General features: G+C 52.9%; 2 protein-coding genes across 3 annotated transcripts; both read left to right on the forward strand.

The window, feature by feature from the left end:
• Positions 1-2,289: 2,289 nt before the first annotated feature.
• On the forward strand, positions 2,290-70,859 carry LOC144736718 (sodium channel protein type 1 subunit alpha-like). Its single transcript, XM_078619343.1, has 29 exons — positions 2,290-2,692; positions 15,435-15,639; positions 15,883-16,029; positions 16,779-16,897; positions 17,325-17,414; positions 17,548-17,676; positions 18,821-18,912; positions 19,288-19,542; positions 20,993-21,056; positions 23,447-23,588; positions 24,092-24,304; positions 25,060-25,353; positions 26,277-26,690; positions 29,516-29,651; positions 31,879-32,120; positions 33,003-33,176; positions 33,607-33,963; positions 34,868-35,089; positions 35,593-35,775; positions 36,053-36,176; positions 36,745-36,899; positions 38,960-39,133; positions 46,858-46,980; positions 59,328-59,606; positions 61,334-61,387; positions 62,154-62,291; positions 63,243-63,347; positions 64,083-64,353; positions 66,582-70,859. Exons 2-29 carry the CDS (start codon positions 15,541-15,543, stop codon positions 67,784-67,786), a joined length of 6,000 nt encoding a protein of 1,999 aa, XP_078475469.1. The 5' UTR covers positions 2,290-2,692; positions 15,435-15,540; the 3' UTR covers positions 67,787-70,859.
• A 6,855-nt stretch (positions 70,860-77,714) lies between these two features.
• LOC144736667 (uncharacterized) lies at positions 77,715-112,290 on the forward strand. Of its 2 annotated transcripts, none has more exons than XM_078619238.1 (17): positions 77,715-77,909; positions 93,591-93,738; positions 93,999-94,097; positions 99,177-99,264; positions 99,733-99,869; positions 100,705-100,811; positions 101,628-101,738; positions 102,170-102,223; positions 103,366-103,632; positions 104,448-104,557; positions 105,682-106,077; positions 107,169-107,211; positions 107,854-108,042; positions 108,628-108,767; positions 109,365-109,713; positions 110,335-110,580; positions 110,949-112,290. In XM_078619238.1, the coding sequence occupies exons 1-17, from the start codon at positions 77,892-77,894 to the stop codon at positions 111,243-111,245; spliced, it is 2,799 nt and encodes a 932-aa protein (XP_078475364.1). In that variant the 5' UTR covers positions 77,715-77,891; the 3' UTR covers positions 111,246-112,290. The 2 variants fall into 2 exon arrangements, with proteins under 2 accessions (XP_078475364.1, XP_078475365.1); XM_078619239.1 differs by lacking the exon at positions 77,715-77,909 and adding an exon at positions 78,248-78,445.
• The last annotated feature ends 13,870 nt before the right edge of the window (positions 112,291-126,160 follow it).

Below are 126,160 nucleotides of genomic sequence, written 5' to 3' on the forward strand. Positions count from 1 at the left end.
CCCTCGCCATGATCGTGGCACAGTGCGCGGGAGGCCTTGATCGAGCACAGCCAAGCCCTGCGTACTGCCTCGTCCCGGTACGATTGTCGACTGCTCGTGCCATTGCCCAGACGGGTGCTGTGCGCAGGGCTCGCCCACGGTGCGTGTGTGCATATGTCGCTGTGTGTCGGTGTGTGTGTGGCCTGTACGGGGAGCGGTGGCGCAGTGGTTAGCGCACTGCGCTGCGTTTCGCCGGCGAACCGAGTTCGATTCCCGCTCACGGCCAGTGACAGTGACGATTCTCTGCACCGGTCCTTTGGTCTCTCCCTACGTTGACTCGGCCTCAAATGAGTACCTGGTGCGGTGTGTAAACATCGCCACTTAGGAAGACAAAGGCGGCCGGGCGTGGTGTTGGCCACACACGCCCCTCGTGTTTCGAGCCGGTCTTCAGAGGTGCTCGCTAACAGCACTTCCTTCTACAAGCCTCTAAAGGCTATACGGGGGATCTTTGTCTTTGTGTGGGGAGCGGTGGTTAGCGTGTTGCGCTACGAACCCGGCGACCCGAGTTCGATTTCCGCTCAATGCCAACACAAATGACGATTATTTGAACCGGTTCTAGCCCTCCCCTAGGTCGACTCAGCCTGAAGAAATGTGTACCTGCTGCGGTGTGTAAATGTCGAGATAAAGGCGGCCAGGCTTGGTCCTGGCCACATCACTTCAAGGCCGTACGGATCTTAATAGGAGCTCGCTTACAAGTTACAACACTTGCCCTGACATTATGTTAAGGCTATACGGGGGATCTTTGTATTTTTACGTGTGGTTCACGCATTGAGCTTATACTATTGACTCGATGGGTTCGATTCCCAACCACGGCTAACACCAGTGGCAAGTGGTATCAGCATCCTTCACGGGCGTCTCCTAGGTATACTCGGCCTCAAATGAGAGCATGCTACAGTGTGTAAGCATCGGCAAAGGTTTGTGCTGGTGAATGTGATTGTCTGTGGATTGATGGGTGAGTGGAGCTCTTTCCTGGGCTAGATGATCGCATCCTGTCTGTGCATTGGTGGCTGTGTGATTCTTGCTCACGGCCAACACCAGTGACGATAATTTGAACTGGCCACTGGTCTCCCCTAGGTCGACTCGGCCTCAAACGAGTACCCGGTGTGGTGTGTAAACCACTAGGAAGACAAAGGCGGCCGCCCGTGGGGTTGGCCACCTCGTGTGCCTTGCCGACATTCATAGGTGCCAGTCGCTAACAGCACTTTCCCGAACAGTCTGTTCAGGCTATACGGAGGGACTTTGTCTTTGTGCTGGTGTATGTGATTGTGTCTGTGGATTGGTGTGTGTGTGTAAGTTTGTGCTGGTGTGTGTGTGATTGTGTCTGTGGATTGGTGGTTGAGTATATGTGCCCACCCTGGGCCTCTGCTAGGTCCACTCAGCCTCAAATAAATTCCTGGTGTCGCGTGTCAATATCAGCATTGGAGAGACAAAGGTGGTCAGACGTGGTGCTGGCCACCCACCCCCTCGTGTGCCGTGGCCGGCTTTCATCGGTGATCGTTCACAGAAACTTGCCCCTACAGTCGATCAATTCCATCCGGGAAATCTTTGTCTTTGGAGTGGTATAAATGTTCTGTCGTATTCACTTTAATAGGAACTCGCGAACAGCAATTGCCCCGATGGCACTTGCGCGTGTCTGTGTGTAGATGCGTTTGTGTCTGTGTCTGTAGGATGTAAGTGCACATTTTGTGAATGTGTCGGTGTTTGTGTGTGTGACTGCCTTGGTTTACAGTACTGTGTGTATCATCAGTACGTGTCTATGTACAGCACTTGCCTCTTAAGGCTACACGGGCGGGGGGCTATTTGTCTTTGCGTGATTGTGCGCATGCATCTGTATACGCGTCTGTCCGCCAGTCCGTGTGAGTGTATCAGTGTGCAGGTGTGTGTACATGTATCTGTGTGTGTATCTTGAGGCGTGTCTGTCTGCTGACTCTACGTCTACGTGTGTGTGTGCCGGTGTGTTTCTCGCCGTGTGCGTGTAACGGTGTCTGTGCCGGTGTGTTTGTACATGTGTGTGTCATGAGGATGTGTGTGTGTTCGTGTGTCTGCGATGTGTATATGTTGTATGTAAGTCTGTGTCTGTATAGGGGGTGGGGAGCGCGGTATGTATCCGCGTGTATGTGCACGAGTGTGTGCCCACGCCTGTCCTCCCGCGCCTCTCCGTGGATGCGTGTGTGTGTGCGCGTGCGTGTGTGTGTGCGCGTGTGCGTGTAAGAGCGTGAGTCCGTTCGTCCGTCCGCTCCTGCCCGTGTGTTCATCGGTTGCGCGCCTGCGTGTGTGTGTGCCAGTGTGTGTGTGTGTGCTAGTGTGTGTGTGCCAGTGTGTGTGTTAGTGTGTGTGTGCCCACGCCTGTGTCCTCCCCCCCGCCTGCTTGTGTGTGTGTCAAGAGCGTGAGTGGCCGAGTTCGTCCGTGTGTGCATCCGTCCGTACGTATCCCCCTCCTGTCCTGCCCGTCCGCTCGAGTGCGCGTGTGTGTGTGTGCCGGTGTGCGTGTGTATCCGTGTGTGTGTGTGTGTGTACCAGTGTGTGCGTGTGTGTGTGTGCCAGTGTGTGTTCGCGTGTAGAGGCTCGGAAAGCCCGTCTCGTATCCGCATAGCAACATGGCGCTGTGATAGCTGCTGCATTTGAACTACGCCTCACACTCTGCGGCAACGGAGTGAGTACAATGATGAGTCTCTCCCTCTCTCTCTCTTCTCCGGGTGATGCGAACCGGGCCGATCTGAATTACTCAGATAATAAATAACGCGATGCTTATTCTGTTCTTGCTGTTGTTGCTGCTGTTTTTGCTTTAAAAAAAGATGTATAATTGTGTGTGCGCGCGCGTGCCTGATGCGGGATGATGAGCATGGGGGGCAATATGTAGGAAACGTGTGTGGTTATGGGGGTGCGTGTTGGTGTGCTATCTCGAGCTGGGTGTGTGTGGTGTGTGTTCGTGCAATGTGTGTGTGCGTGTGTGCACCAACACACGCACGCACACCTTTTGCCGGTACACGTGAACGCACACCTTCATTGAATCCTTACCAAAGACAAACATCCCCCGTGTAGCCTTAACCGACTTTTTGGGGCAAGTGCTGTTAGCGAGCATCTATGAAGGCCGGGTCAGCCCACGAGGGGGTGGGTGGCCAGCACCACGCCCGGCCGCCTTTGTCTCCCCAGTGGCGATGTTTACGCACCGCACCAGGTGCTCATTTGATACTGAGTCGACCTAGGGCGAGGCCCAGGAGCGTTTCAGATCGTCACTGGCGAGCGGGATTCGAACTCGGGTCGCCGGGTTCGTAGCATAGCGCAGTGCGCTAACTGCTGCGCCACCGCTCCCCACATCCACACTCGCGTGCACAATCACCCACGGATAGACATGCGCTTGCACGGTGCCTTCTAGCGAACACACACACACACGCACACCTTAATTGAACCCATACGATACTCACCTTTATTCACCGATGATCGCACACAGTCAATGAACCCATGACGCACACACACACATCCTTGGTGCAAACACCCATTCATAGAGCGAAACATACACGGCACAACACACAGCCCCGCATAGAACCATCACACCTTCGATGACCCACCCCCCACATGCACATTTCTATAATTGTAACAAAGCAAAGACAAAGCTCCCCCGTCTAGCCTGAACAGCCGGTTGGGGCAAGTGCTGTTGGCGAGCATCTATGAAGGTCGGATCGGAACACATATACACACACATACACACACACACATACACACACATGCATACACATACACCTTCCACACACCACTTCATAGAACCCCTAACAGACGCACCGTCAATTACTTCTCAGCACACACACACGTTCATCACACACACACACGTTCATCACACACACACACACATTAATCACCCACACACACACATATTCATCACACACACATATACGTTCATCACACACACACATGTTCATCACACACACAGACACGTTTATCACACACACACATTCATCACACACACACACGTTCATCACACACACACACGTTCATCACACACACACGTTCATCACACACATACACGTTCATCACACACACACACGTTCATCACACACACACACGTTCATCCCACACCTTCATCTCACACACATACACACACACACGTTCATCACACGCACACACATTCATCACGCACACACACACACACGTTCATCACACACACACACACGTTCATCACACACACACACACACATTCATCACACACACGTTCATCACACACACGTTCATCACACACACACACGTTTATCACACCCACACACGTTTATCACACCCACACACGTTCATCACACACACACATTCATCACACACACACACGTTCATCACACACACACGTTCATCACACACACACATTCATCACACACACACATTCATCACACACACGTTCATCACACACACACATTCATCACACACACACACGTTCATCACACACACACGTTCATCACACACACACACGTTCATCACACACACACACGTTCATCACACACACACGTTCATCACACACACGTTCATCACACACACACATTCATCACACACACACACGTTCATCACACACACACGTTCATCACACACACACACGTTCATCACACACACACACGTTCATCACACACATTCATCACACACACACACATTCATCACACACACACACGTTCATCACACACACACGTTCATCACACACACACGTTCATCACACACACACACGTTCATCACACACACACACACGTTCATCACACACACACATTCATCACACACACACACATTCATCACACACACGTTCATCACACACACACACATTCATCACGCACACACACACACACGTTCATCACACACACGTTCATCACACACACACACACATTCATCACACACACACACATTCATCACGCACACACACACACGTTCATCACACACACATATTGAACCGTTTACCTGCGAGCTGCTGCGGTCCCTTGCAGTGTCACGTGTCACAGGTGATCGCTCGTGACCGATTTACGTTTCATTTCACGGCATTCATGTGTGCGTGCGTGTGTCCGGGACCTCCCCATGGTCGACTCAGCCTTACAATGAGTACCTGGTCGCGGTGTGTAAGCATTTCCACTGGGGATACAAAGGCGGCCGGGCGTGGTGTTAACACCACCTACCCCTTCGTAGGCCGTGCTCGCCAGCAGCACTTGGCCCATTCGTTTGTGCAGGCTGTATGGGGGATCTTTGTCTTTGTGATTGCGCATATGGTTTTGGGTGTGAATGGGGAGTGGTGGCGCAGTGATTAGCGCACTGCGCTACGAAACCCGGCAAACATCACTTGATCGTGATATGAGAACTGGGCCTCTTCTCGATCGACTCGGCCTTAAATAAATACCGATTGCGGTGTGTGAAAGCTGAAAAAGGCGTTGGGGCATGTGCCGTGTCAGTACAGTACTCAGTACAGTACTCAGTACAGTACTCAGTATAGTACTCAGTACAGTACTCATAGGTGCTCGCTAACAGCTATTGCCCAGTTTTTTGCAGTCGATACGCGGATCTTTGTCTTGTGATTAGGAGTTTTAGGAAGGTGTTAACGGTCCTATAAAGGTGTGTGCGAAGGGCTATGTAACGGTGTGTGTTAATGGTTCTATAAAGGTCTGTGCAAGGGTTCTTTGACGGTGAGGGTTTTATGCCGGTGCGTGCAAGGTTCTATAAAGGTGTGCACGTGTGTAAGGGTTCGATATCGGTGTGCCTTCAGGGTTATATGAAGGTGTGTGTTCATGGTTCTATCGAGGTGTGTTTGTAAGTGTTCTATAGAGGTGTGCGTGCGCTCAAAGTTAATTGAAGGTGTGTGTGTTCAGGGCTCTGGATGTCTGTGAATGGTTCTATGAATGAGCGTGGGCTTCAGTATGCTCAGTCCACGTATTGGCCTTGTGATACCTCTTCGTGCTATGCTTAGGTATTGTCTTACATAGCGTATTTTGACAGAGTTTGCACTGCACGGTCAGTATATTGTTAAATATAGAAGGCAATGTAACCCATTAGTACATGATACATCACACACTGACCATCCAGAGTGACTGGGAAACATTACAATAATGTTCTAGAAGGGCTAGAGAGCTCAAATTCTGTACACATTTAGACTAGTCCGTGCTGATGTTCAGAGCGTAATTTCTCACTGAATATACGTTTTCGCTGGGTATACCAGAGTAGTAAGTATAGGCACCAGCTGTATAGCGAGAGGCATGGTGGACGCGTTAGGTGATTAGCTGCAGTCACAGGGAACATAAGTAAGCCAATATTTGAGATGGTGGGCCCCATTAATTACAACACAAGAGGCTGATTGGTTTCACGCACAGCCTCGAGTTCCAACATCACTGCTGCTACTGCTCTCCGAGTCCCGCGCCAGACACTTCACACGCAGAGTGCACGGAGCCGGCGACCTGAGTTCGATTCTCGGCCACGGCTAACACCAGTTGGCGAGCGATATCTGAACTACTAAGCCGCACTGTGGCGGATCGTGGCGAGGTACGGTCAAACAATACCCCGCGATCGGCACTGGCGTGGGGGTGTACATGAGTTTGTCACGTCCTTCAAGAAATAAAATATAACGACGTTTTAGGTATTAGCCTATGTATTGGCCTTCCAGCTCCATGTGTTCCAGCAGCATCTATTAAAGGAGGCAAACTCCAAATCGGGTTCGACTTGCCTTGAGTCTCACCAGCAAGGTGGGTGGTCTGTCAAGCACACGGCAGCTGGATTGCCCACTCTTACTGAACACGCACGGATCGGACATCACAATGACAATTAGGAGACTAAACAATACAGTAAAATGTGCTTGGGCAGTACGAACGCGTCGTGGCAAGACGAGAAGGGGATGTAGTTGATGGCCGAGACTGGTGGCGGAGTGGCAGTCAAAGGAGCGAACGCGTTCGCCAGAGGGCCCTCGCCGCTGAGATGCAGCGGACGAGTTGAGGTGGACGGATGGATGGGGGTCGCGTGGGCGGCAGCACCGACCTACGAGATTGCAATGGCGTAGGGAGTTCTCTTCATACAGCAGTGGATAGACAATGGCTGAAGAAGATGATGGGCAATAATTTTCCGTTAAATGCATGGGGGAGGGGGACAGTTTATTTACTCATGCGAATTCTGCTGAGGTAGCGTACGACCGTTATTCTACACGATGTTGTTGAACGTTACTCCATTTTACAGGCCTGAGAGTGAGTCTGTGGGTTTGGCGTGATGAGTTAAAATGTGTTGCTTTTCAGCGTTATAAAATATGCATGTCAGTGTGTGTGTGTGCTATGGCAATTGCCTGTGTGCGTTAAATATGGTATCCCAGCGTGTGTTAAATATGGTATCCGCGTCTTACAGTGTCTACCTGTGTGTGTGTATTATAGGGTATACCTATTGTGTTAGAGGATGTGTGTGTATGTGATAGGCTGCCATGCGTGGTGCTGACCACCCATCCCCTCGTGTGCCGTCCTGGCATTTGTAGGTGCTCGCTAACAGCACTTGCCCCAACAGTCTATTCAGGCTAAATGGGTGATCTTTGTCTTTGTGTGTGATAGCATACACACGTGTGTTAGCATGTACACGTGTGTTAGCATGTACACGTGTGTTAGCATGTACACGCGTGAGAGAGGTTTCATGGGAACGAGCCAGACGAGTTGGAGGAGGTGGATTGTGCTCCCTCTCAGAGGTGAGAGCTTCATGGTGGAAGATCTGGAATTAAGGGTGATGGTGATGACGCTGTGTGTGACGCTGTGTGTTGTGACGCTGTATATCACACGTATGCATGTGTGTCACATGTATGTGTATCACGTATGCATGATACACATGTATACATATATAACAGGCAACGGTTCGGGCAATGGCCCTTCTGCATAGCACATGTGTACAGACTCATTACAAAATCAAGCTCCACCTTGGACTCACCCCTGCCTGACTCTCCCGTCTCATCCCCAATCCCCTCCCCCACATTCCCCGTGGATTCTATTTCCGCCATCCAGGGCCTCCTGTTCCCACCTCCAGTTGACAGTGTTGACGCTCAGTAGGAGGTCGTTCCTTCTCCTCTGATGTTCCTATCGTCTGGGACCCGTCCCCCCCTTTGTCTACCTCTCATGTACTGTGTAGTTATTTACACTCCTGTCGTGGTTTGTACTGTTTGTTGTTGTAACGTTTTGATCCGTCCCGACTGGACATCTGTGAAAACTAGTTTTATAGCTCATCGGATTCCTCCAGTATAAATAAATATACTGATGTTGTCCAACATCCCCCGTGTTCTAGTTCTCCGCCAATGACCCACTACCTCTCTTCGTCGTCGTCATCATCATACCGTGCCCACTGTCCCATCCCTCTCACGGGATATTATTTCTTTCCCCCCTCTGCTCTGCTCATCCACAATCCGTGCCCTCATTGTCTACACTGCCTTTGCCCGTGGCTCTCTCCATAAAGCCTTCTCCACTCACCCTCTCTGTTCCAATGGGAGGTCGCTCCTTCTCCTTTGCTGTTCCAGGGGTCTGGACATCCCTCTTCCCAGTACAACATGGGACGTTGTAGGGCCAACGTTGTGCCAACGGTTCCAAATATATGCCAACGTGGGCCCAACGTTGCAGCATGTTTACGGGGTTTGTTTCAAAGACAATGGATATATTCATCAGAGCATGTTTGTACGTGTGGTTAATGCAGACTTGATTCCTTGCAAAAGGTGTCTATTTGGTGTTTGAATATCTTAACACCACTTGTTTTATGGCCAGAAAGGGTAAAACCTATTGTTATTTGTCATACTTTTATACTGGCTAAAAGGTCCCAGAGATGTTACTGGGTTTACTGTTGTCTGACACCGGTACCTCCATCTCCCTGTTCGATGGCGCAGTGGGAGAGCGCCGACTTCTCCTCTGCTGTGCTCACTGTCTGGAAATCCCTCTCGTTGTCTGACATTGCTGCCTCTAGCCCCCTCCCGGTTCCCCTCCGTCGTGTGTTCACTCCCTCACTCCATCCCCCTGTCACAACTCTCTCAATTGGAGGCCATTACTTCCTCCGCTGCTGCTCTTAGGGTCTAGGATATACTTCCCCTTCGTGTCCTCACGACTGAATCTGGTGCAAGGCGGTCCCTCTCCTTCACCAATAACTCTCTCTCGCTCCACGTGTCTCATCCACTATCGTCTCTCTCAAACAGCTCGTAAAATACCCGACGCAGATCTCCTGGCCCTCAAGTATTCCACGAAGCTCATGGGCACAACCCTAAACAGCTTACTCTGCACAAACCATAGCAGCAGCAGATGTGGATGCTTGGTGACGATGCACAAACGGGAAATTAAGAACTCCCGGGTCAGTATGCAGAGACGGTGGTCAACACCCAGAAGAGAACCACGGGACGCGTAACGCAGACTCAGTGCCCGAGTCACAAACACGGAGGACCACACTGCCACTGCTGACTGTGCAATCATCTGGCTCGTCAAGCACCTCGATGCTAAATTACAGCTGCTGCTCGACATCAACATCACCAGCCATACGGAGAAGACCCTCTTTTCTCGGTGTCTTAGTGAGTCGTCGTTAATCCTCCTGAGTTTCTCCCAGGGTCTGAACCTCCCTTCTCCTGGTCGTCCACACCACCCCTGACTCGACTCAAGGTGGTCCTCTTCTTTCGCGTCGATAGCTTCTTACCTCTGCGTCCATTCGGGATGAAACGATTCAACCCCAGCAGTCCATGCTGCCGACTCCCTGCTCCCCTGTTCAAGTCCAGACTCAAGACCTTACTTTTCTCCCCTCTGCCAATGACTCTCTATAAAATAAATGCCCCCTGTCTCTCTGCACAGCGTCGATTTACATTCAAACTGTATTGCAGTGTGCACTGCCTGCCCCATGTGATTTATAGCGATGTCGTTAATGCTGATTCAGCTATCGTGCGTTAAGAGTAACTGGGAGGTCGCTCATTGTCCTCTGCTGCCCCCACGCTCTGGAATTTCCACCCCCCCACCCCGCGTCATCCTTGCTGTCAACTCCCTGCCCATATTCCGCACCGCCGATTCGCACGGTTGGCCACGTACGGCGCAAAAGAAGTTCAACATACAGTCCATACAAATACAGGATCAAGACGTTTCCTCCTCCTATACGTGCCTCTTCTCTGTAGGGATATGCCACTGCTGTGGACGTGCAGCGTCGAGCATCTTGGCGGCGGGGTGGCGCAGTGGCGTAACGCCGTCTGTGCCTCGCAGCGAGAAGGGGGTCTGGGTTCGAATCCCGACCCGGGTGCCCCCCCGTGTCGGAGTTTGTCGCTTCTCCTCCTGTTCGCCACGGGCTCCCTCCGGGTTCTCTGCCTACTGGCATGCATGCCTCCCACTAAATCACTCGCAAAAGGGGGGGGGCTTGTGGGGGGGCGTTGAAGCCTTGCGGGGCTGTGAGGTGCAGCCAGGGGCTGGCGACCTACTCCAGCTTGGGGGGGGCTAGGCAACGTCCTTTCTCCCCACTCGCGTTCACTGACATAGCTAGGGTTGGTTTTAACCCCGTAAACAACCTGTGTGTCAGCTATAACTATCTTTATTTGAGTGGCACCGTGCATTGGGGGTTAGAGGAGGAGAGCCTTACAGTGACAGTGTGAAGTAGAAACAACAACGTGAAGGGTACAGTCGTCACAAGTTGCCAATGCGTCTTGCTTTCATGCCGGGCCCGTCGCTCTACGATGTCCAGACGCGTTAATAATCATCGGGCTTGGTCCATTGTGGGAGACCGCAGGTAATTTTTAACGGACACATTAAAACACACGCAATTTCTGAGCACCTTGTTATTTGTTTATCTGTTGATTCGTGGGTCCTCCTTGTGGGCGACTCGTGCCCGGCCACGGGCAGGCAGCCTCCTCCTGCTCCTCCTCGAGAGAGATCGTGACCCGGGGACTCGGTGAGGGTTGCCTGCGTAAATGGGGCAATTAATTATACAACAAAACGTAGCCCAGATAAGCGATGACCATAGCTGCCAACCCGTACTGGTGGCTCCGTATTCTTGTACAGGGAATATGGATTTTGTTTTCACGTCCATGCGGCGGACAGCCGTTTCAATACGGGAAAAATGTGTGTCTATTTGTGTGTTTGTTTGTGTTTCTCCCTTGTGGTGGGGCTTTGTAGGATGAACGTTGAAATGTGTAAGGGCACGAGGTGACAAATAAGATTTGAATTGGTCTGATAAGGGGTTGTCAGTATAAAAACTCAACATGTTTGTCAAAAAACTCTGCCAACGAAATACACTGAATGCAGTATATATAGCGAGATTACAGGAAATTCTCCATATCACATAGGGGCATTACCAGAAACGTCGCCTATCATGTATTTAATTTAAAAGGCCAGTGTTGTCATTGACGAGTGTGTGTGCTTGTCGCATCACCAAACAATGTCTGTGAGTCTACTGGGACAGAGACATCATGGGGAGCGGTAGTGTAGTCGTGGTTAGCGCTCGATTCCAGCTCACGGCCAACACCGCCAGTGACGATTCTCTGAAGCGGTCCTGGACCTCCCCTAGGTCGACTCAGCCTCAAGTGACTACCTGGTGCGGTGTGTAAACATCGCCACTGCGGAGACAAAGGCGGCCGGGCGTGGTGCTGGCCACCCCCACCCCCTCGTGTGCCACAGTGCCGGCCGTCATAGGTGCTGCTACTCGCTCGCAGCACTTGCCCCCACAGTCTGTCACAGACTACACGGGGGACCTTTGTACACGATGTAGAGACATGGGCACATGACCATTGTACTGTGGCGGTACAGACGCTTTCAAAGTGGAGAATGTGGAGGAAGTTACTGAGGTACAATTAATTATTTCAAAATAAGTAACAGCTCTTTGTTGATCCACTGCTGGATGAAGGCCCCCTACGCCGTGTCGGACTGGGGGGTTGGGTTGTTTGACCATACTTCACCACGCTGGTAATTCCGGTCCCACGACCAAGTGGAACCCATTTGAAAGGCTTCGGACTTTGTTAAAGTTCCTCACGCTACACAGAGACAAGGCAGAGGCCGGGATTTGCAAGTGCTGTTAGCATGAGCACCCGTGAGGGCCCGCAGGCCGCCTTTGTCTCCCCAGTGCTGATGCTTACACACCAGGTACTCATTGTAAGGCTGAGTCGACCCAGGGGAGGCCCGGCACCACCGGATCAGGTAATCGTCACCGATGTTGGTGAGCAGGAATCTGCACTACCGCTCCCCATTTTGTCAACAACAAGAACCACTGCGGTGACGTCGCCGCTACGCTTGTGCCAGGCTAGGTGCACTTTGAGGGCCTTGTCAAGTGTCGCTGGCAGGAAGGTCTTGAGCAGCATTCGGTACACAGGCCACACGGGATGCTGTCCTCTCTCTCTCGGTCTCCCCAGATCTGTGTAGAAAGTTTCTCATCTCATCGGCCTCCTCTGCTTAGATGAATATTTCCCTCACTGCCACATTCGTCTTCTCTTCCCAGCCGCGTTTCCGCCTCATTTATTACATTTTAAAGAAATGTCGTAAACGATAAATTATTTTAATTATTCATTTGGGACAAGTCTCCTCTCCTCACTCCGTGTCCCCACACGACCCTCACTGAGCACGGCCACTCTGGATGAGGCATAGCCAAGGCTACTGGCCACAATAAGTGAATGTTCCAGATCGGCAGCTGCTGTTGTTGCTGACAAGAAGATTAGATATAATTTTGTGTACACGAGGCACAAGCGCCACGAACCCAGCGACCCTAGATTGACTTCCCGGTCTTAAATGAGTACCTGGAGCGTATGTGTGTTGAACTTCTTTCGCACCGTACTTAGCCAACCGTGCTCATCGGAGGAGCGGGGGAAGGACAACAAACTAAACACAAAACGCCGTTCTAAAGAAATTTGTTTTCAATCTGGATTTCGAAGTGAATAGCTCCAGTGGGTTCCTAATATCTGAAGGAAGAGCGTTCCAGACGGCCACAGAAGCGCGTCTGGAACAGCACAATGCAGTGCATTGTGTAAGCATCATCACTAGGGATACAAAGGCGGCCAGGCGTGATGCTTGCCACTCGCCTTCATGTGCCGTCGCCTCTATAGGTGGTGCTTGCTAACAGCACTTGCCTCGACTGTCTGTTATGGATATACAGGGGGTCTTTGTTCCACTCGGTCTTTCATCCCTGTGGGGGTCAAACAAAGGATAACACTTCGGGGCATGTCCACAGTGGTTGTCTATGAATAGACTTGCCCCTGCCATAGGAAAGTGGAACTTCCACCGATGACTCACGGATGGATGAGTTGGTTAGCCCGTTGGCAAGCGAGTTGGCTGGCTGGGGCTCACTCTCTTGCCGCCTAGGTGGCTGGCTGGTTCGTTTGTTGGCCAGTTTAACTATCTAGTTGCATGGCTGGCTTACTAGCTAGTTAACTGGGTGGCTGGCTGGCAGGCGAGATAGTTAACTGGCTGACTAGTTAGTTGGGTGGATGGTTGGCGAGCTAGTTGCTGGGTGGCTGGCTAGTTAGCTGGGTGGCTGGCTAGTTATCTGGCTAGTTAGCTGTGTAGTTAGCTGGGCGACTGGCTGGGTGGGTCGGTGGCTGGCTCGACGGCTCTCCCCCCGGAGCCCGCGGAGCAGGAGCTGCGGCGTGGGCCTGCGTTGCAGTAAAACCGCCGCGGCACCGCCCAGCGGGCGTGTGGCTTAATGGCCGCGTGCGCTGTCCGCGGTGCTGAGGTCAGCAGACGGCGTCGCCGCCATTCAGACACTGGCAGTTCTCTCCGCGAGGCCGGGGGTCGTCCGTTGTCACCGCGGGGCCCTCGCCGTACGGCGAAGCGCCAACAAATACACGGGACCCTTGTTTGACGATGTCAAGATGGTGAATAAAAAGAGGAGGCTTTGCCCTTTCCGGTGAGAAAACGGGAGGCGTTAAGATGCTCAAACACAAAATAGACCTGATTAGCATGATTGGCTACGTACGGTGCAAAAGATATTTAACGTACATTCATACGCGTTTTGTCACAAGGCATCAACATGTTAATGCCCATATTCTTGACGGAGAAGGGTAAAGCCGATCATTTTTTTCACTACAACAAGTGACCGTTGCACGTTGTTCGAAAAGCGTTGTTTTTCTCTGGCACTCACTTAAGGATATCGCGTGACCGTTCATCTGCCTATTAATCCGAACGTATCACGAACGCCCCCAGTCTTTAACGGAATTTAATTACTTGGACAGCGCACACGCAAATCACATTACAGTTTGCGCAGTAGGAATGCGAGCGCTGCGCTCGCAACGCGTTTCAAGTAAAACAGCTGTGAGTGCACGCGCGTGTTGCATCACTTGTGTACTTCCCATTGCAATTGTCAAATCCACTGCTGCATGGATGGAGGCCTCGAAATTTGCCTCATCAGTCAGGGGGGTGCCCGTGTTGCTGGGTCGGGGGAACATCATCGACCTTTAAGAAACGTCAAGCGGGGTTCTGTACCCGGCCGCGTGGTCACGTCGAGTAATCTGGGCCTCGCCCGAGTTGGAGACGAAGGGACACCTTACGCGGCTGCGTTATCATCGGCGTTGGAGAAACGACGACAAAGGCGGCGGGCAATGATTTAGGGCGCTGGTACGCCGGGCGCTCTCTCGCCTTGCGGCCACGCAGGGACAGCTGTCATCGGGGGCTCCCCTGAAACACTCCGCTGGCTCCTGACGTGGTTATCTGGTTGAACCACCGACACTTTAAATTGTAGTTGTTGCCCTGCATCTACATCAACCGCCATACGATAGGAGAAGGGGGTCCACTGGGCTAACATAGAGAAGCCACAGCTGGGCATTGGAATGATGGCGATGAAATGCGATTGAAGGTACTGGGGCAGCATTTAAGCAGCACGCCCAATAAACGCGACTGCTTTTTCCTCCTTCCTTTGAGTGACAGCGCAAGTGGTAACACTCACGCCTCTCAGAAGTTCAACGCATCAATTGTCGCCAGGTTGCTTAGGGAAAAGAAGCTAATATGTCGGTGGGCTTTACCTGGTAAAATTAAAATAGTATTTGTTTTTTGTTTTGCTTACCTTTCCTATACTTTGCAATCCTCTCGTGTTTTTTGTATTGTTGTTGTAACTTTCTGACCTGCCTCTGCTGGACATCTGTGAAAAATAGCTGTATAGCTTATCAGATTCTGCTTGCAGTATAAATAAATATTCTGATTCTGATGTTTGGACCTTGAGTGCAAAGCAGGAGAAAAAACCCATATTTCACTTAATCAGCGGTAGCAACAGTGGTATTATGATAACGATGACACATCCTTTATGATGATAATGCTGATGATGAAAACATATTCATCCAGCAGTGGATTGATAAGGCAGGGGGGGGGCAGTAAACAGGCGGCAGTGTGTTACACAGGTCTTGAGATTCAGTGAGGCTTTCCTGGCTCAACAAGCGGAATAAAAAATATTGTTCTTATAAATGTGCCACCGTGTCTCTCTGTCTCTCTCTCTCGGCGTTGCGTCTGGTGCAGAGTGGGTTAATGCAGAGCCCGGAGCTGCCGAGCGGTGGTGCCTACAGCAGCAGCGGCAGAGGAAACAGCAGCGCCGTCAACGGAGGCCGCGACCAACTGAGCTACAATGACGGCACCGGGGCCAGACTCGTTGCGCCTCCTCACCAAGGAGACCTTGGTGGAGATGGAGGCGCGCATCACCGAGGAGAAAGCGAAGGCTCCTAAGGCAAGTGTGCTCACCCTCTCACATCTCCACCACCACCACGACCTACCCCCTAACAGACCATCACCACCACCCTCCCTCTGCTACACAAATACCACCACCTCCAGTCTACCGCACCATCACCACAACCTTCCCTTGAACGCACCACAACCACCACCTTTCCCCACACCTTCGATTAGCGTGGTTGGCTATGTACGGTATATACATACCACCTCCCGTCTAACACACCACCACCTCTACCCGCAGGAAGACACGCGTCGTGACGATGATGGGCCCAAGCCCAACAGCGATCTGGAGGTGGGCAAGTCCCTGCCCCTCATCTACGGCGATGTCCCCTCCAAATTTATCGCCACGCCCTTGGAGGACCTGGATCCATTCTACCTGAACAAGAAGGTGAGGCCCGGTCCGCTCATAGGGACAGCCGTCAGGTTTGACTCCACCAGCTGCTGCTGCTGCTGCTGTTGCCATGGGGCCTATGTCTGGCTGGATGGCTGGCTGATGAGTTGGTTGGCTGGATAGCTGAATGGTTAGCAGGCTGGCTGACTGGTGAGCCGAATGGCTGACCAGTTAGCAGAGCGGCTGGCTGGTTCATTGGTTGAGCTCTTTGACTGGTTAACTAGATGTCCGGCTAGCTGGCTAGCTGGCTTCCCGTGCGCTCCCCGTTCACACTTCCCGCTCGCACCCCATTCACGCGGCGACGGTGGTAGCAGCGACTCCTCCGCCCCCGTAGCGGCTCTGCCGCTGAGAAAGGGGCGAATGGTCGCCCGCGCTGCTGCCGTCTGTTGCTGCTGCTGCTGCCGCAGAGCCGATAAGTTCGCGACGCCAACCGCCAACCAATTCTGGAGGTGGCGGCGGTCGCGAGTGAGGGGGAGGGGGGTAGGGGCGGGGCTGTTGATATTCTATTTATTTCTTACCGCGGATTTGAAGCAAGTATTCCCCTCCGCTAGACTCGACGGCGATCACGAGCGGCGTCGCGCGCGTGGCGGAACGGTCGTTTCGCATCCAGGATGCAGGGGAACGACTCTTTGCTTAACGATGCTGCTTCTCCTTTAGCTTGCAGGAATCCCTCCCCCCCCCCCCACCTTGGCTCTCTCCCTGCTCTCACCCTGTCCCACCCCCACCCGCCTTCTCTCCCCGTGCAGACGTTCATCGTGCTCAACTCCGGGAAGGCGATTTTCCGGTTTAGCGCCACGCCTGCGCTCTACATGCTCAGCCCCTTCAGCACCTTGCGGAGGATCGCCATCAAGATCCTAATCCACTCATATCCTTTGTGAGCCAGCGGACCGGGACGAGTGGAGTGAGTGGCCGGGAAAACAGGAGGGAAAGCGGAGTGAGTGGGCGAGCGAGCGAGTGGGTTGGTGAGCAGGCATCCGTGAGTGTAGTTAATGGGGGAGCAGTACAAATTAGATAGTTTTATTTTTTTAAATGTGGCTGATTTATTGAATGAGTCGATGGTGGTTTGACCATCGCCGTCCATGTGCGGGTGGAAAGGTCAGAGTTTGTCGAGTTGGTGTATGGGTGAGTGAGTGAGTGAGTGGGTCACTAGATTAGCCTCACTTCCTCCGCATGTTGACTCCTTGGCTGCCAACTCACGTCTGTAATGAATAACCGGCGGGTTCAGCCGCGATCGGCGCCGTGTGTTTGCACCAGGACTGGTGTTTGGTGGTCCTTAATGGCGGTCATTGCACCTTGTTCAGCATGATCATCATGTGCACCATCCTGACGAACTGCGTGTTTATGACGATGAGCGATCCGCCGGCCTGGTCCAAGCAGGTGGAGTACGTACCACACCGCCGCTCATGGCACCGCCGCTCGGCCCACACGGCACCGCACTCGCCGCTCGGCCCACACGGCACCGCACCCACCGCCAGCGCGAGACGGTGAGCGCCACTGCCGCTGGTTTCTTCACAGGTACACGTTTACGGGGATCTACACCTTCGAGTCGATGGTCAAGATCCTCGCGCGAGGATTCGCAATCGATGGGTTCACGTTCCTGCGCGACCCCTGGAACTGGCTTGACTTCATGGTCATCTCCATGGCGTGAGTCCTCTGGCCGTGCGGGCGGTCTGTACTCAGCCGGGCCCACGCCTACACCGTGGGCGTTTGCCACGCCCGGGCCAGCGTGTGACCACAGGGGCCTTCCCCGCGAACTGGCTGCACGAGCGGTGGCTCGCGAGCAGTGGCTCGGATACCGATTCGGAGTATCGATCCTCTCCGGAGCGTCGATCCGCTGTGGCAATTTGTGACTGGGCCTGGAGCTCCCTCATTGTTCGCGAGGATTAATGTTCCGGAGATCCTCGTTAATAGGGAATTTCACGGATGATGATGTTGGCCGATAAAAACATTTATTTGTTATGAATAATTGCCTTAAATAAATATGTAAATATTATATTAAATACGTGGAAATTATCATAATACATCACTTTATCTCTCATCAATTCATCTCTCATCACTTTATTTCTCATCACTTTATCTCATCATTTTCTTTCTCTCTTTCGATGTAATTCGCGCATAGCAAGTTCGTGAATAACGAGGGAATACTGTACTTCCATCCCGTGACACATTTATTCAAGATACACTTTTTTTTAGTAACCTATACTCCTAATTAGTAATCTCACGATTAATTGGCAATGTCGGGTGGAGGTGGGTTGACGAAAATTTACATTAACGCTATCTAACCCAAAAAATGTTGTTATGAATGATATTGGTCACGATATTCTTCGTGTTAAATTGACATTTGTTCAACTGTATTATTCTGTTCTTGCACACGATGACGTCAGCAATGCATTCAGGAGCTAGACGCCAGTGTCGAGGTGTGCTGGCCATGCCGAGAGGCTTCAGGGGACTTTGTTCATGTCGTTTTGCTTTTACTCCGTTAAAGGAGCACAGACTCCAGTGGTTCACTCTGTTGACCATAGTTTGGGCTGCACGGCCACAGTCACGCTGTCTTCAATTCTCCACTTGATTGCCTATAACAATGATTGGTCGTTACAATCCTGATGTGGGCGGGGGGGGGGGTGTGAATGGTCGCTGGAGCTAACGTGTAAAGGGGGCGGCGGGGCCAGACGCTGGTCATGTCCGGACGCCAACTACTCGCTCAGGTGCGGGCAAAGTAGTCACAAGCGATTGAAATACGTTCTCGGGCGCGGACCGATCGTTTGTACGTTTGCGTGCGACCGTGCAGGTACGTCACGGAGTTTGTGGACCTGGGGAACGTGTCTGCACTCAGGACATTCCGTGTGCTGAGAGCGCTGAAGACCATCTCCGTCATCCCGGGTAAGATGAGAATAACGATTCAAGCATCCAAGTTTTATGTTGTTTAACTAGGTGAGAACACAAGAGACCAGGATAGAGTCTCATCTGCAAGAGTGACCTGGGGCATTACTCTGTCAGTAGGGGAGGCATGATGGCTGCTGTGTGTGTGTGTATAATCACAATTGAAAAATGACACACTGCGCATTCCTTTGCAGTGTCATTGATGAAGCTTGGAGAACTTGAATGGAGTTCAAAATAACTCGTAAACACCACCTTGTGAAAGACCCAACGCATAACATTACCGGGTTTGATCTTCCATGAAGCTCATGGTCCACCCTAAATCTCATCGGCACAAACGATGAAACCACAACTCCCCACCCCCCCCTCCCCTCGCAGGCCTCAAGACCATCGTGGGGGCGCTGATCCAGTCGGTGAAGAAGCTGTCGGACGTAATGATCCTCACCGTCTTCTGCCTGAGCGTGTTCGCCCTGATCGGCCTGCAGCTCTTCATGGGCAACCTGCGACACAAGTGCATCCGCTGGCCCGTGCCCTATGGGATCGTCATCAACGGGACAGAGTCCGGCAACGGCTCCATCAACGCCGAGAACTTATCCGTGTGGTCGAACTTCGACGAGTACATCAGCAATGACAGTGAGGACGTGTGCCGCCCCTGCCGGCTGTGGGGGGGGGGGGGGCTGCCACCTACTATAGACAGGCCTTCTTCACTAAATTTCAGAGGGGGGGCACTTTCGCTAATAAGAGACCATCAGTATGGGGGATGGCCACACATTTTAAACCGTTGGGGGTTTGACAGCAGCACAATGATGATGGGGGGGGGGGGGGGGGTGTTCTCGTGGAGCCGTACTAAAGGCCACCAGAGGCCACCGGTGGCTCGTGGGGCCTTGTAACAAAGAACGCTGCTCTATATGCAAGGTGCTTTATGAAATAGAGGTTATTAGAATTATAATATTTATTCATAATTTGCTGATTTATCTATCTGTCCAGGAGAGCCACACTGAGTCATAGGGCTCTTCTTTAGGGTTTTTATAAAACCCACGCCTTGCTCGAGGGGGAAACGCTCGATCCCTGTACAGATGGAAACAGATGGTGATTACTCCACTTTGCTGTACCACCTTCTACTGGCGTGCCAGAGGTAGGGCACCTCCTCCTCGATGCGCACGAGAAGGGAGTTGCACAATGGTTGTGCGGTCATCCACCAACCCTCGCTGCTGCCTCCACAGTGCTGGCATGCGCCACTGGGCTCTCGAGTGTGGAAAATTGATGGTCTCAGCCCGGTTGCCTGGCCAAAGAAAACAACAAACCCTGAACATATTGTATGTATAAATGTTACACTTCTTTTGCACCGTATGTAACCAACCGTGCTAATCGGAGGTGTGGAGGAAGGACAACAAACTTAACACAAAACGAATTTCTAAGGAAATTCGTTTTCACTCTAGATGTGCACTGCTCCGGTGGCTTCCTAATATCGGAAGCGTTCCACACAGCTGCAGAAGCGCGTCCGAAACCGTGCGATGCGGTGACTGTCTTTGTTCGATGGCTAGCCAAAAGCTGCTGCTATGAGGATTGTGTGTAATGAGTGCGACCTGAGACTGTGACATTTGGTTCTGTGCTTAATTTCACAAAATTCCAGATCTGAGAATTAAAATATCGGTTTGACTGTCATGCGACGAGCCTCTATCTCCGTCTCGAGTGGGACAGTGCTACCCTCGACTGTGTGGACCAGAGTTAATTTAAAGAAGGGATCTCTGCGGTAGCTCTGTGATATCCGGTTCCGTAGGCCGCTCTCTAACACCGCGTCGTGCTGTTCTGCGTGAGATCTGAATGGATCCTCCATCTCGTGACGACGCAGGGTTTAGGATAAAACCTGGTGGGGTGGTGGGGGGAGGAGAGGGTGGCAGGGGGAGAGGTCGTGGGGAGATCAGTAGTTGTAGTATGACGATGACGGCGACGATTATGGAAACATCTTCATCCAGCTGTGGATCTGACGAGGGGCGTCACCGGGATCAACGGCGGTTTTGTTTTCGTGGCGGCCGCCGCCGCCTCACCACGCCTGTCGCTGTTTGTCGTTCGCCGTCCACAGTGAACCAGTACTTCGTGGAGGGAGCCCTCGACGCCCTGCTGTGCGGCAACGGCAGCGACGCGGGGTACGATACCACCGTGCCCCCTTCGCCAAAAAGCTCTCGCCACGAACCGCACACCCTCGACCCCGCGGCCGGCCCTCATCGCGATTCGATGGTTTATTGTTGGTGGTGGACAGGGGGGGCAGGGGGGGCGGTTTTGGGGGGAGCGGGGCTCAAATAAGGGCACCGCGGTGGCGGCGTTAGCAGGGGCCACGGGGGGTTTCTGCGGGGTCGAGGTGATCAACGTGGACTTGTGACGCGTTGCGAGTCCACGGAGAGCGACGGAGAGGGGACAACTCGGGGGTGCCAGGAGGAGGAAACACAGACGCTCGAGAGCCTATCACGACCCCTACCACTACTACTACTACTACCCCTACCACTACCCCTACCACTACCACTACCCCTACCACTACCACTACCCCTACCACTATCACTACCCCTACCACTACCCCTACCACTATCACTAACCCTACCCTTATCACTACCCTACCACTACCGCTATCACTATGTATACCACTACCCCTATCACTACTGCTATCACTACCCCTACCACTACCCCTACCCTTATCACTACCCCTACCCCGATCACTACCCTACCCCTAACCATATCACTACCCCTACCCCTATCACTACCCCTACCACTATTTATATCACTACCCCTACCACTACCACTACCCCTATCACGACCCCTATCGCTACCCCTATCACTACCACTACCCCTACCACTATCACTACCACTATCACTACCCCTATCACTACCCCTACCACTACCGCTATCACTACCCCTATCACTACCCCTACCCCTACCACTACCTCTATCACTACCCCTACCACTATCACGACCCCTACCCCTATCACTACCCCTATCACTACCCCTATCTCTGCCCCTACCACTACCCCTACCACTACCACTACCCCTACCACTACCCCTATCACTACCCCTATCACTACCCCTATCACTAACACTACCCCTATCGCTACCCCTATCGCTAACACTACCCCTATCACTACCCCTATCACTACCCCTATCACTAACACTACCCCTATCGCTACCCCTATCGCTAACACTACCCCTATCACTACCCCTATCACTACCCCTATCACTAACACTACCCCTATCGCTACCCCTATTTATATCACTACCCCTAACACTAACCTACCCCTACCACAATCATTACCCCTACCACTACCCCTACCACTATGTATACCACTACCCCTACCACTACCCCTACCACTACCCCTACCACTACCCCTACCACTACCACTACCCCTACCACTACCCCTATCATGACCCCTACCACTACCGCTACCCCTATCACTACCCCTATCACTACCCTACCCCTATCACTACCCCTACCACTATCACTACCCCTAACACTACCCCTATCACTACCCCTACCACTACCCCTACCACTATCACTACCCCTACCCTTATCACTACCCCTACCACTATCACTACCCTTATCACTACCCCTACCCTTATCACTACCCTTACCACTACCTCGATTTATACCACTACCCCTATCACTACCCCTATCACTACCACTACCCCTACCCCTATCACTACTCTACCCCTATCACTACCCCTATCACTACCCCTACCACTATGTATACCACTACCCCTATCACTACCCCTATCACTACCCCTATCATTACCCCTACCCTTATCACTACCCCTACCCCTATCACTACCCCTACCACTACCCTTATCACTACCCCTATCACTACCCCTATCACTACCCCTACCACTACCCCTATCTGTACCCCTACTGCTATCACTACCCCTATCACTACCACCACCCCTATCACTACCCCTACCCTTATCACTACCCCTATCACTACCCCTACCCCTATCGCTACCCCTATCACTATTCCTACCCTTATCATTACCCCTACCACCACCCCTATCACTACCCCTATCCTTATCATTACCCCTATCACTACCCCTATCACTACCTTATCACTACCCCTATCGCTACCCCTATCACTACCCCTATCACTACCCCTACCCTTATCACTACCCTTATCACTACCCCTATCACTACCTTATCACTACCCCTACCCCTCCTTAACCAGTCCCACCTATGCTCCTTACTGTCACCACAGCTACACCAACACTCTTAATAACAACCTTACTCTTTATCTCAACCACTATCATCTCATGTACAATGTTACGATTGTTGTAAAGCGCCACAGCATAGGGGGCCGTAGAAATCTATATAAAGATAAATAGATGCCCTCCAAGACTAAACTTTGCTTTTTACGAAACCAAACAAGCCACCGATATTCAAAACTTCCGTTCACAGCTGTGGGGCTGGATAGGGGATACCGCGCCGACAAAAAAAAGCGAACGTACCGGGGGAAAGGTCGCACCGGTTGAATAACGGGGCGCTGGGGGCGTGCGGTGCGCACAGGACGTGCCCAGAAACCTTCACGTGCATGAAGGCCGGGAGGAACCCCAACTACGGCTACACGAGCTTCGACACCTTCAGCTGGGCCTTCCTGTCGCTCTTCCGCCTCATGACGCAGGACTTCTGGGAGAACCTCTACATGCTGGTGAGCTACGGCGCAGCACGTGCAACATCTCGGGATCGGGGGCGGCACAATGCGGTCGATGTTCAACTCGAACAAATGTTCACCGCTTAAGGCAAACTTCGGAGGCGATTCGCGGGGTTCGGCCGCCATGCCCAACGATCCGGCCAGATTTGTCGTGGGGCCCTCCACCATCCGATCGATACATTACAACGAGACGTAATCGCCACCTGGCGTGCGAGCATTTCAACCGGAGGCGCCAGTTGTTATCGTTTAAACTAACATTGCCCATAGACTAACATTGCCCAGAGACTAACATTGCCCATAGACTAACACAGCCCATAGACTAACACATCCCGTAGACTAACACAGCCCATAGACTAACACAGCCCATAGACTAACACTGCCCATAGTCTGCGAGAAAGGACGTGGCTCTGACACTCACAGAGGGAGATGTTGTTGCTGTGGTTACGATGACGAGCGCGAGCGGTGTGTCCCCCCCCCCCCCCCCGCTGGCCACGCGGCAGACGCTGCGCGCCGCGGGCAAGACCTACATGATCTTCTTCGTGCTCGTGATCTTCCTGGGCTCGTTCTACCTCATCAACCTCATCCTCGCCGTCGTCGCCATGGCCTACGAGGAGCAGAACCAGGCGACGCTGGAGGAGGCCGAGCAGAAGGAGCGTGATTTCCAGCAGATGCTGGAGAACCTCCACCGGCAGCAGGAGGAGCAGCAGCAGCAGGTGATGGGGGGGGGGGAAGGCGGGTGGGGAAGGGGGGGGGTTGGGGGCACTCCGCCGCTTTGTCCAGCGCTGAGCCAGCGCTTGTGCAACGGGGAAGTTAAACGGCCCGGTCAGGATTGCGATGACCAGTCATACATACTCACTTCTTCCTCTGCTGCTGCTTCTTCCTCCTCTTTTTCTTCCTCTCCCCCCGTATGACCAGTGCTGTTGATGGTGTCGAGAAAAAGCTGTAATTTAACATCGAGGTGGTTGATGAGCCAGGTGATTGCGCAGTCAAGAATAGCGGAGTGGTGAATCATCGCTGCTGTGATGATGATGATGACTCCGTGTTTGTGAATGGGGCGCTGAGTCTGCGTTACGCGTTCCATGGTTCTGTTCTGGGTGGTCACCACCGTCTCCGCATCCTGCCCGGAGAGTTTTTAATTTCTCGATTGTGCATCATCAACATCATCAGCGAGTATCCGCATCAGCAGCTGCCGCTGCGATCCGAGTTCCATTCCTGCTCACAGCCACCAACACCTGTGACGATTATCCAAATCGGTCCCGGGCCTCCCCTACGTCGACTCAGACTCAAATGAGTGCCTTGAACGGCGTGCAGTAAACATCGCCACTCGGGAGACGAAGGGCGGCCGGGCGTGGTGGTACCGGCCACCCACCCCCCACTGCCGGCCTTCGCAAGTGCTACTCGTGAGCGGCACTTGCCCCGACGGTCTGTTAAGGCTACACGGGGGACCTTTGTCTTCGTGCCGGCGCAGGCCCACGATCTGGCGGCGGCCGCGGCCGGCAGCGTGCCGTGCATCGCCGGCGAGGGGACGGTGTCGCGCAGCTCCTCCGAGATGTCTCGGCTCAGCTCCAAGAGCGCCAAGGAGCGGCGCAACCGGCGGCGCAAGCGGCGGCAGACGGAGGGCGGCCTCCTCGACGGCTCCGAGAAGGGCGACCTGGAGAAGCTGCACAAGTCCGAGTCGGAGGACAGCATCAAGCGCAACCAGGAGAACCTGCTGCACGAGAACCGCCTCCTGTTCAAGAAGAAGGGGTCCGCGTCACACGGGGTGGGTGGCGTGTGTGAAGTGTGCGCGTGTGTGTGTGGGTGTGCGTGTGTGTGTGTTGTCTGTGTGTGTGTGTAGTGTGTGTCAGCGTAGGGAGCGGTAGCGTAATGGTTTGCACGCACTGTGTGTGTGTGTTGTGTGGGGTGTGTGTGTCACTGTTAGCGAGCACTTTCATAGGTGCTGCTCGCTAACAGCACTTGCCCCCAACGGTCTGTTAGGCCTATACGGGGATCTTTGACTTGGGAAAGGGGAGTGGTATTGTAACGATTAGCTTGCTACGCTACGAAACCGGCGATGCGAGTTCGATTCCCACTCATGGCCGAAACCAGTGATGAACCGGTTCTAGGCCTTTCCAAGGTTGACCCAGCCTCAAATGTGTACCTGGTACGGTGTGTAAATATCACCACTGGAGAGACAAAGGCGGCCGTGCGTGGTTCTGGCCACCCACATCCTCGTGCATCGTGCCGGCCTCTAGGAGCATGTGCTTGCTATTGGCACATGCCACGAGAGACTATCACGTCTTTGTGTGGGCACATATCCTGGCACAAGTGCCATGGTGACGTTACCGCCACTTAGTGGCGAATGGCAGCTGTTGTTGCGTGGGCAATGGACTTGCCGATGACCGCTACTGGCGGTGTCAAGATCGACCTCTGTAGAGGAGGAGGCTCGTGAAGGACGCGCTAGCGGGCTGTTGGAGGCAGTTGCCCTGTAATAACAATGTCGACATACTAAGCGCTCGCGCGCCGTCTATAAGTCGTCGTCTCTTCAATCGCTTGACACATCTTTGATCGGGGAATTTTTCCCTCGCCTTCTGGCCGGCCGACGGTTGACGAAAGACCACGGGGGGTGGGGGGGTGGGGGCTTAAACGCTCGAGGCGTCGAGCGGCGCCGATTGCCGCCCCGTGCGCTTTTTGCGCTCCGCGCAGTCGCTGCTGAGCATCGGGCGCGGTTCGCCCTTCACGCCGTCGCACCGGCGCAGCAGCCGCGGCAGCGTCTTCAGCTTCCGCTTCCGGGCGCGCGACCGCGGCTCGGAGAACGACTTCGCCGACGACGAGCAGTCGGAGCTGCACAGCCAGGCGGGCAGCCGCCGCGGCTCCCTCTTCTTCCCGCACCTCGCCGAGCGGCGCAGCAGCGCGCACAGCGCCGCGGCGCGCCCCAACGCGCTGCTGGCCGCGCCGCTCGCCACCAACGGCGGGCGCGCCATCGAGCACCACAGCTCGGTCGACTGCAACGGCGTGGTGTCGCTCATGGAGGGAGGCGGCAAGCCGGACGGGAGGTCGCCCACGTTGGGATACCTGCTGCCCGAGGTGATCGTGGACAAGGCGTCCAAGGAGGATTATGTACGTAGCAGAGTTTGGGATGTGCACCGCGGGCTGCGGAGTTCTCTCTTGGAGGAAGATGCGGCCGGCCCAGCGGCGGGGGACCTCCGCTGAGGGTTTGTCTCGTGGCAATGCGAAGGCCGCGGGCGGTGCGGTGTGTGCGGTTCCTAGCGCCGTCCGACACGTTTTCGCGAGTAGGGGGGGGGGGGAAACGCTTCGTTTCCAAGGTCGGGGCACATCGCCGCGTCGACACGACGTCGCCACGATTCTGTGCAACAACGGTGACAACCATGGGCACATTTCTTTCGTGGAGAGAAAAAGAGAGAGAGACGGTCAGTCACGTGCAGAGGAGTGGAGCCTGCAATCGAACAGTGGCAGGGAGTTGCAGACCACGGGGGGCACCAGAAGAGAACGAGCGGCCTTCCACTGAGCGGTGGTCGACTGGGAGCTTCGTGAGCGTGCGTGGAGGGGAGCAGAGTGGGACGAGAGGGGAGAGAGGTAGGAGAGTGTGAGAGGGGAGCAGAGTGAGACGAGAGGGGAGAGAGGTAGGAGAGAGGGGAGATTGTGGAAGCGCAGTAGCGTGAGCGGAGAGGAGTAGGCCACTGTGTGTTGGTGTCACGATCCCAAAAAAATGATTACCACGGCATATAATTTAATTGGGTAAAATCGAGCACAGCGTGGACACCAATGGCGCTCGTTCGTCAGTTGATCGCCATTATTAACGGGGTTTCAGACTCGTGTCGGACAGCTGAGCGTGGGGGGAACGCACACACCGCCGGCCTGGGCGACGCGCACGAGACAAGGCCTCTCCTATTTTTGTCGGCGGGCCACATCTTCCTGTAAAAGATGAAGCCGACGTTAAAGGTTTGAGAAACAACCCCCCACCCCACCTTTTTTGGAAATTGACAAATTTCTTCCAAAAAAAAAGAATCAAATACAAGACAAGAGCATGGTTTTGTTCTCCAACCAAAGCAGCATGTTCGGTTTATTTGGCATGGATCAGTCCTCCTGCGCCCTTCCTGGCCATTATGACCCCCACCACACAGATCCCAAACTTTGTTTCCCTGCGTGCATCCCTCCCTCCCTCACTCCCTGTGTTTGTCGCCGCGTTGTCACGCAAGTCATAAGGCCGCGGTTTTGTCAGGGCGGTCGTAGAAATGCGTTGGATGGGGTTTGCTTCTTGCGATTTCTTTCAAATGTGCCGACCGTCATGGGCAGGCTTTCCCGGCCTTTTGATTGGTTTCAACGGACTCAGATAGAATTCCGATTCCAGCTGAATTGATTCAAATGACCGACGTAGGTTTTCTCAGCCAAGTATTACGATTGATTACGCTAATCTGAGAAACAACTACGAATAAAAATGACTTGTATAAAAGATTGTTACATTTTTGTAGGAAATTTCGCACTTCCAGCCCAACCCACCCAACGTTATTCCGTGATATTTCAGTCACGTAAAAGTCTTTACCCACGACACAACCGTGCGACCTTACGCGTTAACGGTATTAACACTCTGCTCCTACTAAAATGTGTTCCCTGTGCTTCATGCGCGGCGTCGGTGGAGCGGGAAGTATTCAAACGCACAGGGACAGCTTCCAGTAGATTGAGATGTGATGAAAACATCACTTTTGCCGGGGCCTTCAAGTTCCCTATAAATGCAAAACATTTTTCCTAAATCTTTTGCTGTTAGGCTTGTTTGCTCAGGAACTATTGCTACGTGTATATATTCCACGCAAATAATTGGCGGGTGAGCTCATTTTGTCGTCCTTCCCCCGCACCTCCGATGAGCACAGTTCGCTACTTACGGTGCGAAAGACGTTCAGTTTACGTACGTTAGTACGTACGTTCCTGGACGTTAATCGTCTGAATAAATTATATGGCACGGCTGCACCAACTGGGGCAGAGCGGCAGCCAGCTCTCTCTCTCTCGCCGGCTCCGAGACATTTTGCCGCGTGTGGCTCCTCCCGCTCGCGGTTGGTGCTCGGGCCGGAGAATCTGTTCGAAGGGGTGCGGGGGGCAGAGCCGACCCTGTACGGCTCTAGCCACCCACCGCCGCCTCCACCGCCAGTTGACCCTGCGATGTTTGTTGTGATTGCTTTCTTGCAGCACGCGGACGGCTCATGACGACGAGAGGGTGGGGGGGGGCGTGTTTTGTCTTGACGTGCTGCTGTGACAACGCCACTTGCGTTTGACACGGCGCAGGGTTTTTGCCGCTGCGCCGGCCCGCGGGCCGTTGTCCAAGCGCTGAGGGTTGGTGGTCACCCCCCCCCCCCGTGAGGTACAAGAAAACCAGGACAACACTTTGCTTGGAAGACGAGGAGGAGGACAAGGAATGTGTCACGATACCGAAAGAGGGTCGAGCGACGTGTGAATGTGATGTACTGCCATGCAGCTGACGGGAAAACCCGGACCGCTTATGTCCAAGGAAAATTTTTCACGATAGCGGCAGCCTCATGAAGAGGAGATGGTAGGAATTGAAGAGATGTACATTCGGTGACCGGTTGGGTCACAGGCACTGAACTCTCTGCTGTGTCAGAGGCAATGCAATCTTAGAAGCGGAAAATACTCCTTACTTTCCCCGTATCTGTCCCTTCACCTAATTTAATGTTGTTATATTATACCTCCCATCAGCCCCATGGTGCGTAAACGTTTCGGCAAGCGTTGGTGTGGCACGAGCAAACTGGGGCCGCTTTGTGAGTTTGCTCTCCAGCGTTTCCTCACGGCAAACGAACGCCGTGAAAACGTAGCGCGGCGCTGGCGCCGTAGCTGCCGTAGCCGCCGTCGTCGGCGTTGTTGCAGTTGTTGGTTTTGAGCGCGAGCGCCCGCGTGGGCTGTGTGCGGTGGCGCAGACCACGACGCCGGACAGCGAGATGGTGAAGAAGCGGCGCTCGGTGTCGCGGCTGCCGTCTATGGACCTGCTGGAGGAGCCGCCGATGAGGCAGCGCACGGCGAGCGCCATCAGCGTCCTCACCAACACCATGGAGGGTGCGGGGCGCCGGCACGCGGGACACCGCCGGCGCCGCCACCGCTGCTGCCGCCACTGCCACCACGACCGCCTCCGCCATCACTACCACTGCCATCACCACCGCCTCCACCATCACTACCACTGCCATCACAACCCCTACTACTGCCACGACCACTACCACTGCCATCACCACCGCCTCCACCATCACTACCACTGCCATCACAACCCCTACTACTGCCACCACCACTACCACTGCCATCACCACCGCCTCCACCATCACTACCACTGTCATCACAACCCCTACTACTGCCACCACCACTACCACTGCCACCACCACTACCACTGCCACCACCACCACCTCCACCATCACTACCACTGCCATCACAACCCCCACTACCGCCACTACCACTGCCACCACCACCGCCTCCACCATCACTACCACTGCCATCACAACCCCCACTACTGCCACGACCACTACCACTGCCATTACCATCGCCTCAACCATCACTACCACTGCCATCACCACCCCCACTACCGCCACGACCACTACCACTGCCATCACCATCGCCTCCACCATCACTACCACTGCCATCACCACCCCCACTACTGCCACGACCACTACCACTGCCGCCATCATCCCCATTACCACCGCCGCCACTACCACCACTGCCACCACCACTACCACCACTGCCGCCGCCACTGCCACCACCACCACCTCCGCCATTACTACCACTGCTATCACAACCTCCACTCCCACCACCACTGCTACTACCACCACCGCCACTGACCACCACTGCCACCACCTCTACCACGGCCGCCGCCACCACCGCCACCGCCACTACCACCACTGCCACCACCGTCACCACCACCGCGCACCATCACTGTGAATGGGCTAAACATTACCTTCATTCGCCCTCAGGGGTGGCCCCTCCCCCTGGGGCCCCCACCCCTCAATAACTCCCCAGTCTTTTGAGGACAAGCTGTAATTTTGGGTATTTTATCTGTTTTAACTCGATTGGGATAACCATCACACAGCTGCAACCGCAGCATCAATCGCGCCCCTTGATGCGGTAACTTGGCAGGGATATTTCTCGCTTGTGCCATCGGTACCACCCGGGGTGACGTAACTTGATCGATTTAAATATCACTGTGGCGCCAGTGAGAGTGAATTAAGCGATAACCACTTCCAAAGTGTGTGGTTATTAAGCGCAGTGCCGCCGCACTCTTCCGGGACGTGTAAATTAAATGAGCGCTGTACTTGTTGTCGTATTGTGGCTAATCTCGATGCAGAGCGACAGCTACGATTTCACATTCAGGCAGTCAAGCCAGACAACCGCGTCGGGAGCTGCAGAGTGTAGCATCATCGCCGGGATGTCTCCTTCGTATTTGTGGATCGGGCATTGCGTCGTCAGATGTTATTTCGGTCTGTTCTGGATGACCACAGCCGCACAATACTGGAGAGTTTTTAACTTTCCATTTGTGCATCAGATATCTGCATCTGCAGCCACGGTTTGTTCGTTGGATGCGGTTAAGGGTGGCCCATGAGCACCATGGGCCACCCTTAACTGCATGCGCCGCTCGCCGCGCTCCGGCCCACTGACCACTTTCTCCTTGAACGATCATTTTCCTGTAAAAGAGCTCACATGGTGACCTTGCCATTGTGCAAATATTATCACCGAGAGATGAAACGTTTCAAAGTGATCATTGTTTTTATTTTTTTTAAGCGTTTTTATTCCAACTCAACACGAGCCCCGGTATACAATATACTGATCGCAAAACGGTGGTGGGGGAGGCCGCGGGAAAAACCGAAACTCCGCCAACAGCGACCTGATGCGGGCGCGACATGACGCCTTTTAAGGGGGAAATATTGGGCTCATTGCCAAGTGGGGACCTCGTGCAGGGGTGTGAAGTCTTATACAGGGTGGGTGGGGGGAGATACGAGGAGAGGGACGCGGGTAGGGGGAGACCACGTGCGCCAAGTGAACTTATCATCAGCTAAAATCCCGTGGGACAGCGATTGACTCCTGATACCCCCAGCGCCCGACTCCTTCCCCAATCTTCCAGTATGCCGCATCTCCACGATAGGCTCCGTGTCGGCGGGAACCTCCTGGCTTTAAACTCCCACTCTCTGCCTTTAAGCTCGTGGCATTAAAGAGGCGGCCATTGTTGGCGTCGGTCACCCTGCGCAGTACCGACAATAAAATAACCCGTCTCCCTCTCCATGCCCCATTTGCATTTGTCTCTCAGCGGAGCTCGAGGAGTCGCGCAAGAAGTGCCCCCCGTGCTGGTACAAGTTCTCCAACATCTTCCTCATCTGGGACTGCTGCCCAATGTGGCTGAAGATCAAGAAGATCGTGCTCATCATCGTCATGGACCCCTTCGTAGACCTCGCCATCACCATCTGCATCATGCTCAACACCCTCTTCATGGCCATGGAGCACTACCCCATGACGCCACACTTCAAGGACGTCTTGACCGTCGGCAATCTGGTGAGGCCCCCCGCCCTCTCAGGGCTGTCATCGTCGTCGTCCACCCACTGCTGGATGAAGGCCTTCTCAATGCCGTTGTCGGTCATAGGGGGGCTGTCCGATCCATAGTTCACCCGCAGTTCATGTGTAGTTCACTGCGTTGGTCAGTGCGGGGATTTTGAAATTGTCGGGGGGGGGGGGGGGGGGGTGTGGGGACTGGTTGACAGACGCCACTCGCCACTCACGTTAGCCGTGGCCGGGAATCGAACTCGGGCAGTCGGGTGCATTCATCACCGCAGTCCGCTCACCACTGCGCCGCCGCTCCACCCGTTGCCATGGCGCCGCTGCGATGGTCCCCCGCACCGGCTCCTGTGCACGTGCCGACCTCATCGCGCTCCATCTCCGTGGCGGACGCTCCGTCGGCTGCTGCTCCCATCCTTAGTTTTGCCTGCCCGCCACCGTCCCTGACCATCGCTAATAAGGCGTCGATCGGTACCACCTAGGGTGGCAAATAAAACTATAAACTAAAATGATTTCTTTTTTTCCAGGGTAAGGCCCACTGAGCTGTGTAGCTTTGTTTCAGAAGCGACCCGAATATCGCAAACGAAGTGGCGGCTTATCGTGCGGAAATGTACAGTGGCCAAATACTCTAAACGCACGTCGATTCTGAATGTGGAGAGGAAAACCGGAGGACCCCGAGAAAAATCCGCATGACCATTGGAAGAGAGAGAGAGGCATACACTCCAAAAATATGAACCAGGGCGGGCCGCTGGATTCGAACCATGAACGCCGATGCCCAAGCGGCCACCCCAACTTTTCTCCTGGAGCGCTGTCGTCGCCGAGAGGTGGTTGGTCTCGAACCGACATCACCCTCCCACCTCCACCCGTCTGTCTCCCCCGCAGGTCTTCACAGGCATCTTTACGGCCGAGATGTTCCTCAAGCTCGTCGCCATGGACCCCTACTTCTACTTCCAGGAGGGCTGGAACATCTTCGACGGCTTCATTGTCTCGCTCAGCCTCATGGAGCTCGGCCTGCAGGACGTGGAGGGCCTGTCCGTGCTTCGCTCCTTCCGACTGGTGCGGCGCGATGGCGCAGCCTCGGGTCGTTTTTTTCCGTTTTTATTTCGTCAATTAAAAATGTATTGGTCTGTACGTATGTATGTATGTGGAGCAGTCGTGTAGTGGTTAGTGCGCTGCGCTACGAACCCGGTTATCCGGGATTCCCGCTCATGGCCACCAACAACAGTGACAATTTTCTGAACCGGTCCTGGGCCTCTCCTAGTTTGACTCAGCCTGAAATGTAGACCTGGTGCAATGTCTAAACATTGCTACTGGGGAGCCGGGCGTGGTGCTGGCCACCCATTCCCTCATATGCCATGCCGGCTCGCTTAATAGCACTTTCTCCAACAGTCTGTTAAGGCTATATGGGGGATCTTTGTTTGTTGTATGTATGTTGAACTGCGGCCTCCACTAACGCCGCCGCTGGCGCCCGCCCTCTGTCGCGCAGCTGAGGGTGTTCAAGCTGGCCAAGTCGTGGCCGACGCTCAACATGCTCATCAAGATCATTGGTAACTCGGTGGGCGCCCTGGGCAACCTGACGCTGGTGCTCGCCATCATCGTCTTCATCTTCGCCGTCGTCGGCATGCAGCTCTTCGGCAAGATGTACAAGGAGTGCGTGTGCCGCATCGCGCTCAACTGCGAGCTGCCGCGCTGGCACATGCACGACTTCTTCCACTCGTTCCTCATCGTGTTCCGCGTGCTCTGCGGCGAGTGGATCGAGACCATGTGGGACTGCATGCAGGTGGCCGGCCAGGCCATGTGCCTCATCGTCTTCATGATGGTCATGGTCATCGGCAACCTCGTGGTGCGTCCTCCCTTCTCCTGCGAAGACACCCCCCTCCCTTCTCTCTCACTCTTAGCCCTAACCAACTAACCTCGAGTACTAATCGGAATCAACTAGTTCACCACCCGCTAGTACTAGCCCTGACTAAATAGCTAACCAGCCATGAGTACTAGCAATGACCCTAACCATCTATCCAACTAGCTCGCCAGACACTAGTACTAGCCCTGCCCTCACCTAGTCCCTGTAACTCGTTTAGATGAACGGTGGCGCTTGAGTTGTATTGAAGAGTTTCGCAAGGCCATTTCCTGTTGCTCGGTCTTTTTGATTGCTACAGCTCGGTCGTGTTACGTTTGGCCTCCGTCCGGCACACCACAGCGCGTCCTGCTGTCGCTGCCCATGTTGACTTGGCCATGACGATCATGGCTTTAACTTCGCAATGGATTGTCTTTACAAGTCCTCCCCTGCCGTGGCTGGACGGACAGCGCTATCGCGTTTGTGTATTGTTTGTCGTTATAATGTTCTGACCCGCCCCGACTCGACATCTGTGTAAAAGAGCTTTATAGCTCATCAGATTCCTCCAGTATATTAATATAAATATTCTGATTCTGCTAATGTATACACGTGTTCTGCCTTAATTGGAAGGCTTCGTATGTACGTATGTTGAACTTGTTTCGCACCGTACATAGCCAACTGTGCTAATTGGAGGTACGACTAGCGAGGTGTCGCAAGAATTCCATAACTCGTTTGTGTTTCAGACCCAAGTCACCATATTCTACATTCCCCCGCCCTGTACCCTGAAGACTCCGTGCCCCCCTGCTCATGGCCTAGTGGCCCCTTGACTTCAAGTAGCTCGGCTCATGACCCTGTGCCTCCCACCCCGTGTCCTTAACCCCGTGACCCCATGTCCCTGACCTCGTGACCCCAGGTGCTGAACCTGTTCCTGGCTCTGCTGCTGAGCTCGTTCAGCGCGGACAACCTGGCGGCGACGGACGATGACGGGGAGATGAACAACCTGCAGATCTCCATGCAACGCATCCACATCGGCATCGCGTGGCTCAAGGTCTTCATGCGCGCCTTCTTCGCGAAGCACTTCAAGAAGAACAAGATGGATGACGAGGACGTCAAGGTCCTCGACGAAGACACGAAGGTCGGGAGACGACGCCCTGTCACCCCGCTACCTTGGCACCCCACTACCCTGTCACCCCACTACCCTGTCACCCTACTACCCTGTCACCCTACTACCCCGTCACCCCACTACCCTGTCACCCTGTCACCCCCCTACCCTGTCACCCCACTACCCATCTAACCCCGCTACCTTATTTTGGGATTTTACTCCGGGTCACAGCACGGTGTTGATCGCACGTCGCTTGTGATGTGGGTTAAATGACGGTAACGAGTTGACCGATCGGCCACGTCTCGGTGTCCCCGTTAATCTCCATCGTCGTCCCTGCGTCCCTCCCAAGCGTGTCCCTCTGCACTGGCGCTGTTTGGATCGCGGTTCTTGTTCCCCGTGCGCGCGTATTTTTTAAAGCGACGGGTCTCTCCGCCACGACGTGCCCGCGTGCGGTGCTGTCTTCGCGCGCGTCCCTCCACTCCTCCCCTCCCCTGCCTCCCTCCTCCCCTCGCTCCCTCCCTCGCTCCATCTCCCAGGAGCAGTGCAACCTGAACCACACCTCGGTGGACATTGGCCGCGGCGACGAGGAAGTGGCGGCGCACGTGGACACCACCGGCCTCTACCCCCGCATGGTGCCCATCGCCGTGGGCGAGTCCGACTTCGAGACGCGCGACACCGAGGACCAGACGAGCGAATCCGACCTCGACGGCAGCAAAGAGGTGACTTGGCTCGCTGGTGAAGTGTCGTCCTGCAGGAGGTGGCGAGTTAGTCTGTTAATATTGTGGTGGCAGTGGTGAGTTCGTCTGTGAGTCTGGTGGTGGTGGTGGTGAGTTAGTTTGTGAGTCTGGTGGTGGTGGTGGTGATTCTTGTGGTGGTGGTGGTGAGTTAGCCTGTGAGCCTTGTGGTGGCGGTGGTGAGTTCGTCTGTAAACCTGCACCCCTGCCCTTCTGCCCCCTTGCCACCCCCCCCTGCCTCGCTGCCCCGTTGCCCCGGCAGATCCTGAACGACATGAGCTCGTCGGAGGGCAGCACGGTGGACATCAAGAAGGATGGCGAGGAGGTGGAGGTGCTGCCCGAGCAGATGGACGAGATCGTGGAGCCCGACGCCTGCTTCACCGACGGTGAGTGCAGGCCCACGGCGGTGAGAGTCGCTCTCGAGAGCGATGTTGGTCCAGGCGAGTTGACGCGCGGTGAGCGGTGAGGTTATGGGAGGAGAGGGCGTGCGGCGAGCATCACGTCTCCCCGTTGGGAGGGTGGCCGCCCCGCCGGTTGTAATCTTCTCCGTACGGCCGCTGCTGTTGTTGTTGTTGATGCTGTCGAGCAGCAGGTGTACATTTAACATCGGCGAGGTGGACGAGCTGGATCATTGCGCAGAGTGGTGAATCGTCGCTGCTGTGATAATGCTTCCTTCATAGAGATCTCTGCGAGTCGATGGGTCTCTGTGTGAGTCTTTGGGTCTCTTCTCCGTATGGCTGCTGATGTTGAACAGCAGCTGCAATTTAACATTGAGGTGGTTGATGAGCCAGGTGATTGTGCAGTCAAGAGTGGGGGAGTGGTGAATCATTGCTGCTGTGATGTTGATGATGACGATGACGCCTCCTCCTCCGTGTTTGTGAATCGGGCACTGAGTTTGCGTTCCGCGTCCCGTGGTTCTCTCTCCGCCCGCGACTCGGTGTGTACCGTGCGCAGGCTGCGTCGCTCGCTTCAAGTGCTGCCAGGTGTCCACCGAGGAGGGCAAGTGGCGCACCTGGTGGAACGTTCGCAAGACCTGCTACCGCATTGTGGAGCACAACTGGTTCGAGTCGTTTATCATAATCATGATCCTGCTCAGCAGTGGTGCCCTGGTACGTGCTAACGTGTCGTGTTGTTGTTGTCGTCGTTATGATGACGATCAATCCGCTTGTTTACCCACGAAAGCCTCGCCAATCCTCAAGACACTGCCTTCAGGAGGGTCCTGCCAAGTTTTCGCAGAGGTTGGCAGGCAGAAGGTGATGCAGCTGCTGCCGTTGCTGCTACTCCTGTGTGCGATCCCAATTCAGTAGCTTGCAGATGATCGTTTAGCACTAGGATGTTTTTTGGCCCAGGACCGGTTATATTGTGTTTTTTTTTGCTATGGGAGGAAACCGTAGAACCAGGAGCAAGACCCCCTGAAGAACAGGGGGGGGATCATACAAACTGCACTCACTCACTCTCACTGCAGAACAGGGGGGGATCATACAAACTGTACTCACTCACTCTCACTGCAGAACAGGGGGAGATCATACAAACTCCACTCACTCACTCTGTGTAGAACAAGGGGAGATCATACAAACTCCACTCACTCTCACTGCAGAACAGGGGGAGATCATACAAACTCCACTCACTCACTCTCACTGCAGAACAGGGGGAGATCATACAAACTCCACTCACTCACTCTGTGTAGAACAGGGGGAGATCATACAAACTGCACTCACTCACTCTCACTGCAGAACAGGGGGGGATCATACAAACTCCACTCACTCACTCTCACTGCAGAACAGGGGGAGATCATACAAACTCCACTCACTCACTCTCACTGCAGAACAGGGGGAGATCATACAAACTCCACTCACTCACTCTCACTGCAGAACAGGGGGAGATCATACAAACTCCACTCACTCACTCTGTGTAGAACAGGGGGAGATCATACAAACTCCACTCACTCACTCTGTGTAGAACAGGGGGAGATCATACAAACTGCACTCACTCACTCTCACTGCAGAACAGGGGGGGATCATACAAACTGTACTCACTCACTCTGTGTAGAACAGGGGGAGATCATACAAACTCCACTCACTCACTCTGTGTAGAACAGGGGGAGATCATACAAACTCCACTCACTCTCACTGCAGAACAGGGGGAGATCATACAAACTCCACTCACTCACTCTCACTGCAGAACAGGGGGAGATCATACAAACTCCACTCAATCTGTGTAGAACAGGGGGAGATCATACAAACTCCACTCACTCTCACTGCAGAACAGGGGGAGATCATACAAACTCCACTCACTCACTCTCACTGCAGAACAGGGGGAGATCATACAAACTCCACTCACTCACTCTGTGTAGAACAGGGGGAGATCATACAAACTGCACTCACTCACTCTCACTGCAGAACAGGGGGGGATCATACAAACTCCACTCACTCACTCTCACTGCAGAACAGGGGGAGATCATACAAACTCCACTCACTCACTCTCACTGCAGAACAGGGGGAGATCATACAAACTCCACTCACTCACTCTGTGTAGAACAGGGGGAGATCATACAAACTCCACTCACTCACTCTCACTGTAGAACAGGGGGAGATCATACAAACTCCACTCACTCTGTGTAGAACAGGGGGAGATCATACAAACTCCACTCACTCTGTGTAGAACAGGGGGAGATCATACAAACCCCACTCACTCACTCTTACTGCAGAACAGGGGGAGATCACACAAACTCCACTCACTCACTTTCACTGCAGAACAGGGGGAGATCATACAAACTCCACTCACTCACTTTCACTGCAGAACAGGGGGAGAACATGGGCACCCGAGTCGGGTATCGAGCCCAGGCGCTTCTCGTTGCTGCGAGGGTGCGGGCGGTGCGACTGCACTGCCGCCCTGTGCCACGTGCTCGCCTGGCACAGTACTCCTCATCCTCGCGGCGTTAACGCGTCTCCGTCTGATATTAGGAAGCCACTGGAGCGATGCACTTTTAAATCGTCATCTAGATTGAAAACTCATTTCTTTAGAACTGCCTTTTGTGTTTAGTTTGTTGTCCTCTCCCGCACCTCCGATTAGCATGGTTGGCTACGTACGGTGCGAAAGAAGTTCAACATACGTACGTACTTACACGTCTCGTCCGTCTGCGCCGACCCTGCCCACGGCCTGTGCACAGGCCTTTGAGGACATCTACATAGAGCGGAGGAAGACGATCCAGACGGTGCTGGAGTACGCGGACAAGGTCTTCTCGTACATCTTCGTGGTGGAGATGCTGCTCAAGTGGGTGGCGTACGGCTTCCAAAAGTACTTCACCAACGCCTGGTGCTGGCTCGACTTCCTCATCGTTGACGTAAGTTCCGCGGGCTCACTTCCGATGGTGTTCCCTAAAATTAATAATTCTAGGGCATCTTGACGAAAGCGGCCGGGCGGTCACGATGTAACCTGGGAGGTATCACGGGGGGGGGGGGGGGGGGGGGCGCCGTGGTGTCGAGCGTGGCTCCTGAGGCTTCTCCTCCAGCTTGCGCCGCCACGCACTGCTTGCGGGCATCCTTCACGCGTCGGAGCGGAAGCCGCAGTGAGCCCAAGATGCCAGCAAAGTAGTGTGTGGGGAAAAGCTCGAGAGGAAAAGAAGCAGCAGAAACAATGGGTATTTGTATTTTTTTTAAACCAGGTAAAGCCCACTGAGCTATGTAGCTCTTTTTCACAAGCGACTTGGCCACAATTAATAGCTTAATGAAGTCGCTTTACCATCGATTGGGAAAGTTAAAGTAGCCCAACCACTCTGAACGCAACGCTCGTCACACGGCCGCCCCCGGGGAACGAGCGGCTACACAACGCCGCCGCGCCAGCAGCAACGCACGGTGTTGCTGCTATTGAGTTTTTTTTATCGTTATGCGCTAAAACAAGCCATCGTGGCGTTTTGTCATCATTGGTTAGGTGGGGGGTGGGGGGGGAGAATGAGATAGAACGATGTTTCTCGTTCCTTCAGCGTAGAGGTGTGAGCGATTCCTCAGTTGGCATCGGTTCTGGAGCTCAACCACTCTGAACGCAACGCTCGTCACACGGCCGCCCCCGGGGAACGAGCGGCTACACAACGCCGCCGCGCCAGCAGCAACGCACGGTGTTGCTGCTATTGAGTTTTTTTATCGTTATGCGCTAAAACAAGCCATCGTGGCGTTTTGTCATCATTGGTTAGGTGGGGGGTGGGGGGGGAGAATGAGATAGAACGATGTTTCTCGTTCCTTCAGCGTAGAGGTGTGAGCGATTCCTCAGTTGGCATCGGTTCTGGAGCTCGCGGCCAAATAATAATCGATCGTCCGCACGTGCGTGCGAATCCATTCGGCTCGCGTGCATTGCACGCACGATGGACTCACTTAATTCGACCCCTGCACCCATTAGGGGCTGCTACGCTCGCCACAATGTGAAACCGGACAATACGATTTGTTGTTCGAATTGCGTTGCAGCCCTGGATCGCGATAGTTAAATCGAATCGCCGTGGGAGTGAATCCCTTGTACCTCTACGTGGATGGTGACGTGACTCTGCGACGACTGCGCAGCTGTGGATGTACAGGTTCCCCTCGCTCTGTGCGGTAGCAGCGGTAGTAGTACTAGTAGATGCTTTCAAAACAAAGGCCACGCAAAGTGAAACCGCACGAGGAGACGGCTGCCTGCTGATTAGTGCGCACGGCACACACACACAGTACACAGAATCTGAAGTTATTTTTCCTGGAGGAATGCAATGAGCTATAAAGCTTTTTTTCACAGATGTCCAGTCTTTCACAGATGCCCACACAGTACACACATTACGCACAGTACAGACGGTACACACACGGTACACACAATGTTGTCCCACGTTCGACCGCATAGCCGCATGTAGAGTGAATTATTCACACTGCATAAGACCAAATTTTGGGCAGAAATAAGTTAGCCGCATACGCATTAGGTACGCGGAATCGCACAAACCAAACCTGCATAGAGCGAGGGAAATCTGCAGTCGTCGGGGGCGCGGTGGCACTGAACTGCCATGAAATTAACCCACACCGTATCGCTCACTGTGCCGAGTCGCCAGATTGCCGGAGAGCTTCCTGGAGCTGAGTGCATCGTGGTGTGAGGTGCGGAAGATTCTGCCGAACTTCGCGATTGGACCGTGACAATGACGATGCTGATAATGATGATTGTGATGATGATTGTGATGCTATCTACAGGACCCTTTTGTCGGTATTAAGATGCTTAAAAAGATAAAAAGGCTTTACCCTTGTTTGGAAACAATACGGGAGGTGTACAGATGCTAAAACACAAGGCATCAAGTCTGCATTAACCACACATACTTGTGGTAAAATGTGCAAACACATATGCTTTAATAAAGCCATCAAAGCAGCTGTTTCTGGTGTAGGCCAATCAGTTTTTAAGGACAATGCGTACATTATCAAATCATCGTTTGTTTTCATGATTCACTTCAAGTACGCGTGGTTAAGCAGAATCAGATTCTGAATCGTTATTGATCCTGGAGGAGGAAAGCTATGAAGCTCTTTTTCACTGATGTCCAGCAGGGGTACGGGGTTCAGCGAGTTACAACAACAAACGATACAAGCAACACAATAGGAGTGCTAAGTAGAAAAAAGGTAAGCCAGTCACTCAAAACATTTTAACCTTTTATTTTATCAGGTAAGGCCCCACTGAACGATTAGCTTCTTTTTCAGAACCGACCTGGCCACAAATGAAAGCTCAACGAAATTGAAAGCAGCCAAATAATAAAAACTATTTCTAAACGCACGTTGATTCTAAATGTGGTCTGAAAAACTGGAGGACCAGGAGAAAAAAATCCACGCGACCACGGGAAGAGAGACACAGACTCCAAATATACAGCAGGCATCGGGGTCGGGATCGAACCCCGACCTCCAGCATACCAGATGAGGAGGATAACATCACACCGCCGTTGCGCCCCTTAAAACAAGTACAGAGGTTCAAATTGCTTAAGTACATCAGTTCCTGAGCTTGGGAAAGGCAACAAAAACAGACTACACCAAGACAACAACACACAGCACCTCCAAACAATTCCACAGTAAAATTTTACTAACGGAACAAGGCTCATACTTAATTCAGACTTGATGCCTTGTAATGGGTGTCGATTTGGTGTTGGAACTTCTTACCACTGGACATCCGTGAAAAATAGCTTAATGCGCTCATCGAATTCCTCCTCCAGTCTGATTCTGAACACCTGTATTGTTGCCAGATTGTGACGCCGACGACGCTGATGCCGCTGTAGTGGTTACGCGCGGAAAGATTCACGTGTCGCGAGAACGCGACGACGACGGTGGCTCATGGTCCAAGATTAATGACGGCGTGGCTGGTGGTCCAGAGAACGAAATGCATTCAAGAGGGCGCCCGCCGTGGGAGATGGAGCGCGCCCGTTTAGCCCCCTCTATTCGGGCGAACAAAAGCTGTTTAGGCATGTGGTGGCTGGGCATGGGGGCTACATGACCCAGCCAATGCAGCCTTGCCTGCCGGAGGAGCTCACCGATGGGACTTGGTCCAAATCTTTAGAAGATTTATGAGCTCCTCACAATCCAACCTGGTTAAACCCAGGATGGATCGTAGGCAGGCCAACCTAAATGTTTATAACCGGCGAAGATGTTCCATTAGGGGGGGTCCACGTTTCGCAAGCGTAGAGGAGGGAGGGCATGACTGTGGCCAAGAAGACCTGAAGCTTTGTGTGGAGTGACAGACTAGGTAGCTTCCACACAGCATTATGCAACCGATGAAAAAATAATGCTGCTCGACTGATTCGGAATGAGACCTCTGCTGTCAAACCGGAGCCAGTCATGAACACACTTCCCAGGTATGGGAAACTCTCCACTCTCTCCACAACTGCCCCATCACCAATTGGGAGTCGTGGGGGTGGAGTGTCCAATGGTACAACATACCCAGGTAAATGCTTAGTTTTGGTGGGGCTGATGGTAGGCCCCACCTTTTAGTGGCACGCTTCAGGTTCATCAGTAGCACCTCCAACGCCTCCTCTGAGTGAGCAGAAATTACCAGAGGTGGGACAAAGTCATTGTTATGCAAGTCCAAGTCGAGTCGCAAGTCATCAAATTCATGACTCGAGTCTGACTCGAGTCCAAGTCACATGACTCGAGTCCACATCTCATAGGTGGGACAAAGTCATTGTTATGCAAGTCCAAGTCGAGTCGCAAGTCATCAAATTCATGACTCGAGTCTGACTCGAGTCCAAGTCACATGACTCGAGTCCACACCTCTGGAAATTACCAGATCATCGGCATACATAACATGGTTGACCAATAGGGAGCAATCCCTTGACCTCACCCAGGCATCGATCAGCCTCCCATTGTATCTGTACCAGATGGAAATTCCTCCGGTACAGCCATCAAGGACTCACGAACTACGTGGTTGAAAAAGATGTTAAATAATGTGGGAGACAGAGGACATTCCTGTCGCATCCCAAGGTGAACAGTGAATGGCTCCGACTCCCGGCCACATACTTTTACCCTGAACCGCTCACCATCATGGTGGTCTTGAATGATCGTGAGCAGAGGGTCAGGGGCTCCGAAAACACGAAGAATGCCCCAGAGACCAGGCCTACTGATGGAATCATAGGCCTTGACCAGGTCAATAAAGCAGAGATGCAGGTCTTGTTGGAATTCCCGACACCTCTGCTGGAGCAGATGGACAGAAAATATGGCATCTGTGCAGGACCGCCCTTTCCTGAAACCACATTGGGGCTCTGCAAGCCTCTCCTCAGAATATCTGGCAAGGCGATGTTGAATAATCCTTGCCAGGACCTTTCCCAGCAAACTGAGGCGTGAGATGCCCCTGTAGTTGTTACAGTCTGTGCGGTCCCCCTTCTTAAAGAGGGGGACCAGCAGGGCATCTTTCCAATCCTGCGGAACCCGTCCAGTGGTCCAAACTGTTGTTATGATGTCATGTAGGGCAGTCTGTGCACAAATGCCACCCACCCTCAGCATTTTGCTTGGGAGATCACCTCTGCCAGGTGCCTTTCCTGGTCTCAGTCTCTGGACTGTCTTCAGTACTTCCTCAACAGATGGCACCTCAGCCAGCCACTCACAAGGGGTGACTTCTTCCTCTAATATTTGAGGCAACGCAGCCTCAGCAGGGTCATCCCCACTTTGCCCCATGATGTTTTCCAGGCTGAGGGATTTCCCCTCCCCCAGGACCTCACAGAAATCCTCAGCAAATCTGCAAACCAGTTCCTGGGGGTCGGAGTTTGGATCACCGTTCTTTCCCTAATGATGATAATAGGTGTGGTGCTGTCAGTTACTTTTTAATGGAATGAAAGAGCGATTTGTGATCACGGGCCACTGAGGCAGATTCCATCTCCTCAGCATCCCGCGACCACCACCCATCCTTGCAGTGCCTCACGGCTCTCCGAACATCTGAGCGAAGGCTGTGGTAAGCCTCCTCATTTGCTGACGTGGGATGCTGTAGACGATGAGAGTGGGCCATGTGACTTTTTCTCAGCCAGCCTGAACACCTCCTCTGTCAGCCAGGGTCTCTGGGGAGGCCTGGACTATGTACCCAACGCAGCCATTGCAGCTGCATGAGCCACAGTCCTAAACCTCGCCCATTTTCCCTCAACATCAGGAGGAGTGGAGGACGATGCCAACCCCAGCCGCAAGCGATGATGAAATTCTCGCTTGCAACTTTCATCAGCTAGCTGAGACCAGGCCACTCTGGGTTTGAATGGGGACCTGGGTGTACACCCACCACCGGAGTGGAAGAATGGCAGGTGCATCTTACAGATGACAAGTCGATGGTTCAGTGGGTAGATCAGCTCCACGTAGGTCCTGGTGTCAAGGACATAGGCCCGCATCCACTGTTCCGTCACTATGTAGTCCAGCAGATGTGCTTGATTAGACCCGGCATGCATCTATGATGTTGTGGGGATGCGCCGATGCCAGAACAGCGTGTTGGTAATTACAAGCCCATGGGCTGCACAAAAATCTAGCAGCCTCCTACCGTTGTGATTGAGCTGATCTGGCCCATGCCTTCCAATCACTCCAGACCAGGTGTCAGCATCATGACCAACTCGGGAATTAAAGTCACCAAACAGGATGACTCTATCCCGAGGAGCCACTTTAGCTAGCACCTAGGAAAGGAGATCATAGAAGGCATCTGACTCATCAGCTTTGCCTGTATCCCTCCACGGATGTTCATCGTCGGTGGGGGCATAAGTAACCACGACCACCACTCCTCGCCTCTGGTTGATGGGAAGGTGAGCCCAAAGTAGCCTGGGGCTTACAACTTCCCACACCTCACCGCCACGCTCCAACGCCCCCTTCATTCTTTTGTTCAGAAGAAGAGCCACACCCTGTTGTTTGGCAGTCTCCTGACCCGAGTAGAGAACTGTCCACCCCTCATGGTGGCAGGAGCCAGAGCCGGTCCACCGGATCTCCTGAATACCAGAGATCCAGAAGGTATCGGTCCAGCTCCCGACAAAGCAGTGGCAGCCTCCTCTGCAGTGAGCGTTCGAACATTCCACGTGGTCACCCGCAGTGGTTTTTTTGCTGTTTCTGGAGGAACCCCGAGGGTAAGGATTCAATCTCCTGGCTCCGCCAAATGGGGTTTGGCCAGGAGACGTCATGGACGCCTGTCCCCCCGAGGCCTCCGGCACAAGCTTAATTAGATTTTTATTCCGTGGTATCGTGGTAAGTTACTTGAAGGTGGAGGGGTTACCAGCCCCCATTTGGCCACTGTGGTGGCTACAAACGCCATGAGGGAAATGGCCAATTTAAATTGTCCCTCGCCCCACGGCACTGCTCACCACAGCGTTGCCGTCCGGCACCAACGAGGAGGTAGGGGGTTGTTTTGCCGGACATGAATCTAAAAGCATTATTACACATACACGGTTCAAAATTAATAATCAATTTGAATAGGCAAATCGATGCATCATCGATCACCTGATGATGCAGAGAATTCTGGTTTGGTTGAAACCCACTTAATTTACTGCCATCTGCTGGCCACCTCGCAGCCCAGTGGGGAACCAGTTTGGTTTGCTTCTTGTAGATTCTGAAGGAAATTGAAAAGGCACCGTCGTTTGCCTCAATATTAATTTTAATTAGGTCGTGACGAATGCGATCGATTAATTTTGGTCACATGACCAAACGCGATTGATGAATTTTGGTGACATGACCCATATGATCGATTAATTTGGGTCACGTGACCGAACGCAATCGATCGATTTTAGTCACGTGACCGAACGCAATCGTTTCATTTTATAAAAGATCACATGGCCGATGTGTAAGTGCGCGTGTGGACGGCATCAGCGCCATCGAGTTCGCGGAGCGCGCAGCCCTGCAGCGGCTGACGCTGCCATCGCCGCCGCTTGATCCCCCTCGTTCACGAGCCGTGCGTGGATGAGAATGCTGTGCGATGTCATTGATTAACACCGCCGCTTTCTTTGCAGGGACGCGCCGAGAGCGAGAGAGAGCGGGAGCGGGAGAGGAGGCCCTGGTGCGCTGCGCGGGCGGCGTTGCGATGTCAATGTAACGCTGCGTGCCGTTCACAATCGATAACGGCGTAACAACAGGTGTTCGACCTATCGTTTGTTATTCTGTTTCGTAGGTACGTTTAATTTGTGTGGGTTAATTTTCTGGGCCTTATGGCCCCTGGCTGACCTCCGCTCCCCTCTCAGGCAAAACTCGACAGGGTAAGGACTTTTCACCTCCTTAAAAAGCACAGTCGTAGCTAGATGTTTGTCGTGGTGCTTCCTCTCTTATCCCTGCCCACCGACTCCGACTCAAGCTGTGTCCGTTTGTGTGCGTCGTGTGCCGCCATCCTCTCTGTCTCTTGGCCTCTTTTTGTTTAAAAACGACGACGACGACCGGTTACCCTGTGTACTTCCTTTCTTCCTACCTTCCTTGCTTTCCAGGTTGCCCCGGAATGGTGCGGCCTCCTATTCACAGGGCCTTAAGCGAAATAGCACAAGGCCTTAATTCTGGCGCGCCATTTTGTGCTCAAGGCTGTGGGTGTTGGGCAGAAGGAATTCTTCCGATAATGCTAACGCGCTGGACTGTTGCTGTTTTGTTCTCTGTGTAGGTGTCTTTAGTCAGTCTTACAGCTAATGCACTGGGCTACTCGGAGCTAGGGGCTATTAAGTCCCTTAGGACTCTGAGAGCACTGAGACCTCTAAGGGCCTTGTCGCGGTTTGAAGGGATGAGGGTAAGAGCGAACCGTGACACGTCATCCTGCATGATACGACAACAACAAAAACCTGATTTGAATTTAACGACAAAAGCGAGCGAACAAAAAAACATTTAAAGTAAAAAAGAATCGCAAAAAAATACAAAAACATCCCCCCCTCCCCCGCTCGCCACTTTTCAGCGTCGCATGCGGGAATGGTGATCCATCCATGAGCAGGGCTGTCGGCTCGACCGAATGCGGTCTCTGTAAGCACACGATTTCTCCTGGCCCCCCGCCCCTTCTCCCCCCCGCTCCCCCTGCTCCCACGCGAGCTCGCGTACCGCACCCCCCCCTGTCCAGCACCGCTTGACTCCCGTCGTTCGTCGAACGAGGGGGGGAGAAATGGGAAGATGGGGGGGGGGAAGGGGGTTGGGCGGGCGGTTTCACAGACTCGCAGCTTCCACGGGACTCCTCTCCGAAACGCGAGCGTCAAGTCCTCCAGCAGCAGGCAACCGCCACCTGCCTCCCTGCTGGCAGTGGCTGTTCCTGGGATAGTCCCATCAATTGAATAAGTACCCCCCCCTCCCCCGTTTTTGTCAATTGTGTAATAAGCATAACCACACGCCCTCGCTGGAGACAACCTCGCTTGCAAGTAGTTCTCCCCCCTCTCCTGGCGTCGTAAGATATTCCTCCTCCCGTGAGATGGCTCCACGGTCCTCCTACCTCGGAGGTGGTGACCAACCCCTCGTCCCCCTGGATGTTGGCCCAAACGCCGTGCGATAACCCGCACGGTGTTTGGCGTTCTGAGTCGTCTCGCTCGGCGGCGATAGGCGCTGATCGACCGCATCCACCGGCACCGCGGTGGCTAGATGTTAACTACCTCGCGAAGTATACAGGAGGTCGATCTCGACCTTGACGCCTGCTGTATATTTGGAGTCTGCATGGCTCTCTCTGGTTTTTCCCTCCACATTTAGAATCAACATGCGTTTAGAGTATTTGGCTGCTATAAATTTCCACGTGGTAAGCCACTTCATTGAGCTATCATTTGTGGCCAGGTTACTTCTGAAAAAGAGCTACATAGCTCAACGGGCCTAACCTGGTAAAATAAATAGCTTAGTTAGTTTAATTTAAATGATCGGTAACCCCCCCTGACGAGGCAAGGAAGGCGAGGACTGGACCAACTGGTGGCTGGCTCCTGGCACCAACCACCCCGGTGTGGGCGCGTGATTCTGTGAAACAACCCGGACCTGCCAAACCCCTTCTAAATCACGAACCCCCCCCCACCTTACCTGCTTTTGGGAGATGCTTTTCTCGATGGCGAGAATCTCTGAATGTTTCCCAAGGCTTGTTGCGACTCTGCCCTGCCCTCCCCCACCCCCGGAGTCCCAAACCTTCTTCCTCCATTCCAAGGCTGCTTGCGATCATTTCACGCGCCCTGCTCAGACAGGAGACAGGTCGTGGGTGAAAATGATTTTACATTTTATTTTTCCCCACTCCCAACCCCCACCCCCTTGTCCTCCCACCCTGCCCCCCCACCCCAAGCACCCCATAGATTTGAGAGGCGCACTGTTATTGTACAACAGTGAGAGGGGCCATTGTGGTTGGGGGTTAACGTTGTTTTGTAGAATTCCAGTACAGTGGTTGGGCTTCGTATGTTGTCTTGCAAATGACCTTGGGTGCTTCCCTCCATGAGCGAACACTCGTTAGCGGTTAGGTTTTCATAATTTGTATTTTGTTGTTTTTGTCTTTTTGTGTTTTGCTGATTTGCAATACGGTGTTTGATTGTGGGGGGCTGAGCAGTGTAGAATGCCCAACGTTCTGGTAGAGGAAGTGTTTGCAGCTTTTTTTCTTTCCGCTTTTTAAACAAATACCATATTGGTACACGACGGACAATAGGGAACAATTCTCTCCTTAGATTAGTAAAACAAAACCCTCGAGCAGAATGTGATTGAAAGGAAGCTTGCAGAAGGACCGCTATAACAGCCATAAGTAGCAGTACTTAGCACTCATTTTGATATTGTAATATCGGATTAATTTATTAAACGGCCAGAGAAATAGAGGAAGGGGATTTGCGAAAGGGGAATTTCAGGGAAAAGTTGAGGGAAGGAAAATGGCTCCGATTAAGTCATGACATTTGAAAGTAAGGCACGGAGTTCATTCGTTGGGCACAGCAGCGTGGTTGTGTCCAGGTTAAAGGCATGTACGGCATGGTCTACACCACAACTGCTACGTTGGGGCTCCGCGAATGTCCGTTGGACGTGGCTGTGACGACGGGCGTTGCTTGCCTCTCGTGTCTTCTCTGATTCGCGGGTTGATTTTGGGTCGGCAATGCAAACAATGCAACCGCTCGGTTTCACTTGCAGCCCACGGAGCCACCGTCGCCATCTCTACTGCCGCCGCCACCACTGTCACTGCCACCACCACCAACGCCACCACCACCAACGCCGCTGCCACCACCACCGCCGTGCCATTACCACCGCTATCACCATTACCATCACCGCCACCACCGCCGTACCACCACCAACCACCACTACCAGAACCACCACAACCACTGTCACCGCCACCACCACCATCCCCACCACCGTCACCGCTGCCACCTGGCATTGCTCATAACAAATCTCCGAATCAATGCAATTTTACTGCACATACAGTCCAAAATTAACACCTTTCGAGACCCAAACATCGTAGACCTTTTAAGGCCACACACTGTGTTATTAACATGGAATGTGTTGAGTTTTTTGTTGGTATTTGCACTTCCTTTGTGACCAATGCTCCAACTCATCGAGGAATCCATCAAGTTCTGAGACTAGCTTTGTTCACTTGTGACGGCGTGTATGTACGTGTGAGCGTACGTGCGAGCGTGTGAGTGTGTGTGCGTGTGGGCAAGCGTGCTAGGCAGGTAGTCCATGGGCCAGGGAAGAATCCGGTTCCACTAAAAGAGAAGAGGGCCACAACGTAGTTCTGCAGGAACTTTTTTTTTCAAAACGCGCAAATGCGGAGTGCTTGTTTGTACGCTTGTCTGTGGCCGTCGTTTGACACTCACCGTTTTCCGGCCTGCGCTAGATTCTTTCGTCACGATGGGGAATTTCTTGTCATATAAAACTTTGACCGCTAGAAGTGGCGAATATTTAGCGATGCCAGTTTCCGTGTGCGTCGAATAAAAGTAGATGGTGATGTCACGCTTGTTAAATAACACTATGTGACACAATTTTTGTTCCTGGGTAGTAAGTGTTATTTCCAAATTGCTTATGCCTAAAAAGTATAGAAAATGGTTATTATTCCCCACAAACTTTGCTCTTGTGATCAGGACAGTGATATTTTTGATATTTTGAAATGTACCTATTTTCCATGAGAAAACGAGCGAATTTGTGTCTTTTCGTTCACATAGTCAGAAAACAACAACATATGAATGAAAATTAACATGTATTTATACTAAAGTAATACAAAAATTACTACAAAAGATTTAGAAGTGAGTCTTTTTTCGAGATTTATACTATACATCACTTTCACGAATTAGCCCCCAAATGTAGTTTCCCATCATGTTCTCGTTATACAGTCCTTGGTAGCGGCGTTCAAAGTCCAGTATATCCTGGTGGAAGTGCTTGCCTTGCTCCTCTGAGTACGCTCCCATGTTCTCCTTTAATTGATCAAAATGAGCATCAAAGATATGGACTTTGAGGGACATCCTTCAGCCCATTGTGCCCTAGTTCTTCACCAGAGTCTCAACCAGCTCCACATAGTTTTCGACCTTGTGATTTCCCAGCAAGCCACGAACCACTGCGACAAAGCTGTCCCAAGCAGCTTTCTCCTTGCTAGTGAGCTTCTTGGGGAATTCATCGCACTCCAGGATCTTCTTTATCTGTGGTCCGACGAAGACACCGGCTTTGACCTTTGCCTCAGACAGCTTAGGGAAGAAGTCTTGAAGGTACTTGAAGGCTTGATTTGAAGCTTTTGTGACTGCAGGAATCCATAGTCTTTGGTTCTTTAGGTAAAGTCACGTGGTTAGAAATAAACTAACTACGTGACTTTACCGAAAAAACCAGAGAGTACTTGAAGGTTGCAGACTCCTTATCTACAGCTCTGACAAATTGTTTCATGAGGCCCAATTTGATGTGCAGTGGTGGCATCAGCACCTTCCGGGGGTCCACCAGTGGCTCCCATTTGACGTTGTTCCTCCCTACAGAGAACTCGGTCTACTGTGGCCAGTCCCGCCCTGTGGTAGTGCGCCTTGGTGTCCCTGCTGTCCCAAAGGCAAAGATATCAGGGAAACTTGGTAAAACCGCCTTGGAGACCCATCAGGAATGCCACCATTTTGAAGTCTCCGATGACCTCCCAGCCGTACTCATACTTTAAGGCGTCCGGCAAGGTCTTGATGCTGTTGTAATCCTCTTTGAGGTGCACCGAGTAAGCCAGGGGAAAAGACGGGTACTTGTTACCATTATGGAGCAGCACGGCTTTGAGGCTCCACTCATTCTGGTTACAGGCGATTCCGATTGCCTCGAACAGACTGGTCACATTGTGGCAGAAGCAGAGCCCATCTTGACGGGTGAAGAAGCTGCAAAAAGTTTGGTGATGCTTCCTCGAATCTGCGACTTGCACACTTTCATCTAGCAAGTTCCACTGCTTGAGCCTAGACGTCAAAAGCTCGGCATTGGACTTGGTGAGACCAAGATCTCTGATCAAGTCGTTGAGGTCTTTTTGGTTTTAGTATGGGTTTCTCTCAGCTCCACGTCTGAAATTGTCATCTGGATCTACAACGTCTTCCTCGCTCTCTGACTTGCTGCTCTCTTCTAAAGACGGCTGCTCTCTCTCCGGAGGAGTGGGTACGGGGAGCTCATGGCAGTGTGGCACCGGGGTCATGGATGAAGGAAGGTCCGGATACGTGATAGCAGGTGCATTCTTGCCAGTCCGACGTTTGGAAGAGTCCACCATGCAGAAGTAGCAGTTGCTTGAGTGGTCAGTGGGTTCCCGCCAAATTCTTGGGATAGCGAACTTCATGGCTCTCTTTTCTCCTCTGTACCATCCTACAAAAATACATTTATTTCACCCATGACTAATGTTGTAAGAGATTATCGCAACATTTTTCATGTATGATATATTTTTTCAATAACATTGAAAATTGTAAATCATTTTAAAATTATAAACGTTTACTTTTAACTAATTTTATAACGTAAAATTCTGAGCAACAATTGTCCATCTTACCTTCCGGAGTTTTTGTTTGCATTGCTCGCAGGTGAAATGAGGTGCCCAGGGTTTGTCTTGATCCCCTACAGACATGCCGAAATATGCCTTGTAGGCCTCACACATCTTAGCAGATGCTTCTTGTCTTGATAAATTGGCCGCAGATATAGCAAAATGCGTCTGCCGGATGCTTGCAGCCTCTTGATACCATCTCAGAAAAATACAGATATGTATCCACTTAGGCAACTGGAACTAAACTGAACTGGTGGGCTTAAGGCCACTGTATTTATACTCCTATTTATATTACTGGAAACTTCTAGAATGTTCTAGAAGTTACTCCAAGTTTACTCAGCACTGAATCTATCTGGAATGTTCTGGAAAATAGGTACATTTCAAAATATCACTGTCCTGGTCACAAAAGAAAAGGTTGTGAGAGAGCGAGCGAATGAGCGCGTGAGTGAAAGCGAGCGAATGAGAGGACGAGCGAATGAGCACATGAGTGAGAGCGAGATAGCGAGCGCATGAATGAGCGAATGAGCGCACGAGAGCGAACGAATGAGCGCATGAGTGAGAGCGAGCGCATGAGTGAGAGCGAGCGCATGAGTGAGAGCGAGCGCATGAGTGAGAGCGAGCGCATGAGTGAGAGCGAGCGCATGAGTGAGAGCGAGCGCATGAGTGAGAGCGAGCGCATGAGTGAGAGCGAGCGCATGAGTGAGAGCGAGCGCATGAGTGAGAGCGAGCACATGAGTGAGAGTGAGCGAATGAGCGCATGAGAGTGAACGTCTGTGCGAGTGAGAGGACGAGCATATGACTGCATAAGTGAGAGCGAGTGAATGTGTGAGAGGGCGAGCGAATGAGAGAGTGACTGAGCGAGTAAGTGTGCGTGCACAGGGTGGGGGATCATTGGTGGGGGGGGGGGGAGTCTGCAATGTTTTTTAAAGAGCGAGTTTTTGTTTTGTCTTCAGAGCTGAAGCTCGCTATAGTCTTGGAGAGAAGGCATTTTTGTCAAATCCGGTGGCAGATTAAAGATGCTCCGGGCCATAAGTTGAGTTCAGGGTTGACTTTGTTTAACCAGGCGCGAAGTCGAGAGAACCAGGATAAGGGCCTTATTTTCAAGGCTTGAGCTGGGGATTATCGAAATGGCTTTTGCAACTGATTTTTGTAATTGCAACAAAAACTACTGTGTGATTTCTAATTCGTTTTTGTTTTTATCTTGGGTTAGATCGTCACGTAGACAAGACATCAATGTTGAACTGCAGCCCCCAGCAACCAACAACGGCAGAGGCAATCAAATTAAAGTTGTCACACCGTGGGCAAAATCATACGCGCCGATTGATCTGGTTATCGGGAAATTGGAGCAGGAGGTGGGGGAGGAATGTTGAAAGACGTAAGCAAGATTTTGACATAGCCACTTCCGTGCCCTCTAATTTCTCACATTAACATCATGCTAATCCCTCACATTAACATAGCCACTTCCGTGCCCTCGTCGAGGAGGCCGCTCTCCTATCTTACAGTTACATGCTAATCTCTCACATTAACATCACCAGCCCCGGCCACTTCTTTATGACCCTTGAGCTACACCCATTTCAAACCTTTAAAAACAGTCTGCCTCAGCAGCAGACCATGCTTTCCCACCTGATGATGGACGCTTGTGTTGCACCCGAAACGTGATTTATTTTATTTTATATCTACGTGACTTTACCGAAAGAGCCAAAGAGTAAAGATTTTGACAAACGTTTCTATCTTTTGTATGAAAATTGTCAAAAGATGTTGCTTTGGCTTTTAAACGTTCTGCCTCCTACCTCTCCCCCAGTATTGTTGATAAACAAAACAAATTGGCGCGTATTTTCCCACGATGTGATAACTTGATTGTCGGGCGCCACGTTGGTGAGATGCTAACCACCTCGCCTCTTATACAGGAGGTCGTGGGTTCGATCCTGACTCTGATGCCTGCTATATATTTGGAGTTTGCATGTTCTCCCCGTGGTCGCGTAGATTTTTCTCTGGGTCCCCTCCATATTTAGAATTGACGTGCTTTCAGAGTATTTGGCTGCTATAACTTAGTTAAGCTATCATTTGTGGCTGGGTCGTTTCTGAAAAAGAGCTACATAGCTCAGTGGGCCTTACCTGTCAAAATAAAAATAACAATATATTGGCTCTCTGTCGCTGGGTAGTGGAGGGCGATAGTTAAACAATTGACATCAAATGCGCTTCTGCGGCCGTCTGGAATGCTCCAGTGGCTTCCTAAGCGATGTTAGGAAGCCAATTGGAGCTATACACTTTTTAATCTAGTTTGAAAAAGCGAATTTCTCTAGAACTGCTTCTTGTGTGTTAGTATGCTATCCTTCCCCCGCACCTCCAATTAGCACGGTTGGCTACATACGGTGCAAAAGTTGAATATACATACAATGTACACCGGACCATGATCTTACAAAAACTAAACTAATTATGAATCTCAATCATATTGGTCGTTAAGGCCTACGAAGACGATTTGGACAACTCAAAAAACACAGCTGCGATGTGATATCAGTGTGCTAACCACTGCGACATTACTCCCACCCACCAAAATTTAAGTTAGCAACCCAAAAAACGGTTGTCACGTTTGCCATTAGTACGGTGTTGTGGTGACGAACACGGTTGAGATTTGGCACAACATGCACACAAAGTGGCAGGATAGGGGCACTTTCAGGCCACGTGCAGTGTCAAACTGTGTTTATGATACACACAAACGCAACAATAACAGCCACCGTTCGCACACTAAGTGGCAGTGATGTCACCGCAGCGCTTGTGCCGCAGGCTTAGGTACACTTTGATGCATTGACCGTTTTGTTTGATGGTTAGCCAAAAGCCGCTGCCAGGATGACCGGAGTTTGCATGATGGTTTATGCTCTTTGACGAGTTCAGCAAGGTATTGGGGTTCATTTGTGGCGAACACTTTGTGTTTTATTAGTGTGACCTTTTTAAATCAGATTATTAGTCTGTGACTGGGCGTCCATGTAGTTTCCCTACCCATCTACAAATCACTTGTCGCGATTGGTCGTGTAGCTTTGTTCATTGAGAAGTTAGTCTTCACTTGTTTTAAAAAGTCTGGTTGGACATTCGCAATCTGGACGACTCTATAGAGGACTGTACCCGGGTAATTGCGTCGTGTAACATGTAGCGTAATATTTACAAATCTAGAGGGTTCCTTTTGGTTTCTCATTAAGATAGAGGTAATGATCCCTCTTGTCTGGCAACACTGGTATGGTCTGCCTGCCCACGATTTTGGGACGGTTCCCATGGAACTCTGTGCATGGCCCCTAACGACCCCTAAAAGTGCTCAAAATGCGCTTTGCAAAAACACACACTTTTTTGTTCCTTTTTTCACTTTATCTTTAATTTGTATTATTGTATAATTATTGTTATACCTGTTGGTTTCACGCGCTTGGTTTTTTTTTCCTGATTTCTTCGTCCATTCCCGAGGCAGAGGATTTGTTCACAAGGGATGCAAACCGAATTGGGCGGCGATGAATGTTCGAGAAGAACGGACATCATTTGATCCATTCAGCTTGTCGTTATTGTGAGGCACACGCAAACTTGTGTTGTCGCCGTGAATTCATATCGGCCGTGGGCAAACATGAGGCCGAACTCTGGTCTGCGTCGTCCCTACGTTGTATACAAATATATCTTCATTTGCTTGAATCTGGCAGAATTTGTTCAATGGGCCCGATTGATGAGACCCAGACAGATTGAAACCGATCCAAACAAATGCCGTTTTGTAAATTTTGGTGGTGAGAAAAGCCGATAGGCTGGTAGCCTCAAATATATTTTTATACGTGGAGGCGCAGAAATGGAGTTCTGTTAATTATTCGCCCACTGTTCAAAGGCTTAAAATTCTATATGCACTCGCGTCAGGTCATGAGAATTCCAAAGGATGTGACGTTCACGATAATCTATTCGGATCAAATTTAGGGCGCCATGGTGGCGAGATGTTAACTACCTCGTCTGGTATACAGGAGGTCGTAGGTTCGATCCTGACCCTGACACCTGTACATTTGGAGTTTGCGTGTTCTCCCCGGGTTCCTCCGGTTTATCCCTCCACATTTAGAATCAACATGCCTTTCGAGTATTTGGCTGCTATAAATGTCCACGTGACAAGTGACTTCCTTGAGATATCATTTGTGATAGCCAAGTCGCTTCAGAAAAAGAGCTACATCGCTCAGTGGGCCTTCACCTAGTAAACTTTTTTTTAAAAATCTTTGACGAGTGCAGTTTAAGAGATAATAAAACTGGTTGGGCAGTGCAGTGGTGGGGCGAGCGTCTTGGTGAAACCGCGCGTGGGTGTCCGTGGTCGCGCTGTTGCGCAGCCCACCGATGCAGCGTCCGCATCGTGCCGTGCGTCGCCCTCTTGACACAATGTCGTTTCGCTCCACTTACCGGTGGGAGCTTCTTCAGCAACTGAATCGATCTGGGAATTTGTTTTTTATATTCTTGAGGAAGTGAAGGAATTGGCCTCCCACAGCTCAACTCAGTAAGAAGCTCTTGGCAAGGGGAGCGAAACGTCGGACCTCGTGCCAAAAACGGCGCGCGGTACCAACGTAAACACAGCATTGGTAGAAGGGGCACGGCAGCAGCGCGAGCGCGGGAACCCCACGCGCTCTTAGTTAGTCGCACGCCCGGCCACTGAACTACGCCGCCCGGCCCCGCACCTTTTCTTTAAATCTACAATGAAAAAAAAAGCCACCCCGAATGCCTCTGTAAAGACGTCGCACCCTTTTGAATGGACGCATTCGCCCGCCCATTTGTTACCGACGCCCGATCGGTCGCGAGTGGCTTGAAGCGCACATCGTCGTACGGCTTGCCAGGTTCACCCTCTTACTCATCGACTGCGTATTTTATATATCTATAACTGTGTACGGTGACTGAGCCCCCCGTGCCTGACCTCTCCCCAGTGTGTCGTTGGTATATAGATATGTAAAATACTCACACCATACTTGCTGCGGTAGAAGCTTCGGACGAGAACACCAGTCGGGTCGGTTTGGCCTCCCTTCCGATCGTTTAAGAACGACGATGTTGGATATTTTAATAAGAAACAAAGAAAGCCGTGCTCGTTCAGTCGCACCGCGCAATTGTTCAAGAAGCTTCTACTCCAAGAACGATGGTGAATAACTAATATTTAAACGTAGATTCCTAGAGATGCTTTCGAGTCCTCTCCTCTAACCCTCACGTGTTAGCTCACAGCATGCTGCTTCAACGTGCACGTGTCTGATATAGACAAAGATCCCCCATGTAGCCATAACAGAATGTTGGAGCAAGTGCTGTTCGTAGACGTTGAAGCAATTTGAATACGTACGTACAATTTACGCAGCGTGTGGTTTAGAGGAAGCAGACTATATATACTGTATGTATACATATACTACGTGTGTGCAATGTGGATAAATGTGATGTAAAAAAATCTGACACTTTGCAGACGGCACTTTGAGATGTACCGTTTTTAGACGGCTAGTGCCGTTTGGCTTGGCGTTTTGGTTCTGCCAAACAAACTAAAAACTTCAACAAAGCTCACGAGCTGATCTCAAGGGGCATGCTTGAGGTTTGTAGATATATATATTTTTTGGAAACGATCGGTATTTTCCGAGGGCGAGCTTGTGACGAATTTGACATTTTAGGACGGCTGCCATCAATTTGAAGTGCACCGGCCTCCGCCGCGGCGGTTTGCGTTGGCCAGGCTCGCCGTTGGCGTGCGTCGCGGGCCCCGTTCGTTCACGTGACCGTATTCAGCCCCGACAAGATTATTTGCCACCAGCCTTCTCTGCAAAGTTTCAGCGATGGTAAATCGAAAATGCTGCCTCGGGGCACGGCGCCTGCCGCCGCCGCCATTGTGGCAGTGGCGATGGTGGTGCCGTGTATTGTGCCATGTGCACAGAGATGGCCCACCAAATTATATTTCCAATTCATTGACGGATTTATTTCCGTAATGCAACAGAGGTGATCGTGAATTCGTGGCCCACAGTCCATTTGGCTCAATGTTTGAAACGTGCATTTTCGTGGCGCGCAAATTGATACGTTTGCGCCACTCGCATTTTGGCACCAATTATTTTTTGTAACATTTTCTGGGGGCAAAATCCTTGCCGGGGAATTCATCTGGTATCAGGTTGGGACACAGCCAATCGTAAAAATTTTTTATAAGACATCCTTTCAAATAGTAATGATAATCCATTATCTTTTTTTTTTAAAGAGGTCACTGCCCAATATGGCCAACAGTTTAGTTTTATGATAGTGATAATAAATAACAAAGCGTCTGTCATATCGTAACATCTGAAAGCGGTGTACATTAAAAAGTAATAAAATAAATTCTAGCATAAGGTAGGGTTAACGATGCTGATGGTAGCGAGGGTTTTGTTATTTATTTGTTCTCTGCGGCCAGCATATTCGCTGTATTAAATTGGGTGAAACGATAAATATAAAAAAATATTGGAGCCGATGAGTCGCCGGTACTTAACAGCTACTGATTACTGTTGGCTTCCCACATTGTGATACCAGCACAATCAGAGCTCGGGGCTTAATCGCAGCTTGTTTCTGACGATAATTGAGTTCGTCATTATGGTTTCATACAGCGATAATTGCCACCGCTGGATGAAGGGCCCACCCAGGCTGTTACCGGTTATGGGGATGTCGTTTGACCATACTTCACCTAGCTGGTCAATGCGGATCGGTGAATGTACAGTTTAGTTTATAATGATTAATAATTTAATATACAACTTCAGTATATAATTCCTAATATATATTTTTTGTATATAATGATAATGTGTTATGTAATTTTAGTTTTGTATGTCGCAATAATAATAATGATATATAATGGTAGTTTAGTATATAATTAACAAGACTGTGTCTATGTGTAGAAGTGTCCCAATGTGGTGTCCCGTGAACACGCCCTCTGCTCCTCTGATAGGCTGGCTAGGGCCGCCCAGCATCGTGCGACACGCCATCGCTCTCCTGCTAAAGTCTTTGCCTTCTGCTTTTTCCCCGATGACCTTCCCACGGACGGACGGACGGATGGGCGAATTCCACGGAACAACTGATGCCAACAACCATCTACTGCACCCGTCACCACCGCATGCCACCGTCACCACCACCACCACGCTGCCGCCATCACGAACACGCTCTCCTACGTTGACAACGCCGGCACCACCGGCTCGGCTCGGTGGGCGGGGGCGGTGCTCCAGGTGGTGGTGAACGCCCTGGTGGGAGCCATCCCCTCCATCATGAACGTGCTGCTCGTGTGCCTCATCTTCTGGCTCATCTTCAGCATCATGGGCGTCAACCTGTTCGCTGGCAAGTACTGGAAGTGCGTCAATACGACGGACGGCGAGATGATGCTGCTGTCGCAGGTCAACAACCACTCGGACTGCATCAACGTCAACTCCTCGGGCGACTTGCGCTGGGTCAACGTCAAGATCAACTTCGACAACGTGGGCATGGGGTACTTGGCGCTGCTGCAGGTGGTAAGTTGGGGGACGCGGAGAGTTGCAGAGTGAGGGGTGGGGGGGTTGGCGGCGCGCTTTTGGCGGTTTGTTGGTACTCGATCGTTTATGAGCAGCGTGGAGGGAAGGCCCTGAGCCCATCCGAGTTCTCCCCCGAGGCCACCTGAGGCCACCGTCGAGTCCGATCAATGGAGGCGGGAGGCCACTCGTGCATAGTGTGAGCTGACACAACAGTCTGTCGCTGACCACGTCCACAGAGTGGGCCGTGGTCGCATTTGGCCCCAGGTGTAGATGGAGATTGGCCGCACATGGACGGAACCTGTTGAGCAGGTCTCTTCTTCGCAGCACATGAAGGTCCATTGCCCAAAACCTCACTGATTATATAATTTTTTCTGTTAAGGCCACACACAGTGCTATTGACAAACGTGCCATATAATTCTGGTTGCGTTACCTCTGACAGATGTCCCCCAGTTGTGGAGTGAAGTCTGAGTACTTGACTAATTGGTGCGCATCACCGTGCTGTGATGCACACGGACCAGAAATGGCAGACGCTTACCAAGAAAACGGGACAAAAGATCAAAAGTGCGCGTATAAGTGTGGAGAGGTGTGCACGCGTGGAATTATGCTGAGCGACTGAGAGACAGACGCATGGATCAGAAATCAATTTCAGAGACATCTGTTCTTGTTCTATTGCTGCCCCAAAAGGGATCTTCGTCGTCATCGTGAAGCTGCCCCACCCCTACTGATCCCACCCACCACAAAGATCCCCTGTCTTGCCTGAAGAGACTGTTGGGGCTAGTGCTGTTGGCGAGCACGGTACAGAGTGGGTGGGTGGCCAGCATCACACCTGGTCGCCTTTGTCTCTCTAGTGGCAATATTTCAACACGTCACACTACTCAATTGAGGCCGAGTCGACCTAGGGGAGGCCCAGGACCGGTTCAGACTTAGCGGGAATAAAACTCGGGTTACCGGGTTTGTGGCGCAGGGCACTAACTGCTACGACACTACCGCTCGCCACAATTACTGCTGCACATCCACTCCCCTCTCTTTTACAACACACCAACACCACGACCCAAATCAGCCCCACCCCTTGTCCGGGGGAAGAGGGTGGGTCAACAGAAAGAGGCGTGGCCTACAGAAGAAGGGACGGGCGCAGGGCTGGAGGAGGATGATTTGACGGGGACTGATCAGGAAGGGGTGGGGCCTACATCGGTTGAACTTCCCTGTTGAATTAAGGTAACAAAAGATAATCAAATACATACAGCAGGCAGCAGCATAGCTTTCCTGCCACAAGCTGACCCGACTGATATTGACTGTTAAGCATGAGGGCTTGAGACGGATACGCTCTTACTGTTACCTATCTTTATATTACCAGGTGAGGCCCACTGAGCTTTAGCGCTTTTTTCAGAAGCGACCTGGCCACAAATGACAGCTCAACGAGGTGGCTCATCGTGTGGAATGTTTCTAAATGTGGAGGAAAATTCCCCCGACCACGGCGAGAACATGCAAACTCCAAACATACCGGCGTTAGGGCCTGGAGCGAACCCATGACCTCCTGTATACCAGGCGAGGTAGTCAACATCTCGCCACCTTGGCGCCCACGTCATTTGCTATAAGAGATGATGGCCGTTGGTGGCGACTAACAGGTGACAGCCGCTATTTGTTGTTAGTTTCTGTAAGTTTGTGTTCACGTGACTATTTTTGTTTGTTTTTCGGCTGATTGTTGTCTTTGTGTCATTTCACTTCAGGCCACTTTCAAAGGCTGGATGGACATAATGTACGCGGCGGTCGACTCGAGAGATGTAAGTGGTGCCGGCTGCAACAAGGAAGAAAAAGCATGCATATGTGACATTAGCACTTTGGCCGAAATGGCTCATCCATTTCGTACTGGTTGTATCACCAGTTCACAACTCTTTCATCAATTTAACTGTTATTTGATACAAAAATGAAATGTATTATTGGATCATCTTCACAATAGTCATCATGATCTCATTCACACTCATTAAGAGGACTTGTAGGGCTTCGCTAATTGTTGGCCGCCGGATCACCCCGTGGATGCCTTGCTGCTTGTCCGTGGTTCCTCCTCGCACCTTCGAGTCACTGTCCCTCCGAGAGTGAGGTGAATTCTGTGCGGCGGAGCGTTACAAGTTGAAGTTATTATAATTCTCTTTTGTATGGCAAGGTGAATTTAGCAGCATTATCTGTGTGGATATCCAGGTCATCAAGCCAATCAGTAGCCCCTGCGGAAGCTTGCTGGGTGCCTGTGACATTGTCTGTGAATCCACTGTGAAGAGGGTGGTGCTGGATCGCGTGATCCATTGTCTGTGAATCGTCGGTGCAGGGAGCGGTGCTGGATCACATGATCCATTGTCTGTGAATCGTCGGTGCAGAGGGCGGTGCTGGATCACGTGATCCATTGTCTGTGAATCGTCGGTGCAGGGGGCGGTGCTGGATCGCGTTGATCCTTGGTGTGTGAACGAGGAGGCGTATTGGCCGCCCGTCTCTTTCTGTCTATCCTGTCGAGCTCCATCGTTTGCCTGTCGATGCTGACGTTCCGTTTGTCCGCAGGTGGAGTTGCAGCCTACCTACGAGGGCAACATCTACATGTACATCTACTTCGTCATCTTCATCATCTTCGGCTCCTTCTTCACACTCAACCTTTTCATCGGTGTCATCATCGACAACTTCAACCAGCAGAAGAAAAAGATAAGTGTCCAGAACCTTGGGTCGCTGAGCGGGATGGACCCTCGGTATTCGTGCGTGGATGGGGGTGACCGACGTGCGTAATTGGTGCTATAGGCTGTGGGGATACGCGGTAGGGGCGGCAGAAAAACAGCGCGGTGAAATCTGGTGTTGCACTGCACTCCTCTGCTCTCCGCCTTTGCCAACCCGCACTGACCAGCGTGTTGAAGTATGTTAACATAATCCCTCCCCCCCACATGATGCACGGAGGCCTTCATCCAGCCACACATTGACAAAAAGAGCTGTACGTGGACAACAATGACGATGATGATAACGATGACGACAATCATTTGTTATTGATAAGAGCTGTGGGTGGGGAGGGTGTGCCCCCCTTTCAAATGTGTTGAGATGACGAGGTGTGAGATGTAGAGATCAGCGGTCACACGTACAGACGCTGTGACACCACGACGTCGTTGTGACGTCATAGCGTCTGCACATGTGACACTATGACGGCACGTAGTCCGCCTGCACGTACTAATATAACTACGGGGCTTACTAGATTAAAAACAAAGTAAAAAAAACCCTGCCATGTAGACTTTCCAACCGAACACGTTTGCCATGGTTCCGAATTCGCCAAATTTAATAACTTACTCACAAATTACTTTATTGGGAAAAGCCACATAGCAACACTGTCCCTATTGTGACCGACTGAAGCCCACGTGCAGGCCCGTTGCCTGCGTGCACCTTGTGCCACACAGGGGCAGCTGCAACTGGGGGTGTCCCCTTATTGGCTAAATTGCAGCATGGGATTGGTTTGGTTGAAATATAATGCAATGCTCGTTGAGTTGCTGAAGCCATTGCAGCAACCTGATTAATCTAAATCATTACTTTGTCAATCTCTATCCTCAATGGGAGCTGTTTGTACACGTGGGCAGTGCTTGGTTGTAACCACGTTCCTGTTGCCGGGCTGTGCACTTTGGAGGTCAGGATATCTTCATGACGGAGGAGCAGAAGAAATACTACAATGCCATGAAAAAGCTGGGCTCCAAGAAGCCTCAAAAACCGATCCCGAGGCCCATGGTAGGTTCCTCAGACTCCCACGGGGCTGTGTGCATATGGGCATTTGTGTATGGAGATCGTGAGCTTCATGCCGGCGCAGGTGTTGCTGTCATGGCCGACCTGCTTACGATCCATCCTGCGTTAAACCAGACTCGGTGACAGTGTGAAGAGCTCGGAGAACTGCACACGTCCCGTCGGTGAGCTCCTCCAGCAGGCGAGGCTGCGGTGGCTGGGTGACATAGCCCGCATGCCCAGCCACCGCATGCCCAAGTGGCTTCTATTTGGCCGGATGGAGGGGGCTAAACGGGCATGGCATGGGCTGGAGAAGAGATGCACTGAAGTGGTACCTCCTAGGAGGATGTAGAGCTGAGTGGACTTGCTGAAGACTGGTACAAGCGATGTCAAAATCAGCCTCTGTGGAGGAGGTTCGCAGTTGAAGTTGGAAGCAGTCGCCCTCCAACAATGATGGAGGGGACGGCACTCACGACAATGAGCAGAGGGAGGGAGGATTCGAACACAGATGGCACAGTGGGAAACACACGTGGTGCATTTTCCAGTCATCTCCGTCTGTATTTTTTGTCGCGAATGAATGAGGGGGGTCGGAGGGGGCTCCATGTGGCATCATACTCTGGGCCTCCAGGAACCTCCCTCCGAGCAGCCCAGAGGAGGGGAGTGGATCGCTGCTGTGCGACGATCGGCCGGTAACCGCCTCGTACCCCCCACCCCCTCTCTCCTGTTCCCGTCTGCGGCCGACAGAACAAGTTCCAGGGCATAGTGTTCGACTTCGTGATGAAACAGGCCTTCGACATTGCCATCATGATCCTCATCTGCCTCAACATGGTGACCATGATGGTGGAGACGGACGACCAGAGCGATGAGATGGAGAACACGCTATACAAGGTCAACATGGTCTTCATCGTCATCTTCACTGGCGAGTGCGTCTGCAAGATGCTGGCGCTGCGCCACTACTACTTCACCGTGGGCTGGAACGTATTTGACTTTGTCGTGGTCATCCTCTCCATCCTGGGTGAGTGGCGATGGTGGCGGCGACGGTGGTGATTGACCAACGTCGCCGCTGGCAGAGTGCGTGGTGGGGCCGCTGGCAGAGTGCGTGGTGGGGACGACCTCTTGCCCTCTCTCTCTCGTTCGGATATAAGGAAGCCACTGGAGCTGCGCACTTTCAAATCCTCTAGATTGACAAACGCATTTCTTCATGACTGCTTTTTGTGTTTAGTTTGTGGTCCTTCCCCCCCCTCCCCGCACCAGCGATTAGCATGATTGGCTACGTACGGTGCGAAAGAAGTTCAGCATATGTACGTATCTACGTACGTTTCTGGATGTTAATCGTCTGAATAAATTAGATGGCACGGCTTCACCGATTTTGGCGGAGCGGCCCAAGCGCTCTGCCAGTGGGGGTGAATGCACACTCTCTCTCTCGCCAGTTCCGAGACGTTTCGCCTCGCGGAGCGCTCCCGCACGTGGTTGGCACTCGGGCCGGCGAATCCGTTCGAAGGGCGGGGGGGCAAGCCGACTCTGTTCGGCTCAAGCCACCGCTCGCAGCCTACGCTCACAGGGAGACGTCTCATAAGCGCCTCCTGTTGTCGTGTCAGCGCTGTCAGTGGGAGCTGTGGAGACGGCCTGGCTAGGGAGGCGTAGACCAGTGGTTCTTAACCTTTACTGCAGCCTTCCACCCCTTTGGTTCTCAATTGAAGCTTATGGCGGGACCCCAGCATCCCAAATAAACGAATAAATTAATGTATTTTTGTCGACTCCGTCCCATTGCGCACATCAACGCCACGACCCACCAGAACTCAATCCTCTCGTTCTTCACCAAGCACCCGTCGTTGGCAAAATTCCATAGTCATAAACAAAACTTTGAAACTTTGATTAGTGCATCGTGCAGAGCTCGTCGAGAGGAATGGATTGCCCTATCATTCGCCTTCAACAGACATAAAATGACGTCTCAACACAGTTTATGCGAGAGCCGGGGGCTTATGGGACCCTGTGCGTCCCGCCATAAGGTTCAATTGTGAAATGCTTTATGTTAATAAATACCTCGGTTTGATGACACAAAGTAGTTGTACTTACGTGCCCGTGCTTAATTTGTTTTCGATGATTTCTCTTCGAAAGAAAATCTTGCATGTCTAGCACCCCCAGAAAGGGCATCTCGGGGGTGGGTGCACCCGAGGTTGCAACCGCTGGCATAGCCGGTTATTATCATTATTATTACCGTCATTACACTCCAAGAAAGCTCACAAAGTCTCAAGACTCTTTTTTCAGGTGAGTCCTGCCAACTTTGGCAGTACTAGGGGGGACGGGGTGACGTTGCTATTTGTTTATCCCAATTGAGTAGTTTGCAGGTAATAATTCAGCATCGGGATGTTAGTTCAATACGAGTGACGTCGCGTGTGCGTTTATTTGGCTATGGGAGGAAATCTGAGAACCCGGATGAAACCCATGCAGAAGAGGGGGAGAACATAAAGACTCCACGGCGCCTCCAGTCAGTGATCGAACCTGGGCCCTTTGTGCCGTGAGTCACAAGTGTTTGGCACTGCCCGCCACCCTGTCACTTCAAACGGAAGTGGGTCAGCCCGGGAAAGTTTGGTCAAACAACCCTCCAATGATTGACACTGTAATGGCAGGGGACTTCATCCGGCAGTCGATGAACAAAATGACCGTGCGTTGTTTTTATTTTATGATATACATCCGTAAAGTTGGACTGTTTGACTTCTGGTGGCACAGTGGTGACCCGTGGCCTTGCAGCAAGAAGAGCCTGCGTTCGATTCCGAAATCGGGCGCGCTGTCTTGTGTGGAATTTGTATTTTCTCCCCGCGTGTTCTGAATGGGTTTCCTTTGGGCTCCACGGCTTCCTGCCATCGCCAAGAAGACAACGTCATTGGTGTTGGATGCAGCAGGAGCCTCCTAAAAGGAGTTTTCAGACTCACTGTGGCTTTCCTGAATAAATTGTTATAGTATGTGGACCCCTACCTGTTACTTAAGAGATCAAATCCCGGTTGGGGGGTTCAGTGAAATGGTTACCACTTCATGGGGAAATCAGGCAGTGTTTGTCCTGTGGATAGACTCGCCCCCCGTCACAGGAATTTGGAATGTTCACCACTGGCTCTCAGCAGCAGGAAATCACTTCACACTGTGACCCTTTTGGCCTGTCGATTGAGCCGAATTTTACTTCTGCACCACCACCGAGTTTCACTTCTACACCTTCTGCCCCTCCTCTCCCACACTACCCCCCCACAGGATTGATGCTTGCTGATCTCATTGAGAAGTACTTCGTGTCGCCGACGCTGTTCCGCGTCATCCGCCTCGCTCGTATTGGCCGCATCCTGCGTCTGATCCGCGGGGCAAAGGGCATCCGCACGCTGCTCTTCGCCCTCATGATGTCGCTACCCGCACTCTTCAACATCGGCCTGCTGCTCTTCCTCGTCATGTTCATCTACTCCATCTTCGGCATGTCGAACTTCGCCTACGTCAAGAAGGAGTCGGGCATCGACGACATGTACAACTTTGAAACGTTCGGGAACAGCATGATTTGCCTCTTCATGATCACCACGTCGGCCGGGTGGGACGGCCTCCTCAACCCCATCCTCAACAGCGCCGTGCCGGACTGCGACCCGCAGTTTGACAACCCGGGCACGAACTACACCGGCGACTGTGGCAACCCCATGGTGGGCATCATCTTCTTCGTGAGCTACATCATCATCTCCTTCCTCATCGTCGTCAACATGTACATCGCCATCATCCTCGAGAACTTCAGCGTGGCCACGGAGGAGAGCGCCGAGCCGCTAAGCGAGGACGACTTCGAGACCTTCTACGAGGTGTGGGAGAAGTTCGACCCGGACGCGACGCAGTTCATCGACTTCGAGCGCTTGCCGGACTTTGCCGACGCGCTCGAGGACCCCCTGCGCATCGCAAAGCCCAACCGGATCAAGCTCATCACCATGGACCTGCCCATGGTCAACGGTGACCGCATTCACTGCCTTGACATCCTCTTCGCGTTCACCAAGCGCGTGCTGGGCGAGGGCGGCGAGATGGACATGCTGCGCGAGCAGATGGAGGAGCGCTTCATGACAGCCAACCCGTCCAAGGTGTCCTACGAGCCCATCACGACGACGCTGCGCCGCAAGCAGGAGGAGGTGGCGGCCACGGTGATCCAGCGTGCGTACCGGCGCCACCTGCTGCAGCGCTCCGTTAAGCAGGCCTCCTTCATGTTCCGCAACAAGGAGAGCGACGGCAACGTGATCACGGAGGACGCGCCCGAGAAGAAGGGGCTCATCGCCGACAACCTGAACGCGAACTTCGGCCAGGGCTACGAGGACAAGGAGCTGAACCTGCCGGCGGGGTCCCCCCCTTCCTACGACAGCGTCACCAAGTCCGACAAGGACAAGAGCAAAGACGACAAGGACCCCGATAAGGACGAGAAACGAGACCAGCAGAAGGATTAGCGTGGAGTGCACGTTTGTGCCAAAGGAAAACAAAAAAAACGCAAAGGGAAAAACAAATTTAAGAAAAGAATTATAAACAAAAAATACGAGAACTTACCTGCAGGTTAGGGGCACTGGGAGGCAATCAATTTTAGCAAAAATGAGACTGTACCGTATTGATGTTTACAGAAACACGACTACAGCGACAGAGGTCACACGCGCAGCACTGCAAACGCCGCCCTCTTCCAACACCCCTCCCACCCCATCCACCAAACTGCTTTTAGCTGCAAGTCACTTCAACCTAGCGTCTCTCTCCGTCTTTGATTTTTATTTGTAATCCCGTCCAGCGCCATCACCCGTTCCCCACGCTCCGCACTGCGTCCACACCACACCTACTTGTCGGCCAACACGGGCCCCCCCCCTGAAAGTGCAAGTGTGGCCATCCCAGGGTTAAGACCTGGGGAGTGGCGACACAAGGCGCGCGAGTGAGCGAGCGGGTACGTACGCGGCTAGCAAGGCGAAAATGTCGGCGCGGAGCTGTGAGCAGTCCGATGCCGTTCGGACGCTCGGCGACGGGAATCACGACGGACGCTGGAACCAAAGCAGCAAGGCCCCCCGAGTGTTGTGACGCTTGCGACGCTACCTGGCGCGTCCTCTGCTGCCACACGCGCGAGGCACGTCCAAAAGAGTCACGCGGACAGGGGTGTTGGCGGTGGTGGTGGAAGCGGTGGTGGCGCGTACGTTTGTTTTCACGTAAAAATTTCCATCGCCGTTGGATGTTCTTTTTTCTTTTCCCGTCTTTTGTTCTCAGGTTTTTTCGTTTTGATTTTGTCACCGCGGTCGCCGTCGACCGTTTGTAAAAGTGCCGGGGAATGTTTTCTTTCCGGAGTTGGGAGGTGTTTGGTTATTGTTTTGTTGGCGTTGTCATCGCCCGTCGTTTGTGAGGGACGCGTTTTGTTTTTTCTAGCTGGCGCGTCGCCGTTTCACGGCGGCTGTGAGCGCTGTTTTTGTTTGTTTGTTTTCGTTCCACGCACGTAACAGCATGAGGCATGCCGAGGCGTTATGTTAAAAAAAAACATGGACTGCATGAAATCATGCGTTCTGAATGTCTAATGCAAGTTGCGATTGACCTCTAAAACACGTGGGCCCCACCCTACGCGAGATGGGGATACGCGGCGCTATTTTGTGATAACCGGGCAGGAATGTCACGAATGAATTTCGGCGCGAGAGTGCGGAAAACGATAGCCAATCATTGTGTTCCACTGTTTACCCGGTGCAATGTTGCGTTTTGTGGTTTTGGATTTGAGTTTGAGATTTTTTTTTAACTTTGGTTTATCAGTGGGGGGGAGGGTTAGGGGAGGGGCTGGGCTAGGGATGGAGTAGTCGGGTTAGGGTGGGGGGGGCAGTTGGTTACATGGTGCCCCCCTCGTGCGGTTCACGATTGGCGTGCATTTTTCAAAAGAAATTGTGCAAAACTCTCCCCCCCCCCCCACCGCTCGCCACACCAAACGGAAGGGATGCACCCCGCCGCAGCCCGCGATGCATATTTGTAAATAACTAAACACTGGGCCTCGGCGCATCGCCAACCCCTGAAAAATGGGATATATTTGTTTAAAATTCAGCGACTGTGAAGATGAAATGAGCAGTATCACTTTATCGGGTTTTGTGGGAAGGGGGGGACCCCAGGGCTGTACATTAGGTTAGGGTGTGCATGTGAGTGTGTGGCACTTAAAAACCACAGTGGTCGTGGTGGATGAGTCCGGGCCATCATCCGCCACGCCGAGCCAGAGGCCTCCCCCTTAACCCCCCCTTCCACCCCCTCCCCCCTCTTTGTTGATTTCCGCACTAATACGCTATATTACCAGAGCCTCGTGTGTGGGCATTGTGCATCATATACAATCTTCCAATTGCATGTATATGTGACGCTCGGAGAATTACAGAAAGTCAAGCCGGTTTGGCTTGTATGCCCAATTGGCCAATATATGAAGTGACAACTGAAACCCAATAACATTACCACCACCAACCACCACCACTATGAAGTTCGAACGATACACACAAATGTGACAGGGCCCCCTCTTTTATGATGTCTATTGTTGTCACGAAGCAATATTGGGCACCGAATGTGCTGCTCGTTTCCAAGTGCCCTCCTGCTAAAGGAACCAGGCAAAATCTGTGTACAGACACACGTGTGTAAACAGCACAACTTAACAAAGTATCTCTGCTTATGACGTTGTCTGATTATGATCTATATATAAATAGCTGTAATATATCCTTTCTGTTGCAGATTTTTGGCAGCATGCTTCTTTGTATATACCAAAAAAAAGAATAACACTTGTATGAAAATGTATTTAAAAACAATAACCACTGCCATTACTGATTCTTTGTTTAGATATTATTGTTCTACAATTAATTTTGTCGCCGTTATAATTGCTGTTATTATTGTTGTTATTAACGATGCACTTTCATTCGATATAAACTTTCCAATGCCTTGAAAAACGTACGGAAGTTAAATCGAAATAATCAGGAATTGACACTGTGACTTACCTGTCAATTTCTTTGTTGCTGAACAAGAAGTGGCTTAAGGGTTACTTGTCTTTAGTGGACAATAAAAAAAAGTAAAAAAAATGTTGCTGATGCAGATCAAGACGACGGGGGAACGACCGTTTGTGTAAAACGTTGATTTTCACAAAACACTGATAAATATTGAGCTTAATTTATCAAAGAGAGAGAAATAAGCGTCCATTTTGCCACGAGCCACGTTTGGCCACCTTCACATAACAAAGTCTTGTAGCTTTTCGATCACACGGATGCATTTTGTGGTAAAAACTAAAAACATTCGCGTAAAGGACACTGTCGTCTTTATTTGTATGCTTTGTGTTTTATTTGGTTTTTGATTTATGATTTGTATTTACGCGCACAAAAAACAAGCTTTATGCCAAGCTCATCCTCTTAGGCCTACTAACTAGTCTAGCTAGCGTGGTAATGATCTGCATGCGGGACAATTAAACAAGAAATATATCCCTTAAACGTGAATAATAACTGAATCGCTGAGTAAACAAGAATAAAATAAGCTTTCTTTTTATCACGAGCGGAAGGGCTGTTTCCCGTGTCAGTTTGTCTCTCTCACTCCCCATGTACACTTGTGTCCCACATACAAACACGCGCTGAAGTACGGACGATTCTCTTGTGATTTGTCTTAAGTATGGGCAGGCCACAAATTGGCGTACGTTCCTAGAATGTCTCGAGAGAAAACAGATCGCCAGTCGGTGAACGCGGCGATCGAAGCGAGATCTTAACTCGATCGTAAGAGACGTTGCTCGGGACGTCATAATTCCCACCGCACCAGCCAATCACGTGCGGGGAGGAGAACCCCCATGCAACATGGACGTCATGACGTCATCATTCCAAATGCGCGTCCGACTGAGATAAGTATCTTCTTGGTTCTTTCGGTAAAGTCACGTAGAAGGGAAATAATAAAATAATAAAAATAGTTCTCACGACGTTTCGGCCACAACGCAAGTAGCCGTCCTCAGGTGAAGAACAGGTCTGTCGGAAAGACAGCTGTCGTGAGAATTATTTTATTATGTTTTCATTTTATTATTTTATTATTTCCCTTCTACATGACTTTACCGAAACAACCAAGAAGATGAATCCCTGCAGTCACGAAAGCTTTAAACTGAGATAAGTATGTTAATAATGTTGATGTTAAGTATTCAAGATATTAAGTTTATTAATCGTTTGTGATTGTGAAATATTCATAATCATCGGTTTTAGTTGACTTACAGGTGGTCCTGACTGCCCGTAAGATTGTGTGTAATGTTGCGAGGTCCAACATCGTAAAGCACATTTACTCGATTGCGACGAATCGTATCGTTCTTTACTCTGGTGCCAGGACAGATGGCCAAGGGGTCCTGGGGATGCACTGGATAGGATTGCCGTGTCTCCATTTCTACACAGGTTTGCACGTCGTGAGGTGCGGCTATAAAAAAAAATGTCCACCCTTAATAATAAAAAATGCCCCCAATGTCGTCCCAATTCCCCCATCGGTGCCATGTAATGAGACGCAGAAGGAGATAGCAGAACCACTTCTGAAATCCTTCACCTGACCTCTGGCCCACACAGTAGAAGGGGAAGCATTTTCCCACCTGGCCTGTAAAATGTCTGTCGTATAATAAAAACACTTTATAATCCTTCGAGCTGTAAATGTGTCCGGATTAAGCATTTACTGAGAAGAGACCATCGACCCTCAAAACTTGAGATCATGACTTCATCACCGGCGGCTGAGACCTGGATTGGAATCCAGGCCTCTTGGCAGTATAACAGAGCGGCGCTCTGACTTCTGAACCTCCTGGCCGAAAACGACAGTGACGTTCCTTCGTGTTTAACCCAGTCATGAACAGCGAGTCTCGATCAGCCATGAAACTGCGGTGAGTGGATATTCTTGTCGTGTATGAATAACTGAGGGTCAACATCGGTTGTCCAACCGACGTTTAAGTTTGGGCACCGTCGTGAGGGAACAAGGAACATCCACCGCCCGCCGAAGGCCACCATTGGACATAAGCACCGCCCCACGCGCGTATGAGCAGAGTGAATCGTAGATGATTCACGGTGGTGAGATGTTAACTACCTCGCCTGGTATGCACAGGAGATCGTGGGTTCAATCCCGACCCTGATGCCTGCTGTACATTTGGAGTCTGCATGTCTCTCAGTGGTAGCGTTAATTTTTCTCTGGGTCCTCTGGTTTTCTCCTCCACATTTAGAATCGACATCACGCATTTTAGAATATTTGGCTGCTATAAAAAAAAATCCACGTGATAAGCCACTCCGTTGAGCTATCATTTGTGGCCAGGTCGTTTCTGAAAATGAGTTACGTAGCTCAGTAGGCCTTACTGGGTAAAATAGAAAATAAATGTTTCTCTGAACCTGAATGCTGTCCCATTGTAACGGTTAGCACACTGGCCTTGCAAAAGACCACCGGTTCGATCTTCTGGCACGGCAGTTTGCTAAATTGGTGCAAGTTTATTAACCCCCCCGCCGCTCTCCACCCAGCAGCAAACATGGGTACGCCATGGTTTGTTGATCGGGGTAAAGTGTAGGTACTCCAAACTGCTTCCAAGATGTCTGGCCAGCTTGAAAGTGTCCGTCGATTGGAGGCCCTTCTGCCAAGCAGTGCTGTGGGCAAGACATTTCAGTGCTGTGCCTTTAAAAGAAAATTCCCCACAAACCGGAGTCCCAGGAGAAAACTCACGCGTGCGAGGAGAGCAACACTCAATCTCCATACATATGGAAGTGAGTCCACTTGCCGTACTGCCATCAAACCCTGGCAAGCCAGGAGATGGTGACCTTGATACCGTCACGCCAACTCCGGTCATCCTAGCAGCGGCTTTTGGCTGGCCATCGAACAACAACATCGCGCGCTTTCAGGTACGCTTCTGCGACCGTCTGGAACGCTCTTCCAATGTTAGGAAGCCACTGTAGATTTGCACTTTTAAATCATCTAGATTGAAAACAATTTTTTTTTAGGACTGCTTGTGTTGAGTTTCTTGTCCTTCCTTTGCATCTCCGATTAGCAAGGTTGGCTACGTACGATGTGAAAGTTCAACATACATACATACCCAGGGGGTAGGTAAAGAAGTTTCATGAATTTGTGTGATCCACCAACCCTCGCTTCGACAGTGCAGGTTTATAAGCGTGCATAGCCACCGGCAGTACGCATGTAATATATAATTTCCATATATATAATTTCGGCTTGTAACGCACAGTCTTCACTCATTCTCGAATAAAGGGAAATATTCAGAGGCGCGAGGAACGACAGACAGGCAGGAAGACAGCCAGGCGGTAAGGAGCCGGCGCCACCAATTGCCCGAGCTCTGTGGTCCTCTACATATGCAGGTGTTATCGGCCAATTAATGAGTGTTTACATGTGGAAGGATACCAGAGCACCCGGAAAAAACCCACGCATGCGAGGGGGCAATGCTCTATCCCTGGACAGAGGGAACAGGCGAGGTCCCCATTTTCTGCGTCGCCATCTCTTGGCGAGCCAGGGTTATGGCGCCTCTGGAAGCCCAAGGGAAGGGAAGTTTCAGAACATTTGTGCAGTGATCCACCAACCCTCGCCTCTCAGTGCTAGATCACATTCTTAGGCCACCACCGTCCAAGCTAATATCACGTGGGCATGCTGATGCAAATATCTCTAATTGGTTTACAATGATGACGTTGTGATATCTCCCGTTGAAAGTGTAAAAGTGTCTTGAAAACGTACTAACCAGAGGTGGGACAAAGTCATTGTTATGCAAGTCCAAGTCGAGTCGCAAGTCATCAAATTCATGACTCGAGTCTGACTCGAGTCCAAGTCACATGACTCGAGTCCACATCTCATAGGTGGGACAAAGTCATTGTTATGCAAGTCCAAGTCGAGTCGCAAGTCATCAAATTCATGACTCGAGTCTGACTCGAGTCCAAGTCACATGACTCGAGTCCACACCTCTGGTACTAACCACTGAGCAAGTCCATTCTTGACGGGGCTCATCTCAATTAAGCACACACCTTGCGGAAAGCGCTTGCAACGTGGGGAAACGTGCAAGTGACATGGCCTCGGGGTAGCACGTTCGTCGTTTATTTCAGGTCGTGGTTCACAAGAACACAGAACGGGTAACAAATGAGAGGCCATTCGGTCCGTCGAACTCATTCAGTTGCGAGTAGAAGATCGATTCCAGAATCTCATCACGGGGCGTCTTGGAGGAATCTTGGCACAGTCCTGGTGAATCAACGTCTGTAATGAGTAAAATATCACCTCCTGGTCTCGGTCTCGAACTGTCCCACACACAGCTGAGGTTCAAGCTCACAGGCGCACCGGTTAACATTTGGTGGGGGTGTGTTGAACGTGATTATTACGTGCTGTCCACGTCACAGTGGACGATAAAGATCCATTGATGGTGTTCGCAAAAGAGGAGGCCACGTGTGCCGGTGTCATGGTCCACATCTGCCAAATGAGGTCACCCACGCAAATTACCCAATTGGGTAAAACTTCCTGGTAACATCATCCCTCCATGTAAAACAACTGCAAGCTATGGCCATTTGTGAAACATCAGCGCATTTATTATAGCCTTGTGCGATAAAATGGTGTGTCAAAGTGTTGGCCACAAATTAACCCATAGTATCTCGTTGTTGATCTCGTCAAGGAGCTATACACCATCAATTACGCCATCTCATCTGGTCGTCATCCTCGCGGCAGCAGCGGCGGCTTTTGGCTGGGAGCCATCGAACAAAGACGGTCACTGCATCGCGCAGCGCTTTCAGATGCGCTTCTGCGGTCGTCTGAAACGCTCTTCCCTTCCGATATTAGGAAGCCACTGGAGTTATGCACTTTTAAATCTCATTGAAAACTCATTTCTCGGCACTTTCAAACCAATGCGTTTCGTTCATATGTCCACTTTTCCACTTCAAGTCATATACTGTGTATGTGTAATTACTGAAAAATTACCCCAAGCCATATGCAGCCTAACGGCTATTTAAAAATAAACAAAGGCATCCGATTGGAAGAGGCCTCCACGGTGATTTGTCGGGAGGCAGACTTTAAAGGGATTGGAGAATAAGGGTTGAACGGGAAAACAAAAAGGATCAGTTAAAGAGAAAGGACCTGATGACGATTGCTTGTGTTGCAATGGAAACGTCGTATTCTATCATTTAATTTATTTTCTTTCTACGTGACTTTACCGAAAGAACCAAAGAGTAAGGACTGGAAGGTTCGAGAAAGGGGATGAGGGAGATATAAGGGGAGAGGACGAGGAGTGGGGACGCTCGGAGGAAGATACAAGCAGGAAGACAAGAACGAAGCCTAGGGTCCATCATCATATAAATCTATAGTAGGGTTCCGTATTGTGGAAATCTTGAATAAAAGTGGCTCTTATAACTTGTTGTCAGAGTCGTTATACATGTATTGTTTTATACAACCCGTCAGCCCCACGGTCTTCTGGCAGGGGATTCATTGCAGCAGCATTGGTTCGGCACATTCAAACCTTCAGACGTTGTCGGCTTTCACGACCAAATGACAGCGTATCATGGATTGTCAATTTTCGGGGAAGAAAAACGTGTCGTAACAACCCTCCTCCACCCGGTGTAGGCAATTCATAACGTGTTAAGTGATGCACAAACGTGGACAATGTATTTGTTCTCGGCCAGCACCACTGTACGTTGAACTTCTTTCGCACCGTACGTAGACAACCTTGCTAATCGGGAGGTGTCGATGCTCAATTGCTAAACTATTCGCCATCATTAATCACTGATGAATCGGCAACGTTCGTTCACGTGGCATTAATAACTGGTGTGGAGGCCGACGTCCACCTCCTCGCTCCCTGCGAGCCGGCGGGGCGCGACGTTCACCCTCTCCACTCCCCCCTCCTCCTCGTCGGATGCCTCTCGCCGGGCCCCCGCCGACCGGGTAATCGGCCCCCCCACGCCAACGCCCTCTCTGAGGGACATGGCTAAGTAGCTTGCTCGCCACCGCCCGGGGTTATCTCCCACGCGCTCAAATCACACCGCCACACAAACGAACGCGGAGGCGTGCACGCGCGTGCCCCTGCAGGCGTGTATTTCCCTCACACGGGCTGGCGCTGAACAAAAGAAACGGCGGCGGTATGAATATGCACGCTGAAATCACCAACCCCGTGCCGACACTCTGCAGCCTTGCTCTCTCACGCACCCCGATCACCCCGCGCAGGCGCACCACATACAAATCGCAGACACCATGCCGAGCGAGGTTCTACCCACACACACAGAAATCACACCACCGATATTCTGAACTAAAGTTTATTAATGGCGCCAATACACACTGCCTGGAGGAGGAATATTTAGCGAGGAGAGCCTAGCGTAATTCTGCCTATGAACCCAGGTACTCGAACGCCCTACCACGTACCTTGAAACTGGACTCACGGCGTTTCACGGATGCTGAGTCGGAGGGAGAAGGACAAGAGAAGACTTGTCAATCACTGTCTCGCAGCAGCACTTGCTGGCATCACACGGATGCTGTGAGCGGCTTGAAGAGGCAGGGAGTGGGTCGTGACGGCCCGGAGGTTGTAGACAACTGAACTCATCGTCCCGGAGCTCCCGCCTTAATTCTCTCGTGCCCCATAGTTCGAGTGTTCGGGTCTGCTCTTTATGCCTAATATTCCACCCTCTGTCCTCCCCCCAATGTTGTGAGTAACTCATTGCGGTTGGCCCGGGGAACCTTTTCTTTTTGCGCCCATACAATTTTAAGCCAATTTAGGGGCACCGCAATGTAACCTGTCCTGTGGGGGTCGGTCAATCTCCTGGCACCGGGAAAGCGTGGGACTCTCCCCCTAGGGGCCCTTCGGATTAAAACCCGAGGTGCCAGGCAACCCCCCGCCAGGACGCTACTACGTGGGTGCGCTGCGTGCGGGTTGTGTGTTCAGTGCGGGGGCCGGGAGGCGTTTGCGGAGTTGTTCCGCGGTCATGGTACCACACTGACTGCGAGTCGGGTGGACGTTCCGTTGTGATGTGCACCCATGGCGACTTTATTGAGGGCGATATTGGCACACAAAGATTGAGTCGAGGTGTACGACACCGGTGCTACTTATGACCCGTACACACAATGAGGAATTTGGAGGCAAAGCTCTAGACCAGTTTTGACACAGTGTCTCATCAGCAGGCAGTCATCAGCAGTCAGGCTCGCAATAATCGGTACCAATACCCATAATACAAGGTTTTTTTTGCCAATTAGTAAGGTCTGTCACGCAAAGAGAACAACCTCGACTCTGGATGGCATCGCTCGCGAAAGCCCCGACCACGTGCTCACCCTCCACTCACTCCACTTACCCAAGATGCCCGCCGGGTCTCCACACACACACCCAAACTGTGACGCAACTTCCGCCACGTGGTCTCGAGGGGCCGCCCCCCCTCCCATGTTGGTGCGTTGGGGGAGGGGTAGAGGGAGGGGAGGTCACAGGTCGCGGGGTCACAGGTCGCGGGCCCGCTGGCTGGCGAGGCGTTCCCTCCCGCTCCGTCTCCCCCCGCCCTCGTCGTCGTCGTCTTCTCCTCCGCCGCCGCCGTCTCCTCTCTTCGGGCTTCGGTCGCGACCACCAAGCAACGCGCCGAGGAGGGATAAGCGATGCTGATTCACGCCGAGGTGGGTGGCAGGCGAATGAGGCAGGCGGTTGGGTTTGCGGCGTTGCCTGGGGCTCTTGTTGTTATTGTTGTAGCGGCGGAGAAGGTTGAGGTGGCGGGGTGGGGGAGAGGTGGGAGGTGCGGCCTAGTCGTCTCGGCCGCCTCCCCATGCCTCCTCCTCGGCCGAGGCCGCTAGTCGAGGGCGCCTCGGGCGTGCGGGGTGCCACGCCGCTTCCTGTTTTGCAATCCCTAGCGGGGATAGGCGCCGCGCGATTTGTTGGCGCTCCCCATTGGTCCGCGGCGCTCACGCGGTCGCGCGCGCGGCCAATGGGGAGGCGCGATAGGGTGCGCGTTGCCTATCCGCGCTAGGGTTTCCGAACGGCGTCTCGACAACGAGGCCCAAGCCGCTCGGCGCAACGAGGCCGCCGCCTTCGCCCCTCCACGATTTGTTTGTGAATTCAATTTGAACAAACCTCGATAAAAACGTAACTTTGTAAACGGCCGCAGCTGGAGAGGGGTATCGTCGTCGGAGTGGGACGTCTACGCGGCGGCGGAAAGGTTGGTCGGGTGTGGAATGCGCCGTTTTATTCGAGGTGCGTGCCGAGGTGTGGGGGAGTGAACCGTGATGGTGGTGGCGAGTTGGTGGTGGTGGGGAGAGTGACGAGCTGTGATGGAGGGTCTCTGCGGCGGCTCCTCTCCCTCACGCCGCCCGTGTCTTTCGGGAAGGTTCTGGCCCGCGTCCTCGTGTGTCACCCAAGCCCCGGGCCAGGCCCCCTTCTCGGCGGGTCCCGCCCTCACTCAGGCCTCGCTCGCCTCCTCGCAGCTGTAAAGAGTCACAGTGTCTATGTGTGTGTATATATATGTGTGTGTGCACCTTCGGCTGTAGTCTATCGACTTCGCCAGTTACAGTGTCGCCATTGTTGATGTGTTTTTATTAATCAATAACCGCGTTATTGTTCCCGGAATCGCCCTCTCGCAAACTCATCGTCGTCAACTTCATGTCCTTGATCGTCACGGGCTGCGTCGCATTCCGTCGTGGTGCCGTCTCGCACCGTGTTCGGTGTCAACTCTCGTATCTCTCCCCCCCTCCCCCTCGTCGTCTTCGCCCTCCTCGTCACCTCCATCATCATCACCATCGTCGTCGTCGTCGTCTAACGCGGATCTGTGTCATTGTCGCAGCCGCCCGCTACCCACGGCGCCTCCATGGCCGTCGCGTGCAGCCGCCCCTTGGCGATTAGCCTCATCGCCATCTTCATTCACCGACAATCATTGCCGCCGTTCGCCGTCCACGCTGCCCGCGTTGCCCGCGTTGAAGGCGAACTCTCTCAAGAAGGGGGGCCGCCTTCGGTGGAGGCGAATCGGTTTCAAAGGCAACTGCACTGCGCGTATGATGGGAGCGTGTGTTTGTGTGCATGGTTTTTTTTTGCCACAAGTATGTGTGGCTGGTGCAGACTTGATGCCTTGCGATAGGTACTGTAGATTTGGCGTTTAAACATCTTAACACAGCTCGTGTTTTATTGCCACAAACGGTAAAGTCTCTTAGCCCCCCCACTCCTCCCCATAATTTTGATCGTGGCAAAGAAGGTCCCACACATGCAAACTCTTAAGTTGCACTTCACTTGAGCGTGGCGGCGGTGTTCCTGCTGGTGATAGTGATTCGCGGATACGTGAGCGCACGTGTGGCAAGCTCGGAGGTGTGGGGGAGGAGAAGACTTTAAAAGGTGGACGACAGAAAAGATTCCGAACCCCCCGCTGGCTATCCTGCCCGCACTGCGCGCCCATCCCCCGCCCGCCCTTGCTTAAATAACAGCAACAACAATAGCACCACCAATAGCGGCACGAAAACACGTTACACGAAAACTGAATCTGAATGTTTATTCATACTGGAGGAGGAATCCCATGAGCCCTAATGCTCTTTCGCCCCAGATATCCAGTATCAGAATCTGTATTTATACTGCAGGAGGAATCCGATGAGCTATAAAGCTTTTTAACAGATGTCCAGGAGGGGCGGGTCAGAAAGTTACACAAACAAACAGTACACAAACACGATAGCAGTGCAAAGTATAGGAAAGGTAAGCAAATCACGAATATATATGTATCTGTTTATTTGACCAGGTGAAGGCTACTGAGATATTAGCTTTTTTTCAGAAGCGACCTGGCCAGAAATGACAGCTCTGCAAAGTGGCTCTCCACGTGGAAATGTATAGCGGCCAAATCATCTAAACTGCATGCTTCTAAATGTGGAGGGAAAAACGGGAGGACTCGGAAAAAAAACCCCCACGCGACCACGGGGAGAGTGACACGCAAACTCCAAATATACAGCAGGCGTCACGGGTCGGGATCGAACCCACGAGCTCCCGTAGACCAGGCGAGGTAGTTAACATCTCCTAGCTACCGTAGTGATGAGAGAGTAACACACAAACTCCAAATATACAGCGGCAGGCGTCACGGGTCGGGATCCAACGCTGTGGTGTGGGGTTCGCGGGTCGTGCAGTTTTGGTGAGGACTTTAAATGCCTCGCCTGCCAACATAGCCTGCGCCCCGCAGTCAGGTTTTGAGTGGGGGGGGTGAATGAAATAATAAAGGAGGCCAACCAAAGCCATCTTATTTTCCCTTCCACAGTCAACATTTTACTGGGAGCTTTTGGGGTTTAGCGTGGCCAGAGCACAGCATCAGCGCGCATGGCCTAGCCAATTCCGTGCGGCATTTTGATTCAACTTGTATTGCCCACCATACACAGACCCACATCACACGCACGCGTGCATATCCACACGCACATACATGCATATCCACACGCACACACATGCCTACATCCATAACCCACACAACGAAGCACCAATATAAATATGCACATACCCCGCCACACACACATACGTACAGTATAACAAGCCTTTACAGACGTTTTTGGCCAAGTTCTGTTAGTGAGTGAGTAGCACCTATGAAGGGGTGGGTGGCCAGCGCCTATTACAGTGCTCGCTAACACTGGCACACAACACACACAGAGCGTGCAAACCACCACACTCCCGCTCCCCACACTTGACACACACAACAAAGACAAAGATCCCCCGTATAGCCTTTAACAGACTGTTGGAGCAAGTTCTGTTAGCGAGCACCGATGAAGGCTGGCACGCCCGGTCGCATTTGTCTCCCTAGTAGCAATGTTTACACAACACACCAGGTACGAATTTTAGGCTGAGTCAACCTAGGGCACTCCCAGGACCGGTTCAAATATTCGCGACTGTTATTGATCAGGAATCGATCTCTATTCCCATATAACATGCATAACCTATACAAATAAACACTCTACACGAAACGCAACCGCACCACAAGAAGAACATACTCGCCCCCCCCCCTACATCCACACATGTCACCTCACCCTCCAACATACGTGTACCTTCACATACACCTCCACGTTATCCACGCCTACCCCACCACACACCACCCCCGTGCACACATCGCGCACCCCTTACTCGTGCACACACCCCCGCACGCCCACACAGACGCCCCTCCACGCACTCCCAACACACAACCACACATACACCACACCCACGTCCCACCACAAACACAAATATCCACCGTATAGCCTTAATATATTGTTGGGGCAAGTGCTGTTAGCGAGCACCTATGAAGGCCAGCACTACACACGAGGGGGTGGGTGGTTTGCACCACGCCCGGCCGCCTCTGTCTCCCTCGTGGCGATGTTTACACACCGCACCAGGCCCTCATTTGAGGCAGAGTCGACCTACGGGAGGCCCAGGACCAGTTAAGATAATCGTCACTGGTGTTGGCCGTGAGCGGGAATCGAACTTGGGTCGTCGAGTTTCATAGCGCAGCGTGGCGCTCACCGCTGCACCACCACTCTCCGCGCTGCAGCACACGCACACAACCCCCTCCCACGCATGAACTCCACCGCCACGACACACACTCACTCCCCACTCCCGTCCCCGTCTGGCACACCATGCATCGCCTCTTTCTGGTGTCCCATGCCAAGCAGTCTGACAAGGCTCAAGTTGGCTGCGCTTGTGTACCCATCTTGGCATTCAACTGCAATGTTATCCCCTCTCGTAGGATGCCACAGCAGGATTTTAGCAAACTGCTAAAAGTGGACGAATTTGACTGTTGTGCCGCAGGACAAATTGGGATTCTTTCAGAGGGTATTGCAGATTTGGGGAGGTGGAGGGGGGAGGAATTTTTTTCAATGTAGAAAGAGCGCAAGAAAGTTTGACTTTGTATAATCGACGATCTCGGGTTTTCTCGGATGTGCTCTACATCTCCGCTGCGTTTTCTGGTTCCACCCCGTGTCGCTTGGCATGATACAACAGCATAACTTTAACTGGACGGTATTCACTTCTTGAATAAGCTACCAGCACGCGCACCGAAACGTCGGGCATCATGCCTAGCAACACCGCAGTGCAAACCCACACACAACCCATCGGAGAGATAATCAACCTGTAGAGCTATACTGCGGAAAAACGTCGGTCGGAAAGCCCATCGTCTGATGGACCAAATAAGTTTTCTCTTCCGATATTCGGAAGATACTGGAGCTTTGCACTTCTTTAGAACTGATTTTTGTGTGTGTCGTCCTTCTCCTGCACCTCCGATTATCACGGTTGGCTACGTATGGTGCGAAAGACGTTTTACATACATGAGTTCGCTTTTGTGGAGCGAACTACCCTATTCTATATTTTAAACATAAGCAATAATGAATGGGTGTTTGTCAAAGCATTTCGAGATGATGGCCTCCCCAAGTATGTTATTTCACCATACTTCACCATCACTATGCTGATCAGTGCAGGTTCATGAAGTGGTCTGGGGGGGGGAGGCGGCGGGTGGGGGTCAAAGGCCAGAACAGATTCACTGATGTTAACCGTGGTTGTCAATTAAACTCAGTTTACCGGTTTCACAGCGCTGTGCCACCGCTTCCTCCTAAGCGTGGATCGTGGCAGAGGGATTGTTGCAAAAAACTTTGTAGAGTCGTTTTTTGGTTCCTTTTCAGGCATTTGTTGTGTTCATGCTTTTTCACTACTGCCAGCGCAGTAGGACACAATTCTCATAAACGTCGATATTTTTAGTAGATTTCTGTCCGCCGTTTTTATTTTTGTTTAAGGCGGGTCATGACTAAGAACTTGAGTCTGCATTCTTCGTTTGTAAAGTGGTGTCAATGTCAATGCTTGTGAGGTTTTGTTTAATTTAAGCATTTGTGCGTCACCACCAACGCGGTCTGTTAATTGTGTTTTTTTTATTATTTTAATTTGAGCTCTTGTTGGTCGAGCTTACAAACCGTAACCCCTAACCCCTTGTACCAAATGCACATCAAAGAGAGATGAAGAATCTAGGTCAAGTGATATGTGAAATTTGCTAAACGCTTCAAGGGAGTTGATCCGTGCTGTTTTCTGCCGATTACTGGATCTACACGTGACAAGCTCTCAATAGAGTCGGTCCCAATGGTTGTTCCCTTTCAACCATCAACTTGTGCTTTACAGAACCTTACTGCGTGGAGGCAGGTGTGTTCTGTATGTCGATCTTTTTCTCCAGGTGCTCCGGTTTTTCCCTCTTCGTTTAGAATCGACGTGCGTTTAAGAGTATTTGGCTGCGATACATTTCCGCTTCATGAACCACTTGGTTGAGCTATCGTTTGTGGCCAGGTTGCTTCTGAAAAATAGCTACAGAGCTCAGTGGGCCTTACCTGGTAAAATAAAACTTGTTTATTTTTGAACTCTTGTAACTTTCTGACCCGCCCGTCACTGGACGTGTGTGAAAGAGTTTCACAGCTCGTCGGATATCTCCAGGTTAAACAAATATTCTGATGTTGCAGTCAGAATCTTACCATTACAATGCTGATGTTGCCATCAGCATCATTATCCACGATCTGTCCACTGCGAGACAGAGGCCTCACCAATCCGTCGCCATCTCTCTCCGTTTTTTTATGCAACGATCCGTCGAGAAGCCCCCCCTTAGTGACGAGCTGCTTTTAGTTAACCATCGGACAAAGACGGTCACCGCATTGAGCGCTTTCAGGTGCGCTTCTGCAGCCATCTGGAATGCTCTTCCTTCCGATATTAGGAAGCCACTGGAGCTATGCGCATTTAAATCTATAATTGAAAGCTCATGTGTTTTTATCTTTTTGTGTTTAGTTTGTTATCCTTCCCCCATACCTCCGATTAGAACGGTTGGCAACTTATAGTGCGAAATAAGTTCTACATACATCCATACGGCATCGCATTGGATGATTCCTCTTGGGCGAGTTTGCTCTTTGGGGCTGCCGCTCCATCGTTGGGTTCGACAACTGCCGCCAACTCTCCCAGCGACGCCGTCCTCTGCCAGCCCACTCAGTGGTTGACGTGATGCCCCCAGTGTATGCTGTATGCGTGGCTCTAAGTGTGCGTTTGTTATGCAGCTCGTTGACAAAAGCATGCGTTCAGTGCAGTCCCGGTGAGTGTGCGTGATCTGCTTTGCGATGCTCTGTGAACCAGCTGTGAACCTCCCCTAGGTCTACTCAGCCTAAAATCAGTCGTACCAAATGTGATACTAATTGACTCAGTTTTATAAAGCGCCTTTCAAATGCCTGTAATCCAGCAGTTTGGGAGGCAAGGTTTGGTAGATCGTACAAATGTTTTTATTCCACTGGGATGCGAGGTAGTCAAGATATCAAAGTAGAGCAAGTGGATTCAATCAATCTTTGTGGACTTTGAATGTTATCCTCTCGTATGTGGGGGTGCTTTGAATTCCTCCCACACAAAGCCAAGTGAAATTGGCCAAACATTCCAATTCAAAACGCGCCTGAAAATAAATCTCAATGCTCGGCGAGTCTTTCGTAGATTAAACAGATTCCATAATTACTCCCGTGAGCAGTTGGGACACGGACAGCCACCACCACCGCACCCGGTGTGCCCTGCCGCCCTTAATAGCCACTCGCTAACAGCCCTTGCCCCAAAGGTATAGCCCACGCTAAATCTGGAAAACGTCCCACGCGCGCGGTTCGTGCGCTGCTCTTCGAGTAATGTTTAGATGCCGTGCTTTGAACCCGGCGGCCGCTGCCGGGGTCACGCACCGCGACTTGTCGCAAAGGTCGCGGCGCGTGCCGTACAGCTCGTGGGGGGTTGAGACGCGACCCCTGGCTGCCCTTGCCTGCCGGTGCCTGCCGGTGCCGTGTTACCTGCTGCCCGATAGGTGGCTCGCCGCGTTCCAGTGGCGAGTTCCGTCGTGTGGCCCCAGCGATTCAGGCACGCCGTGCCGGCGGTCATCCTAGCCGTCGCTGGCACACCTGCCGCGGTCAAGCTGTTTGACCACGACGCTCGTGTCACGCGACAGCTCGTTCTGGAGAATGACATCATCACCGGGTGTTTGGGAAGGTTGACCACGCTTTGCCGGGAATCCAACTGGCTTGCCCGGACTTTGTAATGAACCATAGGCTGTCCAGTCGGCTGTTGTATGTGTTATTGTGCATCTATTACAGTGTTCTTCACTCATTTTCAGAGGGGAGGTCACTTTCGCCGATAAGACATCATCAGTGAGAGGGCCGCCACATGTTTGAAACCATTGTTGGGTTTGACAGCAGCACGATGATGGGGAGTGTTTTCACTTTTCTGTGTTGTCGGGGGCCGCACGTCAGGGGCCGCCAGTGGCCTTGCCATGATAACACTGATCTGTTAGGTTTGGAGGTGGTAGAGGTTGTGCAGTGGTTAACACACTGCCTTCAAACCCCGATCATCTGAGTTTTATTCCCAACCAACGGAAACATCAGGAGTGACATGTGAATTGGATTAACCCTCCCCATGCCCCTTCACAAAACTGCACTAACCAATTTTGTGAAGTATGGTCAATGAACAGGACCGCTTAAAAATATGACTTGCTACTGATAACCAACATTGCATGGGGGGATTCTTTATCCAGCAGTGGATTGGCAAGGGGCTGTAGATAAAAAAATTTTGGCTCCGTGATGTGGCAGAGAGAGACTACTCGTCATGAAGTTTGTGAGTTCAACTCCCAGTCAGGCTGTCGAATCGGCCCATCGTCCCTCCCTGGTCGGTAAAATGAATGCCACTTTCTGGGAAGTCAGAAACCCTTGTACAGTATACTCTTTGGTTCTTTCGGTAAAGTCACCTAGTAGGTCTACTTACGTGACTTTACCGAAAGAACCACAGAGTATGGATTCCTGCAGTCACGAACGCTTCAAACCTTGTACAGTATTTTGGAATGACGTCTATCCATCGTCAGAATGTGGAATGTCCATCATTGGCAGCTCAGGGCAACAGCTACGGATGCGTGCACTGCCCCATGTGGGCGTGAGCCAGGACACGCTTTGTCTTCTTTTTGGATATCGCATGGCCCTTCTATTCGTGGAGTCTCTTTTGGGGCCACGCCTGATGGAAATTGTGCACACGCATGTAACCCGCAGAGACGACGGGACACTCTCCCATCGCACTGCCACTGCGGCTCTGGCGGCGGTGGGAGGGAGCCAGTTACTTCGCTTCTCGTTAGAGGCAGGCTTTCGTGATCGGGACTGATGTATGCTGGGCAAACAGACCTCTGCCGCACCATGGGCATGTTGCTGCTGCTGCGCTAACATTAGAATGGAGGAGGCAAGTAGCAGGGGCGTGGGTGGACTGTTACCGCTGCTGCTGCTGCTTTGGGTGGTGGCTGTGGGTTGTCCGGCTGGCTGGGTGAGCATTGAGGCTCGGAGCAAAACTCCACAGAGTCCCCGGGAGACAGATTGCAAGGTGGGGCGTGATGGGCTAATGCAAACGTTGCACTGTACCACGCTGGCAGGTGTTACGTTTTCTCTGAAGGAGAAACGATTTGTCACAGACGTTGCTAGTGTCTGCACGAGTGAGTGTGTGTGTGTTTGATTTGTGGGCAATGGTGGTAATAGCGGTTTACGCGTTATGCTATGAATCCGGTTACTTTGATTTTGATTCGCACTCATGTGGCATCAGAAACCTGTGCTGGACCTCCCCTAAATCAGCTCAGCCTTAAATGAACACAGTTTCCTTCGGATTGTTAGATGCAAACCTGTGCCCTGTCTCAATTAAGGCGTACAAATCTGGTTAAACACAAAGATCCTCAGGATAGTCTTCACAGACTTTTGTTAAGTGCTGTTCGCAGCTATGGAAGCTGGCACAACACACGAGGGGGGGGGGGGCTAGCTCCACCCCTGGCTGCCATTGTCTCCCTTGTGGTGCTGTTTACACATTACACAAGGTATTCATTTGAGGCTGAATTGACCTAGGGGAGGCCCATGACCAGTTTAGATAATCGTCACTGGTGTTGGCTACGAGTGGGAATCGAACTCGGGTCACCGGCTAACCACTGCACTCCCGCTCCCCCACACACGTACACACTGGATAATCAGATGCATCCCTCCAACTTTTTCTTTAATACACGGGGGTGGGGGGGGGGTCTTTTGATCTGGAGAATACGGTACTTGGTGTGGAGTGTTAAAACCAGCGCTGGGGGAGAGCCAAGGCAGCAGGGCACAGTGCTGGCCCCATCACCCATTCGTGTGCCGTGCCGGCCTGCACGGTTGCTCATTAATGGGACTCGCCTCAACAGTCGCTTTGTCCTTAGTGACGGCGGAGCGGTGTTGAAGTGTTTTTATGCTCCGCGTTGCTGCAATTACGTTCAAGCAGATTTCCATTCCCCAATGTTGCATTGGAAATATGAACCAATCCTTAATGCTGCCCCAAGTCATCTCAGATTGACGTTGACAGACAGCCACTACTGCTGTGCATTGTCCCTGCCAGTTTGTGGTAAAACGAAGTGCCTTAAGATTGGGAAGAGAAGGTTGCCATGGGTGGGATGTGCACAGCATGCAGATGCATCGGGTAAGCAACTTAGAAGTTGGGTACAGAATGTGACAGGAGGGTTGTAGATGTGAGCAGAATGCAAAAGTTGTGATGGATAGGATAATTATGATGGGGGGGGGGGAGATAGGGTAAACAACTTGGAGTTTGGGACTAAAATATGGCAGAGAGCATTGGTGATGTAAGGAGGATTAAGGAGGAGGCTGTGATGGGGCACGTGTGCTGGTTGGAGAAGGGCAGGTGACCAAGGGGAAAACTTAAAGCCAGATGGTGGTGAAAAGCCTCTGTTAATAAGTTTGGCAGATGGAATTTCTAAATGTGACGGTATCGGCGGCGTTATCCACGAATGACCTCTTGACCATGACTTCTCTCGGTTTCCCCGTTGTGTTGTCGTCATTGTGTCCAGTGACGCTCGGTAACGGCGTGTGCGAGACGGTTTCCAGGGTCGCGGTGCCACGTCCCGTTCGGCAAGTGCCTCTTTCTCCCCCCCCCCCCCGGCTTGCCACTACCACGTGTCGCCTGGCCCAGCTGACATTTTCTTTCCCATGGGCGGGGCGAGTCCCCTGGAACCCCAGCCAGCCTGGCCCTGGCACCTCAATCCATGTGGCTCGTGTCCCATGGCAGGGGTCCACATGGGGACAGTCGTGAGGGTGTGGTGGTGGTGGCATGTGGCGTCCAGCGGTTGAGTGTTGGCGGTCATTAACTTAGCTTTATTTTTTCCTTTGCATGATCGATAATCGCGCAAAAGAAAGGATTATAAATATTCAACATATTCTTTGGTTCTTTCGGTAAAGTCACGTAGATATAAAATAATAAAATAATAGAATAACATTTTTATAAAACCCTAATTTTTATTTTACTTTTCTATCTACGTGACTTTACCGAAAGAACAAAAGAATATGAATTCCCGCAGTCACGAAAGCTTTAAATCAAAATATTCAACATGTTAAAGAAGCGCTGCAAATGAACTGTTAAAATGATACACAAATCAACAGGGCATTGAATGCGAAAACTAAATCAAATAACACGAGCATTGAAACTGCCCAAGTAATGAAAACGATCAATACCGTACATTGCGGGAGTAACTGATAAACTAGCCAGATGTTTGGAAAAACATAAAATACAGAAATTAATATCTGGTACAAAAGATGTATTACCGAAGCTATCAACAGAAGGTGTGTACTGGATTAACTGCACGTGTGGTAAATGTTATGTTGGGCAAACAGGACGAATGATCAGCACGAGACTAAAAGAACATCAGTGAAATATTAAATTCTCCCAAATACAATTGTCAGCAGTAGCAGAACATGCGTGCCAACAAGGACACTCAATTGATTTTGATGTTGAAGTTCTGTGCAAAACTAGCTACTATTGGCCAAGACTAATTAGATAATCTATAGAAATTGAAAGAAATAAAAATAACTTTAACCGTTCGGATAGCTACCGCCTTAGTGCTGCTTGGAAGCGAATCCTCAATTAAAACATTATTTAAATGCGTGCCTAAAAAGGGCAGCTTACTTCAATAGGGATTACCGTTGGTAGGCTATTTTAATACACACAATCGACAGGAAGGACAAGTTCAAAGGGCTCGCATAATGCTCATGCATAATGTACTTGACTCATTTATCCCCCCCCCCATGTGAAGCAAGGTCACAGAAGCGTGGTCACCACATCTACACCTCTATATAAGGAACGAAACAGTTAAGACTTCACAAATCTGGCTGTCGTCTGATGAAGCTAGTTGTAATTACTGGCGAAACGTCGTAAACAGATTGTAAATGTTATGGCTTGGCTCTCCAACACACCGGTGTGCTGTACTAGTGACTAATTGGCCACGTTCTGTTTACGTGACAACCCTTACTAGTTGGCTGTGTTGGGTGGTGGCGGGTTTTAACGATACATTTATATATTTACACAATTTAACCCAAAAAAACCTTGATTATGGATGATATTGGTCGCGAAAGCCTGCGTGTTTAACAGGCTTGGACATTGTCAGGCTTTTGATGATTGTCGTCCACTCTTTGTCATTATTGACAAAAATAAGCCCCCACTTTCTTTGTTTCTTAGCCCGCTTGTCGTGGTGAGGGTCGCGGTGGCAACATGTTGAGTACGGTGGTCCAGACCTCCCTTTCGCTACCCAGCTCCTGCCTCGGCTGTCCCCGCTCTGTCCCAAGTCGGCTACATAGCTATGTTGATGAACTAACTGCCGTGAGCCGTGGCCGGGGATCGAACTCTTGTTGCCAGGTTTGCAGCGCGGTGTTCTGTTAGCCGGGCAGTGGTGGCGCACGCCTGTAATCTATCACCGGAGGCGAAGGTTGGTGGGTCATAGCACCAACGTTGTGAAACTCCCTTTGGGCAGCCGTGAGAAGGCGGTACCGCACGTGCGTGTGTATGTTTAACTTCTTTCGCACCGTACGTAGCCAACTGTGCTAATCGGAGGTGCGGGATAATATGAACTTCACCTGTTCTGTCTGAATGAGATGGAGTGTTTCCCGCCTCACACCCCCCGCGGGTTTTTTCCGGTTGCTCCAGTAACACCTTGATATATACAGGATCGCAGAGCTTTGGAAATTGTTGGTGCCAGCTCTGCCTGGTTGCTGCCTACCCACTGGTCTGTAGTTATTTTCTAGCGCCTCTGAGTCAGTCTCTCTCTTTGGGAGTGAGCGAATACGTTATGGCGCATTACAACTTAAAATTATTATTATAATGAGATGCTGGTGCTTCTGCTCAGGACAGCAGTGGTCGTGCAATAGATGAACTGGCTCCTGCCATGGGATTGTGGATTTTCCACACACTGGCTCGGGCTCCTAAAAAAATATGAAGACAGCGCCGGAGTTCACTTGGCAGCAAATTAACGATTCGGGCCCTATACGGATTTCCGTGAAACTTCACGATTACATTATAGTACCACCTAGTGGTTGCCACAGTCATTTGAATCAATTAACTGGGGGAGAAACACATACACTTGAGTTTAAACAAAAGTTCCGTTTGTCCAACAGTCGCAAAGAGAAGTGCCCCTGCCGTGTTGTCAAAATATTTTTGTGAACTGGAGTTTGTTTTTGTCGATTACCCTGTGGGGGGGGGGGCCGGGGGGGACTGACTTCTGGAGCCAGTTTCATTTGTTAGTGGGCGCAAAGCCCCCTTCCAGCACGAAAGCGAGTTAAGAAAAACCACGCTTGTGCGTGGATTACGTAACGCTTTCCAGTTGTCTTCCAGAGCATTTATTTAGAAAACCGACAGGCAGATGTACGTACGATGAACTTCTTTTGCACCGTATGCAGCCGACCGTGCTAATCGGAGGTGCCAGATGTGGTGCAAATTGAATTTGCAAAGGAGCACATTTACTCCTTTTCTGCTTTTTTATTTCCAACTTTTGGTCAGTTTGGCCAGCTTTCAACTGGACCCCTGTCTTAACAGAGAGGTGGTCTGTGCCTTTAAACGCCTGGTAGTTCATTCGAATTGGGGTTCAAGTAGGCCTGACTGCTGATGTGACCCCGACTCTCCAATTCGGTCCATAGATTTGTTTGTGTTGAACCAACGCTTCTGAGACTATGCACTCCAGAAGGCTGTGCTGCTGATGGAATGTGTAATTTTTAAAACTTTTCTACGTGTGTATTTTTTGTGGAGGAACAGATACATATGAAGGAGGAGGTTTATAGCCTGCATAGTGACTGTCATTAACTTTCATTCATTTCAATTAGGGACAGATATGTGAAGGTGGGATACTGTCCACTTCTTTTATGTTATAACATATATTCTCAGTAACGGTTCGCTTCGTCTGCATTTTTAGGTGCACATTTTTTTTCCTGTATTAATAAAACCCAATGTGATGGCTGTAATGCGGAGAATGCAGCGTGGCTCGCAGAAGACGTACCCCCATCTAGTTGCTCCAGAATTGCAGGCACGCCACCAGCCGCTAGAAACATCTTCCAGAACACGTCCTCTCTCCCCCGTTGTAAAGCGGCGCGTTCGTGGTCATTCCGTGGAATATGGTTGTCCGTGGCGATAACCGTATCCACGCCTCCGATCAGCACGGTTGGTTACTTACGGTGCAAAATAAGTTTGGCATGCATACATGCATTCTCTCCCGATTACAAAGCGCACTTTAAAGAAAATAAAAGCTTTGGGAGTTACGTCTTACTTTCTGGAGCTTCTTATAATCCGGTATCATTACGAGAATTACGGTGCCCGCTCCCTTCCTTCCCCCCCACCGATATAGCTAATGCATTGCCGTTTTCAACATTGGTGGGCAGTGGTTAATCTGCAACGTTGGAGGATGGCAGCACGCATGCCATGCTGTCGAGCGTTGTTTATCAGCTTCGTAGACCAAATCCCAAATTTGTAGCAAATAAATTCCTGGACGTCGCAGTCCAAGAAATGTCATTCAGGTGAATAGTGGCGGGGGGGGGGGGGGGACCCGTGGAGCTTGTGGGTTCACACGCTGGGAACCCGGCAACCCGAGTTTGATTCCTGGCCACGGCTAACGTCGCTGGCGAATGATATCTGAACTGGTTTTCTTCACTGGCCCTCCTTCACTCACCCGTACTGATGAGCTTGGTGAGGTATGGTCAAACGATGAGTGGATGATAATCACGGGGAGGCCTTCATTCAGCAGTGGATTGACAAGCGCTGTGAATTATTGTTCTAAATTCGTTGTGCTCATCTTGAAGTCTTGCTTAAACAAGTATTTCACAAAGGAAGTTACATTTTAGAAAATGATTGAAACTAACGTATGTTTTTTTATTAGGCGAGTAAAGATTTACACTCGGGGTTGAAGTGCTGAAATTGTCGCTTTTCAGGGTGCGTTTTTATTCAACAATCTTTTTAACATTGTGATTGATGGTAGCATCGCCAGTGGCTGTAGGGGATCACGTGAACCCATGACATGCGACACGTGTGGATTTTACAACCCTTTTGGAAATCCCCTGCTGGATGACATGCAACAAAAACATGCACACACAACGTAGCTGGAATTGTCTCAACATCCCGATGCTGAAAAATTACTCTGCAAAATTAACTCGATTGGGATAACACACAGCAACATCGCCCCCGACTGAAAAAACTTAACAGGACCATTCTGAGAGAGTTTTGTGATTCGGTAAGGCTCTCCTGGGTAAGCATACAGAATAATCAGATGTATTTGTATTGACACTGGAGCGTTGATGGGCTGAGTTGACGCTGCTACCCTCCCCTATAACTGATTCGTTTGGAATTTGTTGTCAATCGAAGCGGTGGCAGTAGAGCAAGTGGATGCATGAATCCATCTGTGCTGCTCTTTGAGTATTGTCTGCGCGTACTCTCCCTGGGTAAACAAGTATAATATTAATAATGAAAGGATTATGCCAAATATGGTTGATATGCCTTCTCGGCCAATCCGATGACGTCCCATCGCACGTGCGTCCGCGATGATGTCATCGTACGGGACATCCCGCAGCTTCTCACGTCGTGCGTGCGCCTCTGCTCCCAATTACTTCGTTGCTTGCGACTTTGTTACGGTCGCTAATTAAATACCTTAGAAGCCAAACGCACATTGTAAGCCATTTCAGAATTTCAGATTTTTCCTCGCTTTTGAGCGTGCGTGCGTACATTGCTACTACAAGGTGCGTCGGCGTAGCGGTTCGTTCGCACGCTGCACGACAAACCCGGTGACCCGAGTTTGATTTCCGCTCGCGATCAAATCACAGTGGCGATTATCTGAACCTGTCTTGGGCCTCCCCTCGGGCCGACTCGGCTTTAAATAGGTACCTGGTGCGGTGCGTCAACATCAGCACCGGAAAGACAAAGGCGGCAGGCGTGGCGCCGGCCACCCACTCCCTCGTGTGCTGTGCCGGCCTTGTTTGGGTGCTCGCTAACAGCACTTGTCTCAACGGGGGATCTTTGTCTTTTCTTGCCACCTCAAGGTTCCCTCAAACGGAGCGGGCATGAACCCTGGTTCCGAGCCGTGGCAGAACCTCGCGCACAACGACGGCGCCTCCTCGCCCGGCACCTCCGTGGACGACTCCGCCTCCTGCAAGGACCCCAACATGGCCCCCACCTCCACTTCCGAAGGTGAGAGGTTCGGCGGCAAACCGACGCGTTGGGCCGCGGATTGTCGTGGTGGCGACGACGGGCGTCGATGGTCGTGGCGTCTAGGCGGCAATGATAATTACGGTTGGGGGACTCGGCAGTTCGCCCGTGTACCCCCTGCAGCCAATTGATGCCTGGTGCCGGTGGGGCAAATAAATGTCCTGCCTGCGGGCGTGTGGCCGGCACTTCACGTCGAGTTGCAATGTGCGTTGTGCTGGTTGTGCCCCCACCCCTCACTGCAGCCGCATGCCGACACATCAATGGGGAGGCTGAGATGAGGCAGCCTTCACCGCCGGCGCTTGGCGATGCCACCACCCACGCCGCTCACACAGCCCACACCGGTACCCATCCCACACACGCACCTATACCCACACACTGCACGCACACACTGAACAAAAACAGCTGCCATTCGCCACTAAGTGGCGGTGACGTCACAACGACGCTTGTACCAGGCTAGGTGCATGTTGAGACCACGTGAAGTGTTGAACGCCTTCTGACAGGAGGTCACGGGGCAAACCCAGGTGCCACGGCTGATGCACCACCTGTGCCCCCTACTGTGCCTACTCGCTGTGCTTTAGCCACCCGGCGCTCCGCTCGTTGTTGTGAACATCTCTCCTCCCCCCTCCGTTGCTGCTGGAGGGCGACTGCCTCCAACTGCCCAGTAGCGTCCTTCACGAGCCTCCTCCACAAAGGCCGATCTTGACACTGCTGGTACCAGTCATCGGCAAGTCCACTCAGCTCCACATCTTCCTGTACCACATCACTCCATCTCTTCTCCAGTCCGTGCCGTGCCCGTTTCGCCCCCTCTATTCGGCCGAACAAAAGTTGTTTAGGCATGCGGTGACTGGGCATGCGGGCTACATGACCCAGCCAACGCAGCCTTGCCTGCCGGAGGAGCTCACCGATGGGACTTTGCCCAGATCTTTCAAGGATTTGTGAACTCATCACACAATCCAGCCTGGTTATACCCAGGATGGATCGTAGGCAGGCCAGCCTAAATGTTTCCAATCGGCGAAGATGCTCCATTAGGGGGTCCACGTTTCGCAAGCGTAAAGAAGGGAGGGAATAACTGTGGCCGAGAAGACCCGAAGCTTCGTGCGGAGCGACAGACCAGGAAGCTTCCACACAGCGTTACGCAACCGATGAAAAGATAATGCCGCTCGACTGATTCGGAGTGAGACCTCTGCTGTCAAACCGGAGCCAGTCATGAACACACTGCCCAGGTATGGGGAAACTCTCCACACTCTCCACAACTGCCCCATCACCAATTGGGAGTTGTGGGGGTGGAGTGCCCGATGGTACAAAATACCCAGGTAGATGCTTAGTTTTGGTGGGGCTGATGGTAAGGCCCCACCTCTTAGTGGCAAGCTCCAGGTTCAGCAGCAGCGCCTCGAACTCCTCCTCTAAGTGAGCAGCAATTACCAGATCATCATCATACATTACGTGGTTAACCTCCTGAACACCACAGAGATCCACTGCACGCACGCACACACACGCACGCACATACTACACACACGTACTACACGCACACACTACATGCACTACATGCACGCACGTACACACTAGACACATGCAGTGCACGCACACACACTGCACCCACACACTGCACAAACGCACGGACTGCACATACTGCACGCGCGCACTGCACGCACGCACTACACGCATGCACTACACACTTACGACGTACACATACCACATACACCGATACCCATCCCACATGCCACACTCGCATACTACACACATACTGCACACTTACACCACACATACACCACATACACTGGCACCCCCAATAAACAATTTGTTTTCCATGACACTACGCACATCGCACACATTGGCACCCATGCAATACACACAAATAATGTAGCGTTAGGCCAGGAGTTGAACCCATCATCTCGTCTGGAATGGTTATTTTTCTCTGACAACAGCCATCACTCCCCCATGCCATTTGGCCACCGCCACCTCTGTGTTTTGAGCCGTTGTTGATTGGCCTTCATCACTGGCAAGGGGTCTTAGTCGGTTACGGTGACCTGGTGTGAGCCTCGTGCCCCTCACGGCGGTGATGGCTCATGGGGGAAGATTTGTTTTTACATGCGAAACAATCAACAGGCCTGGTGTTAGCTCGACATCCAGCGTGTATGTATGTTGAACTTCTTTCGCACCGTACTTAGCCAACCGTGATAATCAGAGGCACTGCCCACGTCCAGGGTTAATTCGGGCGATAAAATGTATTATGTCAACAAAGCACATTATTTCTTAAATTTATTAAATCATCGAGCCTGTGACTGATTACGGCCGCCCCACTGCAGACCAGAGCGAGACCAACTCGGACTTGACGAGGCTAATTAGCCTGAAAGTAGACGCAAACGTGATTCATTTCAACTCATAATGTGGCGCGGCACAGTACTCGCACTCACTCTTGGGAGCGAGCGAGAGAGTTACTCGGGAGGTGCGATGAGGAGGAGCCACACACGTGCGACAAAGGCAGCAACGGTAGCCACGCTGCGGCGAGGAGCCGGCGCTACCAACGATTAACCTCAGCTCAATTTAGTGAGATTATTGACCCTCTCCCGTTCCGAGACGACTTCAAATTGCAGGGTGGGGGTTGTCCCGTTCACTGCTGAATCTCGGAACCCGCAAGCGGTTCGGTGTTCATTTTATTTGAAGAGGCGTAACGCCGTCATGTTTAAAGACATTCTTACTATAGAGAACTAGCGGCAAGACCGCACTCTACGATGGCTGACGCCAAACTGTGCCACACGCCCTCCCGCGTGGCCTTGTGGGAGCCTCGGTACAGTATTTTTATTTTTTCTTCCGGTTGCGTTCCGATGGCGTACATGTCTGGTTCCGGGTCATCGAAAGGGAATCGGAAGGAACGGGAAAGGGTTAGGAGACTGAGAGCCCTGAGAAAGAACATCCGTGGTAGTAATTGTACTGCTGCGTTTGTCTATGAACAGACTACCAAGTTCACTGATTGGCTGACAGTGATACTCAGGGCGGGGAATTTTCTAGCTGCCCACACCAACAATCACTGGGAAGCGTGGACGCGGGTCGTTTTCATGTCGGATATCCTGAAGCTTGATATCGCGATGTGTGCACAAGTCGACGCGTGTAAGAGTCTGTGGTTTGTTTTGTTTCCGTGGGGGGGTGTTTGGGGGGGGGGGCAGCCAAGCCGTGGCTCACGTGCCACGCGTGGTTCTCGGGCGACAGAGAGTGGGAGAATAAATAATAATAATAAACTGCAGCAAAAACAGTGAAATCAAATCATCGTGATTACGATTCTGTCATATGCAGTTGTGGTGTTAATCTGTTATGTCATACATAATCAGTGATAATCTATTCTATGATATCTAAGCATATTGATATATTCTAGCCTATTAGTCTCTGATGTCCAGTTGTATCATGAACATTTGTCTGCAAATCAGAACTTTGGTATCCAATTATTTGTGAAAATGTATTTTTTTATATCCAATAATAGCGGTTAAAATAGTGGTGTCCAATCACAGTAATAATACATTGCATGATATCCAATCATAGTGTTAATATGGAGTGTAATATCCAATCGGTGATAATCTAGGCTATAATATCCAATAGTAGTGATGATCTGTTCTTTACTAATAGTCTGTGATGTCCAATCAGAGCAGTGATATATAATGGCTTTTTATAATGACTTCACGTGACCCATTACAGTCGCTGGAGGAGCTACCATTCGAAGCGGCGTTATTGATTGAAACTGCCACCCTGAGTCTATCGCGACGAAATGCTGCACTCCTGAGGTAGTTGCTTCGCCGTGGCAAAGTTTGCCCGCTGCGCTTGGGAAAAGTTTAGCCGCGAGCGTGCCGCGTGGGTGAAGTTGCTTGGTCCGTGTGACCTCTCTGTCGTGCTCGCTGTCACGGGTCGGGGGGGGGGCATGGGGTCGGGGGGGGCATGGGGGTGTTGGGGGTGCTAAAAATTGAGTGCTTGCTCTGCGGGATGGTCCGTGTTTGATCTGCGTTTACAGTGTGTACTGGCCTAATGGAATGCTAAGGGACCCCGTTGCCCAGTCAGCAATTCCTCTACCTAACCGCAAACAATGTTCTGTTTTTTTATGTTTGTTTCGCAACACTGAGGACAACTGGGGAAGAGGGGGAGGGCATGGGTGGGGAAGGGGCGTGGTGTGGGGTTGATAGGCAACTCAAAGCAGAACTGTTCAAACAATAAAATATGTTTAAAAAATCTTTTTTAAAAACGCTTTTATGAAATGTACTAAATAAGCCCAGCTTGTGCCTGGCTTGTGTCGTTTACACCACCGTGCCCAATGATTGCATCTCTCCCTGTTGTTTTTTAGTTATAGTAAAATGTTTTGTGGGGATGAAACTATCTTCCATTTGGGAGATCCACTGAACTGATTTTTGTGTCGAGTTTAAGTTCTTCCCCCGCACCTCCGATTAGCACTTTTGTCTATGAACGGCACGAAAGAAGTTCAACGTACTTACGTCCAGTGGCTGGGACACACGGGAGACGGCGGAGCAGTGGTCAGCTTCGCCGTAACTGCCGTTGCTGCCGGCATCCTCTAGAGCATCGGCGCTTCTGCGTTCCACGGAGCACCAGCGAGCTCTCGCGATCTGAGTGGCATGCCTCGGAAACGAACATAAAAGTCAAAGCGCTGTGGGCCCGGGTGTGAGTTTAGTGGGCCGGGGTTGGCGGCTGACGGCTGTACTGCGGAACTGCGCCACGACCAATGGAGAAGGGGAAGGGCGGGTGCCACGGTGGCGAGGTTGTCAACTGCCTCGCCTGGTATACATGAGGTCGTGGGTTCAATCCCAACCCTGGCACCTGTTGTATATTGGAGTTTGCATGTCTCTCCCCGTGGTCGCGTGTATATTTCTCTGAGTCCTCCGGTTTTCTCTCCACATTTAGAAATGTGCGTTTAGAGTATTTGGCTGCGATAAATTTCCACGTGGCAAGCCACCTCGTTGAGCTATCATTTGTGGCCAGGTCGCTTCTGAAAAAGAGCTATATAGCTCAGTGGGCCCTTGGTAAAATAAAAATAGCTTAGTATTGTAGTGCGGATGAAGAGGCCGCTCGACAGTATCAGCTCCGTCGATATTCCGTTTTTCCTGTCGAAGCGCTTATATTCTAGAATCACTTGGCCCTCTCAATTTCGTCTTAACTCAATCCGGAACCAAAGCTGCGATTAAATAAACATCGACGACTTGGCTTCACCGGAAACCTTTGTAGATGCTTTTGTTTAGGCCCTGTTTGTTTGAATGTATCTCAGTGGCTGACTGTTGTGGTGTGTGATGACCATCGCTTGGGAGACAGAGGGCATCCTGGTCTAGCCACACCACCACCCCATCGTGCCTCGCGAGGTGCTTGATGACGGCACTTGGCCCCAGCGGTCCGTATAACCACGGGGGGTTGGTGCGTCTTTGTGTCTGCAGCTGAGGCCGCGGACTCGGAGGGCCTCCCGGAGGGCGGCTCCGCGCTGAGAGAGGCGCTGAAGAAACAACTCGAGTACTACTTCTCCAGGTACTGCCGCGCGCAACGCCACTGAAGGCTGCCCTCTGTCGCCGGTGATCGCGGCAGTGTTGGTGATGAACGGTCCGGGTCAGTTGGGCGTGGGGAGCGGTGGTGCAGCGGGTTAGCGCTACGCTGCGCAATGAACCGAGTTGCTATCCCAGCTTCCCACTCGGCAGTAGCAATCACATTTGCCTACGTGGTACAGCAACTTGTCACTGGTTGCCGTAAAGTTGTCTTGGCGGTGGTGAATGTGGTGATGTTAATTAGGGTGACGATGTGGATGAGGATGATGGTGAAGGTGGTGTTAATTTTGGCGATAAAGAATGATGTGGAGGGGATGTTAACTGCGTTGACGGTGGTGGTGGTGATGGCCGTTGCGGTGTTAACGACGGCGGTGATGACTCGTAAAAGCACGTCGATGGTAAGCGGCCGTTGTTGTTGTTGCGGCCGTTGTTGTTGTTGTGTCCGGGAACCCAGGGAGAACCTGGCTGGAGACGCGTACCTGCTCTCCCAGATGGACAGCGAGCAGTTTGTTGCTGTGGAGACCATCGCCAACTTCAACCTCGTCAAGAGGCTGACATCCGACATCAACCTCGTCACGGACGTGCTGCGATGTGAGCTCAGCCGCGTATATCGGTCGCACTAGCGTCGGTTCTTGCGCGCACACAAAGACAAAGATCCCCCGCGTGGTCTTTCACAAACTGTTTGGGCAAGTGCTGTTGGTGCAGCCTACGTGGTTCAGATAAGAAGAGAGGGGGGGCATGACGGGGTAGGCTGAAGAAGTCACTAATTGGTGGGCTGAAGAAGTAACTAATTGGCGTTTCGTTAACGTGAGACATTTTTTACTGATTGGCCATGTCGGGTGGTGGAGGATTGCGACACATAATAGCGCGATCTAACCCAAAAACCTTTATTATGAGTAATACTGGTCGCGGAAGCCTTAAACTTACCGCTCATTGTATGCTAACGTCGCTCTTTAAGTGCTCGTTCTCTATCTATGTACTGTTTGTTGTGGAGATGGTGGTGTGTTAGACGGGACGCGGTATGTATGTATGTTGACCTTTTATCGCACTATACGTAGCCAAACGTGCTAATCGGAGGTGCGGGGGAAGGAAAACAAGCTAAACACAAAAAGCAGTTATGAAGAAATGAGTTTTCAATCTAGACGATGATTTAAAAGTGCATAACTTGAGTTCCTTCCTAACATCGGAAGGAAGAGCGTTCCAAACGGCCGCAGAAGCGCATCTGAAAGCGCGCGATGCGGTTACCACCGCCTTTGCTCGACGGTCAGCCGAAAGCCGCCGCTGCTGCGAGGATGACCGTAGTTTGCGTGACGTTGGATCATGCTGCTCGACGAGATTATCGGCGAGGTGTCGTGTTTCTATGTCGCTCTGTTCCTGTGCTCGCGCCGTGACGCTAAACCCTCACGCCGCCCGCCGTGCCCCGCAGCATCGGCGCTGGTGCAGGTGGACGAGGCCGGCAGGAGGGTGCGTCCCGTGCTGCCCAAGCGCTGCATCGTGATCCTCCGCGAGGTTCCCCAGAGCACACCACCCGAGGTGGGCACCGAGGCTGTCCCCGCCGCCACCGCACCACCGCACCTTCAAACCGCCACGCTGCGCTACCGCACCACCACACTGCACCACCGTGCCGCGGTACCGCACTACCGCACCACCACACTGCACCACCTCACTGTGCTACCGCACCTCCAAACCGCCATGCCGCACCGCCACACTACCGCACCACCACACCGCACCACCGTGCCGCGGTACCGCACCTCCACACCGCACTACCACACCTCCACACCGCACTACCGCATCGCATTCTACACAAACACAGGCCCCTTGATGTCGTGCCGAAACAACCCATTGGTCATAAAACCTGTCGGCATTTCTGGAGAGTTACGGAAACCTCCTTTAACTGACGACGCGTGACACGGAAGTGTGTCGGCTCGTGCGAGCGGTGGTGCCCTGGGGATGAGCTTTAGGGCCAGCGCCGGTGTGCCGGAACTCTAGGAAAAGAAAGCGCCTCGCTTTGTTCGCAAGCTCGGACAGGCGACCTCCTCCGTGCCGTTCAGTGGCTGATGCGGCACCGCCCCCCCGCCCCCCCACCCACCCGCAAGCCCGCCTCTCGCGGAGCGGCACGGCAGCAGACAGCCTTCGGCCCCCACCTCCGGCCCTCTCAGTTCCCACCCGGGCCCACAGCGATATTTGGTCGCGCATGCGCGAGTTGAGCGAACGGCTGTGCCGCAAAGATGAAGCAAGCTGGAATGTAGCGTGCCGTGGAATGTACAAAAGCTAAAGAACACTGCCCGAGACCCCCTCCGCTGGGCCCCCCGGGGGTTCCGTTTTCTTACCCAGTTTGTCGCCCGGCAGGAGATCGAGGCGCTGTTCAACGGCGAGCACTGCCCGGGCTACGTGGGCTACGAGTTCGCGCACAACGACAGCTGGTACATCACCTTCGACTCGGAGGCGGACGCTCAGCGGGTCAGTTTCACGAGCCCCCCCTCCCACCCCCCTCGTTCTCTCATCTTCCGATCGGCCTCCCGTTCCCCCCTACCCCCCCGCATGTCTCCCCATGACCCAAACTCGTCCTTTCACGGCCTATAGCCTCGTCACGGTCGTATCTACACAGTATAAAGTATTGCTTGATACGGAATCTCTGGCACGTGTACAACTAGTCCCTAATGCAACGGAAAATAATAGCACGACTGATCACCGCACAACGGTAGCACAAGATGATTTTCAAATCAGCAAAATGTGTTCAAGATGACCGGTAACATCCTATATTCCTGAGGTGGGCGTGGAACATGCGGCCCCGATAATTAATTTAAATTCACTTGTGGCAACATCGGGCCTACCTACGACTTGAATATGGCCTATAAAGAGCAGACTGTATGTTTGTGTGTGTCCGCTAGGCCTACAAGTACCTGCGGGAGGAGGTGAAGGTGTTCCTCGGAAAACCAATCATGGTGGGTCGACATGCATTACCCACAATGCACTGCACCTGTGTAATTAATACGCTGAAGTCGTCAGCGGGGATTCTTGTATTGATTTGCCCCGTCCCTCAGAATCTGATGAATTGCCACAATCGAGGGGTTATAATTTGATTGAAGAGTAAATTAGGGTTGTTAAAATTTTCGATTTTTACATTACCTCTAGCCGCATGAAAAACAACAGGTTTGCCGCACACATGGAGATGTCTGGAGCATTAAACAATCACGGTTTTACCTTTCCTCCTGAGGAACTAACGGAATTGCCTCAGTGCTGTAATGGCTAATCACATCTCTGGCCGGATTGATTCCATCTCCCGACAACGGCAGTTGAAAGAAGGGCGTGTTACTAAACTATGCAAATGTTTATTTTACCCGGGTAAGGCCTACTGAGCTATGTAGCTCTTTATCAGAAGTAACAAATGGTCGCTCAACGCAGTGCCCGTTCTGCGTCGGTTTCCTCCAGGTTCTCTGTTTTCCTCCCATAGTTAAACTAAGACAAAGATCCTCCATATAACCTTTACATAATTTTGAGGCAAGTGCTGTTAGCGAGCACAAATGACGGCCAGCACGATACTGACCGCTTTTCCTGATGTCCCCGGTGCTGATGATGTTCACACATCGCACCAGGTACTCATTTGAGGCTGAGTCGACTTAGGGGAGGCCCAGGACTGGTTTAGATAATCGTCATTTGGTGTTGGCCATGAGCAATAATTGAACTCGGGTCGCGGGGTGCGTAACCCAGCGCGCTAATCGTTATGCCACCGCTCTCAAAACACAAACGCAACATTACCGGTATTGGCCAAACATCGCAATGCTGTGGCGGGAAAAATTGGAGGACCCGGAGAAAAATCCACACGACCACGGGGAGAGAGAGACACGCAAACCCCAAATATACAGCAGGCGTCCGGGTAGGGATCAAACCCACGACCTCCTGTAGACCAGGCGAGGGAGTTAATATCTCCTAGCCACCGTGGTGATGATGATGAGAGAGAGAGACACGCAAACCCCAAATACAGTAGCAGGCATCCGGGTAGGGATCAAACCCACGCCCTGCTGTAGACCGGGCGAGAGAGTAACCGCTGCCGTGCCTCCCCTGGCGTTCGCCGTCACGCGCGCAGGCGCGCATCAAGACCAAGCCGCTGGCCGTCAACCCCTTCATGGCGAAGCCTCTGCCGGTGCTGCCCGAGGCCGGGCTGGTGCCCGCCCAGGCGGCGCCGCCGCCGCCTCCCCCGCCCGCCCCTGCCAGCGTGACTCCGCTGTTCGCGCAGCAGATGTACGGCTCGGCGCCGCACCACCAGTACCCCGTGTACGGCACCGCCGTTGGCCCGCCGCCACCGCCGCACCCACACATCTGGCCGCCCTCTGCGCACTTCCAGCCGCCCGTGGTGAGTGGTGGCGCCCCACCTGGAACCACCTCCTCCCCCCGCCGCCCCCCCCCCCCCCACCACGATTTCCCCCCCCACCCCCCCTGGTCTCATGTGGCAGGAGATGAGAATCAGAATCGGTAAAGTCACGTAGAAGGGAAATAATAAAATAATAATAAAACTATTAAATTACCACGACGTTTCGATTGCAACACAAGCAATCATCAGTGTGTCCAGGCATCGTATTCAGCTGTGAAGGAAGCGTGGATTCCGTAGAGAAATTTTTACTAAAACCAAACAGAATAGAAAATGAATGTTTTTAGTGGGGTCTTGAAAAGCAAAGAATTTGTTTATGGCCAGGTGGACTTCAGTTGGCAGACTGTTCTAGTCCACCGGTGCTGTAGATGAAGAGCTCCATTCTGCACAGTGTTACGGTCCACCAGGGGTTTTGAGCCAACACACCGGTAACAATGGCCTGCGGCGGGTTATCCTAAAACTTCTCTCGTGTGTTACGGCTTGAAGAAGGCTGAATGGGGGATCTGTGCTTGTCTGTGTTTTTAGTGTAGTGTTTTGCACGCTGCGTTACTAACCCAGGCATCTGAGATCGGTCGCCGCTCACACCAACCTGGACCGGTCCTGGGCCTCCCCTCGGTCGACTTGGCCTCAAATAAGCAGCTGTGCCATATGTAAACATAACTACTGGGGAAACAAAGGTGGCCTGGCATGGTGCTGCTCACCCACCCCCTTGTGTGCGATATCGCCTCGGTGCTTGCTAACAGCACTTGTCCCAACAGTCTATTAAAGGCCACACGGGGGATCTTTGTGTGTGCGTGCAGGCTTCCTTCGCCAGCTCGGGGTTCCTCAACGGCTTCACCGGGCCCATCCTCATCAAGCCGCGTGGCGGCATGAACCAGCCCAACGTGCGCAACTACGCGCCGAGACAGAGGTGTGCGGTCGCACGCACGAGCACCCACTTACGCACGCACCTCCTATTAGCGAGGTTGGCTACTACGTACGTACGTACGTTGAACTTCTTACTTCCCGTACGTAGCGCACCGCGCTAATCGCAGGTGCAGGAGCGCCAACGTAAGGCTGCCCGCCCTACGTTGGCGCTGCCATCTCTGGCCATCCTCCTACATACAAGGGGGTAACGGCTGTGAAGTGGTGCTAGTTTTAGCATCCCCAATGAAATGATGGGCTCGGCCCGCTTAATCGTCGATTGCCATCCCCACGGTGTGCCACTGGACCCGGCTTAAGATGCCGCCCCTCCGATTAGCATGGTTGGTTACGTACAGTGCGAAAGAAGTTCAACTTCCATACAATGCCCCACAAACTCTCGATGCTTGTGTTGACCCTTGCTCTTTGCCCTCTTGTGTCACAGCGGGACGTTAAGAGATCCCGTGGAATTGTTTGCTAAAGAGTTGGCTCCGTGTGTCTGCCGCTGGCGTCATGGTCCCATATTTTCCAAATTCGAATATATACTCCAGGCAGTCCTTCACTTACGGACGGCCCGTAATATAGAAAAATAGAAAAATAACATGGACTTAAAACGCGAACTCGCACTTGAAAACGGAACAGTGGAATGATTTTCTTCAGAGGAGCAAACCTCCGCGAGATTTAACCAGTTTAACTATGCTTCCCTTTTTGAACCGTCACACATTTCACATCACTGACCGTATGGGCATTTAAATGCACTGCATTGCTGTGTTCCGACTTTCAAACCGTTCGACTTACGAACGGGAACGAATTAGCCTCAGAAGCCAAGGACTGCTTAATTGGATAGGAGGAAGTAGGTCGCGTGGCGACACCGCTGCCCGCTGTGACGCTGTGCGGGGCTGTCGTCTGTGAAACACGGCATCGGCGGCACCTCCTTCGTGACAGCCCTGCGTTGTTAGAATTGCCGCAATACCAAAATGTGTGCTCGTGTACAAAATGTGCCGGCGGAGGCGCAGCCCTGCAATTGCGCGTCGGTGCCACTGCTGGTGGGAAGGGCCCTCCACGTGAGGCAGCTCTAGAAGCTCCCGCGCACGTGACGTACTAATCGTCGTCGCCCACGACGCAACCCCACAGGAGCCACAACAACCACAACAAACCGCCGAGCCGCCCTTACGTGAAGGCCGACGGCGGCACGGTGGTGCCGCTGTCGCTCGTGCAGACCGCGCCCCCGGACCGCCGCCCGCCCTACGTCGGCGCTTCCATCGCCGGCCCCCCGCCTCCGCCTCCTCCTCCGCCTCCCCCCGCCGCCGTCTCCGGGCCGATGGGCGCCCCCCGCATCGCTTTGCTGCCGCAGTCGCAGCCGCCGCCGCAGTCCGTCTCGGCGTCGGCCGCGCCGTCGCTGCACCGCCCCGCGATGGCTCGGGACGCCGCGGACGGCGAGAGGCGACCGCCGGCGGAGGCGCCGTTCGAACGGCCGCCGCTGGGCCGGCGCGCCGAGCCCTGGGACGCCACCGCCTACGCCAGGCCTGGGTGAGGCCGCGTGGGCTGGGGCGGGGACGGAAAAACCGGCGCCGAGGTCGTCGTTTCGCAGCGGTGACACTCGAGGCTCACAGGGCGCAAAGATCCTGGGTTCCATTCCTGACTCGGGTGCCTTTATTGTGCGCCACTTTTTTCTAATTTTGTTGCTGTGGTTTTCACACCTGATGATGATTGCTTGTGTTGCAATCGAAACGTTGTGATAATTTAATAGTTTCTTTATTATTTTATTATTTCCCTTCTACGTGACTTTACCGAAAGAACCAAAAATATAAGACAAAGATCCTCCATATAACCTTCACATACTTGTGGGGCAAGTGCTTTTAGCGAGCACCAATGAGGGAGTGGGTGGCCAGCACCACACCAACCGCCTTTGCTGATGTCCGCAGTACTCATTTGAGGCTGAGTTGACTTAGGGAAGGCCAAGGACTGATTTAGGTAATCGTCATTGTTGGCCATGAGCATCAATTGAACTCTCGTCGCGGTGTGCGTAACGCAGCGCGCTAATCGTTATGCCACCGCTCCCAAAACACAAACGCAACATTGCCGGTATTGGCCAAACATCGCAATGCTTTAATATTTACCTCCCGAATTTTCTAAATTAGGATAACACAGCAATGTCAACCCCTGCCACGAAAACTTGTCAGGACTCTCTTGATACTCATTGAGGCTTTCTTGGGTAAGCGTGAAGACTAATAAGAACAAATTGTGTTGACACTGGAGAGAGACGATTGGCTGAGTTGACCCTTCTACCCTCCCCCATAACTGGATTTGATCTCAAGAACCTTTAGTTTAGAATTTGCTGTGTCAATCCAGGCGATGGCATTAGAGCCAAGTGGATTCATGATTCTAATCTGCGCTGGTTTTTGAGCATTATCCGCACGTACACGTGTGCTGGGTGTTCCTCTGTTGACCAGGTTCCTCCCGTACGTACGAACACTGCTGCAACAGATTCACGATTCCCTGTTGGGGTCCAATCACACGCAGCCAGTTAATAAAGGTGGCTGAGACTGTGAAAGATAAATAAATGACGTGATTTCTTCGACGATGATTAATTTAACATTGTTTTGTTTCCCGAATCTCAGGCGAGGGAACTACCAGGAGAGGAGAAAGGACGACACTGTGATGGTGAGTGTTCTCAAAGCGGTGTTCCACGCCGCCGCACGGTCACGACGACGACGACCGGCAGAGGCTCGTAGCTCCAGCGAGGACCCGTTGGGACTCGTTCATTCGTCATCATCATCATCACGATCCATGGGCAGATAGCACGTGCAAGCGCACCTCCGATTTAGCGTGGTTGGCTGCGTACGGTGCGAAAGAAGTTCAGCATACATAGGCATACATCATTCACAATGGTTAGCACACTGGGCTTCCAGGGGTCAGTGGTTCGATCTCCCGGCGCGGCAGTTAAACATTTTTCGAATCTTCCCCGTAGCCGCTGCTGTTGCCTCTGTCCATCGAGCAGTGTGAACGGGGCACGTCGCAGTCAGTCGGCAGGTCGCGTGTGGCAGGTGAAGCGTGTGGCGGGTGCAGCGTGTGGGTACTTCTTTACCTCTCCCAAGACGTCTGGCCGGCGTGGAAGTGTAGACCAAAATTCCCTCGGGGCTGTATAGAGCCCCTTCTAGCGGAGCCCCTTTCATCCAGCAGGGGATAGCCCTTGGAGGTTCATTCATAAACTCTATAACCGGGTGAGAGCCCGTTGAGACTCTTGATATGGCAAAGCGCTACCAGTGTCACGGTGGTAACGGCGCGGTGGAACTGTCCGCCTAGGCTCCCCGTCCTCACGCCACAGCCGCCCCCGTGGAGGCCTTGCCGGAACCTCGGGGCCCAGCGGAGGAGGCGACTGAGCGGAAAGACCGGGTGGACGCCCCGGGACCGCCGGCATCCATCGCTACCGCCGCCATCACCACCACCGCGGCCGTCACCGCGACGCCGACACCTGCCCTCCCGCCAGCCAGGGTGAGTGCCGCATCGCGATCGCTTGTCTATATGCGTGTCTTTGTGGGGAGTGGTTTTGCAACGGTTAGCGTCCCGCGCTACGAACCTGACGACCCCGAGTTAGATTCCCGCTCACGGCCAACACCAGTGCCGAATATCTCAACTGGTCCTGGGCCTCCCCTAGGTCGACTTTACATAGTGGCGATGTAAACATCGCCACTATGTAAACATCGCTACTAGGGAGACAAAGGCGGTCGGGCGTGGTGCTGGCCATCCACCCCCTCGTGTACCATGCCAGCCTTCATAGGTGCTCGCTAACAGCACTTGCCCCAAAAGTATATAAAGGCTAAACGGGGGATCTTTGTCTTCTTGTACTTTGTGTATACTGTGTGTGTATACACTGTGTACTTTGTGTGTGTACCCTGTGTGTGTGTGTGTGTACCCTGTGTGTGTGTGTGTACCCTGTGTGTATGTGTGTACCCTCTGTGTGTGTGTGTACCCTGTGTGTGTGTGTACCCTGTGTGTGTGTGTGTACCCTGTGTGTGTGTGTGTACCCTGTGTGTGTGTACGCTTCACGTGTGTCCGTGCCGTTGTGGCGGAGTGCAGGGCCCGCCCGTGGAGGAGAAGGCCGCGGCGGCCTCGCCGCTGTCCGTGCCCACCGTGACCACGACCCCGCCGCGCCTGCCCTTCTCCCTGCCCTCGGGGCGACTCGACCAGCCAGCGCGCACCACCCCACACGCCGCCGGGTACAGCCCACCACCCTCACCACCCTCGCCACCCTCGCCACCCTCGCCACCCTCGCCACCCTCGCCACCCTCGCCACCCTCGCCACCCCGCGCCACCCTCGCCACCCTCGCCACCCTCGCCACCCTCGCCACCCGCGCCACCCTCGCCACCCTCGCCACCCTCGCCACCCTCGCCACCCTCGCCACCCGCGCCACCCTCGCCACCCTCGCCACCCTCGCCACCCGCGCCACCCGCGCCACCCTCGCCACCCTCGCCACCCTCGCCACCCTCGCCACCCTCGCCACCCGCGCCACCCGCGCCACCCGCATCTGCAGGGCTGGCAGCAGCTGCTGCTTCACCCTTGCTGTACCTTGATTCACCCTGCTAAACCCTGGTTCACTGCTAAACCCTGGTTCACTCTGCTACACCCTGGTTCACCCTGCTTCACTCTGGTTCATTGTTAAAACTCCGATGCTCCCTGGGGAACCCATCGTGTAACAGCGTGTTTACGCCGCGTGTTATGGTTCTGTCCGTTATTCTCCGGCACCGCGTCGCGTGTTTGCCGTCGTGCGCCGCTGCCGCGTCTCACGGGAACAACGTTCACCCCCTCCCCGCAGAGACGCCAAGATCACGGTGGCGGCGGTGCCACCGCAGCCTGCGCCAGCCAAGCCGGACGAGACCCCCGTCTCCCGGCCCGGCGACACGGGGGCCGCGCCGCCGCCTCCGCCGCCTCCTCCTCCTGCGCCGCTGCTGCTGCTGGCGCCCACGCCGGCGCCCGCCCACCCCCCGCCGGCGCCGGCCCCCCAGTGGGGGGCACGCGAGGTCCCGTCGGCGATTGCGCCCAGGGAGGAGCCCCGGGGCGGCGCCGGCACGGCCGCTCCCGCGCCGGCCGGGCCGGCTCCGACGGCGTCTCCGCCGGCGCCCGCCCTCGTCGCTCTGAGCAAGCAGCCGGCGCCCGCCGCCTCTGTAAGTCCACCTGACGGCGCATGCCTCGGCGCTCGAGGGTTTTGATGTCGGTCGTCGTTTGTGGCCGGGTCGCTTCGTAGCTCTGTGGGTCTTAGAAATGGTTTAGTTTTATGGTTTTGCTCTCACCTTCCTGTTCCCGTCTTGCTCCCCTTCACTAGAACCAACTCACACTGCACATCAACCAGTCCTGGTGACTAACCAGCTTCCCTAAAACAACCACCGACTCTTCTCCCTTGCCTATCCTACTGCTACTCCCTGCCCCGGCCCCCCAACTACGACCAGGCCTACCCCAACCCCTACCACTATCCCAACCCCTATCACTATCCCAATCCCTATCACTACCACTCACTACCCCTATCACTCTCACTACCCCTGTCACTATCCCAACTCCATCCCCTCCCTATCACGACCCCAACCCCTCCTTAACCACTTCCACCTTTTCCTCACTGTCGCCACAGCTACACCAACACTCCTCATCACTGCCGTCATCTCACACACAACTTTACAGTTATCGTGAAGCGCCTTGTACAAAGGCGCTGCTCTATGAATCTCCGTGAGATGAGATCAAACGAGCTCGGTCGGGCTTAACCGCAATATCGCGCTGCCCGTTTCACTCCGCAGGAGGGGAAGAAGCTGAGCTACGCCGACGTGTGCAAGCGGCCGCCCAAGGAGGCCCCGTCGGGCGCGCCGCCGGTGCCGCCGGAGGCCGCCGCCGCGTCCCAGACGGCGGCCGCCCCTGCTCCGACCCCTTCGGCCACGGCGACGGCAACCGCCGCCGACAAGGGCCCGCACGGCACCCGCGATGACGGCAACGCCGAGAACGGCTCCGTGGCGGCGGCGGCCTCGGGAGCGCACGACGCCGACGGCGTGAGTGGAACCGCGAGCGTCGGGGGTCGGGGGGGGGGAATGGCGGCAGTGGTGGGCGCGTCGAGTAGACGTAGAGAGAGGTTTCGCCCATTGGTCCCTTGTATCACGTTGAACTTTTTTCACACCCTACGTAGCCAACCGTGGTAATCGGAGGTGCGGGGGAAAGGACGACAAACTGAACCCAAAAAGCATTTAGAAAGAAATGAGTTTTCGATCTAGATTTCAGGTGCTTACGCATAACCTTTGCCTGTGTGTACGGTGCACTTCTTTCGCACTGTACGTAGCCAACTGTGCCAGTCTGGGGTTAGCGCGGGAGCTCGCCGTGTGCTCGTCCCCGTGACGTCCGTCTCCCGTTCCCTGTCGCTCAGCTTCCCGTCGATTCTCCTGGAGGAGGCGAGGGCAGAGCGAGGCAGAGCGGCGGCGCCGGGATGGACGGCGACCGCGGCGGCGGAAGCCCAACTCAAGGGCGCTACCACCGCGAACCGCGCGGCCGCAACCCCGGCTGGGGCCGCCGCTACCCGTTCCACCCGCCCGCCCGCTACCCCACGGCCCGCCGCAACTACCCGCGCTACAACGAGCGCTTCGGCGGGCAGCAGCTGCCGGCCGCCGGCGGGGGCGGCAGCGCCGCCACCTCGGGTTCGACCACGGGCGGCTTCGCCGATTGACGGGCGCGCAAGCGGCAGAGCGAGAGAGCGGCGGGTGCCGCCACCGGGGGGGGGCGAGCGGGGCGAGCAGGGTGGACGTCGCCCGACACCCCCCGCCACCCTCGGCTCGGATGGTCGACCGTGGGCCGCCCGCCAGCCCGCCACCACGCGCCTCTCTTCGCACCCGGCAGCCGATTCCTGCCTCCGTGTGGGGGTGGGCGGGGGGGAGGAGGACTGTAGCCACCCAGGCCTAAGCGGGGGCAGCACTGCCTGGTGCTTTCCTGTTTCCTGCGCCGCCATCACCTTCTTACGCGTCTTCTTCGCCGAAGCGGCAACTTGCCGGCGGCAGCGGCTGCCCTCCGCCCCACCTCCCTGCTGCTGATGAATTTCGGGTGGATTCGAGGAGAAGCTAGGGTTGGAAAAATACACTTTTGTTGCATTTTTTTATTTTGTATTCCTTGTTTCCGATTCAGCTGTAGTGTGGTTGGTGCATTTCGCACGCTGCGAGGTTGACAAGGGACGATTGTTTTTTTGCGCCGCCTCCCAGGATAGTGTTCGTTTGTTTTGTCTCTTGCGCGTGCAAGGATCGGATGACGTTCGTTTTCTTTTCGTTTTTACTCGCGAAGATCAATTTGCTCTTGCTTCCTTTTAGCGGTCCCTTTAAGTTTTTAATGTTCACGTAGAATTGCTAGGGTGCGCCGAAGTACGGAGAGCAGCAACCTGCGACGAAAACAACAAAACCAACAAAAAACGCTATGAAAAAAAATATAAAAGTAAAAAAATGTGTACATAGGACAGCGCTACTTGCGGGCCTGTGGAGATGAAGAAGTGTTTGCCCGAGCAATGGGAACGGCGATCGGCACCGCAGAGGTGCATCGGCTAGCGGAGCGAATCGCAGCACGTTTTAATTCTCGTAAATGTTCTTAGTTGCTTGGGCTAATGTTCAACACTTTGTTATAACTTAAAGGAAAATGTTATTTTTTTACATGCGATGTCAATTGCAAAAAGAGAGATGATTTTATCGTTTGATTCAGGATACTCTTTAAATTTCTTCGGTTCGATCGTCCTTTCATTGCGTGCGTACTTTTATTTTAGTTTTTTTTGCATTTCCTTAAGTGCCTTGACCCTTTGTGCGATCCGTAAGCCGGGGCGGGCGAGGCCGCGACCTTGCCTTCACGTGCAGATGCCCCGCGGGAAGTTAAAACAAAACAACAAAAATATATATTGTTATTATCATCATCATCTACTTTTCACATTTTTATTTTTGATGATTTTTGTTCCTTTCGGCTTGTTAGTTGAAAACAAAATCTCGTTTTATTTTTTAAATCGCTTCCGAACGCGCTAATTAATCCGCCTCTCTTCGCGCCTCGCCCAATCAGTGCGGCCTGTAATTATTTTGCTTGTTTTAATGTTTAAAACGTTAGGCCTGGATGCGACAGCAGAGCCACCTCCTCCGCTCGAGCAGCGTGCTACCCCTCCGCCCCCCCCCCCCCACAACCGTAACCCCAGCAGCTCGCTCGAGTTTTATGTGCAATAACGTGGTGGACAATCACGCCTGGGGGCGACGCAGCAGCGGGAGAGACGCAAACACGCGCTGGAAACGGGAGGGGCGGGACGCGGGGCAGCCGAACGGCACGGAGCGGAAGATCTGGTTGCTCGGGTAACTAAGCCATAACTGGACGTTCTTACTACTTGAAAACCGAAGCAGAGCTGTTGAACCGATTGGACTCTCGAACGGACCCTCGATGTAAATAGGCTGGCGCATGCGTGCGCGCTGCTTCTGGCGAGCGGGCGGGCGTTGTTGGCGATGTACACGGAGCGCGCGGTGTGATGCGGTGTCGAGCAGGCTGCTGCAACTTGCCTTAGATTGCTTCGGCTTTGGCTCCCCGACAGAGTTGGGGGGGGGGGGGGTGGCCAGGATTTATCGACCGGCCTGGATGTCGCGGTGGAAGCGTTAAACAAATCCACCTCTGTCCTTGACGCGTGGCAGCGGCCGTAGCTCTAATCCTCGTGCTGGCGTCGACGCGAACGCTCGTAGGCCCCACCGCCACCTTACACCGGATGCTCTCCAGGACCCTCCAGTGTATGCCTGGCTGTAATATCCTGACTCTGCCATGACTTTAACCGCAAACCCGAACACTAACAGTGTCACGCGCGAGTGTGGGCCAGCGACCCGGTGCGCTCTGACTGCCCCCCCCCACCCCCGAGAGCGGTGATCCTCGACACTTCCACAAGACGGGCGTCGGCGTTCCGCTGTAACGACGTGGCGCTGTAACGACGTGGCGCTGTAACGACGCGTGCGCTGTAACGACGCGCGCGCTGTAACGACATTGTGTGCGCGCTCTCTTGCCGGTGTCGTCGTTGCTGTTGTACGCGGTGTGGAGAGAGAGCGCGAATGAGCGTGCAAGTAGAGTGACGTTGGGTTTAAGGATTGCCTGAGAGGGGAGGGTGTCCTGGAAGCGCGTATGGCAGAGCTTTAGCGTCGGGGAAACGGTCGTGCGTGTCATTTAAATTTCTTAGCTACTCGAAACTGGCAAAAGCACCTGGCGGGGACCTCGCCTTGCATGTCAATCGTCGCCGGTTGATCCTAGCCCCTCGGCAAGTGCCGCCTGACGTGCTGGCGTGCCGCCGCCGGGCTCGCCGTGACCCACCAGGCCGAACAAGGATCTTCTTGCGAGTTGCCCCGTCGTCTCGCTTCTCTGCCCCCCCCCCCCCCCCCGCTGACCGTCGGCGGCTCTGCAGCCGACGCGAAGAGCCGCCGACGCCGCTGTGGCTTCCGAGGTTTCGGCGCGATCTCTCTTGGCCGTTTGTGCCGGGAACGCCGCTGCGACGGCGCAGTCTAGGTTGGTGGAGTGGGAAGGGGGGGGGGCAGGAGGGGGTGGGCGGGGGGGGCAGGAGGGGGGGGGGGGCAGGGGGGATTCCCAGGGAAGAGGTCGGGGGGGGGCCTCCCCCCTGCACCGCCAACCGCTACCTCACACGCACGCGGCCCCAGCCGCTCCGCTCGCGCTCTTGCCGGAATTGGTGGCCGCTGCCTCTGGGCATCGTCGTCGTTCCCGCCCCCCCCCCCCCGTTTCACGCCGTGCCACAGCGGGGCGCATCCCGGTCCTGCTCGGTCGTGTCGCTTGCTCAGGCTGACCCTTGCCGCCAGTGACGAGAGGGGCCTGCAGTCGCCTGGGGCTAAAATCTTTTTTATTTCGAGCAAATGAACCCCCCCCACCTCCTCCCCTGAGCAGTCGCCAGCGCAAAGGCCAGGGGCCTTCTTCCTGGCGAATTCCCCAACCCCCCCCCCCCGCTCGGATTCATTTTAAGATTTCAACCGAATGTGTCGTCGACGGCTCCGTCCCGTTCTCAGTTGGCACCGCGACTCCTGGCGACGCACGGGGGCAGTCGCCGTGAGCGCGGGAGGGGAGGGCTGGCGTCTAGAGGGTTTTTGCCCGATGACTCTCGTGCGGTTCCGCTCATTCTCGCTCGACGACCTCACGCCGATGGCGATGGTCGACTGGCGGCGCGTGGGGTGAGGCGATGGCGGTGGTGGCGGTGGCAACTTGTAGAAATTGAAGAGGTTTTGTGGAGCCTTTTATCTGTGAGGGGCTGTGAGGGGAGGGGGGGCCCCGTGTGTTTTCGTGGGGGGTTGGTTAATGACCGGGGGGCTGTTGTGTCGCCTCTTGCGGTGACACGTGGCCTAGATGAAGTGTCGCGGTCGGAGGCGGGACGGGGGTCTCTTTTTATAAAAGTAGAAAATAAAACTACGTGTCGCTTGCTTATTGCCGCAGATGCTTGGAATAAAAAAAATGAAAAAACATTTATAATAAAAAAAATCTGGGCTGAAACAACGTGAGGACCTGACGGCGACCCACAGCCCCCCAGACGCATTGGCGGCACTCCGATGGGGGTCTCCGGGGCAGCTTCGTAGCCGCAGACAAATTCGTGGGAATTGCCACCCACCCTCGCCGCCGCCGCCACCACCGCCGTCGGTCCCACCCCCCCCCCCCCCCGCGCCTTTCCTCGCGTGCACGTCGTGCCAGCTCGCTCGGATGAACCGAAAGAGGCCGTCGTACGCGGGACTTTTAAACGCGAACACGGGGGGCACGTTCGGTTACGTACGGAGATTTTGTTTGGCCGAATCGTTGGCATGAGGCTTGGGCCGTTTGGGCACAAAGTACGTGCGCGATTGCCGGAGATCCCTGGAGCGTCGTCGTTTTACGTTGACACTATCGCAGAGGCTTGGTGCGTGCGTACGAAGCCGCGCGTTTTGATTTCGTGTTTTTTTCCTCTCATCTGTGCGGCGAGACCGTGGGCGGTCTTCAGGTGCCTTCTATTCTGGATGGCGCTGCTCCCCCGACCAGTCGGTAAAAGCGAGCGCGGTTTTTAGTTTGTTTGACGACGCGCGTTGTTGCGTGCTCCGCGGCACGGTTGACGCTCAGCGGGTGCCGCCCGCCCTCCCTCGCCCAGTTGGGTTGCGGGGGGGCCGTTCTCCCGCCTCCCGCTTGTGAGTCGAGGAGCGAGAACTCCTACGGGCGCCCGTCGGGTCGGCCGATCCGTGGCTGGGGCAGTCTGTGGGACTTGCGGCATGGCCCAAGCCGTCTGGAGTTCGTTCTCTTCCTAGGGAGGCCTTGCAACAACACCCCAGATGCACGCAGTTTGCATTTGCAGGAGGACTTGTGTTTCCCCGATTTTGAGCCATGATCTGACATTTTCTTTTTTTAGGGATTTTGTGTTGGGTTTTTGTTGTTGTTGAGCACGGTTGTTGAGTACATTCGTTTGCATTGTGGGTGACGTAGCAGCCCCTGTTGCGTAGTCTCCCAATTAACCGCACGCACGCAGCCGCTGGTTTCACCTCTCCCCTACTCTAAGTACCCCTCTATCCTCGTGGCACTGCCCCTGCCGTCTAAATGATTCTGTTGCGTGAGTGGTGTTGAGCCGCATCTCGTTTGCATCTCACGCGGTTAACCAGAGGCATTGCCCGTGTCTTCCCGAACACCGTCCAGGCTCGACCCCGACGTGACTTGGGCGAGCCGTCCCGGCCGCTGTGGCGTCGATGCGCGCTCTCTTCATCGGCAGCGCTGGAATCCGCTCGGCTCGTGCAACCCGTTGCAGTCCCTGCTACTCGCTGCAGCTCCCACGTTGGGGAAACACATTTCCGCCCTCAAATGCGTGGCCGGTGTCGGCACTCGTGGTGTTCGCTGGCCTTCCCTCGCTGCGGTGCCGGCGCTGTGGTGCGAAGCGCCGCTGGCTGCGAAAAACGAATGCCGCGGTCAATCGGAGTTGGGTGTGTCCGGGAGGGGGGGGGGGGTGTTCATTGGAGTCGATTTGTTTGACTTTGTTTTAAACCAGAGATGGGGCACCCGAGCAGGCTTTTGATGAAGGTAGATGGGGGTATCGTTAACTTTTATGTCAAGGAAAAGCAAAGACGGGTTTACGGGGAGACTTGTGGATTAGGGTAGGGGTGCGAAATAGGGGTCGGGTTGGAGTTGAGGAATAAGGGTTGGTGGTGAGGAACCAGGGGTTAGCGGTTGGGGTTAGGGATGGGGTTCGGACCCACCGATTGGCTGCGGCGGCGTTCCCCACCGCACGTCGCCGCTGCCGTACCGCCCTGCCGCCAGCGAACGCCGGGTTCTGCCCAAGCCACCCGAGGCGCTTCCGCGGATTTCTCGCGCGTTTCGTGCTCGCGAGCGTCCAGCGTCCAGGCTGTCCTACCGTTAGCAGAAGCGCTCGCCCAGCGACCTTTTCACCTTGTGCATCATGCAGTGTTTGGAGGTCGCTTTAGGGACGCCGGTGTCGTATATTATGCAAGGTCCTCCGTGCGTGGCGTGCGTGACGTGCGTGCGTGTTCATGATGAACTTGTAAAAAATGCTCCTATAGTTCGGTGCGTTTTTTCTGAAATGCTCGTAGAGCCAAACTAAGGCAACTTGCCACATAGGTAGTGCAGAGATTGCAGGTATTATAATTGTTGCCGTCGCCGTGGTAGTTGTAAGGGTTGTACGATTGTTTTATTATTCGCGGCTTTTGATTTTATAATGGCTCGTGAGTCGATGCGTAACAAACAAAACACTGCATTTAACTACCAAAGAGAGAGCAAATGAGAGGGTGAGAGAGAGAGCGAATGAGAGAGGAAGAGGAGTCGAGCGAGAGGGGGGCACGCGGAGGGTGGGGGGTTAGGGGCGATGCTCCTGCCCCATTCTAAGTCAGGGTACCCTCCCCCCGCTAGGCGGGGCAGGTGATGTAGCGATGAGTGGGCGCACGTCAGTAGCAGGTGCCCCAACCTCGAAGTTCCCGTCGTCGTAAAGTATCCGACTCGTCTGTGCGACCCCCGGCTGGGACGTGTGAGATCCCGGCGACAATGTCGTGCCCCCAGGGTAGGAATGTTGTTTAAATATCACCGGTCCCGTCTGTGACATTGCGGATCGTGGAAGGAGAATACCCCAAGTCTAGCGGGATATTGGAGGTCCCTTGGGGAAGGAATGTTTTAGGTGCTGGCAGGAATGTTATGGATTGGTATTAACAATGGTGTCGATTTCAGCAGGAACGTCACGTGCTCTGGTGGGAATGTTCTTGTCCCCCTGCTGAATGTCGTCGGCCGCTGAGGCCAACCCGGCTCCTCGCTTTGTCGAGGAGCGGTGCCACCGTCGATGGCTTTCCTTGCGATGACGTCTCCCGTTCCCGGTCTTTTGAACTCCTCGGAGGGAACGCCCGTAGCTCCGTTGGTTGGGAACGTTACGGCCGGCACGTGGCAGGAATGTTGCATCTCCCGGGCGGGATTGTGAATAGCGACTTGCGCAGAAATGTGGGGGGGGGGAAGTATAATAGAGTATGTCGTGTATATATATATAAAATCTATCTTAAGGTGTAACATAGATGCCGTTTAAAAGTACTGTTAATAATGTTAACTTTAATTTAAGAAAAATAAGCAAAAATACAGTACTAATAATATGCATTTGTAAAAAAAAATATGTAAATCGATAATGCAAAAAAAAATTAAGGAAAAGTTCAAATATTGGGGCGGAGTCGAGTTTGTCCGCGTGCTGCGCTGCCCGCTCCGTGCGGCGGCGTGGGCAGCGGCGTGGGTGTGCTGCCTCCTCACCTGTGGGTAGCGGCGTGGGTGTGCTGCCTCCTCACCTGTGGGTAGCGGCGTGGGTGTGCTGCCTCCTCACCTGTGGGTAGTGGCGTGGGTGTGCTGCCTCCTCACCTGTGGGTAGCGGCGTGGGTGTGCTGCCTCCTCACCTGTGGGTAGCGGCGTGGGTGTGCTGCCTCCTCACCTGTGGCACAGGCTGCCGCCGCCGCCGCTACCCACAGGCGGCCGTGGCCCAAGGTCTGTGTGCGTGGTCGCGCCTGTGGCTCGCACGCTGCGGTCCACGCGCTCCCCGCTCCGCTCGCGAAACGAGACGCACGCCGCTGCTCGCTCCCAACGTCGGGGAGCGGGAGAGGCCGTCGAGTGTTGCGTGTGCGCGGAGTGTAGCGGCCACCAACACCGGTGACTTATCTGAATCGGTCATTGTCCCTCCCCGAAGTTGACTCGGCCTCAAATGAGTACCTGGTGTGGTGTGTAGACATCATCACGGGGGAGACAAAGGCGGCTGGGCCTGGTACCCGCCACATCACCCGCTCGACTGTACCGTGCCGGCCTTAATAGGCGCTTGCTAACGGCGCATATCGCATCTCGGGCTACGCTCGGGGATCTGTGTGTATGTGCGAGTGTGCGCGAGTGTGTGTGAGTGTGCTAATGCAGAACGAGTGTCGGTGAGCGGTCGTGCAGCGGTTAGTGAGCTGCGCTGCTTACTCGGCGGTGACCCGAGATTCCTGCTCACGGCCAACACCACCAGTGACGATTATCCGAACCGGTCCTGGGCTCCCCATGGATCGACTCGGCCTCATTCAAATGAGTACCTGGTACGGTGCGTAGTAAACATCGCCACCAGGGAGACAAAGGCGGCCGGCCACGGTGCTGACCGCCCCACCCGCTCGTGTGCCGTGCCGGCCTTCACTGGTGCTTGCTTAACAGCACTTGCCCCAACAGTATGTTCGGGCTACCTGGGGGATCTTTGTCTTTGTGCGTGCGAGTGCAGACCGAGTGTCGGCAGACTTGGGGGCGGCGACATTTTCCGCCCCCACCCCCGCGTGAGCGTTGAGCGATTCTTTTCCATTGAGCTGTGGGCAGGTTTTGTGTTTACAAGATGGGCCTGGACTCGGCTCAGCTGTGATTAAGTTAATTTTAGATTCTTACTCCCGTCGTCCTCGTGAATATTATTTTATTTTCGTCCTTGGCAAGTTGTGTGGAACGAGATTTTTGTGTTGGCGTTGCTGGGCCAGTGCGTGCGGGGGTCCGCCAGCACGCGGCGTGGAACCTAACCGGAGAAACTTCCCCGTGAGTTGAGGTGCCGTTGGGCGCGCCGCGCGCCGAGTCTGAAAATAACGAAAAGGGGGAAGACGAAGTCCGGCGATGGGTTGGCTGCGGCCGCCTCTTATTCACCCGGGAAGGCCTCGCCAGCTCTTAGCCTCACGATCAAAGACTCTTGAGACTCGGAGAGGAAAGCCGGGGCCGTGACGCCGTGCGCCAGCATCTGTTTTGGGGCCCTCTTTTGCACGAGGCCCCGTGGCAAAATGTCCGCATTTTGCGTCCCCCTGTCTGTCAGTGGGCCGCGTGCGTGTCCCGTGTGACCGCTCGGTCTGCCGCGAGCAGGCGGGGGGGGGGGGAGCCTCTTCCGGCTGTTTCTCCGTCTCTGCTGCTGTGCACGTCGCGGTCACAACTGCCAAAGTGGTGTGGGATGTCCCGTTCAGCACGCCGCTTAAACCTCTCATGCGTCATGTCCACAGGTGGTGGGTCACTGTTATTTACACGTAAGGGAAAAAAAAGTAAAGTAATTTCCTGCTCTGATGAGCATCAATGCAGTGTTCATCATCTGTTTACAGCCCTGCAGAAGCCAGTGTTGAAAATTCTTAATTCCTATGGCAGGTGTGAATCTATCCATCGGACAAAACCCACTGTTGACTTTCTCACAGTGGTACTTGTTTTATCGACCTCGGGAGGAATGATGGGCCGAGTCACGGAGTCACCCACCCCCTCCCAACCTGGATTTACACTTGAAATTGTGAGCTGCTCGCTGTACCACTGACCCACCCAGCTGGATTATTTATAGAACTAAACGAGAAATTATTTTTCAACACGTTCCTTGAACTCCTAAAATCACATTTATCCCCCTACTTCCCATCTCCCCCCCCACCAAAAAGAAAACAAATGGTGTATAACTCGTGCATGAGAGGGTTAAGTGCAGGTGAGAACCCCTGTTGAGATTTGAGATTCACGACAAACCGGGTCGTGAACTGGTGCACCTATGCCGCAGGGGCTTGCTCGTTGGTGTCTCGGGAGGGACCCTCCTCCACCCGGCCATCGATTAATCACCGATTATTCGAATGCCGACCAGACACGTATCGTCGGATCCTTGTTGAGTGTAAACATCGACGATTTTAAAACGTGGACTTAAAAAACTCGAGAACCCACTCTGTTTTATTTTTACCCAAACCCACCACGGATTCATCGATTCTCCTCTTGCTGTTGATAGATTGTATTACTGTATTATTGTTTCATATGCCACATAATCATGTTGTGCTTCGTGAGATAATTAATTCGTTTACTTGGTTTGCCTACTCGGCAGAATCCTACTTTCTTGACGCTGAACCTTTGCCAGTTTTCAAGTTGGTGTTCTTTTAATATAATTTTTGACTTTTGCCGATGTTTAATTCGGGGTTAGCGGATCAAACGAAGTTGAGATCTATAAACCGCACAGCCCGGACGGCACAAACTACCAATATAATCAACTCCCTCGCCTTGGTCTACAGGAGGTCGTGGGCTCGATCCCTGACGCCTGCTGCTGCTGCTTTATATTTTGCGTGTCTCTCTGTGGTCACGTGGATATTTCTTCGGGTCCTCCGGTTTTTCCCTCCACATTTAGAATCGACATCACGCCTGTTAGAGTATTTAGCTGCTATAAATTGTCCACGTGATGATGATGAGCCACTTCGTTGAGCTATCATTTGCGGCCAGGTCACTTCTGAAAAAGAGCTACGTAGTTCAGTGGGCCTCACCTGGTAAAGTTTGTAGTTTAACTCGGTGGGAATGGCTTGGGATTCATTCACTCCCGAGATCCTGCGGGGACTGAGGCTTATTATGCCCCAAGCTGTGACCGCCGGGTAAACACGGCGTCCCCGAGGCTGTGACGGTGGCTCGCAAATTCTAAGTTCGCGGATAGCCACGGCTGGGGATGAAACGGAGGTCGTGGATTTGTGTCGTGTTTTGGATTCTTTTTGCTGCGTGCTTTTTTCTTATTTTGCTGCTGCTCGCGCCTCCATAGTTTAAAAAAAAATCCGCTTGTGAAAAAAACTAATTTGGACGTAAAGCACTTAGTGTGTCCCGACGCTGCTGTCCATTTCAAAAGCAGTTGCGGCGAGAGACGGCGATGCTCGTGTGTGAGTGTGTGTGTGAGTGTGCGTGCGTGTGAGTGTGTGTGAGTGTGCGTGCTGCGCGGTGCGAGGTTTTGAAAATGCCAGCCCCTTGCGCTGCCGCGTGCGGTGGGTCCGGCGCCGTCTTGCGCTGCCTCGCACGACCGATTGCCGGCGTTGGTGCCGCCAAATGGAGCGTGGACGCGCGAGCGCTCTCTTCTCCCGGTACGTCTTCTTCTCCGCCGCCGCCGCCTCGCCCGCGACCCTGCCGTGCGTCGACCCACTCCCGTCCAGATGCGGACGTCGTTCTGGGCCGAGTGGCTCGGCCAGGGGGAAAACTGGCTGTGCTGGAAGAGGGGCGGTGGAGGGGGGGGGGGGGGGCTGTCCTGCGCCGGCTCGGTTGGGATGTGCCGCTGGAGAAATGGTTGCTACGTTGGGGGGTACGCGCGTGCGTGCACAGAATCTGAGCGCCGCACTTTTGATCGTTAAAAACGCGCAACGCCGTCGCCGGGGGAGTCGTGGGCGTGAGTGGCGCACGCACGGCGGCTTTTGAAGTCGACCCCCCCCCCCCCCGACTCGTGTCTCACAAAAATGATTAGAACAAATATCACCAGGGGGGACTCGCGTTCGCGGAATGGGTGATGTGGTGGTGGAGGGGGCAGGGGAATATGCGGACTGTCACGGTTTTGCACGGTAAACGCTCACGCGTGGAACCGCCGCTCCGTCGAGGGTTTCCGTACCCAGACCCTCGTGGGGATGGATGCAGTCGCGCCTCGGCGGAGCTCTCGCACAGAGCGGGGATTGGGGCGGTGCGGGCGGTGTCCGTCGCCTTCGTGCGGCCTTTCGCCGTTGAGAGTCGTCTGCCGTGCGCCGTGTGCGTTTTACCGGCCGCGTTGTGCGCAGTTCCCCCTCCCTCCCCTGCACCCCCTCCCATCCCCGCTGTGCTTTTGGGTTCTCGCGCGTCGTTCGGTGCGTAATGTGAGGCAGGTAGATCTTCTCGGCTCTGAACCGGCCGTTCCGGAAGGGACGAAGAAAAAACCCGCGGGGTTGATCATTTCAGCTGGAGTCTGGACAGCGATCGCGTTGCTCTACTTGAAGAGTCAGCCGAAGAAGCACGTGGATTGCGAGTTGTCGCCTTGGCGACACAACGACAGTAACTGTAATTTATGTGTATACCGTGTATGTAATATTTTGTTTTGAGCCGCCGAGGTTTGAATGTCGCGTTGGCTGTAGCGTTTGCTCGCTCCCGCGCGAGTGACTTTGGGAGAACGTTCAGGGGGGGGGGGCGGTTGGGCTCCTTTGTGGGGTCGACCTTCCGCGAGCCCCAGCGGAGGTCGCGAGTGCTCGACGACGGTGGCGGCACGTTGACATTGAGGGTCGGGCCGTTGCCCCACGATTGCGCGCGGTACGAGTGGGCGGTGGGACCCGACCCACGACTTGTCGACCGATCGCACGTGGGCGATCCGTACGATCGACCAATCGCACGTGGGCGATCCGTACGATCGACCAATCGAGTGCAAGCGCCGCTTTCTCCTATCAACCAATTTGCGAGCAAGCGGTCTACCAACAGGCAATTTCGAGCAAAAACTTTCTACTGCCGGCTACGAGCAATGCCGTCTTCAACATCAACGGATCGTGTGTGTGTGCAGTCTTGGCCACAACCAATCACAAGCAAGTGGAACTTCACTCGTGGCCAATTCATCGACGGACAGCTTCCACCGGTAGCCAGCAGACTCGCGTTCCTGCGCGTTTCTTGACCTCTGACCTCTGACCTCCACGCCGAACTTCTTGACGTGCCGCCGCCTTGCCTCTTCCGCCTCCAAGTGCCGAACCGGCATTGGTAGAAGGGGGCGGGCGGGGGCGGTGGCCTCATTCTGCCGCCCCCAGCCAAGAGCCTCTGCAGCGGGGGCCACCACCTGCACTACCCGGCTCCCCACGGCGCCACCTCCGAACTACGTCAATGCTGAGCGAGCCGCGGCCGAGTTGGGCCCCGTCAACTACGTTAGAAGTGTGCGAGGACGTAGCGGCCGTGAAGCCTGGACCCCCCCCCTCAACTCGCTGTCCCAAGCGAGGGCGTGGCCGCCGCCCGAGAAGGCCCGACGAACGCGAGGTGACGCGTGTCTCTCTCGTTTCCCCTCCGACGGATTTCGTGTGCCGTGGCGTGCCGCCCCCCGTGGCAGCAGCAGCGAGATCGGGACGGCTGCAAGGGCGCAAGAATGTGCCTCCTGAACACCGGAACTGACGAGCGAACAAAACGTGACCGGGGTGTGGCAGGACACTGGGGTGGTGTGCGGGGCTGGGATACGGCCATCGCTGGGGCTCGTACCAGCGGCCGGTTGCCCAGTTGGTTGCGGTCAGCGCTCGAACGAGTGGCCGGTTGGCGAGTCTGTTCAGTCTTCGCCGTAGGTCTAGCGCGAGTCACGAGCTGTGCGAGAGCACTTGTGGCCCGTTGGCGAGTTATGGTTACGGAGGTCTACCGCGGGTGGCTCGTGTTGACTCATTGGCTAGGCTTAAGCGTAGGCCTACCACTCGCCATTGGTTGGTTCACGTCGGCGAGAGCACTGGGCGGCACGTCGTGGCCGTGCTGGGCAGGGCTGAGGGCGGAGATCTTTGCCGTTTGGCCAGTTTGCACCACCCTCGAGCCTGTGCCCCGGCCGTGTTTGACCGCTTTTCTTTCATTTCCGATGTTCACTTTTTGGCCCCTGGCAAATCCGTTGGGCGAGCCGGTGCCCGTTACGGGGGGGGGGGGGGGGGGCAGCCGTGGTGCAGTCCGCGACGTTTGCGAGTTTGCCTTGTCCACCGCAGCCAGCGCGCAGCAGCAGGCGAAGTGAACGTGCTGCCGGATGCAAATTCAGGAGGGGGGGGGGGGGGCTCCCCGTGCATCCCTGTGTTCCCAGGATGCACGATGGGGAATTAGCGCTGGGGATGAGGGCAGAAGAGCATTGCCTTTGTAATATATACACTGTACATACGAGCGTCACGCGTAGTTTGCGGAAATCGTTTTGGCACGGCGTAAATGCTTGGAATGTTTTATTAATTTCTTTATCCAGATTTTCTTCTTTTTTGTTGTGTTAATTTCACCTTTCCCTCACCCCCCCCCCATGCCCATCCTGTTAATGCAATGTTCACACACGTGACGTGCGTTTGCCGATACGTATGTATGTGCGCGTGTACTTATTGCGTACGTCCTAGAATTGTTGCGCGCGCGCGTTGTAGCGTTTGTGTGCGAGAGGTGGCGAACGCGTTTTGTCGGTGTCGATGAGGGTTCACTCAAAGCGGTGCGCTCTCCGCGTCTTCCCATTCAAATTCTACTCATCGGCGCGGTGCTGCCTGGGCAATAAATTCCAATACGGAACTCTCGCGGTGAGCAGTGCACCACCCCGCGTGAGAAAATGCCCTGTGGACGCCGGATATCGTGACGGACGGAGACCCCTTCAATTCCCAAACCACACCTGGGCTCCCCACTCCCTCCCGTGAGAAATGCATTGTTCACGTGGAAGTCGAACCAAAAGCAAGCGTTCATTCACGGCCAGAATGCCTTTCACCCACTCGGTGCGGGAATTAGAAACGTTTCAAATGTGGGGGGTTCTGGGTTTCTGTACTTCGTCAACTCGCTGCTCGTTTTGCGAACCCGCTTTAAACCCACGGGCGACGTCGGAAACCCAGTTTCGAACCCAGGATCATCGGCAAGTGCTCGCTCTGTCGCTGGCCCCTAGCAACAAACTCAGACGCCTCCCTGGGAGGCTCGCTGTGCAGTCCTCATCATCTCACATGCAGCACAACGTGGTATCCCTTCGAGAGATGTTAACAGTGCTCATCCTGTGGATGGACGTCTCTGCCATGGGAATGTGGAATTTCCATGACTGGTTATCAACTGGTACTGCCCAATGCTCGCTGGGACGTGACGGTTGCTCCGGCCAGGAATCAAACTCTGGCACGGTGCCACTGCACCACGGCAGTTGCAAATAGTTGTAGAGAAAACCGCCTCCGCCGCCTCTCGTGCACACGATTGTATATTTATACTAACGCACGCCGACGCGTGATGTGCATATGCGTGTATGCGTAGTGTGGCTGTACAAGCACGTACGCGCGTGTGTACGCTCTGTAACTCGCACCTTTCTGTATGGCTCTCGTGTATCCGCTATGATTATTTTGCTCGAAGCCAATGAATGTGGGGCTGTGTGTGTGAGTGGCTGTGTGTGTGCTGTGAGTGGCTGATTGTGTGTTTGTGCGCGCGCGGCCCACCTATATGGGGCGTCTGACTTCTCCGAGGGTTAAAGTTCACCTCCCCTCGGTGACCGTTCAACCACCGCCACGCGCCCGCTTGACCGGCCGCGGTGTCGCAACGGTTGCGTGGGATTTGGCGGTCTCTGCACGGTGCCCCGCCGTGTGTTTGGGTTGCTGCAACTGGATGTTGCTCTGCATGCTGTCGTGACGTTTCGCTCCACGGTTTGGTCAAAGCGTAGCCGATAAACCGATTTGCTTACAAATGAGGCTTTAA

Source organism: Lampetra planeri, chromosome 62 (genome assembly GCF_965212315.1).
Source record: "Lampetra planeri chromosome 62, kcLamPlan1.2.h2, whole genome shotgun sequence".
Lineage (NCBI taxonomy): Eukaryota > Metazoa > Chordata > Hyperoartia > Petromyzontiformes > Petromyzontidae > Lampetra > Lampetra planeri.

Bases quoted from the DNA above. Each gene is read 5' to 3' on its own strand.
- LOC144736667 (XM_078619238.1), top strand. The intron at 100,812-101,627 runs GTGGGCACCGAG...GTCGCCCGGCAG, and splicing joins CCCAGAGCACACCACCCGAG to GAGATCGAGGCGCTGTTCAA. The intron at 109,714-110,334 runs GTAAGTCCACCT...TTCACTCCGCAG, and splicing joins AGCCGGCGCCCGCCGCCTCT to GAGGGGAAGAAGCTGAGCTA.
- LOC144736718 (XM_078619343.1), top strand. From the start codon at position 15,541: ATGACGGCACCGGGGCCAGACTCGTTGCGCCTCCTCACCAAGGAGACC. The intron at 23,589-24,091 runs GTGAGCTACGGC...GCCACGCGGCAG, and splicing joins GGGAGAACCTCTACATGCTG to ACGCTGCGCGCCGCGGGCAA. The intron at 24,305-25,059 runs GTGATGGGGGGG...GTGCCGGCGCAG, and splicing joins AGGAGGAGCAGCAGCAGCAG to GCCCACGATCTGGCGGCGGC.